Raw genomic sequence first — 121,896 nt, forward strand, 5'->3', positions numbered from 1 at the left:
ACCTAAGTGGGCGACGCCGAGGGTGGAGCGGAGGCCATGTCCCGCACCTGAGCCGCCGCCATAAGAAGGCCCACCCGGACCCTCCCCTTCAGAGTCAGGTTTTGCGGCCGGAGTCCGCACCTTTGGGGGGGGTACTGTAACGCCCTGGCCATAGAGAGGGGTTTTTATTCTTTATTTTTGGTTAGGCCAGGGTGTTACATTGGGTGGGCGTTCTATGTTCATTTTTCTATGGTTTTGTATTTCTTTGTTTTGGGCCGTGTGTGGCTCCCAATCAGGCACAGCTGTCATTCGTTGTTGCTGATTGGGAGGCACACATAAGGAGCCTGTTTTTCCTTTGGGTTTTGTGGGGGATTGTTTCTGTTTCGTGTTTGCACCTGACAGTACCCTTTGACTGTCGGTTTTCTTGTTTTTGTATAGTGTTCATGTTGTTTAATAAATTCCTGAAGATGAACACTAACTCCGCTGCACCTTGGTCTACTCTCTCTTCTGACGGCCGTTACAGATCGCAAAAAAAACATTTCAGGATGTTGGCATCTTTTAGCACCAAAGCGGTAAGTGGTATGCTTCCCCCTGGCAGCCCATACAGTAACAGGCCAACACACATAACACAGCCAATGCCATAGATTATGACTGAAAGGATTATGGCTTACTACCACCTTTCCTCACCTCAGCTTCTCTCCTATGCCTTTCACCAGGAGAAGATGAGCCAATTCACAATTCAGACTCATACATGATGCTACTTGTTGGGACAAAAATGAATCATAGCCTTGATATTTCTGTTATTATAACACTGTCATATTTGAAGTAAACTGTGCCAAAAGCAGCGTACCTTCAAAGCACCAACAACTCAACCCAGAGTAAATATCTTTCTCTATGCTTTATTTCCCTGTGCTGGTTCTCTCTGTGGATGAGATCACTTACAGTATGTGTACCTACAGCACTGAGCTCACCATGTTTTGACTTGACAGGGTAACTATAGCAACACAAGGCCTACAATCAATCATAGATGTATAACTATTATTCTATGGCTAGAATAATGTTAGCCTTCTTCTATGGCTTTTCTGCATCCCCTGCTTATCTCCACTGCCATTCCACAGTTTAGCTCTTTTTCATTCCCTCAACCAAGACCAAGAGTAGCCCTAGATTAACTCTCTGCAACCACAAGACAGAAAACATACAGGAGCGAGGTTGAGACAGAGGCAGCATTACCCCCTGTGCTGCAACGCCACCTACAGAACATGTTGATCAGAATGTAGCGTCAACGTATCTCTGTCACACCACTATGAGGTAGGAAGAACCCTAAGGATAGTGCTGCAGAAATGCAACCCACATGCTAATTGTGGATGTATCACTCTGTATATATGTAATAAAAGTGTCTTAGACCCTAACCAACACCAATAAACGTCAACAAAATATCGAACTATTCTCAGGCAAAATGATGGCCAGTCCAGTCTCCAGGATGACTCAGTCCAGTCTGTGTGTCCATGAGTGAAACATTGAGCAGAGAACAGAGATGTTTTTGTTTTTCCAGACCGTTCAAGTCTCTGTTGAGATGAGAAAGATGATAGCCTCTTCTGATGAGAGATTAGGCGTGGAACAGTCTTCAGCAAATGTTACTCACTCAACATTTTCAGCAACCAGTATGCTATGCTATACTATACCGTCCATGCAGCAGTGGAGGCTGCTGAGGGGTGGATGGCTCATAACAATTTCGGAACGGAGCCATGTGGAAATTATGTGTTTGAATGTCACTACCATTCAAAAGTTTGGGGTCGCTTAGAAATGTCTTTGTTTTTGAAAGAAAAGCAACATTTTTGTCCATTAAAATAACATAAAATTGATCAGAAATACAGTGTAGGCATTGTTAATTTTGTGTGGCTCAGTTGGTAGAGCATGGTGTTTGCAACACCAGGGTTGTGGGTTCGATTCCCACGGGGGACCAGTACGGAGAAAAAAATATATGAAATGTATGCATTCACTACTGTAAGTCGCTCTGGATAAGAGTGTTTGCTAAATGACTAAAATGTAAATGACTATTGTAGCTGGAAACTGTTTATTTTTTATGGAATATCTACATAGGCATACAGAGGCCCATTATCAGCAACCATCACTCCTGTGTTCTAATGGCACGTTGTGTTAGCTAATCCAAGTTTATTATTTTAAAAGGCTAACTGATCATTAGAAAACCCTTTATGTTAGCACAGCTGAAAACTGTTGTTCTGATTAAAGAAGCAATAAAACTGGCCTTCTTTAGACTAGTTATGTATCTGGAGCATAAGCATTTGTGTGTTCAATTACAGGCTCAAAATGGCAGAAACAAAGACCTTTCTTTTGAAACTCGTCAGTCTTGTTCTGAGAAATGAAGGGTGTTCCATGTGAGAAATTGCCAAGAAACTGAAGATCTCGTACAGCGCTGTGTACAACAGACGCCTCACAAGTCCTCAACTTGCAGCTTCATAAAATAGTACCCGCAAACACCAGTGTCAACGTCAACAGTGAAGAGGCGACTCCGTGATGCTGGCCTTCTAGGCAGAGTTCCTCTGTCCAGTGTTTGTGTTCTTTTGCCCATCTTAATCTTTTATTTTTATTGGCCAGTCTGAGATATGTCTTTTTCTTTGCAACTCTGCCTAGAAGGCCAGCATCCCGGAATCGCCTCTTCACTGTTGACATTGAGACGTGTTTTGCAGGTACTATTTAATGAAGCTGCCAGTTGAGGACTTGTGAGGCATCTGTTTCTCAGACTAGACACTCTAAAGTACTTATCCTCTTACTCAGTTGTGCACCGGGGCCTCCCACTCCTCTTTCTATTCTGGTTAGAGCCAGTTTGCCCTGTTCTGTGAAGGGAGTAGTACACAGTGTTGTACGAGATCTTCAGTTTCTTGGCAATTTCTCACATGGAATACCCTTCATTTCTCAGAACAAGAATAGACTGGCGAGTTTCAGAAGAAAGGTCTTTGTTTCTGGCCATTTTGAGCCTGTAATCGAACACACAAATGTTGATGCTCCAGATACTCAACTAGTCTATAGAAGGCCAGTTGTATTGCTTCTTCAATTAGAACAACAGTTTTCAGCTGTGCTAACATCATTTCAAAAGGGTTTTCTAATGATCAATTAGCCTTTTAAAATGATAAACTTGGATTAGCTAACACAATGTGCCATTGGAACACAGGAGTGATGGTTGCTGATAATGGGCCTCTGTACGCCTACATAGATATTCCATTAAAAATCATCAATTTCCAGCTACAATAGTCATTTACAACATTAACAATGTCTACACTGCATTTCTGATCAATTTGATGTTATTTTAGTGGACAAAAAAAAGCTTTTCTTTCAAAAACAAGGACATTTCTAAGTGACCCCAAACTTTTGAACGATAGTGTATTTGTTACCATTCCACCAATTCAGTCCCAACCATTCTGCCTGTTCTGCCCAATTAAGGTGCTACCAACCTCCTGTGCTAAAAATCCAGATTAAACTATGTGATGAACATTTAGTCTTCAGTACACATGAGAAAGTAATGACTCTGAGCAACCTTGTCCGCTCTCTCCCCGGCACTAACTGAATGGGTTTGTCAGTCTTGCTTTCCCCGCCTCTCCCCTGGGGTCCTTCTGCCATTCCTCTGTGTTTGCACCTGGGTGTGCCGGATCAGTTTACGGGGTCTGGCACAGATACCTGTCTGACGAGCTCGATCGCTACAACCCTTCAGCCTCCAGGTGCGACAGCTAGGAGGCAGGCCGATGCTGGGGAGGAGCCCTGTAGCAGATAGGTAGATATAAGCCAGCTGCCACCAGAGAGGAGTCACTCAGAGGGGCTTGACTTTCCTCTTAGTAAGCGTACCTGCTTCACCAATCCTCTCTGTCTCTCTCTCTCTCCTTTTCTTTTACTCCCCTCAGAGGATCAGAAAAGCTGCAACCATGAGTTACAGGAGCAGTGGCAGCATGAGTGGAGGCTTCAACTCTGGCGGAGGCTTCAGCTCCGGTGGCGGTGGTGGCGGCACTGTGAGGAAGAGCTTCTCAAGCTTCTCCTCTTCAGCAGCCCCTATGGGCTCCAGCCGTATGAGCAGCTCATCCGTTAGACGCTCCGGAGGCGGTGGTGGGGGCGGCTTCGGCATGGGCGGTGGTGGAAGTGGAGGAGGCTCCAGCTTCAGCTATATGAGCAGCGGTGGAGGCATGGGCGGCGGCGGAGGCGGTGGAGGCTTTGGCATGGGCGGCGGCGGTGGAGGCTTTGGCATGGGTGGCGGCGGTGGAGGCTTCGGTGGAGGTGCAGGCTTCGGCATGGGTGGTGGCGGCGGCGGAGGTGGCTTCGCCCCCATCACAGCTGTCACAGTCAACTCAAGCCTGCTTGCCCCCCTCAACCTAGAGATCGACCCCAACATCCAGACCGTCCGCACCAATGAAAAAGATCAGATCAAGGGCCTCAACAACCGCTTTGCCTCCTTCATCGACAAGGTCAGTACACCTTTATCCTCTTAAAGCCCTTCAATCTAAGACGATGTTAAACATATCAAGTATGCCATGACTTTGGGCCTGTCCAAGTAAATTTAAATATATTGCATTGCTCCTCATCTACCATATGCCAGCACAAAGAGGGAGCAGATATCCTGCAAAGGAGATACTGCAAAGGGATACTGCAAAGTATCTGCAAAAAGGACACTTTGCAATAGCAGTTTATGGCTGGGATGTTGTTTTATGGTACTGGCTGCAAATAGCACACTTGAATAGTTGCAAAGCTGTGTATCTTGTGTGCTACTGTAGGGCTCATGAAATATTTCACAGCCACTGATAATGCAGCCCCCGGAAAACCGGACCATTTGGGATCCAGTTAGAACTGGCTCTGAAAACAAATACACAGAATGATATAGTGACTACATCCTCTACCTGAATGTATAAACAGGGGCATATCACCTTATCACAGGTGGTCAACGTCCTAATGTGCAGCCTGTTGCATCGGAACTGACAGCTGAGTAGTTTTCTTTGACCGTAATTGCCCTGGCTCTGTGAGTATGGGATTGGGGGGTGAGTTTGGAAACCATAGCCCAATGAGGGAAGGGATCAGGTTATAGCCCCATTCCCATGGCAGCAGGAAGGGACACACTGGCTTTCAATAGAATGCTATGTCTCTGATGGTGCACCTGAGAGTTTATCCTCTCTCCCATCTCTCCCTCACAACCTGCAGAGACACAGACACACACCTGCCCAAAGTTGAAGCTAATATGGCAAATAATATACTTTATCCATATGTCTGAAACAGCAAGGAGCTGTGTTAAATTAAAGGTTCTTCCTAAACACTTTCATCTTTCCGACTACAGCACTATAGACAATAGTGAAAATCAGACATTTTCTGAAGGGAGAGTTAGAAACACACCCTGTTAGTGAAACTGCACAGTCAGCTTTTCACAGGTTCTAACCACACCTGCTTTTATTTTGGATGAGCGGACAGATTCAATTCAATTACCTCATTTGCCTTCTTCTGCAAAACAATTGTATTTACCTTGTGCAATGTAAAATACATCAATTAACCCTTAATTTTGCTGCTGTTACAGTCACAAATCATTAAATGCCTTCAGGCAGGTCATTTTCAAATTCTGCAGAATGCCTTATAATTACAGTGCACGGCAGCAGGTAAATTCATTCACTAATAGGCGATTCCACCTCAGGCTAAGGCAGGGAAACCCAGCCATATCTGCTGGGACTTGCTATTACTTAGAATTAGGGGGGCGAAGGCGTGGCAGGCCTTAGCCCCTCTAATCTCCCTCCCGCCCAGGTACCTCACATGGAAGGAATCTTCTGGGAGCGAGATATAAAGTGGATAGATCTCTCCATGTCTGCCCCAGCCCTTAGGGAATGACTCAGCTCAGTACAATAGCCTATGGAGGGCTGTGTGTGCAAGTCCCTCCTTTTTTACAGAGGTGTGGGAGAATGCCAGCTCTGTCTGAGAAAGTCCCAATAAAAACTTCAAGCAGACCGTCTTCATTACCTCAGTCTAATCTTGAACCACTACATAAATACATAAGTAAACCTTGCCAGGGAGATGTTGCCAAGGCAACATCACATGATACAACTGGATATGATATAATATGACATAACCCAATTTAAATTCTCAATGTAATGGAAGATGTGTGCCAACCTGTTTCTTGCAGTAAATATGACACCTGGTTGTAACTATTTTATTTCTCTCTCTACACACAGGTACGCTTCCTGGAACAGCAGAACAAGATGCTGGAGACTAAGTGGAGCCTCCTGCAGGACCAAACAACCACCCGCTCCAACATTGATGCCATGTTCGAGGCCTACATTGCCAACCTGCGCAGACAGCTCGACGGCCTGGGAGGAGAGAAGGTCAAGCTGGAAGGAGAGCTGACAAACATGCAGGGTCTGGTGGAGGACTTCAAGAACAAGTAAGTTTTACACGAGAAATTGTATGGATGTTCTAACTGTCCTACATGCTGGCCTATGTAACCATTGGTAATCTGTTTTTCCAGATATGAAGATGAAATCAACAAGCGTGCCGCAGTGGAGAACGAGTTTGTCCTCCTCAAGAAGGATGTTGATAGTGCCTACATGAACAAGATTGAGTTAGAGGCCAAGGTCGACGCCCTTCAGGATGAGATCAACTTCCTCAGGGCCATCTATGAAGCGGTGAGGGCCATGTCAAACCACAATAAGCTTAGTCTTCGAAGAGCTGTGATATAAACAAAAAATAATCAACATTATGGCTTTCCTGACGTCCTTCTCTCTCATCTTTCTCCAGGAGCTGAGTGAGCTGCAGGGCCAGATTAAGGACACCTCAGTGGTGGTGGAGATGGACAACAGCCGTAACCTGGACATGGACTCCATTGTGGCTGAAGTGCGCGCCCAGTATGAGGACATTGCCAACCGCAGCAGAGCCGAGGCCGAGTCATGGTACAAGCAGAAGGTATGAGGAGACTTAAGTATATTTCTATGGATTTCCTATAAATGAGAGGTGCAGTAAAATATAATACATAGGCTTTAGACTGACTAATGACTGTGCCAATCCTCTCATCCTTCAGTTTGAGGAGATGCAGTCCACTGCAGGACAACATGGGGACGATCTGCGCAACACCAAGTCAGAGATTGCCGAGCTGAACCGCATGATCAGCCGTCTCCAAAACGAGATTGAAAACGTCAAGGGACAGGTATGTACAGTATGCTGGCAAATGACGGTCAATTCGAAATAGCATCAGGTCTGGCACAACACTAACATTCAATTAAGTGAAAACATCAGTCTTACTTCTGATCTTGTCTTTTCTTTACCTGGTAGCGTTCTACCCTTGAAGGCCAGATCGCCGAGGCTGAGGAGCGCGGGGAGATGGCAGTGAAGGACGCCAAGCTCCGCATCAGAGACCTGGAGGATGCCCTACAGAGAGCCAAGCAGGACATGGCCCGGCAAGTGCGCGAATACCAGGAGCTGATGAACGTCAAGCTGGCCCTGGACATTGAGATCGCCACCTACAGGAAACTGCTGGAAGGAGAGGAGGACAGGTAAGCACAGGATCAAATAAAGACATGGTGAAACAAAATGAGACAAATGCATGGCTAGGAAATGTAAAGGCACAAGAAATGGAAAATCTTCTAGATGCAGTCAGCTCTTTCACTATAGTAGATGCTTAGAGATTATGTCAACTAATCTATGAATCTTTACAAAGAATGACCTCTGGAGGTGGAACTGCAACCATCCACATAACCTCCGGCAGCAGCGGTGGTGGTGGCGGTAAGAACTTAATACATATGCGTTTAAATTCAGTTGGACAATAAAAATAAAATAATACTTGTAGGTCTGATTATCACCATCATCAGTCCAAGTATTGACTTTGCCCCTTCCATCTTTCTCTCCCAGGCGGAGGTGGAGGATTCGGCATGGGCGGAGGCGGCGGAGGCGGTGGAGGTGGCTTCGGATATGGCGGCGGCAGTGGCATGTCCATGAAAAGCGGTGGTGGCTTTGGCATGAGCGGTGGTGGTGGCGGCGGTGGCTTTGGCATGAGCGGCGGCGGTGGCGGCGGTGGCTTTGGCATGAGCGGCGGCGGTGGCGGCGTGTCCATGTCCCGCTCCTCCATGACCTCCACATCCAAACGCTTCTAAACACAGGAGTCTGTATGTCTGTCCCCACCTCCCCCTCTCCTCTCCCTCCACAACCAAAACAAGCTACAAACTCCTCCTGTCACATGCAGGCACAGAGCGTCCACTGATCTAACCTTATAACCCAGGATGGGCTGTTATATCTGACCCCCTCCTTAGCTGCATATGCCCATAGCTACTGGCTGGTAGGAAATAGTGGATGATATCAGAGGATGCACTGAATGCTGACAGATCTTTTTTATCCCAATGTTTCCAGTGTTTTATTCCTGCTACCTCTTGAGCATCCTGTCCCTCACAGGTTCAGAACATAGCCCTTTAAGATAGAGGCAGTGATAGTAAGAACCGGAAGCAGAAAATTAAGTCTACTCCCTCTTCAGTCAGCCTGGCTGTCTTTAACTTGCTGGATGGTGCCTGTCATGGTGACACAACATTGGTTGGCGGTGCTGTGACAGTGCATCTTCATAAGGCAACACTAGCTTCTCATCGCACACAACATAGTGGCAGTTTCCAAATGAGCCGGCAAGCAGGTGCCATGTTGTTCACTAAATGTTGAGACAACTGACAGTACAACATGCCCCTACCCCCTGTGGTCCACTGCCCCCATATTGCTGTGCATTGTGGTGAATGCCAGATCAACTTAAGCAGCTATACTAAAGTGACACCCCCTTTCTCTGGGGTAAACAATCTAGCATTAACTCTTAATTCTCCCTTTCCTAGGGACAATGGGTTCTCCACTGAGGTTTGCAAACAGTGTTCGGTTCTGTTTTTCTTTTCATTCTGATCAATAAGGGATGACTGGTACACCCAGATTTATTGAATGTAATTGATCATGTGTTATCAACAAAACATCCTGAATAAATCTGAGTTTTATAAAATACTTGTGTTGAACATTTTTATTCTGATTGTATATAGGGGCGGCAGGTAGCCTAGCCTAGTGGTTAGAGTGTTGGGCCAGTAACCGAAAGGTTGCTGGATTGAATCCCCGAGCTGACAAGGTAAAATCTGTAATTCTACCCCTGAACAAGGCAGTTACCCACTGTTTCCCGGTACGTCATCCCTGTAAATAAGAGTTTGCTCTTAATAACTGACTTGCCTAGTTAATAACACTTTAAAAAAAAATATATGTTCTATTTACATAGACGGTCAGACACTGATAACAATTGGGTAGAAAATGGCTCTAGATTTGGGGTCAGTTGAGTAGCATTCAGAAGAATGAGACACAATGACATTACTGATAGGGCTGATAGGATTACTTAAAGCAACAACAGTAGTAAAATTGTCAGTTGAGTATCCATCAGAAGAAGGAGAAACGATGACATTACTGACAGGGCTTATAGCAAAACTTAAAGCAACAACAGCATTAATGTTCTTAAAGAGTTAACTTAATTTAAATGAACTCAATGCCTTCTTGACAGTTTAATCCACTTTGGCAAGTAAACGTAATCCTTATGACTCAACACCTTGTTTTTATTTAATACCCATGGATACAAGCTGTTACACGGTGCATACCCAGATATTATATAACCTATCGTCAAGGCCTCTGACACAACGTAAAGGGATCTATCATCACTATGAACTATAGCTAAACGCCAAGTTATTAAAGGGATAGTTCACCCAAATTACAAAAGTACATTTGTTTCCCTTACCCTGTAAGCAGTCTATGGACAAGGTATGCATGCTATACTTTAGTTTTGTTTACCTGGGCGTTGTTTCAAATGCTGCCTTTTTAGCATTTGTGGCAGAAATCCAATGCAAGTCAATGGTACCTGTAATAGCATTTCCGTGCTTCATGCTGTCATACTTTGTCCATAAACTGCTTACAGGGTAACGATACCAATATGTAATTTAAATACTTACATCTGCTTCAATTTCGACAGGTAAGCTACAGGCAGACAACTTTAACTAATGTAAGATATGCATATGTCTACCATACCACAACTGAAGTGACAACTTGACCTATTTAACCCATTCACAAAAACACATCCCTCAGCTTATGCTGCCCTCTAGTGAGAATAGAGGGCAGCATACAGTAATAATATTATACTGAACAGGTGCCGTCTACTGTACAGTATGTGTATTTATTCTTTCAGATTCTGTTTTCCGGTATCTAACATAATCTTTCATTTTAACCACATGAAAAAATAATACAGTTTACTACAGAATACTAGAGTTACCTATAGAACACTACAAATCAAATCAAATCAAATTGTTTTTGTCACATGCGTCGAATACAACAGGTGTAGACCTTATAGTGAAATGCTAGCTTACAAATATGTGTTAAGTAACAGATAATTAAAGAGCAGCAGTAAAATAACAGTGACGAGGCTAAATAGAAGGTGTACCAGTACAGAGTCAATGTGCGGGGGCACAGGTTAGACGAGTAATTGAGGTAATATGTACATGTAGGTAGAGTTATTAAAGTGACTATGCATAGATAATAACCAGAGAGTAGCAGCAGCGTAAAAGAGTGGGGGTGCAATAAATCTGGGTAGCCATTTGATTAGCTGTTCAGGAGTCTTATGGCTTGGGGGTAGAAGCTATTAAGAAGCCTTTTGGACATAGACTTGGCGCTCCGGTTCTATCCTGGATCCTGGATGGCAGGAAGCTTGGCCCCAGTGATGTACTGGGCCATACGCATTACCCTCTGTAGTGTCTTGTGGTCGGAGGCCAAGCAGTTGCCATACCAGGCAGTGATGCAACCAGTCAGGATGCTCTTGATGGTGCAGCTGCAGAACTTTTTGAGTATCTGAGGACCCATGCCAAATCTTTTCAGTCTCCTGAGGGGGAATAGGCGTTGTCGTGCCTTCTTCACGACTGTCTTGGTGTGTTTGGACCATGATAGTTTGTTGGTGATGTGGACACCTAGGAACTTGAAGCTCTCAACCTGCTCATCTACAGCCCTGTCGTTGAGAATGGGGGCGTGTTCGGTCCTCCTTATTCTGTAGTTCACAATCATCTCCTTTGTCTTGATCATGTTGAGGGAGAGGTTATTGTCCTGGCACTACACTGCTAGGTCTCTGACCTCCTCCCTACAGGCTGTCTCATCGTTGTTGGTGATCAGGCCTACCACAGTGATCAGGCCTACCACGGCAAACTTAATGATGGTGTTGGAGTCTGTGGATCTGTTGGGGCGGTATGCAAATTGGAGTGGGTCTTGGGTTTCTGGGATAATGGTATTGATGTGACCCATGACCAGCCTTTCAAAGCACTTCATGACGACAGACTTGAGTGCTACGGGTCGGTAGTCATTTACGAAGGTTACCTTGGTGTTCTTGGGCACAGGGACTATGGTGGTTTGCTTGAAACATGTTGATTTTACAGACTCGGTTAGGGACAGGTTGGTCATTACAGGGCTCCCGAGTGGCGCAGTGGTCTAAGGCACTGCATCTCAATGCAAGAGGCGTCACTACAGTCCCTGGTTTGATTCCAGGCTGTATCACATCTGGCTGTGATTGGGCGTCCCATAGGTCGGCGCACAATTGGCCCAGCGTCTTTCGGGTTTGGCCGGGGTAGGCTGTATTTGTAAATAAGAATTTGTTCTTAAAACCATTTAAGGATCCACCCCTTTTTTCAATTTTCGCCTAAAATGACATACCCAAATCTAACTGTCTGAGCTCAGGACCTGAAGCTAGGATATGCATATTCTTGATACCATTTGAAAGGAAAAACTTTGAAGTTTGTGGAAATGTGAAATGAATGTAGGAGAATATAACATATTAGATCTGGTATAATCTAGTGGCCAGCTACAGGCTGTTAGATTTGGGTATGTCATTTTAGTTGAAAATTGAAAAAAAGGGGCGGATCCTTAAGAGGTCATTAACAAGAATTTAAGCTTTCTGCCAATATCAGATATGTCAACATTTTATTGTTACTTACAACCTCATGCTAATTGCATTAGCCTACGTTAGCTCAACCGTCCCACGGAGGACCCACCGGTCCTGTAGAGGTTTTAACTGACTTGCCTAGTTAATTAAAGGCTGTGTGCCTGTGACTTGTTTAAAGATCTTACATCAGCTACGGAGAGAGTGATCACAGTCATCCGGAACAGCTGATGCTCTCATGCATTCTTCAGTGTTGCTTGCCTCGAAGCAAGCAAATAAGTTATTTAGCTCATCTGGTAGGCTCGTGTCACTGGGCAGCTAGCTAATGTTAGCTGGCTGGCTCGTTAGCGAACATTACATATATGTTCTTATTATTTGTATCTCAGATCAATTTGCTTGGCTAGTTAAAGCCTAATGTTAGCTAGCTTACATTGAACCTGGTTAGCTACCTGCAGATTCATGCAGGGTAGTAACGTCATGAGTTGGGATTATGGTTCATTTGCTTACCTAGCTAGCTAGCTACATGTCTTAACAAAAGACTCTCATCTGAGTGTGCCAGAGCGCAGAATAACTGATGAAATTACGAACGCTTAACATCCATTGAATATGGCCGGTTTCGGTAAATGTGGCAAAAAGCGTAATTAAATTGTTGCCAGCAGTACAGTTACAGTCACCAACACTCTGAATAACATGAAAACAGCCTACCAGCTCTGCTAGGGTGAGTAAAAGGGTCAGAGTAGGGTGTTTTCTCATTTGTGTCTGGAAGTAGCTAGCAAGCTAGCCAATGTTAGCCAGTTAGCTTGGGTGCTTGACTGCCGTTGTGAGGTCAGAACGTTCGGATCAACCCTACTCATCAGCCAGAGCGTCCAGTGTGCGCTCTGAACGCTCCGAGAGCGAAACGCTCTGAATTTACAATCTGACAGCACAGTTGCAGTCACCAATGCTCTGGATAATATAACAGGCTAATCAGCTCTGCTAGGGCGAGTGATTTTCAGTGAGCTGTTCTCTCATTTGTGTCTGGAAGTAGCTGGCAAGTTAGCTTGGGTGCTTGACTGCTGTTGTTAGTACAGAACACTCGGATCAACCCTTAAAGAGATGGGTGGGGCTAAAGCTTAAGAGGGTGTGAACGAGGCTTAATGGGTGTAGACAAAGAAGGGCTCTCCAGTAGTAGTACCAAAACATTCAAAGGCCATTTTCTCAAAAGTGAGTTTACAAGTTTATCAAGTTTCAAAGCAGAATAACTTTCCCATTGTTCCTCAACTGTAGTGTATGATATACCATTTTGTAGCTCTGAGTCTCTACTTTTATCCAATGTAAAAAATACAATTTCAAATTCTGCGACATAAGACCGATTTCAGCTGGTCGGTCACATATTATAAATACCTCACATGTTTATCCGACTCCATTAAGATGATTAGCAATATGCAAGAGACTACAGTTGAACCATGTGCAGTCAAGTATTATCCATTTAGCAGACTAAGATCAATGAGATCAATCACCGCCTGGTACGGCAGCTGCTCCGCCCAAAACCGGAAGGCTCTCCAGAGGGTAGTGAGGTCTGCACAACGCATCACCGGGTGCAAACTACCTGCCCTCCAGGACACCTACACCACCCGATGTCACAGGAAGGCCAAAAAGATCATCAAGGACAATAACCACCCAAGCCTCTGCCTGTTTACCCCGCTATCATCCAGAAGGCGAGGTCAGTACAGGTGCATCAAAGCTGGAACCGAGAGACTGAAAAACAGCTTCTATCTCAAGGCCATCAGACTGTTAAACAGCCATCACTAACATTGAGTGGCTGCTGCCAACATACTGACTCAACTCTAGCCAGTTTAGTAATTGGAAAATATATGTAATCAATTTATCACTTGCCACTTTATATTATTTATATTAGATAATGTTTACATAACCTACATTATTCATCTCATATGTATATACTGTACGCCATACCATCTACTGCATCTTGCCATCTTGATGTAATTAGATGTATCATTAGCCACTTTAAACAATGCCACTTTATATAATGTTTTCATAACCTATATTACTCATCTCATATGGATATACTGTACACTATACCATCTACTGCATCTTGCCATCCTGATGTAATGTATCACTAGCCACCTTAAACAATGCTGCTTTATATGTTTTCATGCCCTACAATACTCATCTCATATGTGTAGACCGTACTCCATACCATCTATTAAATCTTGCCTATGCCGTTCGGCCATCACTCATTTATATAGTTTTATGTACATATTCATATTCATTCCTTTACACTTGTGTGTACAAGGTAGTTGTTGCGGTATTGGTAGACTACTTGTTAGATATTACTGCATGGTCGGAACTAGAAGCACAAGCATTTCGCTACGCTTGCATTAACACCTGCTAACCATGTGTATGTGACAAATACATTTGATTTGATTTGATGAATGGTCATGAGAAGCGAATATCAAAGCAAGTATTATTTAATAACTTTGTAAAATGAACGGGTTCACATACAAGGCATAAAGCTTAAGTTACAAGGCAATACTGACATTAACAAAGCATAATTCTAGGCATATAGATCCTAAGGTTAACTTGCAAGACAAAGCATGAACAAAGAGATGCTTACTAGGCCAGAGGCGTAGAAGCCTAGGAAATTAGAATTGATCATACAACCTTCCTCCATGGCTGGAAACAGGATAAGAGAGAGAACAAAGCCATGTAATTCCATTTATAACATCTGAAGGTGTAACCTTTCAACCCAAGACCAACCACCATTGACCAATCAAACGATACCAAGTTTACAGTGTAACCTGACCACAAACGCCCAATCTCCACAGGGTGTCACAGTATCTAAATGCTTGTGTAGCGGATTGGACCACTGTAAATGAGACAGAATTCCTGAGAGGACGATAGCACCTCTGAGCGTAATTTAGAGTTATATATATATATGTAGCATCAGTTATCCTCAGTGAACACATTTCAGATAGATACTGGACATGGATACTATAATATTATTATATCACAACCAATAGTCAGTCTGTATACTGTAACAGAGAGAAACATTTTGGCCCCTCAGTGGAGGAAGGGCTGACTAGTCCTTTGGCATTGTTCTCTGTCTTCCAACTCCAGGCGTCAGAGAGCACATAAATTTGGGCCAAGCCTGCACTACATGGAACCCAATAGGGTTCTACCATAGGAGACCGATAGAGGATTCATTTTTGTATCTGTGCCATTATAGCGTCTGTGACAGAATGTAGTCAATTTTCTTCTCCACGATTGGCTAATCCCTCCTGATGACCCGGTTGGACATGACTCCAACAGGGTCACCAAGAGGGATCAGCCAATGATGTTGAAAGTCCCACCCAGTTGACTACATTAAAATGGTGGAAGCACTCAATGGCGCTGACCATGCTAATACAGCCTTTTAGCCACTAGAGGCCTCTATCAAAAGGGTTACACCAAAAAGGTTTCTTCAAAGGGTTCTCCTATGGGGACAGCCGAAGAACCCTTTTAGGTTCTAGATAGCACCTTTTTTAAAGAGTGTATGACCTTCCCTTTAAATATGAGGGATCCATAAAAATTCTGACATACAGTATGAAGTTTCATAAAGTCATATACCATGTTGTGAAATGTGATACGCAAACTTTTTATAACATGTAATAACATGTTATTCTAGTTTGTCATGTAGTTCATATGCTAAACTCCATGGTTCAAAAACTGGGGGGAGCCAGTGCTCTGTGGCGTCTGTCCCCTACAATGCAGTTGCACTGGGGTTACTGGGGTCGAAAGCCATAATCTCCATGTGGATCAGACCTAACAGGAAAGAACAAAGCATTTTAGAATTGTATCACAGGAATCACACCATATAGTATTTTAGAATTTCATATCCGGAAAGGGAAACTTTGCAGAACTGTAACTGTAAGTCTCCAAGAACCGTGAGAAATTCAGGAGAAATGCCATCAACATGTGCAACCAGGTAATCAGTCATAGAGAAGATATACTCACTACTCCACTCTCCCACGTCAAGCTCCAGGCTTTCAAAGGAGTCGTCATATGTCGGGGAGTCGGGTTCAGATTCTGGGTCATGGAACTCAGCGAGATAGGGGTGTGAGAGGCCCTCTTGAGCCGTCATCCTGGTCTGTGGGTCCAGCAGCAGCATGTTCTCCAGCAGATTCACCGCTGGACAGAGGAACACACAGGACAGAGAGAGAGAGAGAGAGAGGATAGAGAAATATTACATAGAGAAAGGAAGGCATTAGGAAGTAGTGCAGGGAATACAGAGTCAAGCCAGCCCTCAACTGTTCTCAATACAAAGTAGAAAAACGAAGATATTCATAACCACCATACAGGACGTAACATTAGCACAGTGATAATAGACCAACTCACCGTTTACACGCAAGGAGGGAAAGACCTCCTTGAAGTTTTTCTTCTTTTGGATAGGGAGACTCTGTACATATGAGCGAGCCTGCAAGACAATACCAACAATGTTCAACTGTCAACTGTATTTTTTTCAGTGTTATCTCCTTTTTCTTACAAGTTACCACCATAGTGAGCATACTTGTGATTTCAACACCAAAGCTACATTGAATAGTTGCGAGCTGAACAGTTGCCATTAGATTGAGATGACAGTAGGACCTACATCTTTGCTCTGCATCTTCTGCACCAGGGAGGATGGTGGTGTTCCTGTAACGTTGAGGATCTTCTTCAGCTGGTCAATGCCTGAACAGGATGGTCAAGGAGGGTGTAGGGACACACAGTGGAAACCACTACAAGCAAAATACTTAGAGCACTGATCAGTGAACAGTCTGCTACATGATTGGTGTTGTCCCTTGTGCAGCTGCAGAATGATAACGAACACATAAGATAACTACATGATACGTACATCAGTAATATACAAAGAAGTGGGGTACAGAATATCTGTTTTTGTGTTGATGTAAACTTAGTGAGTTATACAGGTGTTAAGAGGAAACATGAGAGGATACTGTCATTGCCTGGGAACAGAACCTGGCCTGTGATCATCTCAGCCAGGATGCAGCCTGCAGACCACAAGTCCACTGAGAGGGTGACAGACACACACAGAATAAATAACACATGAGCTACAGCTGAACCAATAGTACAAGAGTAAGATAACCCCAGAAGTGCAGTGCATGGAATATGAAGCCCAAATAAATGAAAAGGGATTAATTGTGTGTTGGTGATAGGTCACCTGATTGGCTATAGTGCATCCAGTTGAAGATGACCTCTGGTGACCTGTACCAACGTGTCACCACATAGCCTGTCATCTCACTCTCGGCATGTCTTGCTAGACCAAAGTCCAGGATCTGAGATAGAAAGAGAAAGCGAGGGAATGTGAAAGAAAAGTCAATTGAAGCTTATAAAAAGAGAGGCTAATACGTAACCACAACAATCAAACAATAAAGTGTAGTCTTTGAACACCAGTGTGTTATCTTCCTAAATCAAGTAGATTATGTTTATCTTACTGTCTGAAGGTTTTACAATAAAAGGTACAGTATAATTAAACATATAAATGCAGCTTGTTGCCAAATTCTTAATTACCTTTAATTCACAGTTCTCATTCACAGCAAGGTTGCCAGGTTTTAGGTCCTGAATAATACATTTAAAAAACATGTAGGATCTTATATGATCTGGCCACTCAAATGTACTTAGAAATGTATTTCAAGTATATTCATAAGAACCTAATACAAACCCGATGGATGATCCCTGCAGAATGGATATACTAAGGGATAGAAAAATGTAAAGAAACATTATTTTCAGGTGAGTATAAGATTACGATTTAAGATTAAGATCAAGGTCCAACCAAAATTTGACTTCCGCTTTATCCCATCCCTTCTGAAAGATACACGCATAGACAGGTTGAGAGGTCAGAGCATAGGTCTGCCACACTGGGCGTCTGTGGAGCAGTTGTTTTGGGGTGGTTTAAGTGCATTGCTCAAGGGCACACCGGCAGGCAAGGCATCTAGGATTTGATACCAGCAAACCTCCAGTTGCCAACTCATATCCAGACGGATCACTTTTTCCTCACAGATCCGGGATTCAAAATGGCAACCATCCATTTGCTAGCACGCCTCTCTAACGGCTAGGCTACCTGCCACCCCATATAATACAATGATTTCTTAGTAGTGGTGAACACCTTCAGGCCACGTAGCAGCTGGTAGAAGAGGTAAACGATGATGCGATCGGTCAGTCTCCTGCTCTTCATGATGCGACCGAGGTCCTGAGCCACAAAGGGCATTACCATGTAACTGTAACATGGAGGAGAGAGATGGGAAGTCAGATACAAACAGTGTCACCATGTAACTGTGACAGAGAAAAAAAGTAGGGAAAGGGAATGATACAATACGTCATGTGCTAAAGCTACCTCCTCCAACTGAGCATTACAAATGTATAAAATGATTACATAACAAAAAATGCAGGTAACATCATACACTGTGTCTCACATGGTTGCAATCATAACACAGACATAAAATCTATGTTTTAACTGAGCTAACAGATTATATCACACACCCAAGCACATACAAAGGAGCGAAGGGCCCAAGTAAGTAAGCACAAACAAACATGAACAAACCTGCACACACACACACACAGCTTTGTTTTTGGACTGTAAAAATGTTTGACAATTAAAAATCCTATTTTCCCTAACCCCTAACCCTAAATCTAACCCTAACCTAACCCTAAACTTAACCCGAAAAACCCCGAACCTGACCTTAATCCCAAAACCTAATCCTTAAACTTAAAATAGCATTTGAACAAATTCAGGACATTCGGGTGAAATTTTAGGACATCGGGGTCCTAATAATGTAGGAAAACAAGTACACACACACGCGCGCACGATCAAACTCAAACTTCCTGATACACTCTCAGCAGCCTGTCTCGACAAGCTGTGACAACCGGCAGAGGAATGTAGTTCACAGCTCCCCACTTACAACGTGTGGAATTTCTCCAGGGAGACGTCAGGTGTGAAGACATTGAGGAGGCTGATCACCTTAAGGAAAACAACAGGAAGAAGGAAAGTAATGAAGAGTTTATTCCCACAAAAAGTGACCACACAAACATATACGTTGCAGTAACACGAATTCATCGCCAGTAGTACAAGTAGGCCTGACGGAGTACAAGTGTTCTGTGAATATGTTGAATGAAAACACTGGCCTATAAAAGGTGCTATTCCTCTCCACCAAACATAAATAATCAAAGGAAGGAGGCAAAGGAATAAAACTGGATGTCTGGGTGACTGATATTCAACATACTGAATAGTTTCAAACTACAAATGATCCTAATGTGAAGTAGAATGAATAACAATTACTCCATTGTGATGGCTTTTCATTTTTGAGTGTCTGGAATCGCTATCCAAGTGAGTGTATCTCAGATGTCCACAATTATAGTAGTTAATAAGGACTTACATTGTCATGCTGGATATGGCGTAACAGTCTTAGTTCACGGTAGGCCCGTTGAGCGTGGATTAGGGACTGAAAGGGACGATAGAGCTTCTTTATGGCCACCTTCTCCTTAGTCTGCTGGTCAATAGCAGAACTAATGAATAAAACAAGTTGAAAGTCAAATTACATTAGTGTTGGATAGAAGAATTCTGTCACAGAATGTAGGCAAGGGGGTTATAGAATGGTACCCTCAATGCCAATAGTAATGCTTCAAGTCAGTATAGATCAAAGAGTACAGAATCTTTGACTAGCTTTCATGCCAGTTTGACAAATTATTATAAGTAGTACTACAAATAACATTTCAGACGCTTGTGTGTTCATTCTATATTACCGATATCTGGCAGAGGTAAAACTGGGTTTCAAGATGTGTTAATATGGGGCTCGCTCCGGGTTGGGAGTGCAAAATTAGTCTCATCTTGAGACCTGCTTCAATTTGCTAATTTCCTTGAGGCAGTAGTGCCTTTGTTAGCAATGTCCTGAGTCTTTCGTTATTGAAAAGAAATGGAACAACAAGCTGATATTGCACAATATCCAATATTGTAGAACTTTGCATGTGTAACTAATAAGAAATTAATAAACAATTATAGGCTTAGGTAAAGTTGCTCCCTTATTCTGTATATGTTGTGCATGTTTCAATGAGAACAACTGTATTTATACAGTGGTATATTTTAAAGTGTATAAAATGCATGCTGGTTTGGCGAGAAGTTATTCCAGGAAAGCTACCAATAATTGCCCCTTCACAAAGCCCCTTCACTCACCATACTGTCCCGTAAGCGCCCGAGCCAACTGCTTTCAGCGCGATATATTGCTCTGGAACATCCCATGTGGTTTTCTTTATCTCCAGTCTATGGAAACCTGTCTTCACAGGCGATTCCATTTTGTCAATAAAATATGTCGATCTAGTTCAAACCAGTGTGGTACCTATTGGGGATTTTTTTCATAGCCTTGAGGTTTCAATATGACAGGTAAGCAAAGGTAGCCTACAACTGTGAGACCCCACCCCACCTCACGTGATGTAAATGGCTTTCCCACTGCACTGTGTACACACTCACCTGTCGAAGGCTCTGTATAAAACTCATACATAGGCCTACTAGCATAGTAGCCTATAAAATTGCTGCTCTTTTTGTAGCACCATTCCAAATACTACAAAGAGCTGCCAAATTCCTCTTACTCTTCTGTTCAATCAGATGTGTAAAAAAAGGATTGAGTTGGTTTGTGAAATCCGGTATTAATAGGGCTTCTTGTTCCTGCTAAATGCCTCTGTAGAGGTCAAAGTCATGCACAGACTGCACACAGAGTAAAGCAGTCACACAGATCACACTTTCAGTATAGTATTCATCTAAGTTTTCTGTACTACCAACCATGGACCAATCAAAAACTGTAACTAGTATCTGTTGTGTATTACAACTTGAAGGCTACTGTAAAAACCATAGATACGTTATAAGACCCTCCAACTTTGTCTGACCCCATTAAATTATTTGCTAAGGGATATCTATCTTGTTCTTACCATTAGTGGAATATGGGCATCCTATAGACCCTCCTGGCAAAAATATTGGTCAATACAAAAGGTTTATGATTCAAAGCTAGCTCAAATTTTCTCATCTGAATGCTCAGATTGAATGACCAGCAGCCAGAGTGAGGGACAGATGTATTGGGCATAAAGCAAGCATACTGCAGGGCACTCTGTCTGTAACGGTTCTGTAACGACAGACGCTGGGAGACGAGAAGCAAGTACAGGGCGTGGATTTAATAATAAATAAATATGAAACAAAACAAGAACAGCGTCTGGACAGGAAAAACATAACATCAATGCTGACTCGGGAATGAAACTGAGGAAGTGACAGATATAGGCGAGGTAAATGACATAATTGAGTCCAGGTGAGTCCCATAATTAAGCGCAGGTGCACGTAACGATGGTGGAAGGCGTGCGTAATGATGAGTGAACTGGTGACCTCGAGCACCTGAGAGGGGGAGCGGGAGCAGATGTGACACTGTCAAATAGGCCTACATTACATTCCTCTAGTCAAGTGGGATGGAAAAAAGGGCAGAAAATTCTGAGTCCATTACATTATTAAAACTTCTTCAGGATCGGTGTCCCTTCCACAGGACGGTTGAGCTAACGTAGGCTAATGCGATTATCATGAGGTTGTAAATAACAAGAACATTTCCCAGGACATAGACATATCTGATATTGGCAGAAAGCTTAAATTAGTGTTAATCGAACTGCACTGTCAAATTTACAGTAGATATTACAGTGAAATAATACCATGCTATTGTTTGAGGAGAGTGCACAATATTGAACATGAAAGTTATTAATAAACTAGGCACATTTGGGCAGTCTTGATACAAAATGTTGAACAGAAATGCAATGGTTCATTGGATCAGTCTAACACGTTGCACATACACGGATGCCATCTAGTGGCCAAAATCTAAATTGCACCTGGGCTGGAATAACACATTATGGCCTTTCTCTTGCATTTCAAAGATGATGGTACAAAAAATACAAAACAACGGTTGGTTTTTTCTTTGTATTATCTTTTACCAGATCTATTGTTTTATATTATACTACATTCCTTTCACATTTCCATAAACTTTCAAGTGTTTGCTTTCAAATGTTACCAAGAATATGCATATCCTCGCTTCAGGGCCTGTCACGTCCTGACCAGTAAAGGGGTTATTTGTTCTTATAATTTGGTCAGGATGTGGCAGGGGGTATTTGTTTTATGTGGTTCTGGGTGGTTGTGTATGTAGAGGGGTATTTGATTTATGTATTCCGGGGTTTTTGGGTTATCGTTCTATGTTAGTTTATTTCTATGTTCTGTCTAGGCGTTTGTATTTCTGTTTTGTAATGGGGATTGGGGCCTTCAATTGGAGGCAGCTGTCTATCGTTGCCTCTGATTGAAGGTCCTATATTTAGGAGTATGTTTGTCATGGGATTTTGTGGGAGATTGTTTCCGTGTATAGCTTCATGCCTTACAGGACTGTTAATTGTCGTTGTGTTTTTGTATACGTTTTGGTTTTCCTTCTTTGTCCTAAATAAAAAAGAAGATGAGTATACATTTTCCCGCTGCGTTTTGGTCTACACCCTACGACACCTGTGACAGAATCTCCCACCAAACACGGACCAAGCAGCGGAGGAGGGAGCAGCAACAGAGCCCAGTGGAATCATGGACATGGGAGGAAATTCTGGACGGGGCTGGACCATGGCACCAGGCTGGGGAATATCGTCGCCCATCGGAGGAGATAGAGGCAGCCAAGGCGGAGCGGCGCTGGTATGAAGCTTTGTACGCGCCGATGGGGAAGCACGAGAGGCACCCCCAAGATTTTTTTTTGGGGGGGCACACGGGTAGTTTGGCTGGGCCAAGGGTGAGCCCTAAGCCAGCTCCCCGTGCTTATTATGGGAAGCATTTGGAGTGGAGAGAGCCGGAGTATGCGGAAGTGCGCACGATCTCGCCCATGTGCACGCACAGTCCGGTGCAAGCGATCCCAGCCCCTCGCAAGTGCCGTGCTAGAGTAGGCATCCAGCCGGGAAGGAGGATGCCTGCACAGCGCATCTGGCCACCAGTGCGCCTCCTAGGCCCAGGCTACCCTACGCCTGCTCTACGCACGGCAACCATCAGGCCTCTGCACAGCCCAGTTCGTCTTGTACCAGCACTCCGCTCGTGCAGGGCTGCTATTTCCATCCAGCCAGGACGGGTTGTGCAAGAGGTGCGCTCCAGACCTCCAGTGCTTACCCATGTCCCGATGTATCCAGTTCCTGCTTCTCGTGCTGACCCTGAGGTGCGTAGTCTGGCGTCTCCTAAACCAGCACCACGCACCAGGCTTCCAGTGCGTCAGCCCAGTCCAACTCGTCCTGTTCCTGCTCCCCGCACTAGCCCTGAGGTGCGTGTCCCCAGTCTGGTACCTCCACTACCAGCTCCATGCATCAGGCTTCCAGTGCGTCAGCCCAGTCCTGAGCTTCCGGCGACAGTGCCTCGTCCAGAACTTCCGGCAACAGTGCCTCGTCCAGAGTGTCCGGTAACAGTGCCTCGTCCAGAGTGTCCGGAACCAGGAGAGACGGCCCACTGTCCGGAACCAGGAGAGACGGCCCACTGTCCGGAGCTCCCAGAGTCGTCATACAGTCCGGAGCTCCCAGAGTCCAGTCCAGGGTCTAGAGTGAATGGCCTCAGGCAAAGGTATTCAGTGGGGGTGGATTGGTCAGGTAGGGGACTAAGGCCTGAGCCTGAGCCACCTCCACTGTTGGGGGGGGTGTAGCACGGGAGCCGTCGGTGACGGCAGCCACCCTCCCTTCCCTCCCTTGAGTAAGGTGTTTATTTTTGCAGGTTTTTTTTTGTAATGTGCATCCGGGGTAGGCACCTTTGGGGGGGGGGGGGGTACTGTCACGTCCTGACCAGTAAAGGGGTTATTTGTTCTTATAGTTTGGTCAGGACGTGGCAGGGGGTATTTGTTTTGTGGTTCTGGGTGTGTATGTGTTCATGTAGAGGGGGTATTTGGTTTATATGGTTCGGGGTGGTTGTCTATGTAGAGGGGTACTTGATTTATGTATTCCGGGGTTTTTGGGTTATCGTTCTATGTTAGTTTATTTCTATGTTCTGTCTAGGTGTTTGTATTTCTATGTTTTGTAATGGGGATTGGGGCCTTCAATTGGAGGCAGCTGTCTATCGTTGCCTCTGATTGAAGGTCCTATATTTAGGAGTGTGTTTGTCATTGGATTTTGTGGGAGATTGTTTGTTTCCGTGTATAGCTTCATGTCTTACAGGTCTGTTAATCGTCGTTGTGTTTTTGTATACGTGTTTGTTTTGATTTTCCTTCTTTGTCCTAAATAAAAAAGAAAGTGAGTATACATTTTCCCGCTGCGTTTTGGTCTACACCCTACGACACCCGTGACAGGGCCTGAGCTACAGGCAGTTAGATTTGGGTATGTCATTTTAGGCAAAAATTTATAAAAGGGACTAATCCTTAAGAGGCCCTTAATGAGTCCAGGCACTGTAAAATGGGAAAAAGATGAATAGATTAAGATAAAGCTGGATTCCAGAAAGTATAATCTTTTTCAATGTCATGTGTGATTATCTGAAAAGTAGTTTTGTGGGACATGTGGGATTGCAAAATGTGTTCATACGTGCAAAACAACCATTTTTCAAATGTCCATCTTTGGTTGGGCCTTTTGTTTTGTCCGATTATTAGCAGCTAAGATAAAAATATACCAATAGGTTAATTCCATAAAGGCAGATCTAAACATTGTAGGCACTTTTTATTGAACTTTGAGCATTGACTGTAGGTGGAAAGGCACTTTATAAATCCAATCAGTTATTTCAATTATTATTATTTTTCCAAGGTGTTACAGTGAGCACTGTAAGAACTGTATCACAGAGATTTTAAACCTGTATGTATACCATAGACAGAGATAGACAGCTCTAGCACCCCAAAGCTATTTTAGTCAACTTGGAGGGACTTCCTATGGGTTAAGGAGGGATCACATAATTCCATCCAGGTCATCAGGAAGGCTCAGCAAATTAATTATTCTCCTGAGAAAACATTCCATAACTGTAGGAGGCAGTAAATCACCAACCTTTGCTTTTATACCTGTTCAGACAACACACTACAGGTGGCAGTATGCACCCTTTAAATTTGTTTACCGACTCGCAGAAGCAGCAGCAGAAGCAATTGGCTACTTTAAAGTGAAGAAACCCCTCAATGGCGCTGCCCATGCTGTCACAGAAGCCATTATGGCACAGATTCAAAGAAGGGCCCAACCCAAAATGGACCCCTAAGCACTACATCCTAGGCATTTGTGGAGGTCTGAGAGGATTTGATTTGTTATAAGCAATATGGTGAAACTTCCACCGAGCCTCTTAGAGGGCAAGGTGGAGCTATTACCATCCCACTGGGCACATACATCAATTCAACGTTTATTCCATATTGGTTCAACGTAATTTCATTGAAATTACATGGAAACAACGTTGATTCTACCAGTGTGTGCCCAGTGGGATATTGCTTACACCTGTAAAATCCTCTCAGATTAGGGTGTAGGGTTTAGGGGTCTATTTGGGAGTGGGTCGTTTACTCTCTTTGACTACATGCTCTCCGTACCTGTGCATACGTGGGGTGCATTCAATATGACAGAGTGGTGTTCATCGTTTAATTCAACGGAAACAGTACTGCACTAAAAAACCAGTTGGAGAATGATGTGATTATGGTGGCCCAGAGGGTGATTGTGTAAGGAGGTGTGCTGCATGAGTTTTGCGATTTCAAATGGTCACACCTATATAGATCAGGCCACACCCACCAAACGGGAGTAAATATACCTCAAAAGAACAGTGAGCACCGTTTTGGGAAAACGTGTAGTTCAGTACAAACTTACGGTAGGAAATATTGATCCGAACTGAATGCACTCCAGGGTTGGGGTCAATTCCATTTAAATTCCAGTCAATTCAGAAAGCAAACCAAATTCTTATTTAAATTCCAAATGTTCCTCATTGAAAACCATTGTAATTGTAATTTCAGTTATCTCCCTGAGTTAGTCTTGCGTTACCATACCTCCAAATCACGTTGTTGCTCCTTTGGAAGTCTGCAGAAGTTTATATTAGCCGAAACGGCTAGATTAACCCAACCCCGTTCAACAGCCCTGCACCCCCACAGCAACTTGCCCAAGCATCCCCCATTTCTCCTTCACCCAAATCCAGTTAGCTGATGTTCTGAAAGAGTTGCAAAATCTGGACCCCTACAAATCAGCTTGGCTAGACAATCTGGACCCTCTCTTTCTAAAATGATCCGCCGCAATTTTTGCAACCCCTATTACTAGCCTGTTCAACCTCTCTTTTGTATCGTCTGAGATCCCCAAATATTGGAAATCTCTTCAAAGTGGGAGATACTCTAGACCAAACTGTTACAGACCTATATCTATCCTACCCTGCCTTTCTAAGGTCTTCGAAAGCCAAGTTAACAAACAGATCGCGACCATTTCAAATCCCACCGTACCTTCTCCGCTATGCAATCTGGCGTCCGAGCTGGTCATGGGTGCACCTCAGCCACGCTCAAGGTCCTAAACGATATCATAACTGCCATTGATAAAAGACAATACTGTGCAGCCATATTCATCGACCTGGCCAAGGCTTTCGACTCTGTCAATCACTACATTCTTATCGGCAGACTCAACAGCCTTGGTTTCTCAAATGACTGCCTTGCCTGGTTCAACACCTACTTCTCAGACAGAGTTCAGTGTGTCAAATCGGAGGGCCTGTTGTCCAGACATCTGGCAGTCTCTATTGGGGTGCCACAGGGTACAATTCTCGGGCTGACCCTTTTCTCTGTATACATCAATGATGTCGCTCTTGCTGCTGGTGAGTCTCTGATCCACCTCTACGCAGACAACACCATTCTGTATAGTTCTGACCCTTCTTTGGACACTGTGATAACTAACCTCCAGACGAGCTTCAGTGCTTTACAACTCTCCTTCAGTGGCCTCCAACTGCTCTTAAATACAAGTACAACTAAATGCATGCTCTTCAACCGATCGCTGCCCGCACCTGCCCGCCCGTCCAGCATCACTACTCTGGACGGTTCTTACTTAGAATATGTGGACAATTAAAAATACCTAGGTGTCTGGTTAGACTGTAAACTCTCCTTCCAGACTCACATTAAGCATCTCCAATCCAAAATTAAATCTAAAATCAGCTTCCTGTTTCGCAACAAAACAGCATTCACTCATGCTGCCAAACATACCCTCGTAAAACTGACTATCCTACCAATCCTCGACTTCGGCGATGTCATTTACAAAATAGCCTCCAACACTCTACTCAGCAAATTGGATGCAAGTCTATCACAGTGCCATCCGTTTTGTCACCAAAGCCCCATATACTACCCACCACTGCGACCTGTAAGATCTCGTTGGCTGGCCCTCCCTTCATATTCGTTGCCAAACCCACTGGCTCCAGGTCATCTATAAGTCTTTGCTAGGTAAAGCCCCGCCTTATCTCAGCTCACTGGTCAACATAGCAGCACCCACCAGTAGCACGTGCTCCAGCAGGTATATTTCACTGGTCACCCCCAAAGCCTATTCCTCCTTTGGCCGCCTTTCCTTCCAGTTCTCTGCTGCCAATGACTGGAACGAATTGCAAAAATCACTGAAGCTGGAGACTCATATCTCCCTCACTAACTTTAAGCATCAGCTGTCAGAGCAGCTCACAGATCACTGCACCTGTACATAGCCCATCTGTAAATAGCCCATCCAACTACCTCATCCCGATATTGTTATTATAATTTTTTTTTGTTGCTCCTTTGCACCCCAGTATCTCTACTTGCACATTAATCTTCTGCACATCTATGTGTGTTTAATTGCTAAATTGTAATTCCTTCGCCACTACGGCCTATTTATTGCCTTACCTCCCTAATCTTACGTCATTTGCACACACTGTATACAGATTTTTTTCTATTGTGTTATTGACTGTACGTTTGTTTATTCCATGTGTAACTCTGTGTTGTTGTTTGTGACGCACTGCTTTGTCTTATCTTGGCCAGGTCGCAGTTGTAAATGAGAACTTGTTCTCAACTACCCTAACTGGTTAAATAAAGGTGAAACAATAAAATGTAAAAAAAATAATTAACAGCCAATAAATGTAGGCGCTGGAAGCCACGCCTGCATGTTACTGGACGTTACATTTCTAGAACCCTCCCCCATTGTCTCATGTCAGATGGCGTCATTCTAATGCTACATGCACTTGCCAGGAGCCAGCGCAGATGGCAGTCGCTCTATCTGATGTGAGACAATGCCATCCCCCCTGACGTGCCTGTAGATTGGATGCTGCATGTAATGACATGTGTCACTGGGTGTTCGTGCTCCTCTCTCCAAGGACGTTCTATTAAGTACGGTCTTGTGAAGACGAGAGTGTGGAGAAAGCGTCAAAAATTACATTTCAAGCACTGCACACTCAGTGCTACTGCATTACCTTTGACCAATACAGACAAAACCAGATAACTACATAAATCAATAGCTAGCTTGTAATTTCATAATTATCAGCCTTTGTGGGTAGCTAGCTAGCTACCAGTTTTTCATCAGTTTGCCTGTGGTCTATGCAAACTACAGTGGATATTTTAGGCAGTTAAACATGACATAATTAACACAGTACGTATTTATTAATGTATCAGGATAAAATGTTATAGTCAGCCAACATACTTGTTATGTCTCGTGGGTTTCATAATCACGTCTTTATAACAATTCAATAATAATGAGATTGGAGACAAGAATTCAGTTCAACCATTTATCTTGAACGTGCTCATCTCAACATACCACAACTCCCATGATGCTCTGCAGCACAACCCCAATACACAACATCTCCTCCACTCCTTCTTAAATTGCCCCCATTATGAACAACAGTCCTGAAAAGGTGACTGTGAGCCCCTAGGTGACGACTGCTGGGACAGGATGTCACCCGGTAACAGTTCTGGACCACTCACAGTACTTAACAGTAACTTATCTGTGTGTCTTTTCCAGATGAAGTCCTCTGCAGTCTGGACAGTGTGGGACACAGGACCAGTCTGAACAATGACAGTAGCAGGAACCCATTTTGGTCTGTTGAGGTAGTTCCTAGACAGTTTCCCCAGGATTGAAAGCGCTGTCTTTTTTTTTTATTCATTTTTTTTTAAACTTTAATTTAAATAGGCAAGTCAGTTAAGAACATATTCTTATTAACAATGACGGCCTACCCCGTCCAAACCCTAACATTGCTGGACCAATTGTGCGCCGCCCTATGGGACCGCCAATCACAGCCAAATGTGATACTAGCCCAGAATTGAACCAGGGTCTGTAGTGACCCCTCTAGTTGGATGGGCAATGACAGATCGAAGTGTGTCCAGATTAATCGAAATCCCTCAGTTTCTTCTCCGCAAAGAATCCCACAGTACCTCCCAGATGACATCTAGAACACAAACACATTCTAACCATTCTGATTGGTCCCAGAAGTTGATGGGTTGGGCCAGAGCTAGAACACACATGGTTAAAGCAGTATTTTGAAAATGTGTCATTGGCTTTGATACTCTGATTGGTTAGAAATGATCCAATCACCGATGACTTTATTTTGTACAACACCCCTCATTTTGACATGAGTGGTGTTATACAAAATTTGACTTAGATGATGTCAGTCACACTGAAGCATGTAGCAAAACAGAGCAGCGGAAGAATTCAGTTTGAGTCTTCAGGCAACAAATTAAGTGTAATATACAATGACAACGCAAGACAAAAACACATAAGTAGGAGACAAAAATGGTTCCTACACAAGTAAAGAATGAAAGACATGCTATACAATTATGAGTGGTAATCAAATCTGTTTGTTTTGTTTTTTCCTCGGCTGGTACGTTAGGTTATTTTTTTTGTGTAACTGTGCTTTCAGTCCCACTGGCAACCACCAGAGGAGGCTCATATCACATAGCTCTACATACAGATTTTGAGGCGATGCTGTCATTGAATTTCCTCTTGTATTACCACCTGGAACTGAATTTATACCATTCTTTGTTGTTAATAACTAAATATGTTTGTGGTAGTAACACTTATGTTTTGGGCAGGGGATAGGCCTACGTATGGGAATTTGCTAAATCATTATAAAACGAATATAATTAAAATGAGGATAAAATTATCCATTATTTCAAGTATTTAGCTTGTTTTTGTGAAAGTTCGACGATGTCATTAATTTATTGCGCTTCTTGCTTGTCTGTGAACAATGGCTCACTGCGGGACGAAGCAATTGCGCTTCCACAAAATAAGTTGCCCACTCCCAGATATGCCTAAAAACAAGTCTGCCACTCAGCTTGAGCTTGTCCGTTGTAGTAACTGTTCCTCTGAACTCCCGGTGCGCAAACCAAGCGGCTTGTCAGCTGTGGCGATCCTCAAAGACAACGAATGTACCATACGACAACTGACACAGTGCTGCTCGGTAAAGAATAGGAAGGGGCAGTCAAGTAAACGCACGTTTTTAGAGTAATTTGTCAACCAATTTGCATTTGGATTAGCTGGAAATAACGGTCCTGCATTTGGACGGAGAACAGATACTTTTCTCTCGCTAATAACGCCGGGGAGCTCAAACCGAAACTCCGTGACATCGTATCGCTTTACTTTTTTAAGGTAAGAATACAGTTTGATTTGAGTGCCTTTTTAAACAAAAATGTACTTAAAGTTGTTTTTAGTGCCTAATAAAAATTATAACCTAGAGGAGAAACAAATGCGACAATTCAGACTACGTTGAATGAAACAAATTACGGGCTAGAGTTTCAAATGTAACCTCATTCCATAGATTTTTAAGATGGGAAGGTGCAATAGTGTATTACGTTGTTGCAATACTTTAAAAGTTCCTATGTTGTCAAAAAACAAGTCCAAGTCAAATGTAATATCACTCAATACGTCTTTATTTGTCCATGACCCTTTTGTTAAACGTTTTTAACACTAACCCCTGCACCGAAGGAAGGTATCCTTGAAATAAAAAATGGTTTTGCGTATGGGTGTATTATATACAATTGCTCAGTGGAGACAGTTGTCTAGTGTGATTATTCCACTTGGGGTCGTTGTTCAAATTGTCTAGGCATAGACCATCAAAACAAATGTTTTGTTTGTGTATTGTCTGACTATCATTTGGCAATTATCAGACAAACTATTGATGTACCACCACCACTTTTTGGCATTATGCAAGTAAAGCTGCCGGCATGCCATTCTCCTTCTCCCACATGTAGGGATTGTTGAGATGATGATCCAGCCGACACGGTTGGGCTCCACTGTCACCTGATATAGATACTGTAACTGGATGTGTTGTGTGATTTCTTTCAAATGCCATTTTCAGCTGCTGTCATAATCTTTTGGATACAGACACATCCTCTTTCTAGCTGTCTAAAGCTGTTGTTCCCCCTTTGAAATTAGCTTACAACTTGCCATTGGCAAAATCAGTTGAATTTGTACATATCTGTATGTTTGCCTAGGTGTGACTCTGAAAAAGTTTGGTCTTATCTTTTAACAGGTTCTGCAGTTATAGCCTAACAGTGGAAGTGTATCTTTTTTTAAAATAGCCACTCCCTTTCTTTTTCTTTCTACTGTAGGAAATTATTGTGTAATAGTCAAACTTTATTCATACAGTGGCCAACGTTTATAAAGGATCACATGCTATGTTTTCAGCTGTGATCAGGCTAGGAGAGGCTTTGTTTAAAATCCCCCAAAATCCTGTTTTGCACCTAATAAACCCTATTGAGATGGTGCTTTCATTCTTTCCCACCCCAGTCGGTTTTCACTTTCCTACCTTGTGTAGATAATCCGGAAGTGCAATAAACAAAACCAGATTTCTATATATTTTTGTATACCAAAGGACAACCTTTTTCTAGGTGTATTGGCTGATCAGATGTAATTTGATTACGTTGGATTAGGGTTTTGATTATCCAGCATCTTACCCTAGCCCAGTAACTTCATTACAGGAAGACTTTGTAGTAAAATGGCCATGGGCATGACCTTCAAGCGCTTACACTTTCACTTGTTTTGCTGTTCAAAACCCAGACGGACATTCTTGAATAGCAGGCCATCTGCTAGTCCAAGTGCTTTTTCCATGAGCACAATATCACATTACCCTCAGATCACTTTGCAATAGAGTGGGGGATGTGATTTGTTGGCAAGGGGGAATACAGTCTCATTCCCAGTAGTATGTCTTCAACACAATGTCTGGTAAAAGGCTTTTACATTTGTGTGGGTGGCTACCACCAACACCATCTTTGCTTCCGCTAAAAACCCTGCCATCTGATTGGTTGAGACCTGTGGGCTCACTTTCCTTGGCTGGCAAAGACACCACCGGGGATAACTCTCAGATTTGGATTGCTGTGTGCTTTCGCTCATGTCTTAAAACTGTCTGACTATTTGGCCCAGAGGCCTATATCAAGTTTTCAGGTAACAGGAATGAACATGCCGGCCTCCAGTCACCACTAGCCAGCCTCCTTCCGGTACCCTGCCCTGAACCTTAGTCACTATAAGTAGCAGGCTACCACCCGGTACTCTACTCTGCACCTTAGAGACTGCTGCCCTATGTTCGTAGTCATTGAACACTGGTCACTTTTTAATAATGTTTACATATTGTTCTACCCACTTCATATGTATATACTGTATTCTAATCAAGGCTCATCCTATATAACTACTGCTGTACACACCTTCAATTCATGTACTCTCGATTCATACCATTATATAAATGTATTTTATATTTTTATTCTGGACTCTGACATTGCTCGTTCTGATATTTTTGGGATTTGTGTGTTGTTTTATACTGTTAGGTATTACTGCACTGTGGGAGCTAGAAACATAAGCATTTCGCTGCACCTGTGATAACATCTGCAGAATATGTGTACGAGACAAATGCAATTTTGATTTGAGAAGATCAAACGTTGAAGGCACTAGGACCTCTCAGACGGACAAAATAAAAAAAACGTAATCAGCAGCTGCCGTTCAATCTTGCTTTGTGACAATTTTTTTTACAAGCAATAGAAGGGAGGCTGTCATCTACAGGATATATCTACTTGGTTGATAAGTGAAATGTTAAAGGGATACTTTGGGATTTTGGCAGTGAGGCCTTTTTATTTTTTTTATTTCACCTTTATTTAACCAGGTAGGCAAGTTGAGAACAATTTCTCATTTACAATTGCGACCTGGCCAAGATAAAGCAAAGCAGTTCGACACATACAACAACACAGAGTTACACATGGAGTAAAACAAACATACAGTCAATAATACAGTAGAAAAATAAGTCTATATACAATGTGAGCAAATGAGGTGAGATAAGGGAGGTAAAGGCAAAAAAAGGACATGGTGGCAAAGTAAATACAATATAGCAAGTAAAACACTGGAATGGTAGATTTGTAGTAGAAGAAAGTAGAAATATAAATAATGGGGTGCAAAGGGGCTAAATGAATACAGTAGGGGAAGAGGTAGTTGTTTGGGCTAAATTATAGATGGGCTATGTACAGGTGCAGTGATCTGTGAGCTGTTCTGACAGCTGGTGCTTAAAGCTAGTGAGAGAGATAAGTGTTTCCAGTTTCAGAGATTTTTGTAGTTTGTTCCAGTCATTGGCAGCGGAGAACTGGAAGGAGAGACGGCCAAAGGAGGAATAGGCTTTGGGGGTGACCAGAGAGATATACCTGCTGGAGCGCGTGCTACAGGTGGGTGCTGCTATGGTGACCAGTGAGCTGAGATAAGGGGGGACTTTACCTAGCAGGGTCTTGTAGATGACCTGGAGCCAGTGGGTTTGGCGACGATTATGAAGCGACGGCCAGCCATCGAGAGCGTACAGGTCGCAGTGGTGGGTAGTATATGGGGCTTTGGTGACAAAATGGATGGCAATGTGATAGACTGCATCCAGTTTATTGAGTAGGGTATTGGAGGCTATTTTGTAAATGACATCGCCGAAGTTGAGGATCGGTAGGATGGTCAGTTTTTTACGAGGGTATGTTTGGCAGCATGAGTGAAGGATGCTTTGTTGCGAAATAGGAAGCCAGTTCTAGATTTAACTTTAGATTGGAGATGTTTGATGTGAGTCTGGAAGGAGAGCTTACACATATTTTGTCCACATATTCTAAGTAAGAACCGTCCATCACTACTCTGGACGGGCGGGCAGGTGCGGGCAGCGATCGGTTGAAGAGCATGCATTTAGTTTTACTTGTATTTAAGAGCAGTTGGAGGCTACGGAAGGAGAGTTGTATGGCATTGAAGCTCGTCTGGAGTGTAGTTAACACAGTGTCCAAAGAAGGGCCAGAAGTATACAGAATGGTGTCGTCTGCATAGAGGTGGATTAGAGACTCACCAGCAGCAAGAGCGACATCATTGATGTATACAGAGAAAAGAGTTGGCCCAAGAATTGAACCCTGTGGCACCCCCATAGAGACTGCCAGAGGTCCGGGCAACAGGCCCTCCGATTTGACACATTGAACTCTATCAGAGAAGTAGTTGGTGAACCAGGCGAGGCAATCATTTGAGAAACCAAGGCTATTGAGTCTGCCGACGAGGATGTGGTGATTGACAGAGTCGAAAGCCTTGGCCAGGTGAATGAATACGGTAGCACAGTACTGTTTCTTATCGATGGTGGTTACGATATTGTTTAGGACCTTGAGCGTGGCTGAGGTGCACCCATGACCAGCTCTGAAACCAGATTGCATAGCGGAGAAGGTGCGGTGGGATTCAAAATGGTCGAAATGATTGTTGACTTGGCTTTCGAAGACCTTAGAAAGGCAGGGTAGGATAGATATAGGTCTGTAGCAGTTTGGGTCAAGAGTGTCCCCTCCTTTGAAGAGGGGGATGACAGCAGCTGCTTTCCAATCTTTTGGAATCTCAGATGACACGAAAGAGAGGTTAAACAGGCTAGTAATAGGGGTTGCAACAATTTCGGCAGATAATTTTAGAAAGAAAGGGTCCAGATTGTCTAGCCCGGCTGATTTGTAGGTGTCCAGATTTTGCAGCTCTTTCAGAACATCAGCTGACTGGATTTGGGAGAAGGAGAAATGGGGAAGGCTTGGGCGAGTAGCTGTGGGGGGTGCAGTGCTGTTGACCGCGGTAGGGGTAGCCAGGTGGAAAGCATGGCCAGCCGTAGAAAAATGCTTATTGAAATTCTCAATTATAGTGGATTTATCGGTGGTGACAGAGTTTCCTATCCTCAGTGCAGTGGGCAGCTGGGAGGAGGTGATCTAATTCTCCATGGACGTTACAGTGTCCCAGAACCTTTTTGAGTTTGTGTTGCAGGAAGCAAATTTCTGCCTGAAAAAGCTAGCCTTGGCTTTTCTAACTGCCTGTGTATATTGGTTTCTAACTTCCCTGAAAAGTTGCATATCACGGGGGCTGTTCGATGCTAATGCAGAACGCCACAGGATGTTTTTGTGTTGGTTAACGGCAGTCAGGTCTGGAGAGAACCAAGGGCTATATCTGTTCCTGGTTCTAAATTTCTTGAATGGGGCATGCTTATTTAAGATGATGAGGAAGGCATTTTTTGTAAAATAACCAGGCATCCTCTACTGACGGGATGAGGTCAATATCCTTCCAGGATACCCGGGCCAGGTCGATTAGAAAGGCTTGCTCGCTGAAATGTTTCAGGGAGCATTTGACAGTGATGAGTGGAGGTCGTTTGACCGCTGACCCATTATCTACTTCCACAGCCTCCAATGAACTCATGGATACCACGGAAGTTCAAGTTTTAAGTTTCAATGTCACATGCACAAGTACAGTGAAATGTCTTTCTTGGAGACACAGAGCCCAACAATGCAATAATCAATAACGATGTATTACTAGAAAACCAAAAAACACGAGAAATAAGAGATACAGTAAGTAAGCATACCATATACAGGAAATATTTAAAGTCAGTTCCAATACCATATTTACATGTGCAGGGATACTGGAGTGATGGAGGTAGATATGTATAGGGGTAAGGAGACTAGGCAACAGGATATAAGATGAAACAGAGTAGCAGCAGCTTGCATGTGAGTGGGTGTAGGTGTGTAGAATCAGTATAAATGTGCATATTATCTGTGAGTGAGCAAATGATGGGTTGAGCGTTTGTGCGTGTTGGTGTGACAGTGTGAGTGTGTAGGGCTCTGTGAGTGTGCATAGAGACAGTGCAAATACTGAAATAAAAGGTCAAACTCGGTCCGTGTAGCTATTTATCAGTCGTATTGCTTGGGGATCAAAGCTGTTCAAGAGCCTTGGTGTCAGACTTGATGATTTTCCGGGCCTTCTTTTCACACCGCCTGATATAGAGGTCCTGGATGGCAGTGAGCTTGGCCCCAGTAAAATACTGGGCTGTCTGCACAACCCTCTGTAGTGCCATGCGATCCAGGGTGGTGCAATTGCCATACTAAGCGGTGATGCCGCCGGTCAATATGCTCTCAATGGTACAGCTGTAGAACCTTTTCAGGATTTAAGGGCCTATGACTAACTTTTTCAACCTCCTGAGTGGGAAGAGGCACTTTCGTGCCTTCTTCATGAATGTGCGTGTGTGTTTGAACCATTTTAAGTCTTTAGTGATTTGGACACAGAGGAACTTGAAGCTGTCTACCTGTTCCACTGCCGACCTGTCAATGTGTATGGAGGCTTGCCCCCCCCCCCCCCCCCCCCCCCCCGTTTCCTTTAGTCCACAATCAGCTCCTTGGTATTGCTGACGTTGATCCTCCAGCACCACACTGACCTCCTCCTTGTAGGGTGACTCATCGTCGCCGGTGATCAGGCCTACCACTCGTGTTAGGCCTACCACTCGTGAACTTGATAATGGGGTTAGTCGTGCGTGGCCACATGGTCATGAGTGAACAAGAAGTACAGGAGGGGACGAAGCACACACCCCCTGTGGGGCCCCTGTGATAAGGGTCAGCGTGGTGGAGGTGTTGTTGCCTACCCTCACCACCTGGGGTCAGCACGTTAGAAAGTCCAGGATCCAGTTGCAGAGGGAGGTGTTCAGACCCAGAGTCCTAAGCTTGGTGACGAGCTTGGAGGGGATAATGGTGTTTAACGCTGAGATGTAGTCAAAGAACAGCATTCTCCAAAGGTATTCCTCTTATTTAGGTGGGTGAGGGCAGTGTGGAGCGCAATTAAGATTGCGTCATCGATGGATCTGTTGGGGCGGTTGATGTTGTTGTTGATGTTGTCAAAGCGTGCATAAAATGCATTGAGTTCGTCTGGTAGAGGGGCATCGTTGGGCAGATCATGGTTGGGTCTTCCTTTGTAATCCGCAACAGACTGTAGCCCCTGCCACATGTGGTGGGCGTCGAAGCCTGTGTAATATGAGTCCACCTTATTCCTATATTTTCCTTTTGCTCGTTTGATGACTCTGCGGAGGTCATAGCGGGCCTTCTTGTACTTATTCCTGTCTTCGGCCGTAGCATCAGGGTTGTCTGCGATAGCTCTGTGTTCAGTAGCCCTGCTCTTTAGTTTAGCGCCAACCTCTGTGTTAATCCAGGGCATTTGGTTGGGGAAGAAGCAAACCCTCACCGTGGGTACAACGTCGCCGATGCATTTTCTAATGAAGCCTGTTGCTAACTAGTGCTAGGGCAATTGCTAACTATTGTGCGAACGTTTGCGAAACTACCTCTAACTTCCTTCATACTGAATACAGAGACAAATGGTAAACACAAGTTAATCTGACTCTGGGAAGTATCCCTTTAATGATGTAGGCTAACCCTTTTGCTTTTCTCAACATGAGAACAAGCTGACCGAGGGGTGATTTGTTGGCACTTTTGAAACTGGATGCTCACTGTATAAGTCGGGGGTTTCCCAGAGTGACAGTTGCAAACCAGTATGTTCTGAGATAATAAAAAGTAACTGCTCACATGTAACATGAGCATTAATGGAACTTAGGGATTTTTTTGCTCTGGCCAGCTGGTCTAGCCATTTCTCCTCATCCTACTCCAACTGGTCGTGTAGACCTGTATTCTAGGCCCCAGAGACATAGACTATTGGATTGGTGGAGATCCCAAGCCACAGTCTCAGTTCAGCATGGCAAAGGGGATTGACACTTGTCTTCCTCTGAAGCAACAGTAGATGTAGATGTACCTAAAGTAATTAATTATTCTCACAGTGGAACAAACACTAGCCTAGATGACAGAGACTTGACAATAGGGAGAGAGCGGGTCAAATCTTATAGTAATCTCCTTTAAAAAATATATTTTTGAGTGTTTGGGGAGAAGATGGGCATCTTGAGGTTGGGGGTGGGGGGGAGGGTTGGAAGATCTGAGAGGTCAAGGATTGGAAGAAGGTATTTGGGGCGTCCACCCCATCAGTCACTCTAGCAGCAGCTGCTCTGCCCTTATGATGCATTCTTGTGCTGCGGGGTGTGGTTTTATGATCTGCTGGGGTGTGGGAGGTTGACAAGGGGGCACCAGCCATGGGGCACCACTCTGGACATACTGCTCAGAACATCACTGTGAGAAAATGAAGGAATGTTACAAAGGATTTACATGGTGAAAGTATATAAAGTATTTTAACTGTTTAACTGGCAAAAGTTGTATCGGCCCCTCTTTCATAATTTGTCCACCACAATGTGACTATCATAGGTAACTATGATGAACATACTGTACTGTTTTCGTAATTACATCTTTCAGCCAGACCTGTAGCTTGATGCACTGCACAGGTTGAGTGTACTGTACAGTTGCCGTATGCCGATCTCAGAAGCTGCCGACTCCCTGACTGCTCTGCATTACATCACTAAGCCCACCCAGGATGGAATATTCATTAGCTAATGCTAACAAGTGTGAAAGCCCTGCATAGTTTCCCTTATTTTTTAGGTAAAAGTGTCTCTCTTTATGTCCTTATCTGCTTTCACGTCTCCCCTCTCTTTCTTGCAAGTCACTGTGGAAGTTGGAACACACGCCGGCTGTTGATCCTCCTCTGAGGCTGTCCCCATTTTGATTTGGCTTCCTAATAAATACCCCTTTTCATTAGTGGTAAGCAGCTTCTGTGTTGTGCTTACCAATGATAAGCTTTTCCATTTCCTGACTAAGCTAGGGACAGTGCTGATGGTCATTACCCTCAATAGGGTCTGGTGGACTGGGTTGAAGATGAGCACTGTCTGGATACCAAGTTACTGCCTTTTTTTAGTTCTTTCCCTGGCTTTTGGAAACAGGTGATTTTAGAGCCTGAGGAAACAAGGACGGTCACAGAAAACACCAACAGCTGTCAGATAGGTTAACAGAACATTGTTTTGCAAAAACATATTCCCATGGGCTGTTTTTCCACTCTATTTTGGCGTCATCACATTGTATGCTGTTTTCCATCAAGCCCTTAAAGGCTGTTCAAGTTCTATAGTGAATGCCAATTGATAATGTCCCTACGATCCACCTTGACACTTGAAATGTATAAAAAATAAACGTAATTTAATTTTAAGTGTCATAGTCTGCTGAAAATTCCCCCTTTATCATAGCTCTTTGCAGTCCCATGGGAAGCCCCAGATATGGAGGGTGTGGTTATTGTGCCGTAACATGGCAACCTCCCTCCCTCCCTCTGGACACTTGCCTGTGAGCCCAGCTCAGCTATGCAAGTTATTTCAATCACAGTTGTTAGCATTCCCTTGCTAAACGACATGCCAGTAGAACCTTGTGGTCCCAACTGGAACCTGGCATGACTGACAAATGGTCTTTATGCAGTATGGAATCAAATGTTCAGATAATAAATGATGAATTATTGCACAAGTAATGACTAAAACCAGCCTAAAACCAGTTGATTGATTAAACAAACCTCCAAGCATCTTATCCCTCTGCCAATCAAGTTAATGCATATGGGATTACTGTACTTGAACAGAGGGGTGTATTGCGAAGTCAGCTTGGCTTCTCACAATTTCCCTGTTTCTCATCTTTATTAGCAGTGAAAGGGATTTGGAGAGAGTCTGGGTAGATCCTAGATAGGGGATCGCTTTAATCCCCTTTACCTCAGACAATGAGATTGAGGAAGAGGAAATATGCACAGTAAACAAAGGTTAATGACTATGGTCATGTTTCTTTACTCCCATCTTTTTTTTACCTCCAATATCTAACTTCCTGAAACACATTGACGGTTCTGTTAGATCCCCCTCATCAATTATGTGCCCTGTGGCTCGATATCGGAATAAAATGCTAATATTCAAATGTAACTTTCTACCTTGTTTCTCTTAAGTTGTTTTGGAGGGTTGTTTTAGTATCGTCATTGCTATTTGGATTCTCAAGAGTTTCTTGTTTGGATGTTAGTTAAATCCCTTGCCCCTTGTCCCTTGATTTATGGAAAATGATAAAGAAGAGTAATTCATTAAAGTTGAACTCAGCCTTGACTTTAAAGATCAGACCTGGGCTGGCCTCCCAGTCTTGATGCTCAGCACCATACGCAATGCAAGTGACGCGTTCCTAAGTCATACTTCCGTGTTCATGTCCCTTGTCTTTTTGAATGGGCTTGACGATGATCTCATAAATTTCATGAAAACACAGTCATATAATATAACAATTATGTTCTTGTTTGTTTATGAATTTACTTCTGCCAGATGCCTTTCATTTAGTTTTGGCACTGAAGACCCTTTTTAAAAAGCCTACAAACGTTAAAACACTGAAAGGCTACTTGCTGTGTCATTTTGCATAGCGTGTATGTCCCAAACTGGTTACCGTCTCTAGGACATTTGGGTCACCAATAACTGCCTTTTTTAGAGTATGCCGTGCCAGTTTGTTTAGACATTAGAAGGGAAAACACGGCAACAAGGAAAGCAAGATAAATATTTTTGGTTATTTGAAGTCAACCTTTTAATTTGTAATCTTTGCGTGCTTTGAACGATGTTGACCTTAGGTCTCAGTCAAAGGAAAGGCTTCACAAAACATTCCCTTTTTGATCTCAAAATAATGAATGACATGGTTGCTCTGAAATGTCCACATAGATATCAGCATTATCGTCCCTGGTCTGTTTTAACTATCTATGTAATGCACATGAATGTGCAGTAATGGCGTGTATTCAGAGGCCACATTCAGAGACCGAACCAGAGCCATTATGGTAGGCGCAGAGTAGAGCGGATGTCACGAGATGCTTGTACCTACATTGACAGTAAATACCCTCAAAATCAAAGAATTAGATCTTAATTCCAATAAAGAAGCTCACAGTATCTTGATCCCAAAATTCAAGATGCTTGTTTAATGTTTAACAGATGTCATTAAATTCAACTAAAGTTATTCAACTGAGGTAGCATAGCATTCTGCATTATATTTAGCCTATTCTTCAAATTGTGTTAAAGGTTAGTTTCACTCAGACCGTGGTGATAAGCAGATGCGGAATCCTTTTCTTTGCAGACATTTATCTGGATGGTTGTATTGAACCTGAGGAGTGGCTTTAAATTACTTCAATCTCTGGTTGAAACCTAGCTACGTCTCAGACCAATGGAAGATGCCTTCTGCCAAGCATCCCTACTTAGTGGGCTCTGAGACTGACTGCTTAGTGTTCTATCAAATGGCAAGTATTGGAATTGCTGTCTGTTGAACTTTGTAATTTAGTAGAGGATCTTGGCCAAGAAGACCCGTGCTGTTTGTTCCAGTTCTATAGTCAGCAGAGTAAAAAAATGTAGAGTTGTTTTGACCACTGCAAGCGACTCTGTAGGCCTACAGCCAATTCAGTCAGATCTCGGTAACACAAACACGTATTCTATTTCTGTGCGCTTGTGAGCATACATTTGCATTATGTTCTGTATGCATTGCCTGTCATTGGTTCCTGAGAGTCTTGTCTATGTATGCCTCTGTCCAGGGATCTACTCAGTCACAGCACCTTCATTCATCAGTCTACCCTTTTATTGTAAAGACTTCTTGGGGACTCTTGAACGGAAGTCAAGTTGTGGTAGTGGGGTTAAAGAAACGAAGGAGATTGTATTTTTCTAATTCGGTAGCTAGGTCTAGAAAAAACACATTTTCCTTAGAACCTACAGTATTAGAGTAGACCACACAGTCTTTGTGTGGGGAAAGTGAGACAAACAAAGCAAACAGATCCTCAAGCTCAGTCTAATACTTTGAGCCTCTCTCCTCTCTCTCTCTCATTGTTCAGTCACAGCTTTACTGCTTGCTTTTCCATGTATACTGAACAAAACTATAAACGCAACATGTCAAGTGTTGATCCCATGTTTCATGAGCTGAAATAAAAGATCCCAGAAATGTTCCGTATGCACAAAAAGCTTATTTCTCTTAAATTGTGCACATCCCTGTTAGTGAGCATTTCTCCTTTGCCAAGATAATCCATCAGTTGTGGCATATCAAGCAGCTGATTAAACGGCATGATCCTTACACATGTGCACGTTGTGCTGGGGGACAATAAAAGGCCACTCTAAAATGCCATGTTTTGAGGAAGCGAGCAATTGGCATGCTGACTGCAGGAATGTCCACCAGAGCTGTTGCCAGAGAATTTAATGTTAATTTCTCTACCATAAGCCACCTCCAACGTTGTTTTAGAGAATTTGGCAGTACGTCCAACCGGCCTCACAACGGCGGACCATGTGACACCATGCCAGCCCAGGATTGTCTGAGACCAGCCACCCGGACAGCTTATGAAACTGTGGGTTTGCACAACTGAAGAATTTCTGCACAATCTGTTGTCCTCACCAGGATCTTGACCTGACTGCAGTTCGGCGTCATAACTGACTTCAGTGGGCAAATGCTCAACTTTGATGGCCACTGGCATGCTGGAGAAGTATGTTCTTCATTGATGAATCCCGGTTTCAACTGTCTTGGGCAGTATGGCAGACAGCGTGTATGGCATCGTGTGGGTGAGCAGTTTGCTGATGTCAACATTGTGAACAGAGGGCCCCATGGTGGCGGTGGGGTTATGGTATGGGCAGGCATAAGCTATGGACAATGAACACAATTGCATTTTATCGATGGCAATTTGAATGCATAGAGATACCGTGATGAGATCCTGTGGCCCATTGTCGTGCCATTCATCCGTCACCATCACCTCATGTTTCGGCATGATAAATACACTGTTCCATGTCACAAGGATCTGTACACAATTTCTGGAAGCTGATTCCATGGCCTGCATACTCACCAGACATGTCCCCCATTGAGCATGTTCGGGATGCTCTGGATCGACGTTTACGAAGAGGAGTGGGACAACTTTCCACAGGTCACAATGAACAGCCTGATCAACTCTATGTGAAGGAGATGTGTTGATCCATGACCCTACCTTTTTTTTTTTAAGGTATCTGTGACCAACCAATACATATCTGTATTCCCAGTCATGTGAAATCCTTAGGTTAAGGCCTAATTTATTTATATAAATCAGTCAAATCTTTTAAATTGTTGCATTTATATTTTTGTTTAGTATAGAACTTGGCATTGCTACAACTCTCTCTGGTGATCTAGCAACATACTCCAGGGACCTTAACCCTGTCAGCTCTCACCTGCAACATTGTGTTTTCTGTGAGGATGTGATATGGGTCAAACTGAGTTGTTTGCAATAACTTAAGTCATTAGTTAGTCTTTTCATTGACATGGATGTTTTCTATGTCCTATGTGTTCTCTTTTTGAGACTCGCAGTGTTAGCTCAGGGAATAGTGTGTGTTATTTACCTTTCTAATTGCTGCTGTTTAGAAAGAGGCTCGCCTCAAACCATCAATTTGGGTTTAAGATGACAGCATTTGAAGCTTTTACTGTTTTTTCTGAGCACAATAATTATATAGGCTTACTACCACAACACTACTAAAGACTGGAGCAGGCATTTTTAAGTCTGTCTTGGCCTGTCCTCTTGATGTACAGTCATGTTGTCTGGATGCTTCAGAGCTTATGAAGTTGGAAATGTGATCCAAGGACATAATTAAGTGGTATACTGCATCTGCTCATCTTCATATACCTCTGTAATTATACTTATAATTGATTGCAACTGTTATTAAAATTTCAATTGAATCGGCAATTCAACTTCATCTAAATACACGGAACAAAAATGAAAAAAAATACTCAAATATACAGAAAGTATTTTAAATCCTAGATACTCAAATACCTGTGTTTGAACCCAGGTCTGATTCTACAACATTTAACCCGAGCTAAGAGTTTCCGTATCACTTTGAGGCAGCACTAATTTCACACATGGTAACAGATTTAACTTTAAACTTTTCCACAGCTTGCTGCGTATCGCCGTTTTTAGACATTGAATAACATTTTGGAGATGTCTGACGTTAGGCTCCACTTTGCCATGTTTGCTATTGGACAAGCATAGCTGGCGACGTGAAATCCCACCTCCAGCAAGAGGATATGTTGCCAGATGCCCCAAAGAAATCAGATTTTCCGTAGTACATTTACTGTACATGCCGATGCTGTAGCCTGCATGCATTGTGACCACACAGTAGCTCCATACAATCCATCCATTGTGGCAACAGTCTGCTAACCAGGGGGAGTGTTCTCTGTGTTTATACAGATGAGCCTCCCCGCATTGCGCTCCCTACAAGCAGCCCTGGCAGCATATTGTTTTAATATCTCGCTTTCAGCTCCATGTGTAATGGCAATTTGAGAAGGAGCACGGCCCACATGGTGGCTGTGTTTTAATTGGGCGCTCCAGGGCATTCAGTGGCCTCTCCTCTCTTCTGTTCTGAGACGTGCTGCAGTCTAACCAGGTCTGTTTGTCCAGCTGCTGGATTACCCCCCCCTCATCTCCCCCTCCCTATTCTCTTTTTAAATATACGTGCACGCACACACACGCATTCACGTGCACACACACTTGCTGAGAGTTTTCCAATCGGCCTTTGTCATGACAAAAATGGGTTCCATTTTCCCCCTTCACTCAGTGGCATGTCCAAAGGCCATGTCTGTCTGTCTCCCTCGGTCCTTCTCCTCTCCTCCTCTCTCTTTGTATCTTTCCTTTTCCGGGTGTGCAGTTTGACCCTGGTTGCCCTTGACACATGTGCCTCTAAAGGCTGAACCAATCAATATGGCTCTCAGGGTCCAGTGTCAGATGTCTCCGCTCACTAATTGAATTCAACATTTTCAGTTTATGCATGAATGGAGGGGCTATAGGCTAATATGCAGCATTGTTGTTTTGATTTGGACTTTTTGGTTTGGGGACATAAAACAGTAGGCCTAAGCAATTTCTAAAATGTCTCCAACTTAATTCCAAAAAGTGGATAGAATAATTTGTTTGGAGCCTGAATGTTGCTGACCTGTGAACAGAGGGAAGATGTTTATTTTATTTCAGAGAATAAAACTCGCAGAGACAGGCGGTGTCAATGTGCAAATTTGTCATCAAAGCAAAGGGTAGCTACTTTGAAGAATCGGAAATATAAAATATATTTTGATATGTTTTAACTTTTTTGGGGGGGTTACTACATGATTCCATATGTGTTATTTCATAGTTTGTCTTCGCTATTATTCTACAAAGTAGAAAATTGTAAAAATAAAGAACCCTGGAATGTGTAGGTGTCAACTTTTGACTGTGTGTACGTACGTACAGACAGACAGGCAGTTGTCGGAAGTTTACATACACCTTAGCCAAATACATTTAAAATCTGTTTTTCACAATTCCTGACATTCAATCCTAGTAAAAATTCCTTGTCTTAGGTCAGTTAGGATCACCACTTTATTTTAAGAATGTGAAATGTCAGAATAATAGTAGAGAGTAATTTATTTCAGCTTTTATTTATTTCATCACATTCCCAGTGGGTCAGACATTTGCATACACTCAATTAGTATTTGGAAGAATTGCCTTTAAATTGTTTAACTTGGGTCAAATGTTCCAGGAAGCCTTCCACAAGCTTTCCACAATAAGTTGGGTGAATTTTGGCCCATTCCTCCTGACAGAGCTGGTGTAATTGAGTCAGGTTTGTAGGCCTCCTTGCACACACATGCTTTTTCAGTTCTGCCCACAAATTTAATATAGGATTGAGGTCAGGGCTTTGTGATGGCCACTCCAATACCTTGACTTTGTTGTCCTTATGCCATTTTGCCACAACTTTGGAAGTGTGCTTGGGGTCATTGTCCATTTGGAAGACCCAATTGCGACCAAGCTTTAACTTCCTGACTGATGTCTTGAAATGTTGCTTCAATATATCCACGCAATTTTTCTACTCCATGATGCCATCTATTTTGTGAAGTGCACCAGTCCCTCCTGCAGCAATGCACCACCACAACATGATGCTGCCACCCCTGTGCTTCACGGTTGGGATGGTGTTCTTCAGCTTGCAAGTCTCCCCCTTTTCACTCCAAACATAATGATGGTCATTATGGCCAAACAGTTCTATTTTTCTTTCATCAGACCAGAGGACATTTCTCCAAAAAGTATGGTCTTTGTCCCCATGTGCCGTTGCAAACCGTAGTCTTGCTTTTTTATGCCCGTTTTGGAGCAGTGGCTTCTTCCTTGCTGAGCGGCCTTTCAGGTTATGTCGACATGGGAGTTGTTTTACTGTGGATATAGATACTTTTGTACCTGTTTCCACCAGCATCTTCACAAGGTCCTTTGCTGTTGTTCTGGCATTGATTTGCACTTTTCTCACCAAAGTACATTCATCTCTAGGAGACAGACCGCGTCTCCTTCCTGAGCGGTATGATGGCTGCGTGGTCCCATGGTGTTTATACTTGCGTACTATTGTTTGTACAGATGAACGTGGTACCTTCAGGTGTTTGGAAATTGCTCCCATTAATGAACCAGACTTGTGGAGGTCTACAATTTATTTTCTTGGAGGTCTTAGTGGATTTCTTTTGATTTTCCCATGATGTCAAGCAAAGAGGCACTGAGTTTGAAGGTAGGCCTTGAAATATATCCACATGTCCACCTCCAATTGACTCAAATGATGTCAATTAGCCTATCAGAAGCTTCTAAAGCCATGACATCATTTTCTGGAATTTTCCAAGCTGTTTAAAGGCACAGTCAACTTAGTGTATGTGAACTTCTGACCCACAGGAATTGTGATACAGTGAAATAATCTGTCTGTAAACAATTGTTGGAAAAATTACTTGTCGCTTGCACAAAGTAGACGTCCTAACTGACTTGCCAAAACTATAGTTTGTTAACAAGAAGTTTGGAGTGGTTGAAAAAACGGTTTTAATGACTCCAACCTAAGTGTATGTAAACTTCTGACTTCAAGTGTGTGTGTGGTGTGTGTGTGTGTGTGTGTGCTACCGTTCAAAACTTTGGGGTCACTTGGAAATGGCCTTGTTTTTGAAAAATAAAAAAATGTCAATTTTAATATAACATAATTGATCAGAAATTCAGTGTAGACATTGTTAAAGTTGTAAATGACTACTGTAGCTGGAAACGGCTGATTTTTAATGGAATATCTACATAGGCGTACAGAGGCCCATTATCAGCAACCATCAGTTCTGTGTTCCAATGGCACGTTGCTAGCTAATCCAAGTTTATCATTTTAAAAGGCTAATTGATCATTAGAAAACCCTTTTGCAGTTCATAGATTGTGCACGGCGGCTTACAGAGTTGGCCTACAATTTATTACCCAGTTAGCCCACAATTCTATAGTGAATTTGCATTTTTGTTTAAATATATTTTCATAATTAATAGCCTGACTCACATGACCTTTTTAGCTACAGACTCTCACCACCATGCGTTTCCATCTCCTCTCTCTCTCCTTCATTCTTTTCTCGAGAGCTTAGAGAGAGAGAGGGGGCTGTCAACAGTTTAATTAAAAATGTTTTGTTGTAATGTATCAACGTTTCCGAGCAGATTTCACTTTTGTTTTCCAAATTAAGCACTGGGTAGCTGCAGGAACAGTGTTGGAGAGCCCATGGCATAGAGAGTTTGGGTGTACTATCAACTGTCGCCCAGCGAGAGGCTGCATGCTTCTCAAACAGTGGTTGATGCATGGAGTGAAATTAGTGTGTTTATAAGTCCAGGCATTTCTATATGCAATCCCGTGTGAAAGCAGAGCTCTGATGGTTGCCACTAAAAAGAGGAAGTACCCAACCTTCTACTGCTGATTTTTATTTCTCAGCTAAAATATTAAGCATTGCGCTGCTATAAAACCAGAGTAGCCAACCCGGAATGATTTAAAAACGAATCTCCGGCCTCCATTCGCTATTCAAGTGCACATGGATGATGTCTTTTTTTCCCCCCCTGCCTCTGTTCCTTCCCATTTGATAATGGGCCTTTTCTAAATTGAAACAAACTTCATATAGTAGTAAAGACTAGATTAAATTGAGAATAGTCTGATGGGTGAAAATATGCTCGCGTGATGAGAGAACAGCGTGTGCGGCCTCAGGCAAGGGACAGAGTGCAAGCTTTTTTTGCTACTTTTTCAACTCATCAATAGTCTACAGTCGCATCATGCAGCCCATATATGTTTGGATTTCTAAGACATTATAGGGGGTTTGTATCATTCACAACTAAAGTTGCCAATTAACTCTCATATAGGACCTGTTTCAAATGATCACTTTTACGCTCAACAAAGGGAAATACCTAGTCATGCCTTAATCGACATCCACGTCTTTGGTGCCCGGGGAACAGTGGGTTAACTGCCTTGCTCGGACAGAATGACACATTTTTACCTTGTCAGCTCTGGGATTCGATCCATCAACCTTCCGGTTAGTGGCCCAACTCTCTAAACACAAGGCTACCTGCCGCCTATCTTCATATGCGCACTCGCTCCAGAATGAGATTCAGCTAAATTCAATTATATTCTTCTTACTATAAAATCATATATTAGAAAATAATGGCACAGGACTTATAAGCCTATCGTCTGCTAGATGAACTAGCCTACAGCCTATATGGCATGGCGTATAGCCAGATAACATGCAGTAGACCCACTCATATTCTGTTCTTCTGAAATACATTTTCTTCATATCATGTTTCTTTAGACCTGACTAAAATAATAGATTTATTCTGATGGTGTATATTAAATGGATTTACAATTGTTTTAATGTAGATGTTCCAAAGGCACGCGGCATGGCATGTATGCGTGGAGGCCTGGAGATGCTTAATGTGTTTGCTAATTGACAGTCAATTACCAATAGACCGGCAGTCATTTGCATGAGAATTACCGGCTGACAAAATTTCATGACCACCACAACCCTACCCATGAGCCCTGTCATTCCATTTACTGAAACCAGCATCCTTACCCACTAAGCAATCACCGACACCAGACGTCCATTGACGTTGAAAAGTAGTTACAATTTGGTCAGTCCACCCTTCCCTTCATCTCAATGTCCACAGATGTCATTTTTTGGTACGGTCCGAACCGGCTTTAATTTCAACGTCCACAGATGTTGATTTTTGGACCGGCCTTGATTTGGCCAAAACACAGACGTCCATGATTGGTTCGAACCGGACCACATTTGAAGCAGCCATAGACATTTGGAAAGCACTGTACAGTAAAGTTTTTAAAAAGTTTAGCAGAGTACAGTAGAGCACAAAGTAAAGTACAGTACACAGTACAGCACACGAGTTGAGTACACTATATTGTTCTGTAATGTACAGAACTCTACTGTTCTGTGCTTTACTACACTCTACTGAGCTATACTATGGTGTACTTTGTTGTGCAAACTTGTGAAACAGACATCTATGATTGATTGGTTCAGACCAACCAAATTTGGTCTTGTTTGGGGGTGTGGGAGCTCCATTTAAATAATAGACAAATATGAAAAGGAGGATATTGCATATTTATACCTTTTTTTTTTTTTTTAATATATGTTTTACCAACATTATTTAGGATACATCATCATGAAGCGAATTACACTCGTATCTATAATTATGCATTTCTGTGTAGTACAGATCAGGGACCCATGATGAAATTCCGTTTGCACAATTCTGTTATCGTGGAATTGCCCATAAGGTGAATCCTCAATCCCTCTGGAGAGAGAAATATATTGTGAAATTCAATGTCACCATCTAGTTCAAGACACGTGGTTTTAAATAATTCAAACAACCTCTAATTTTGGTTAATCAGTCAGTTCCACTGGGAGGGCATGGCCAAAACAGCTAGCTAATGTTAGCTAGTTAGCTAATTTTCTGCTAAGGTTAGCTAGCTAGCAAGATTAACGTGAACCTAACATTAGTACTCGGCTAAGTTGGGTAGCTAGCTAATGTCTGATAACTAAAAACTCAGGCACATTTGAAGGCACAGGTCCCTCATCAAAACATTAGCCTATTTGACTACATCAAGGGAAAGGTATTCCCTGAAGGCTGTTCTATTCAGGAACAATGCTTATGGATTGCCAGTAAAGATCTGTGTGGATTAGCTCCGAGTGTCCTGGGGAGGAGGGATTGTGGCTCTGCTTACTAAGCTAATTAATCTCAGTCAGCAGTCTGAGCATCCTCTTTTAATGAAGCTTTCGGTCTGGGTCACGGCACAGTTTGGGGATTTGGATAATTATTCAGAGATTCAGCAGTGATGCCAGCACAGACCTCCCTCTATTGTATTGTAATAGCCGTGGCAAAAACTCTCCGTCAGCTCCCTCTCTGCTAATAAGTCCAGACACTGGTATCTACTGCTGGGCTTTCCCTGGAATGCCAGGTTGCATGACTAGCTGCACTGAAAAATAAAGCTGAATGAACACAGGCTTATGTCAGTTTTTTTTATTTCGGTGTTTATCTACATATTTTCTACAGTGAGTCATACAGTAGGCTATAGATTCTCGGGGCAGTAAAGGCATAAAAGAAAGAGTGTCTTGCTGAGCAAAAATGTTGCTTACAGTAGGTGTTACTTTGGAGAGAGCCGGCCGGGGCAGTGGGGAAGAGGGAGTAGTGGTGTGGAAGAGGAGTGTACCTAACCATCACGTTTCAGTCCCTGTGAAACACTTTAATGCTCTGTTTTTCTTTCACTGATCTGGGCACAGCCAAAACCTGACGCACAGCCGGCCACTGCAGCATACCAGTATTTACGGCTATGCTTTGATCTTAGTATCTACAGTATGCAGGGCTTTTCTGTCGCTGACTGGAACTGACCATGTACGTTTTGTTTGGGTGAACTTAACTCACTGACTTGATGGTTAATACACCAACGCTGAGTTAAACCCTCAGTCAGCCTGGCTGAAACCCATTGAAGCCCATCCACTCCCTCATACTGGCCTGATCAATGATTAATGCAGTCCCCAGGTGTCAGTCCTGTTAGCAGACTGTCTCAGGACCTCAGGGGAGTGAGTTCCTGGTCTGACTCCTCCCAACCCCCATGCTGTGTTTCCCAAGGCTGTCTGTAGGAGACTCTCGCGCTCGCTGTCCCTCTCGCGCTCGCTGTCCCCCTCTCGCGCTCGCTGTCCCCCTCTCGCGCTCGCTGTCCCCCTCTCGCGCTCGCTGTCCCCCTCTCTCGCTCGCTGTCCCCGTCTCTCGCTCGCTGTCCGTCTCTCGCGGTCTGTTGCTTGCGGTCTGTCTCGCTCGCTCTCTCTCTCTCTCGCTCGATCTCCTAGCATCAGAAAGATTGCCTCAATTAAAGGCGCGGCGGGGTTCCCTAAGCCATTATCCATATTAGTGTTGGGTCCATGACTGTGGCCCTCTTAAACAAAGACTTTCTAATGCTCTGTGGTGCGGCTCATCCATAATTAGTCTGCTCAGTCTGTTTTAGAACCCCATCTAGTCACAATTTACTAATCTTGTATCGAAATTGCATCAGAAAATCTTTGGTTTTGTTTGTGTTGAAAGATGTCATGGATTTCAGTTAAGATATTTTCACTGCCTCCTCCTGCAGGTTCCATCCTAAATTTCACCACCCTATTGTCCTCAGGTCATAATTAAACACCTTTGCTTTCAACACAGCAAGCTCTGCACATCAATCATTAATGATTTTCTGTCAGGGTTTAGAGAAAGGGGTTGTGTGTTTCACATGCATGCACTTCTGCTTAAGAGAGAAAGAGTACACTCTAATAACCATTTGACAATTGCAGACCTCCCACTCGTAGAGACCTGCTCTGATTCTCTCCCTCTCCCATTATCTTTTAAATGAAGCTGTCTGTCATTCAGCACACGAACAGAAGGCCACGATAGCTCCCACCTGCCTGGCTCTGCCCAACACCCTTTGGGTGTTGTTTTTGTAGTGATTATCTTTTGAGAGTTTGACAACAAAAAACAACACACGTATACAGTGCATTCAGAAAGTATTCAGACCCCTTGACTTTTATCCACATTTTGTTACGTTACAGCCTTATTCTACACACAATACCCCATATTGATAAAGTGAAAACAGGTTTTTATACATTTTAGCAAATTTTATACAGATTTCTAAACCAATATCTTATTTACATAAGTATTCAGACCTTTATCTATGAGACTTGAAATTGAGCTCAGATGTATTTTATTTATTTATTTATTTATTTTTATTTCACCTTTATTTAACAAGATAGGCAAGTTGAGAACAATTTCTCATTTGCAATTGCGACCTGGTTAAGATAAAGCAAAGCAGTTCGACACATACAACAACACAGAGTTACACATGGAGTAAAATAAATCTACAGTCAATAATATAGTAGAAAAATAAGTCTATATACAAAGTGAGCAAATGAGGTGAGAAGTGAGGTAAAGGCAAAAAAGGCCATGGTGGCAAAGTAAATACAATATAGCAAGTAAAACACTGGAATGGTAAATTTGCAGTGGAAGAAAGTGCAAAGTAGAAATAGAAATAATGGGGAGCAAAATAAATAAATGAATAAATACAGTAAGGGAAGAGGTAGTTGTTTGGGCTAAATTATAGATGTACAGGTGCAGTAATCTGTGAGCTGCTCTGACAGCTGGTGCTTAAAGCAAGTGAGGGAGATAAGTGTTTCCAGTTTTAGAGATTTTTGTAGTTCGTTCCAGTCACTGGCAGCAGAAAACTGGAAGGAGAGGCGGCCAAAGGAGGAATTGGCTTTGGGGGTGACCAGTGAGATATACCTGCTGTAGCACGTGCTACAGGTGGGTGCTGCTATGGTGACCAGCGAGCTGAGATAAGGGAGAACTTTACCTAGCAGGGTATTGTAGATGACCTGGAGCCAGTGGGTTTGGCGACAAGTATGAAGCGAGGGCCAGCCAACGAGAGCGTACAGGTCACAGTGTTGGGTAGTATATGGGGCTTTGCTGACAAAACGGATGGCACTGTGATAGACTGCATCCAATTTATTGAGTAGGGTATTGGAGGCTATTTTGTAAATGACGTCACCAAAGTCGAGGATTGGTAGGATGGTCAGTTTTACGAGGGTATGTTTGGCAGCATGAGTGAAGGATGCTTTGTTGCAAAGTAGGAAGCCAATTCTAGATTTAACTTTGGGTTGGAGATGTTTTGATGTGAGTCTGGAAGGAGAGTTTAGAGTCTAACCAGACACCTAGGTATTTGTAGTTGTCCACATATTCTAAGTCAGGACCGTCCAGAGTAGTGATGCTGGACGGGCGGGCAGGTGCAGGCAGCGATCGGTTGAAGAGCATGCATTTAGTTTTACTTGTATTTAAGAGCAGTTGGAGGACACGGAACGAGAGTTGTGTGGCATTGAAGCTTGTCTGGAGGGTAGTTAACAGTGTCCAAAGAAGGGCCAGAAGTATACAGAATGGTGTCGTCTGCGTTGAGGTGGATCAGAGACTCACCAGCAGCAAGAGCGACATCATTGATGTATACAGAGAAAAGGGTCAGCCCAAGAATTGAACCCTGTGGCACCCCCATAGAGACTGTCAGAGGCCAGGACAAATGGCCCTCCGATTTGACACACTGAACTCTATCAGAGAAGTAGTTGGTGAACCAGGCGAGGCAATCATTTGAGAAACCAAGGCTATTGAGTCTGCCGATGTGGTGATTGACAGAGTCGAAAGTCTTGGCCAGGTCAATGAATACGGCTGCACAGTATTGTTTCTTATCGATGGCGGTTAAGATATCGTTTAGGACCTTGAGTGTGGCTGAGGTGCACCCATGACCAGCTCTGAAACCAGATTGCATAATGGAGAAGGTGCGGTGGGATTCAAAATGGTCGGTAATCTGTTTGTTGACTTGGCTTTCGAAGACTTTAGAAAGGCAGGGTAGGATAGATATAGGTCTGTAGCAGTTTGGGCCAAGAGTGTCCCCCCTTTGAAGAGGGGGATGACCGCAGTTGCTTTCCAATCTTTGCGAATCTCAGACGACACGAAAGAGAGGTTGAACAGGCTAGTAATAGGGGTTGCAACAATTTCAGCAGATAGTTTTAGAAAGAAAGGGTCCAGATTGTCTAGCCTGGCTGATTTGTAGGGGTCCAGATTTTGCAGCTCTTTCAGAACACCAGCTGACTGGATTTGGGAGAAGGAGAAATGGGGAAGGCTTGGGCAAGTTGCTGTGGGGGGTGCAGTGCTGTTGACCGGGGTAGGGATAGCCAGGTGGAAAGCATGGCCTGCCGTAGACGAATGCTTATTGAAATACTCAATTATAGTGGATTTATCGGTGGTGACAGAGTTTCCTATCCTCAGTGCAGTGGGCAGCTGGGAGGAGGTGCTCTTATTCTCCAAGGACTTTACAGTGTCCCAGAACTTTTTGGAGTTTGTGTTGCAGGAAGCAAATTTCTGCGTGAAAAAGCTAGCCTTTGCTTTTCTAACTGCCTGTGTATATTGGTTTCTAACCTCCCTGAAAAGTTGCATATCACGGGGGCTGTTCGACGCTAATGCAGAACGCCACAGGATGTTTTTGTGTTGGTTAAGGGCAGTCAGGTCGGGAGAGAACCAAGGGCTATATCTGTTCCTGGTTCTACAGGAAGGCATTTTTTTCTAAATAACCAAGCATCCTCTACTGAAGGGATGAGGTCAATATCCTTCCAGGATACCCGGGCCAGGTCGATTAGAAAGGCCTGCTCGCTGAAGTGTTTCAGGGAGCGTTTGACAGTGATGAGTGGAGGTCGTTTGACCGCTGACCCATGACAGATGCAGGCAATGAGGCAGTGATCGCTGAGATCTTGGTTGAAAACAGCAGAGGTGTATTTAGAGGGCAAGTTGGTTAGGATGATGTGTTTACGGCTTTGGGGTGGTACCTGGTAGGTTCATTGATAATTTGTGTGAGATTGAGGGCATCAAGCTTAGATTGTAGGGTGGCTGGGGTGTTAAGCATGTCCTAGTTTAGGTCACCTAGCAGCACGAGCTCTGAAGATAGATGGGGGGCAATCGGTTCACATATGGTGTCCAGAGCACAGCTGGGGGCAGAGGGTGGTCTATAGCAGGCGGCAATGGTGAGAGACTTGTTTTTAGAGAGGTTGATTTTTAAAAGTAGAAGTTCAAATTGTTTGGGTACAGGCCTGGATAGTAGGACAGAACTCTGCAGGCAATCTCTGCAGTAGATTGCAACACCGCCCCCGTTGGCCATTCTATCTTGTCTGAAAATGTTGTAGTTAGGGATGGAGATTTCAGAGTTTTTGGTGGTCTTCCTAAGCCAGGATTCAGACACGGCTAGGACATCCTGGTTGGCAGAGTGTGCTAAAGCAGTTAATAAAACAAACTTGGGGAGGAGGCTTCTAATGTTAACATGCATGAAACCAAGGCAATTACGGTTACAGAAGTCATCAAAAGAGAGCGCCTGGGGAATAGGAGTGGAGCTAGGCACTGCAGGGCCTGGATTCACCTCTACATTGCCAGAGGAACAGAGGAGGAGTAGGTAAGGCTATGGCTAAAAGCTATGAGAATTGGTCGTCTAGGACATCCGGAACAGAGAGTAAAAGGCGCAGGTTTCTGGGGGCGATAAAATAGCTTCAAGGTATAATGTACAGGTAGGATGTAATGTAATGTATGGTAGGATGTGAATACAGTGGAGGTAAACCTAGGCATTGAGTGATGATGAGAGAGATATTGTCTCTAGAAACATCATTGAAACCAGGTGATGTCACCGCATGTATGGGTGGTGGAACTGAGGTTGGATGAGGTATAATGAGCAGGGCTAGAGGCTCTACAGTGAAATAAGCCAATAAACACTAACCAGAACAGCAATGGACAAGGCATATTGACATTAAGAAGAGGCATGCTTAGCCAAGTGATCAAAAGGGTCCAGTGAGTAGTGAGGTCGGTTGCGGTCACGGCGATTCAGACAGCTAGCCGGGCCATGGGTAGCAAGTTGGCAGACGATGGTCTGTTTTTAGCCACCTCGTGCGTTTCCGTCGGTAGATTAGTGGGGTTCCGTGTGGTAGAGGGGACCAATCCAATTGGCAGAAATAGTTATAGTGGCCCGAGAAAATTGGCCGATAGACCTATTCAGATAGCAGCCGATAAGACAGCTAACGATTAGCTGGCCACAGATGGGCGTTCAGGTTACGTCGCAACGGAGGGGCCAGTTGGATAACTCCCTCGGGCAGATAACGTCGGTAGTCCAGTCATGAAGGCCCGATGGGGCTCCGCATCGGCAGTAAAACGGGTCCGGGTAGGTGATTGTAGCCCATGAGTGGCTGATGGAACTCTTCAGCTGGCTAGCTCCGGAATAATTGATGTTAGCTCCGGGACCGACGTTAGCCAATAGTCACTCGGATAGCAGCTAGCTAGCTGTAAGATCCAGGTGTAAATGTCCAGAGCTTGCGGTAGAAATCTGGGTATATGGAGAGAAAATAGGTCCGGTTTGCTCTGGTCTGAATCGCATTGTACAAAACTGGCGATAGCTTTTCGAGCTAAGGGATAGCTGATGACCGCCAACCGTGGTTAGCTGAATTCTAACGTTAGCTAGTGAACTGGCTAACTTCTGGCTAGCTTCTGTTGTGGATTTCAGATTTGAGGTAAATAATATTTTTTTTTTAATTGGTGAGGCGGGTTGCAGGAGAGTGTTTTGAAGTTGAGTTTTTAGAAAAAAATATAAAAAGATATGCGAAGAAAAGATGTATGTATGTATGTATGTATGTATGTATGTATGTATGTATGTATGTATGTATGTATGTATGTATGTATGTATGTATGTATGTATGTATGTATACACACACGGGACACGACAAGACGAGGACAAAGGACGTCTGACTGCTATGCCATCTTGGATTGTATCCTGTTTCCATTGATCATCCTTGATGTTTCTACAATTTGATTGGAGTCCACCTGTGGTAAATAAAATTGATTGGACATGATTTGGAAAGGCACACACCTGTGTGTATATGTAAGGTCCCACAGTTGACAATGCATGTCAGAGCAAAAACCAAGCCATGAGGTCGAATGAATTGTCCATTGAGCTCCGAGACAGACAGGATTGTGTCGAGGTACCAAAAAAGGATACCAAAAAATGTCTGCAGCATTGAAGGTCCCCAAGAACACAGTGGCCGCCATCATTCTTAAATTGAACAAGTTTGGAACCACCAAGACTCTTCCTAGAGCTGGCCACCTGGCCAAACTGAGCAATCAGGGGAGAAGAGCCTTGGTCAGGTAGATGACCAAGAACCCGATGGTCACTCTGACAGAGCTCCAGAGTTTCTCTGTGGAGATGGGAGAACCATCTCTGCAGCACTCCACCAATCAGGCCTTTATGGTAGAGTGGCCAGACGGAAGCCACTCCTCAGTAAAAGGCACGACAGGCCGCTTGGAGTTTGCAAACTGCACCTTAAGACTCTCAGACTATGGGAAACAAGATTCTCTGGTCTGATCAAACCAAGATTGAACTCTTTGGCCTGAATGCCAAGCGTCATGTCTGGTAGAAACTTGGTACCATCTCTACGGTGAAGCATGGTGGTGGTGGCAGGATCATGCTGTGGTGATTGTTTTCAGCGGCAGGGACTGGGAGACTAGTCAGAATCGAGGGAAAGATGAACAGAGCAATGTACAGAGATCCTTGATAACCTGCTCCAGAGCGCTCAGGACCTCTGACTGGGGCGAAGGTTCACCTTCCAACAGGACAACGACCCTAAGCGCACACAGCCAAGACAATGCAGGAGTGGCTTCGGGACAAGTCTCTGAATGTCCTGGAGTGGCCCAGCCAGAGCCCAGACTTGAATCCGATTTGAACATCTCTGAAGAGACCTGAAAATAGCTGTGAAGCGACGCTCCCAATTCAACCTGACAGAGCTTGAGAGGATCTGCAGAGAAGAATGTGAGAAACTCCCCAAATACAGGTGTGTCAAGCTTGTAGCGTCATAGCCAAGAAGACTCAAGGCTGTAATCGCTACCAAAAGTGCTTCAAGAAAGTACTGAGGATCAGAATACTATTGTAAATGTGATATTTCAGTTTTCATTTAATACCTTAGCAAAAATGTCTAAACCCGTTTTTGCTTTGTCATTATGGTGTATTGTGTGTAGATTGATGAGAGGAGAAAAAAACCTATTAAATCAATTTAAGAATAAGGCTGTAACGTAACAATGTGGAAAAAGTCAAGGGGTCTGAATACTTTCCGAATGCACTGTATATCATAAAATCTGGCCTCGTACGGAGTCTTTTACATATCAAAACTAGCCCTTCACTTTCAGTCACTCCTCGGTGTGGTATTTTTCTCAACATTGTTATTGAATTATTGCCACCTTGTGAAGGGTCGTCGTTCCATCGTGTGTGTGTGTGTGTGTGTGTGTGTGTGGAGAGTATGTAGTTAACCCTATGGTTAGTGTATTTTCCCCTGAAAACAGGATTACAAGGCATTGCAGAGCTTCATGATCATCAGTTTAGATGCATGTTTTTATACACTGCTCAAACAAATTAAGGGAACACTAAAATAACACATCCTAGATCTGAATGAATGAAATAATCTTATTAAATACTTTTTTCTTTAAACAGTTGAATGTGCTGACAACAAAATCACACAAATAATCAATGGAACTCCAATTTATCAACCCATGGAGGTCTGGATTTGGAGTCGCACTCAAAATTAAAGTGGAAAACCACACTACAGGCTGATCCAACTTTGATGTAATGTCCTTAAAACAAGTAAAAATGAGGTTCAGTAGTGTGTGTGGCCTCCACATGCCTGTATGACCTCCCTACAACACCTGGGCATGCTCCTGATGAGGTGGCGGATGGTCTCCTGAGGGATCTCCTCCCAGACCTGGACTAAAGCATCTGCCAACTCCTGGACAGTCTGTGGTGCAACGTGGCGTTGGTGGATGGAGCGAGACATGATGTCCCAGATGTGCTCAATTGGATTCAGGTCTGGGGAACGGGCGGGCCAGTCCATAGCATCAATGCCTTCCTCTTGCAGGAACTGCTGACACACTCCAGCCACATGAGGTCTAGCATTGTCTTGCATTAGGAGGAACCCAGGCCAACCGCACCAGCATATGGTCTCACAAGGGGTCTGAGGATCTCATCTCGGTACCTAATGGCAGTCAGGCTACCTCTGGCGAGCACATGGAGGGCTATGCGGCCCCCCAAAGAAATGCCACCCCACACCATGACTGACCCACCGCCAAACCGGTCATGCTGGAGGATGTTGCAGGCAGCAGAACGTTCTCCACGGCGTCTCCAGACTCTGTCACATGTGCTCAGTGTGAACCTGCTTTCATCTGTGAAGAGCACAGGGCGCCAGTGGCGAATTTGCCAATCTTGGTGTTCTCTGGCAAATGCCAAACGTCCTGCATGGTGTTGGGCTGTAAGCACAACCCCCACCTGTGGACGTCGGGGCCTCATACCACCCTCATGGAGTCTGTTTCTGACCGTTTGAGCAGACACATGCACATTTGTGGCCTGCTGGAGGTCATTTTGCAGGGCTCTGGCAGTGCTCCTCCTGCTCCTCCTTGCACAAAGGCGGAGGTAGCAGTCCTGCTTCTGGGTTGTTGCCCTCCTACGGCCTCCTCCACGTCTCCTGATGTACTTGCCTGTCTCCTGGTAGCGCCTCCATGCTCTGGACACTACGCTGACAGACACAGCAAACCTTCTTGCCACAGCTTGCATTGATGTGCCATCCTGGATGAGCTGCACTACCTGAGCCACTTGTGTGGGTTGTAGACTCCGTCTCATGCTACCACTAGAGTGAAAGCACCGCCAGCATTCAAAGGTGACCAAAACATCAGCCAGGAAGCATAGGAACTGAGAAGTGGTCTGTGGTCACCACCTGCCGAACCACTCCTTTATTGGGGGTGTCTTGCTAATTGCCTATAATTTCCACCTGTTGTCTATTCCATTTGCACAACAGCATGTGAAATTTGTCAGTCAGTGTTGCTTCCTAAGTGGACAGTTTGATTTCACAGAAGTGTGATTGACTTGGAGTTACATTGTGTTGTTTAAGTGTTCCCTTTATTTTTTTGAGCAGTGTAGTTTGTACATCTGATTGTCACTCTGGGAAAGGAAAACAACCCCTTTATGAGTAGGACTGATTGCGGTCTTTCTCTGGTCCAAAGTGAAAAGTTAATTTGGAATGCTTCTCACAGTACCTTTTAACCATTTCAGAGTGATTATTTCTGCATGACGTCTCTGGCAACCGATGAAACACATTTGTGATGAAAGTAACAGTCTTTGCATATACTTGTCCTGAACAATCATGCCAATGAGGTAATCTTGCCAAGTTCTCTCTCTTTTGGCTTAGTTACAGACTACTAAAGAGATTTGACTTTAGATCCACCAGCATAAGTTATTGCTTCGGTACGGTATGTGATTCAAACAGAAGCTTTAATTACACTGCCTTAAATACGTTGCTCTGGTTAACCTTGGCAAGCCAAGTAGAATGACTGGTTTTACATGTGTCCTGGAGAAAATGTCAGACCAGTAAAGAACATTGAAACCCATACTGAAGGTAACGGAGATGTATTGTGGTTTGACAGAGATGACAGATTTGAACACCTGTAATGAGTGAAGGTACATGTGCACCGCGTACACACACACACACACACACACACACACACACACACACAGCTTAAAGATCAAAGGTTGCAGACTACCACACTAATATTTAATTTCCCTGACCAACAGCCTGTATTTGTTAATGGAGGAGGACAGAAAAGACACACTGTGTGTAACGACGCTGGCCTCACAAGAGCCCCTCTATGAGACTGCCAGGGGGAACACCAGTTCAGTCAGCACAGCATTTAAGAGGACCAATCCCAGCTCTTGCTGGGTGATGCTCAGGGGAAAAAGCAAGCATAAATAAATAAGGGAGGAAAAATAAACTCCCATTTTTTTCAGATTTCAAAATGCAGTCATGGAAAGGCTTCACTGTTTTTCTGACTTGATTTACTCTGCGATGATGAAATGTGTACTAACGACAGCTTCACCAAATTGACCCTCTGAAACGGTCTACAGTGATGAACATCACTCTATTCAAAGAACAATTCCTTGGAAATCGGCTAATGTAGACCTAGACTGTATGTCTAGTTGGACGGTAAAGTTGTACAAGCCCAACCTGGCATGATACTAAGCAGAGATGTGCATGTTTCTACATGAAAATAGAAATGCGCCAAGCTGACTGGCCTTTTGGCTGACTGGCGCATGTCTACACAGACTACTTAAGGGCCTATTATAAGTGCTTAATAAATATGATTATTACAATACCACATCAGTCATTGAGGCCTATATTGCCCAGATAAGCTAAAGCTTCTCCATTTTCCATTCCCCAGTAGTGGAGTGTTTTGTTAGGGTATACGCTCCTCCACACTGCTCTAGGCCAGAGCTTGGGAGAAGCCCTCCCTGCCAAGCATTCAGAAAATGCTTGGCATTCTGATAAGTGACTGTGATACCAGTCCCTGAAGGAAGAGGAGAGTGAGTAGTGAAGTGTATCTATGTTCTTATAGGCTTACGTGGGGGGGAGGGGGGGCCCTGTGCTGTTGCCTATGTGTTCTTATGAAGTGCTAAGAGCTTCTGGTTCATTTAGTTTCCTCACTCCTCTATTTGCTGTTAGGGGGTCAAAGCCTAGTTGGGATCAGCAAAAATACTCAGCTTTTTCGAGAAAAAAATTCTACTCTTTTTTTAAATGAAACAAAATACCTCTGCTCTTGATAAAGCTTTTTGAATCGTTTTTAAGATGAGGCTTGTTGTTTTCCGTCCATCTCTGTAGAAACAAATAGCTTTTGCCTGCACGGCACGTCGGAAATCATTCCTACTGGTGTACCTTTTTTGGTTTCGATCATACTATTTTTTTGTCAAGTCAGGGGAGTAATTCAGTGCAGCATTAGGGAGCGTTTCTTACCATGACCTCTATTCTTAAATGATAATACCAAGCACCTAACCATGAATTATTTTGTCAGGGAGTGTGAGTGGTTGTACAGTTTCTACTAATTCAAATGCCTAGGAGTTGACGCTAGACTTCAGCTCTCCTTTTCATCCAACCACGGGACGTCGTCAAGACAACCACAAATGACAAAGGGTTTTCTCAGTCTATTCAGCGATATGAAAGAGAGGCTGTTTTGTGTGATGGAGATGTGATAGCACATGCAGTGGGTGGTAATGTATGCAGCCAGGGCACAAACACATGAATAAGCATGTTTCGCCACCGCTTCAGCCTCCTGTGATGCCAACACAAAGACATGCATTATCAATATCCTATTGGCGTGACGCTAAAAGCACCATATGGTCCGAATAAAACATATTGACGCCATCACAACAATCCTTAATCGCGCGTTTCTGTTGTAGCTACTTCTGCTCGACAGAACCGAACCGCTAAATGCCACTTGGCAAAAGTTTGTGGCACAGAAATGGGGAAAGAGTGTAAAAAGAAAGCAAGCTAGAAATAGAGGAAGAGATTTGAGTTTTGCCTTTGTTCTTTTCTGCATTCACACGCTCTTCCTGTGTTCAGATTTTGCTCACATCAATCCCAGAGGAATCCCCAGTTCAGTAGTTTTGCCTGTAATTTAGTTGGAGCAGTTGGACTCTGCCCTGGTCCTGTACCCACAGCAGTCAGCAGGACCTGACCACCAGCCATTTACTGGCCTCTCTTCCTCCCATCATTCACTACCATTCTTCTGAAGGGTCCTTATTTTACAGTAGTGTGGGTTTGAAATGTGTTATTTGATCCAATCTTAATTCACCATATACTTAAGTTTTACACACTACTATATATATGTATGATATAGCCCATGTATGAATACATAATCGTCAACCCCTCCAGAAACCCTTGGAAAGCATTTCAGCTGCTTCCATCCATCATTCTTGCGGAATGCTGTCTCTTTACTGTGCATACAACAGACTTCCGTGCTGTATGTATCTTGCGTCACACATGTTGTTTGTGTTGATTTCAGACTCTACTGTCAACTGTACCAGGTTCTTCTGCACCTTGCTTCCCGCTGACAAATCACCTTCTGAAAGGTCTAGGCCTACATGAAGGGTCCCGTTATAAGCCAGACTGTGTGAAGCTCTTTTTACAAGGAAGTGGCTTTATTCTCCACCCGGTCAGAGAAGCCACTTGGTCAGAGAGGACTGAAAGGGACACTATTCCCACCAACGGCTACACACAGACTCCCTTTTCAACACCGGGGACATTTTTAAAAAGAGGGGAAGAGAGACCCTCTGTGCGTTTGTTAGAGTGGTTTGCTATAGACCTAAAGAAGTGGACGGATCTGGCAGAGGGCCGACGTGTGTGTGTGTGTGTGTGTGTGTGTGTGTGTATGTGTGTACATCCGCCTTTGATATTAGCTTGTTATTAACATTTTCTTTGTCTACAAACATTTTCTATTCTATACTGTAGAAATCACATCTGTGACTGGCCGTGACTGTTTTTATTCACTACAAAAATACCCTCAAAGTCTGACGATCACACCCTATGCTGTGACATTTCATGTGTTGTAAAACAGAAAATCTATGTGTAAGATTAACTGTACTGTAGTTGGATTCTACCTCGTAGTCATAAAACGATGAACTATGGTGGCTGTGTGTTCCCCGGAGCCTGTCATAACTCAAGCAGACGGGTACAGTACCATTTGGCCGTGTTCCAGAGGGGGAGATGCCAGGAGCAGCAGAACAATGTCAGGCCTCCGAGCCTGAGGCCGTCTCTCATTCAGACGCCGCATGAAGAATCGCACCCTTGTCTTTTCGGAGGGATTCGCTGCTGACCTCACATTTTTATGAGGTCTTAGCGTTCAGACCCCTGTCACGGATCATTAAGAGTTGAACGTTAAACGTGCCCAGCAACCACTTTCAATGATTGATAAACATAGAGGGGAGTCTCGTAGAGCTGTGGAGCTCAGCGGACTTGGCTGTAGTGTAGTGGGATTGTAAAGCCCCGATCAGACCCCCAGTGATGCTGACAGGCTAATAGCCTAGCAGTAGTTTATTTATAGGTTCCTTGGACTGCACCAGGGCAGAGCCATGCATTCCAGACACGGCCAATGAACTCTGGAGATTGTTGGCTCTTCATGCCCCTGTTACAGAGCCCCCTCTCCTCCCAAGTTATTGTTTTATCATTACAACCACTACACTTTACAGTAGTATCAGCAGTAGTAACAAAGTGCTACATTACTAATTACAATTTGGGCATTTGGCAGACTCTACTTTTCCAGAAGTACTTACATTCAGCTGAATAATCTTGTGAAAGGTCACTACAGCCATGACCAGGAAGGGGAAACGTGAGGGATGTAAAATAAATAATTGAAAATGAGGCTACTTTTTATTTATTTTTTTGTATAAAAAGAATGACTATCGGTTTCCCAGTCCTATACTGCTGCTCCAGTTACTAAGAGGAAGTTCCCATGACGATTGGTCCCCATGCACTATAAATATTGACAATGGGATGTCAGCCGTTCAAAGAGCTGGTGAGGACTGCAGACCAGCAGCATGGCTGTGTTCTCCATTGTTTCCAGGCCTCACAGTGCAGCTGTGTATCACAGGCCAATTGGTCTAGACTGAGACTGAGCATCAAGGACAACAGTGACCGGAATAGAGGCCCACAAATAGACATGTTGTGGATAGTGCTAATGGCTCTAGAAAGTGTTTTATTCCCCCATACTATTCTTATCTCTCGACGCACCCCTATTCTGGACATAGGTTTGACTCAATAAAACATGATGCACATGGAAGTATGCATGTATTTTTCATGGACAACCCTGTGGCAGTGGGCCTGGAAGTTACCGTCCAAGAAGTGACAGACCTCTTATCCCTCCATGAATAAGTAAAGAGGGGTCTGACTGAGACACTTACTGTATCAGAGCAACGCACCGGACGCACCTGCTCCAGGACCACCAACTAGGGCTCTCTTCACCCTCTTATGCCCCATCCTCATGTCACTGGCTACAGTCACGTACTGTAGGACTACTGCACTTAGCCATTCTTGACCTCTCACCAGGGTGGAGGGTGAGGACGGGGAAGAGCTGCTCAATTATTAAAGGGGTTGCAGCTGTAATAGAGGACTCCCACTGGCCAATTCATTTGCTGGGGTAGTGAGGTGACGAGTGACAAGTGTCCTAAATGGAGAATGAGCAACATCGCTTTAAGGCTCATGTGATGGAGAAAAGTGGCAGGGTGGCAGGTTCTAGAACATGATCCAACCAATGTTGGAAGTCCTGATGGATTATTGGCTAACATTTAGATTTGCAATAATATTTTATTTTCTCTACAGGTGTAGTGAACAATAATGGGTTATGTTTGCGGATGATCAAGAGGAGACTGGCGTCTTGAGCTTATCGTCGGACACATGGTTAGACATATTGTATAGATCTCTATTAATACTGTAAGTATTTGTATAGCAAACTTGATGTTGAGCGTTTTCTTTTTTTAAACTATTCTTGTGTTTGCAGAATATTTGCCATGCCACTTGGGATGGCTCTGATCTCAGCCCTGCTCATCCTCCAACTGATCACCACCTCGTACTCCCTCGCTGTCCGCACTTACCCACGCTTCTCCAGAAATGACACTTCTTTTGAGCACCTGGTCCTGCACCCGGACCCCTCTGTGGGCACGGTTTACGTGGGGGCCAGGGACCACCTCTTCCAGCTGGACGGGCTAGACGGCCTGCGTCTGGAGCATGAGGAGAGGACCGGCCCTGTGACTGATAGTAAGGAGTGTCTTCCGCCTGTCACCGAGGCCAACTGCCCCCAGGCCCAGCGCACCTCCAACCACAACAAGCTGCTCCTAGTGGACCCCTCAGCCATGGAGCTCATCACCTGTGGTAACGTCCACCAGGGCACCTGCCAGAAGCGCAGCCTGACCTCTGTGAAGGAGGTCCTGTTCTCCACAGAGAGGCCGGTGGATACCCAGTACGTGGCTGCCAATGACCCGGAGGTGTCCACAGTGGGGCTGGTGGTGGGGCCACGAGGCGGGGAGCGGGCCGTGCTCTACGTGGGGCGTGGTTACACAAGCAGCCATCCGCCCATCTCCACACGCCATCTGGCCCACGAGCCTGTGTTCTCTTACGAGGAGACGGCCAAGCTGGCCGTGGCGGGAAGGCTCTCGGAGTACGACCACCATTTTGTAGCCGCTTTCGCTCGCCGCGGGCATGTGTACTTCTTGTTCTATCGCCGTGACATTAAGGCTGTGTCGCGGGAATACCGTACGTATGCTGCCCGCGTGTGTCTGGATGACACCTCCTACTACTCCTATGTAGAGGTACCCCTGGTGTGTCACTCCTCTTCTACCTCCTCCCCAGAGAGGAACTACAACCTCCTCCAGGCAGCCCAGGTGGGTCAGGGGGGTGGCAGATCGGGGGAGACCCTGCTGGGGGTCTTCTCCACCCGGGTCAGCTCTTCCAACGGGCCCTCCGAGGACTCCGCTCTGTGTGTGTACCCTCTGGACGAGCTGGACAGACTCATCGACTCCACGCGGGACCTGTGCTACACTCTGGATGGCCGGGTGAAGGGAGGAGGCGAGGTGGCCTACATAGAGTATGAGGTCAAGTCCAGCTGTGCCAACTTACCTACGGTAAGGTGTTCGGAGGAGCAGCTGTTGTAACAATACATGCACCTTCCACATGAGTCCTCTGCTTCATCGGAATTAAACACATTTCAATGTAGGTTTCCTCTGCTCAATGCCAAGTATTTGCCCTATTTTTTTCCTAACGTCAGGCTACTACCAATGGAGTGCCTTATCTAGTTAAATCCTACTTATTCTCTGCCTTCGCTGCTGTAATGGCTTATTGGCTTCAGCAGGAGTAGATCCAGCCTCAGCTCAGAGCAGCCGTAGACAGAGGAAGGCCTGTGATTCATGAAAGGCCTTAATGAGCACTGTGCCAAAGAGCCAAGAGATCCCTGAAGCCTGGGAGGGAAGTAGCCCTGCAGGCCTACGACCCCGGGGTGACCTCCAGCCTGGAGCCCCGGAGCTCGTCAGGCCTGCCTGCCCTGCAGCCGCGAGCGGTTTAATGGGATCGTTAGGATCAATAAAACTAACTGTCCCAACTCAGCTATCAGACTGGTAAATGAAGGCTGACACGGATGGGGAAGAGCCCTTTGAAGTCCAACGAGACTGACAGATGGATTGGAACACAATGTTAATTTGGTAAACAATTTGCTTTAAAGTAAACAAGCCCTGTAACAAAACACTTTCCAATTTACTGGACTTGGGCTGAAGACTTATTGGTAGGCTTTAAGGGGTTACGCAAAAGCACAAGATTGCATTCTTAGTATGGTCCCATCTAGTATAATATTTAATCCTCATGTAAAAACTAAGAGGATTGGTTGGACTGTGAAAGACCTGCACATGAAATATGACTAAATTAAAGTTATACTGTTGGACTTAAAATGAATAACCATGTTCCTGTGATAATGTGAATGGAACGTTCTGAGAGATGTGTTTTTGTTTGTTCTCCGTGTTCCAGAACACCCTAAAGGCGTATCCCTGTGGCTCTGACCACACCCCCAGTCCAATGGCCAGCAGGGTACCCATGGAAGCTGAGGCAGTATTGGACAGCCCATCTGCCCGTCTCACTGCTGTGGCTGTCGGTATGAGGGCTGGGCACACCATTGCCTTTTTAGGAGACTCTAAAGGGAATTTGCACAAGGTATGCCGAGTTACAGTAGGTCATGATGCATTTTTTTTGTTAATACTTGAGATCTAGATCAAGATAGCAGTGTTTCAGACGTACTTCTACTCTGAACATTGACTGGTAGCCTTGTTAAAGCTGTGGTCCGAGCCGGTGGGAGAGACCTTCTCAGACAGAACAGAACAGAGGGCTTTGAGGTGCCTGATCAAAGCTCCCTTAGTATGCAGCTGACTGAAGTTACCCATTATAAAGGGATTATCTCATCACTGCACACCAAATTCCACAACCACCATTCAGACACACACGTGCACATGCATGCGTGAACACACACACACACACACAAGGTGGATACAACATGCAGGTTTCTAAATCGAGTGTCTTATTTTGTCAGCTTGCTAAGATGTGCTGACAGAAACTGCACTTGACAAGCCATTTGATTCCTGCGTACAGCACTGAGATCACTGCACAGGCTTATGGAGTCTGACATAAAAATCTATGCTAATCTCATTAAACTCAGGTAACTTGAGAGTTTGAGGGCTCATGAATCACTTAGGCAAAGGTGTCTTGGTATCCTCCAGATTAGATTTACTGACTGCCAATCAAATTAACTGTTCTCTTCACAATACGATCCTGCAGACAGTACAAATGCACCTTCAATTTGCTTTTAGACACATTCTAGCCAAGACTTCTTTAGCCTTTTCAATTCTGTTTTTCCATTTTTATATGTACTGTATGTGCTGAGTTTTATAACCTTCACACTTGGAAATGGTTGATGGTTTCTGTAAACCATCTGCTTGTCTCCAGGTGTTCCTAGGCTCTGGAGGCAGGGTGGAGATGTACTCCTCCATGCTCATCCAGCCCAACTCGCCCATCAGCAGTGACCTCCTGCTGGACCAGACGGAGACGCACATCTACGTCATGACCGGCGCAATGGTTAGTCTGAGTAAACAACGCCGCTCCAACACATCATCGCTAGCTACTTGACACCCCCCTAATACAGTCTAGGGTCTTCAGCTGGTGCAGGAATGCAGTGAAGAGGATCAAGAGTAGGTACTGTACAGGCGTGTTATGCATTTTTGACCATGCAGTTCACTGATAGTAGTTCAGGGCGAGGGCTAGGAAAAATATAGCATTGATCGAGCACAATTATAGCACCTCTACGGTTTCATTGTACAGTACAGCTGTTTTTAAGAAAAAGATGTGGGTAACCTTTCAGGTGGAGAAGCGACCGGTGGCAGAGTGTGGAGATCACCTGGACTGTCAGTCCTGTCTCTCAGCCCGAGACCCTTACTGTGGCTGGTGTGTTCTGGAGGGCAGGTGAGGAACCACCAACTGACTATTCTATACCAAAGAAAATTGAAGTTAAGAGCTCGAAAATATAGGAAGATCAAAGGAAAATGTCAACATCAACGAATGATCACCTTCCCCATTTCTCACTTGTTCCTCTCCTGTGCTCAACCCGTCAACCCCACTTCCCCCCTGTGATGGCAGGTGTGGCCAGCGTTCACAGTGCAGTCGGGGGGCTCTGCAGGGCCAGTGGCTGTGGAGCTTTGACCACCAGCAGCAGCAGTGTCTCGGTATCCAATCCCTGAGCCTGTATAACATCAGCCGTGGAGAGGAGACAGACGTAAGACATGAGAGGAGGGAGATGCAGTACTTGTTTTGAGCTTGAAAGAAAAAAGAAATGGACACCCTGTATGTATTTCTGTCATCTCTCTCCTCTCTCCAAGATTGCTGTGTCAGTGAAGGGGTTGCCTAGTCTAGTGCAAGGCGAAGCATACAGCTGTTTCTACCAGGATGTGGAACGTCTGGCCACCGTCACAGACACTGGTGTGACCTGCTCTACTCCCGACGCCAGCAGGCTGCCTCCCATTGGCCAGGGAGAAGGTGAGTGACATCCGTGCGAGTCCAATTTGACACTACAAAGCAGAATGATTCCTCTCTCTTTCTTAATGATCACCAAAGCTAACTATCCTTTTGGAGTGTACTGTAATTTAGGGATGTTCTGACTTCTCTCCTGCTCAGACTCAGTCACCATCCCCCTGTCCCTTCGCTTCCTCAATGTGACTGTGGCTGCTCGGGAGTTCACCTTCTTTGACTGTGGTGTGGTCCAACAGCTCTCTGGACTCATGCCGTGAGTTAAAAGGCTGACATTTCTAGCCACAATGCAATTGTATATCTCCCCCTGTTAACCTCTCTGTCTCCGTCTTCTCTCTGTTTTCAGGTGCAGAGGGTGTGTGAGCAGTCGCTGGGGCTGTAACTGGTGTATTCACCAGCACATGTGCACCAATAAAATCTGTGATGAGGGAGTCACAATTTACAACAAACACGTAAGTCTACCTGCAGGTTATCAGGCAGTGCAGTTACAGGACTGCTAGCTGGTACAAACTATATATACTAACCAGTGTATTTAGTGTATCTGCCTCCTAGGTAGCTGTTAGTTTGTACGTGTCCTGTCTATTTATGTTTTGTCGTGTTCCATTGTCTTTGTTTTAAATTTGTACTTTTTTTTTGTAAACGGTTAGTGTTTTTTGTGATTTCAGTCTTTTTGTATTTATTTGCATATATTTCTTGCTATTCCTCTTGTTTTACCATCATCTCCCTCCTCTCCCCCTCTCTGCTCATTGTGTTACCATCTCAAGTTCAAACCAACATTCACTCCCCCAGCAACCAAACAATCTGACACTCTAACTCCAACTCTCCTGGCTGCTCCAACACTCCCACCCACAGAGACATCCATTAGGACCTCTCCCCCAGTCCCGGCCAGCACACCTGTGCCCCCATCCACCACACCCATCACCACCACCCCCAAGCCAACCGCAGTCCCCACCACCCTCTCACCAACCATTGCCACCACAACACCCTCAACCACACTGGCCACTCAGGCTACCACTGCAACACTAGAGGTGACAACCAGTCTGCAGGCAGGGACACAGACCACCGCTGGAGAGACCTCAGTGGATGGAGATGGGAGCCTCCCCAGGACTACTGCTGGAACAGGGGAGACGGAGCAGACAACAGTCACTCGGGTTGAGCTGCTAGACTGGCCCGAGTCTCCAGAAACTGTGGCTCCTAGTAGTACAAATGGACTCACCGACACTGACCACACTGAGCCGGAGCCCTCCTCTGACACTACCTCAACCACTGCTAGTGGTGTCCCCCTGTTAATGGACCTGCCCACTGGCTCTGACGGGGAGGAAGTCCCCCTGTTAATGGACCTGCCCACTGGCTCTGACGGGGAGGAAGTCCCCCTGTTAATGGACCTGCCCACTGGCTCTGACGGGGATGAAGTCCCCCTGTTAATGGACCTGCCCACTGGCTCTGACGGGGAGGAAGTCCCCCTGTTAATGGACCTGCCCACTGGCTCTGACGGGGATGAAGTCCCCCTGTTAATGGACCTGCCCACTGGCTCTGACGGGGATGAAGTCCGCCTGGCCCCCTCTGAAGGTACAGACTCACCCCCCTGGACAAATGAATGGGAGAAGGGAGAGGGAGAGACAGAGACGGACCCTCCAACATCCTCTGCCACAGTGCCCTCTAAAGATGATGACCCAAACCAGCCCTCTCAATCCTTTACCCTCACACCTGACCCTGACTCTTCAGCAGACTACCAGTCTGACTCCTCTGAAATGGATCTGCCGGTGAGTGGGGTCTTTCAGTGGCAGTCTAGCTGATGCACCCAGTACAACACATGCACTGAATCGGATAAGTGCAGTTGCATTGGCATCGTGTAAAATAGGTTACTCTTAATTTGATTCGAAATTCCTACCCTCTTATTTATGTCTGATGTGTGCAAACATTGCATCGCCATTACGTTTTATGTTTTGAGTGTCACTGAAGTGGTCAACTGTCAATACTTTGGAGATCAAACCATCAAAAATGGCTGTCTTCAGTTTGCACTAAACCTGCTGTTTTTTGTTTTACGCTTTGTCAGTGTTTTTGTTCTTCACTTCAGTCGCATATAATACACTTTTAGACTGTAGAGCTACATTTTGGTGTGGGATTTGCTGAATTGTTCACACAGTCAGTCTAGTTTAATGATTTGAAATTGGTGAGACCTCACCTGAAAATGTAAGCTGGTGTGTTGTTTGAGGTCATATGTCCCATGTGTGTATGTCCTGCAACGTATGTTTTTATAATATGAGCAGGACTGCCCGTGTGTGGAGAAGGTCCAGGGCTCCTCTCTACTTCCTGTTAATGTGGAGCGGAAGATCACTCTGGTGGGACGCCACCTTCACCTCTTCCAGGTGTGTGAGGAATGCTTGCAAAACCAAAATGGCTGATGGTTAACTTTACCCAAGATGTGTGGTGTGTAAAATGTGTTTGTGTGTGTGTGTGTGTGTGTGTTCAGGATGAGGATCTGGACTATGAGTGTGTGCTGACCATCGAAGGGCGGTCAGTGGTGGTCGACGCGTACGTGGAGCCAGACGACACCCAGCCCTCTCTCTACTTCATCACCTGCCAGCTACACCAGGTCAGTCTTCATACAATATCAGCCTATGTGGTATTGCAACAGTGCTGTTCATTTGAACAGCGTTTGTCTGCATGGTGTTTCATGTTTTTTTTGAAGAGTGATATTTCAACTATAGTGCTGTGAAAAAGTATTTGCCCGCTTTAAAATCTTCTCAACTTTTGCATATTTTTTTTATACTGAATGTTATCATCTTCAACCAAAACCTAATATTATATAAAGGGAACCTGAGTGAACAAATAACAATTACATACATATTTAATTTATTTCATAACCAGTTATGCAACACCCAATACCTTTTTGTGAAAAAGTAATTGCCCTCTTACACACAATAACTGGGTGTGCCACCTGTAGCTGCAATGACTCCAACCAAATGCTTCCTGTAGTTGTTGATTAGTCATGGTGGAGGAATTTTGGCCCACTCTTCCATGTAGAACTGCTTTAACTCAGCGACATTTGTGGGTTTTCAAGCGTGAACTGCTCGTTTCAAGTCCTGTCACATCTCAATTGGGATTTGGTCTGGACTTTGTCTAGGCCATTCCAAAACTTCAAATGTGGTCCTTTTTAGCCATTTTCATGTAGACTTGATTGTGTTTTGGATCATTGTCTTGCTGCATGACCCAGCTGTGCTTCAGCTCACAGAAGGATGGCCAGACATTCTCCTGTAAAATTGTCTGATACAGTGCAGAATACAAGGTTCCTTCTATTAAGGCAAGTCATCCAGGTCCTGAGGCAGCAAAGCATCCCCAAAACATCACACTACCACCACCATGCTGGACCGGTGGTATGAGGTTCTTAATGTAGAATGCAGTGTTTCGTTTCCGCAAGGCATGAGGGAACCCATGTCGTCTCAAAAGTTATACTTTTGACTCCCCTGTCTTTAGAACATTCTTCCAATAGTCTTGATCATCCAGGTGCTTTTTGGCAAACTTGAGTCCAATTTTTTATTTTTATTTGTAAACTCAGGTTCCCTTTACCTAATATTAGGTTTTGGTTGTAGATCTGATAATGTTCCGTATCAGAAAGTGGGCAAGTACCTTTTTTTTTCACGGCACTGTATGTGGGCAGCTGTGATTGTGGTCACTGCTAAGACTACCTTATTTCTGTCATGTTGCAGTACGCCTATACTGCTTTTGTGGAGGAGTACAATGCCATGATCAATGTGAGGAGGAGAAACACCTTTCAGATTGATAGTGCGGACGACCTTCATGGTAGGTTAGACAAGAGCGCTACTGATATAGATCTCATTGAGATTCTCTCTTCGTCAGATTACGCGGTGTTATTGACTCCCGGTATCCTCTCTGTTCCAGTGACGCTGTTTAACTGCTCTGTGGGCCGGTCAGACTGCAGCCGGTGTCGTACAGCTGATCAGAAGTACGGCTGTGCGTGGTGCGGGGGAGCTCGCTCCAAATGCAGTTACCGGGACTCCTGCGCTGGCGAAATCAAGCAGTCCTGCCCAGCACCCGTCATCCACTTAGTGAGGCTTAATTTGGGTCCTTGTCTTTTTATGGTTGACGTGTCTTCAGACAGTGACATGGACTCGTTTTTGAACTTCTCCGTGACTGTGTGTTGCAGATGGAGCCCATCTCTGGACCAGTAGAAGGTGGTACTGTTGTGACCATCTCAGGCTCCAATCTTGGACAGAAAGCTGAAGACATCCAGAACTCTGTCACTATAGCTGGTGTCCCCTGCACGGTCATAAACAGCAGATATGAGATCTCCTCAAGGTAACGTTCTTCTCGTGCAACAACGTTTATTTCCATCTTCTGCAGCTCTAGTTGGATCTGCATTCAGAGTAAGAACCTGCGGTAATTCTCCATTTCCCCTGTAGGATTGTGTGTGAGACCACAGCCAGTGGGGGAGAGAAGAGTGGTCAGGCCTCAGTCGAGGTGAGAGGAGGAGGGCTTGGACTCTCCAGTCAAAGGTTCAGCTTCCAGGTATCTATAACAGACATTATTATACTCTACTAAAATCTTGCTCTAGCCAAATGGACACTTGCCCTCAGTCTGATAATGTATTCTTAATGCCCTTCCTCTTGTCCTCAGGACCCGGCTCTGATGGGGATATCCCCTCAGAAGGGGCCCAAAGCCGGGGGCTCAGCATTGACCATAATGGGCCAGAGCCTGAAGACTGGACACCCCAGTGAGGTCAGCGTGCTTATTGGAGGAGTCTCATGCCTCATGTAAGTCTCTTACGCATCTGTTACATTCAAAGTCACCAGATCAACCACTGTAAAGCAAGTGGAGTCAGCACTGCATATGAGAATTCATACATCATTTGTGAATTTCCTTAATAAAGTCCTGTAACTTGCTGTAGCAGTAGTTGTGATATCTTGTTAAATTCATTCTTTTTAGCTCCTCTGAAGTCGTGGATGACCAGATTACATGTATGACAGGGGGCAGCAACAGAACTGGAGAGCATGGAATCACCGTCCGGTTTGGTAGAGCAGAACGCCATCTACAGGGAGCCATCTATCATTACACCTCAGACCCTAACATAACCATGGCTGCACCCTCAAAAAGCTTCCTCAGGTGGGTGTCACAATGTCACTCGCAATGAATTGTCATATTTTTTTTATTCATGTAATAAATGATTCTTCTCTCTGTGTGTCCAGTGGTGGAAGAATGATCCGTGTGTCTGGGCAAAACCTAGATGTAGTGCAGGAGCCCCGAATCCGGGTGACCCTTAGTCCTCTGGAGTCCCTTTCACCGAGGAAGAAGAGGAGGACGAGGAGGAGCAGCAGAGATGGCGAGAGTAGAGTGAGACGCAGAGAAATCCCACTCAAGAGGCAAAGACGGATAGTTCCTGAGCCAGACTGTCTTGAAGATGCACTCTGTGTGGTAAAACAGGTAAACTGGTGGTCCTCTGTAGCTCCGTTGGTAGAGCATGGCGCTTGCAATGCCAGGATAGTGGGTTCGATTCCCGCGACCACCCTTACGTAAAATATATGCAAGCATGACTAAGTTGCTTTGGATAAAAACATTGTGCTAAATGGCTTATTTATTATTATATTCAACTGAAATGCATGTTGAGTCCTCTAACATGGTGTTCAGATGTCTTCTGGCTGAGTTTGAGGAATAGGTTCTCTTTTCTTTGATCACGTAGTGTGATGTATCACCTTTTTTTAAAGGTCAAGTTGAGAATCAATCACTGCTATTGCTTTCCATAAATATCTATAAATACGCCTCTCATCTCTTGCTCTCCAGTTTGAGACGAGTTGTGCCGTGAGCAGCTCCTCTCTGATGCTGTGCCCTACGCCTGCCGTGGGGACGGAGGCCCACCATGCTCGGGTCAAGGTGGACTTCCTACTGGATAACCTTCACTTTGACTTCAACTCTGTGGGCAGCGGGGCTTTCAGCTACGAGCTCAACCCCAGGCTGTACCCACTGAACCAGAATGACCCCAGCAAACCCTACCACCACAAACCTGGCAGCATCATCTCCGTGGAGGTCTCTGTTACGTCCCATTTCTGCTACCATAACAGTTTCTCCAACAGTTTTTCAGAACCTGCGAGTGTTTGTCTGTTTCCTGTCCAGTTGGCTTTCTCCAATATCATTATTGTTATGATCTAGGGGGAGAACCTGGACCTGGCCATCTTTAAGGAGGAGGTGGTGGCTCTGATCGGGGAAGGGGTATGCTCTGTGAAAACCTTGACCCATAACCACCTCTACTGTGAGCCTCCATCCCAGCAGCCCTCTGTGATGGCCAGCAAGAAGCAGGAGGGCATGGATTCTCTCCCCGAGTTCACTGTACGTCTTCACTTCTTGCGTCACCACTGTTGGAATTGGAAATCAAAGGGGCACATGTCTTTTGTGAATACGTTTTGTCACATCTGTGTAATTCTGAATATTATTTAGTTGTAGGGATGACAAGTGTAAAACACTTGAACGTTGAATCTAATCCTTCCACTCTAAAATCAATTGCTGTCTTGTCCCAGGTCCAGATGGGGAACCTGAACTTCTCCCTGGGCAGAGTGCAGTATGACACCCAAGGCCAGTCCACCTTCCCCCTGGAGGCCCAGGTGGGCGTAGGGGTGGGGGCTTCCATCGTAGCCCTCATCGTTGTCATCATTGTGCTCATATATAGGTGGGTGCCAACAGTCACTCTACTTTGCCCAGTATACACCATTTCATCTGTTCAAAGTAATGCTTGGTACAGTATACTGGATGTGAGCTTTTCTGTCTGTCCGTGTGCATCTCTGTCAGGAGGAAAAGCAAACAGGCAGTGAGGGACTACAAGAAGGTCCAGATTCAGCTGGAGAATCTGGAGACCAGTGTGAGGGACCGCTGCAAGAAAGAGTTCACAGGTGAGAGAAAGTGCCATAAGGTTCAACTTAAGTTCACAAAACCGCATCTTATATCACAAAAACCTTTAGTGGCTTCAAATAAGTAAGGTTTTTTCAGGTGTAGGTTATATATGATTTTGCTAAAAAGATTCTCACGATCTCAATGTGGTCTATTTTCCTCCCTCCTCTGTGTAGACCTGATGACTGAGATGATGGACTGTTCAAGTGACCTGGTGGGTTCCGGTATTCCCTTCCTGGACTACAAGGCGTATGCAGAGCGCATTTTCTTCCCTGGCCACCGGGAGTCGCCACTGAGGCGAGATTTGGACGTGCCGGAGTGCCGTAGACAGACGGTGGAGCAGGGACTGGTTCAACTGTCCAACCTCCTCAACAGCAAACTATTCCTCACCAAGGTAACCTTAACCAACTCTGAACAAGTGAACTTGTTCTACCGTACCTCTCAATACCATTCAGACTATAAAACGTCAGCGGTAATATATAATGTATGCACGTTATGCTTCACTTTCAGTGTGTCACTGTTTTGACCCCTTTGTGCCACTCTCTCCCAGTTCATCCACACCCTGGAGGTGCAGCGGACCTTCTCCCCTCGGGACCGGGCCTACGTGGCCTCCCTGCTCACCGTGGCCCTGCATGGGAAGCTGGAGTACTTCACTGACATCCTCAAGACTCTGCTAAACGACCTGGTGGTGCAGTACGTGGCCAAGAACCCCAAACTCATGCTCCGAAGGTGAGGGGGGGCTGATCAGTATATGTTCTCATCAGTCTTGGGTAATGGCAGGCTTCTTCCTGTGTCTTTTTAAAGTCTCTTGTGGTTTTCTTATCCGTGTCGGACACATTCACGTGGAACATGTTCTGTTTCAGAACTGAATCGGTGGTCGAGAAGCTCCTGACCAACTGGATGTCCATTTGTCTGTTCACCTTCCTGAGGGTGAGTAGCTCAGCCTGCCCTCTCCCCATTCACCCCCCCCCCCCCTGTGTCTCCTCACTAAAGAGGCCGTTAAAGAAACATGTCCCATCTGTGCTGTGTTATTAGGACACTGCAGGGGAGTCCTTCTACATGCTGTTTAGAGCCATTAAACACCAGGTGGACAAGGGACCGGTGGACGCCGTGACGGGAAAGGCCAAGTATACACTCAACGACAACAGGCTACTCCGCGAGGACATAGAGTACAAAACCTTGGTGAGAGAGAACAGCACACACAAACCCCGATGTCCCTTTACCATAACTACACATCTACATCCAGGCTTTGTTTATCATTATAAAGCAGGGGCTGGAATAAAGGAGCTGTGCAACATGGTGAAGTAGTCACATTTTTTTTGTGTAGTGATTTAATTAACTACCATTAACCTTCCAGACGCTGAATGTCCTCATGCCAGCGACAGGCAACGGTGGCGTGCCCCAGACCGCTCCTGCCAAGGTGCTGGACTGTGACACCATAACCCAGGTGAAGGAGAAGGTCCTGGAGCAGGCATGGAAGGGCATGTCCTTCTCCCAGAGGCCCCACACAGACTCTCTCCACTTGGGTGAGCCTCCACTACAGCTCTATATCATTCACTGTTCAATCTGAAAAGGTGACATCTTTTTCCATTCTGGCATGCCAGGTAGAAATGAAGCCAAAGAACATTTATCCAAGTTAATGGGCGTACTATAAACCTGAAACACTCTAGAATTGACAAAGCCAACAGAATCCTTCCTTGGTCATCAGTTATAATGAACTTTTTTGGTAGGTAATCTTTTGCATTGTGTCCTTGATCAGAGTGGCGTGCGGGCATGGCAGGTCACCTGATCCTGTCAGACGAGGACTTAACGTCGGTGGTGCAGGGCTCCTGGAAACGCCTCAACACCCTGCAGCACTACAAGGTCAGAAACGGCAGGCCACACATCCCATCCCTATCCCCTTTAACTAGAATTACTAACTACACGACTGTGAAGTATTTTTTTGGTTCACTTTGTTCATTTGATTTAATGATTTCACAAATGGTCTGCAGGTTCCGGATGGAGCCACTGTTGCACTGGTACCCCGGAACTCCAAACACATCCACAATGACAACCATGACTACTTTCCTGGAGAGAGTTGAGTCTCAACTAATCTATGGCACATAAGTGCAGCATGGTCATAGGATATTGTTCAGCATCCATACTATATTGCTACCGAATTTGGACAATGCACAAGAGCTGCATTTGAAACATAAACTTATACACTGTAACTAGACTATATCAGAGATGTCTGACCGTGTGTGTCCCTCTATCAGAGACGCCCATGTTGGACGATGGGGACGAGGGAGGTGTGAAGCTCTGGCACCTGGTGAAAGCCAATGAGGAGCCAGACCTGCCCAAACACAGGCGTGGCAGTCTGAGAGAGAGGGAGAGAGAGAGGGCCAAGGCCATCCCCGAGATCTACCTCACACGCCTACTCTCCATGAAGGTGCAAGAACGCACATGCACAACACAAAAAACAAGCAGTCACACACACAAACAAACAGTATGTGCATATATTTATTCCCATATCTTCCTACTCTCTCTCCCAGGGCACATTGCAGAAGTTTGTGGATGACTTGTTCACAGTGATCCTGAGCACAAACCAGCCAGTTCCCATGGCTGTCAAGTACTTCTTTGACCTGCTGGATGAGCAGGCTCTGCAGCACAACATTACAGACCCTGAGACCATCCACATCTGGAAGACTAACAGGTAACTCAGTACTACTATATTGGCTCATTTGCTTTTGAACACCGAAGTGTTTCCTGTCCTTTGTAATTACAGTAACCAATACAGACCTGGGCTCATTTTTTATATCAATATCAAATCATTTTTCGGTAACAATTAAGTACCTTACTGTAATCGATTTCCATTGAAATGGGCAAAAATAGCTTTTTAACAAAACTATTTCTCAAGCAAGAATTTTGCTAGGACTGTCTGGCCCTTACCAAAATGTACCATGGTAGTACAATTAAAAAATGTCATGGTACTATCATTGTTTTCTGGTCAGCTCCATGGCAGGAAAATACCATGGTATTTTCACCAGTACCATGGTATTTTCCTGCCATGGAGTTGACCAGAAAACAATGATAGTACCATGACATTTTTTAATGGAATTTTTTAATCAACAAAAAAACATGATGGTACCAAAGTATTGTTTTTCATTGTACTACCATAGAACAAAAATGTACTGTGGTAGTACAATGAAAAAAAGCCATATTTTTGTACTAGCCGCATGTGAACCATGAAAGCATGGTAGTTGTATTATCATGATGTTCCGTGTCCCACCATTTTTCGGGTAAAGTGACCAAAAATGTAGTAATTTATGGTCCTCACATAATGCAACATTGACTTCTCGCTCTGCAGTGGCAAAGCTTAGGCCTAGTGTACCCTCTTAAACCCCTTTAGCTCATAGCGAAAAACCACAACACACATGATCTAGTAGTGTAGTGTACCATCTTAAACCTTCTGATCTGGATATGGTATTGTAAGAAGAATGAAGGGATAGTGGTGGAGAGTCGACTCCAAAATAATTGCTTCCTCGACTCCTTCCCCGTCGGCTCCCATTTTCCTCGACTCTTAAGATTCAGTTTTTTTGCAACAGAGTCTGAGTAGTTGACATAAGCTACTTCCAAGAACACAAACTCTTATCTTTCGTGGTAGAGCCAGGGGAGGGGCATAGGTAGGCAAGGTTGGCCACCAGGCAGACAGTCAAAATCATGCATAGCATCGGTAATCAAAAGCTATATCTCTTCATTTCTTGGCTTGCAATGTCTCCAAAGTTCATGAAAGTAGGGGCTATCAATGGGTAGGCTCTTCTACATGCAACAGACACTGGCATATTTCATAGCGAAGAGAAACAGCAGGTAAGCCAGTGAGGGAGAGCAAGGGGCAGTTGGAATATTTTATTTAACCTGTCTCCTCCCCTTCATCTACACTGATTTTGAAGTGGATTTAACAGGTGACATAAGGGATCATAGCATTCCCCTGGTCAGTCTGTCATGGAAAGAGCAGATGTTCCTAATGTTTTGTACACTAAGTGTTAAGCCGTGTTGTGCAACATTTCTATAGAGTATGCTAAGCAATTGTGTGAGAAAAGAGTTTTGATGACCTCTATTAAAAAGAGCAGGATCCCATCAGCTTTCTATAGGCTAGGCCTATTATATTTATTTCTCAGCTTTCCTAATATTAAGCACATTGCTTTGCTTTCCTCCATTCGTTATTCAAGTTCATACGGATATATTTTGTTACCCTGCCCCTGTTCCGACAGCTGTATGATAATGGCCCTTTCTAAATCCAAACTTATTTCACACACAGTGCATTCGGAAAGTATTCAGACACCTTTTTCGACATTTTGTTACATTACAGCCTTATTCTAAAGTTGATAAAAAAATGTTTACCCCCTCATCAATCTACACGTAATACCCCATAATGATAAAGCAAAAGCAGGTTTTTAGAAATTTGTGCAAATTTATTAAAAACAGAACAACCTTATTTACATAAGTACTCAGAACTTTTGCTATGAGACTCGAAATTAAACTCGGGTGCATCTTGTTTGCTGACAAAATTTCCACCACAGCCCTAGGGACACCTATACATTTGGCAGCCAAGCACAAGTTATCAGTGTAGCTTATTATCGTCTAGATGTTGAAATATCTTCACGCCAAGAATACAAACCTCCACTGCAAGCTTCAATAGGTCAATTGAATGAAAATATATATAATTACAACTGGCCAAAATTATCCTGTGCGATTCATCTTCTGGAATACGCACGTGCTTGGATAATAATTACATAAAGACTTCTCTAGTAATATCCGAATAGGGCTATATAACACGGCAAAGAATTGGCTTATTGGCGCCGCATCATCCCATGATCCCATGTCAAGGGTGCGTACTGCAGAAATATCACTGCAATATTCTAGTTCCTGCACTGTATTCAAACAAAATAAGCCTTTTTATATCTTGATAAGTAAGTGGGCAACATTAGGTTCATGACAGTCCTCCCTAGAACGCAAAATTAGTCTTCCTAGTTCCTAGTAGGACTCTAATATGGTTTGTGCGCAGCCGTTTCAGTGTGTTTTGGGAGTTGAGCAAAAGGCGATATCCCTTATGAAGGGAGTCTGACACCTTGAAGTTAAGGTTTAAAATAATGAGTATGCGGTGCTTCTTTCTTCAATACAGTTTTCAGTTGGCTCTTTCTCAACTGACTACTCTTATACAATTCTAAATAGCCAACATACTAAAACCAACAATTTGTAAAAAGATATGTTATCATATTTCATAAATGCATTCTCATTTCATTCTCAACATACTTGTGTGTATATAGTGTATGTGGACACCCCTTCAAATTAGTGGATTTGGCTATTTCAGCCACACCCGTTGCTGACAGGTGTATAAAATTGAGCACACAGCCATGCAATCTCCATACACTAACATTGGCAGAAGTATGGCCTTACTGAAGAGCTCAGTAACTTTCAACGTGGCACTGTCATAGGATGCCACCTTTCCAACAAGTCAGTTTGTTAAATATCTGCCCTGCTAGAGCTGTACCGGCCAACTGTAAGTGCTGTTGTAAGTGCTGTTGTGAAGTGGAAACGTCTAGGAGCAACAACAGCTCAGCTGCAAAGTGGTAGGCAACACAAGCTCACAGAACGGGACCGGCGAGTGCTGAAGCGTGTAGTGCGTTAAAAACATCTGTCGGTTGCAACACTCACTACCGAGATCCAAACTGCCTCTGGAAGCAATGTCAGCACAAGAACTGTTTGTCGGGAGCTTCATGAAATTGATTTCCATGGCTGAGCATTCTCACGTACAAGCCTAAATCACTGGAGGGGTGTAAAGCTCGCTGCCATTGAACTCTGGAGGAGTGGAAACACGTTCTCTGGAGTGATTAATCACTCTTCACCATCTGGCAGTCTGACGGACGAATCTGGGTTTGGCGGATGCCAGGAGAACGCTACCTGCCCGAATGCGTAGTACCAACTGTAAAGTTTGGTGGAGAAGGAATAATGGTCTGGGGCTGTTTTTCATGGTTCGGGCTAGGCCCCTTCCAGTGAAGGGAAATCTTAACGCCACAGCATACAATGACATTCTAGACGATTCTGTGCTTCCAACTTTGTGGCATTAGTTTGGGGAATGCCCTTTCCTGTTTAAGCTTGACAATGCCCCTGTGCACAAAGCGAGGCCCATACAGAAACTCCATATTAATGCCCATGATTTTGGAATGAAATGTTTGACGAGCAGGTGTCCACATACCTTTGGTCATGTATTGTATCACAAACAGCAAGTTACTATTTTCCCCTTTTTTTACACTCTGTATGAATGTTTGTAGGAGTCCTCTGCAGCATGACTGACTGGAGCTAATGTTAGCTTCTATATTAACAGACTTTTAACGTCATAAAGAATATTGTATCATTACACTCCGCTTAACTTGGTGTTTCATATTCTGTACTTCAGAACTCGCTCACCGTAAAGATGAGGTTTAAAATAATTTATTTCTATGAAGCTTCTCACTTTAGTTTTCAGTTGCCTTTCTCATTGAAATGACTAGGCAGGCTAGAGCCACTGCAGAGTGAGAGTGCGTGAAGCAACCACTAGAGCAAGCGGCTCGCTCTGCGTGCCGAAACAAGCAAAACACCCCTTGACTACAAATAAATTATTACAAAATGCCAAAGGCTACCATATATCTCACACTCCCACATTTCTGGTTTGCAACACAGGGAACCCAAACTTGAGCAAAAAATGGTACTATTAATACAGAAACTATTACCCTTTTGACAGCAACTATTGTCCTTTTTTTAATGTTAGACAAACTAGGACCAACAATAAAACCATGGTGCATTTACATGATTCAGACTATACCACGGTACAAGTGAAAGTACATTTTTGTAAGGGGGGAGTGGTCTGAGTAGGGAGGGGAAAACTGAAAACTAGCTGTTGTTGTCAGAGAAGTTTGGAACTCTCTGTCTATTTACCATAGAAAGCCTACTCCCGCCCATGTAAACATGCTGATCAGAAGGTCCTGTGTAGAATGTATTTGAAAAAAGATTATTGGAAATGTTCTTACGTTATTTGTTATTTTTGTTCTTAAGAAAAAAGTTCAGAAATGTGATTCTTAAAAAAAAAGTTATTGAAATTCTTAATTCCAAGATGGCTAATTAAAGCAATTAACCATGTTTAATTCACACAAACTTCATCTGAAAGTTTCACTATTGATTATTTTAAACTCAAGAATATTTTTAGAACAGTAATCTCAGTAAGAAATATTCTAACATGATTGCCATTGCTAGCATAGCTAGCTCGATCGGTTGCCTAGCTACACTCATCCCCTAAAAATCGTGGGTTAGGTTCCCAAGCACTTTAATTTGGCATCCAATTTTCCCTTTGCTAAGCCCCGCCCCAGAATTTTTGGCAACCAATTGCAGCGCTCCAATTGATAGCAACTGTCGTCGAGTCCGACACCTCTGTAGTGGTGCACTACTCTAGGATTTTTGTAGTCAACTCTGATCCCGACTCCTGTGATTGGAGTCAAAAGGAGTTGACTCTTGCTCGACTCCCAAAACACACTGAAACGAATGCGCACACATACACACCACCTCATTATTGCAGAGTCCTACTAGGAAGACTACATTTACGTTCTAGAGGACTGACATGAGGCCTATTTTGTTTGAATATGGTAGACATCCTTCCTAATAACAATACCCCATATCCTGTTTATTTGAGCTGCTTTTAAACAGTATTTGCACTTGACTGTTTATGGATGAGAAAGTGAACTTGCCATTTCCAAAAAGTTTAGCGGGGATGCTGCTTTGCGATCTATTGCCTAGGACGTGGAGAGCTACCATCCTGTAGGTTTTCACTCCAACACTAATCTAGCACATCCGATTCAATAATTATCTGGTTGATGATAAACTGAATCAGGTTAGTTACAACTGGGTTGGAGTGAAAACCTACAGCAAAGTAGCTCTCCGGAAACAGGGTTGGAGAGCCCTGACCTAGGACATCAACAGCCAGCCAAGGTTTTAAGCTATAGGCAATACTTTTTGTTGCACATTTAGGCCTAATTAAACTGATGCATTTGGCGATGTTCAACTTCAATTTACTGGCACTATGAAGTATGGCTTAGCTATACTCATTGATAGCCTAATATATACTTTTGGTGAATTTAAGAGGCATTGCTAGATACAGATTACCAAGATGCACAGATCGGACTGTCTCCCTCGCCTGCTCCTCTTTCTCTTCACTATGAAAAACGTTAGTGTTTGTTTGGTCTTCGGTCTGTTACGTGTAGAATAGCTCAGCCTAATCATTGATAGCCCCTTCTTTAGTGAACTTGCGCAAGACATTGCAAGTAAATAAATTGCGAAATACAGCATTGCGATAGCCTACATATTTTGATTACCAATGCACAGTTCTGACGGTCTGCCTGGTGGCCGACATGCATGGCTGTGCCCCTCCCATCTCTCTCTCCCTCGCTTTTTCTGTTCTGTGAGAGTTGGTTCGAGAGTTGGTTCTCGAAGTAGACTACGTAAAAGTTTCCTCTTGCAAAAATACAGAAAAAAAAATCTTAGGCGTCAACACTGGGAGTCGAGGAATCGATTATTTTGGAGTCAACTCCCCACCACTACACTTCGGACAAGCTCACATTTAAATCGCAAGAAAGCCTAGGACAAAAATGTACTTTTTATTTTTTATACATGTTTAAATGGCTAAATTGCAGCGGGGGTACTTGCTACTGTGATTCCTGAAATGCTGAGCCTTTTGGAGTATTTTTCTAATCCAAAATTATAGTTTTGTTACATTGTTTGCTAGCTTAGCTGGTTAGTTGGCTCTCTCATTGAACACCAAACGTTGCGAGTGCTAGCTCGCCACTTAATATAACGTGTTTTCTGAAAATGTATGTTTGTTAGCAGTGCTTCCAATACAACTCCCATCTGCTGTCAACATCAGGATACGATTTTAGTGGACTACAGTGGTTCTTCCTTTAAAAGTTGAGTCATACCACAGCACAGCTTGTGGGTTGCTGCGGAATGGTATGGCATGTTGTGCATGACCTCATAGTATTTTACTGTCAGCCATTGTTGCCATATACAGTATCAATCATTCATTCATTTGTGCATCTCATCACACAGCATACAAGTCATCCATGTCTTTCAATACAGTCAAGCATTTTAGTTATAAAACCAAATAACAAAGGGAGCCTTGAATAATTTAAACAATTAACTGCAACATGTCAGCAAAAGCGATTGAATTAATATTGGCTGTTCTAGAGACTTTAAAACCTTTTTTGTTTTGTTATAACAGACCATATGGGATTGATTATAATTTGTTTGTACACACGGGTAGGCTATTGCTTCAAATCCTATTATAACAATTGGATGACTTTGGGTGTTTCAGTAAGCAACAATTTGTTGCCTTCAATTGCATTAGCCTACTTTATTCCAATATTTTTGTCATTCAGGGATATTTATTCCCATAGTAATTTGTTATGATCCAGATGTGGTTAAAAAACAGTGCATGTGGTGGGCTTTGCAAAGAGTTGGGTGAAGTGACATGCCTCGCAAACATCCATTAATACATTTTAAAGTCCCTAAACTCAGCAAGAGTCTATTGTCCTGCTGATAGCCCATCAAGAGTGGATGGCTTCTTTTGTATTCCAATTTATTGGAAAGGCTGCTAAACCATTTACACATTGCCCACAGCGTTGTTGCGTACTTACAGTGCACTTTCATTCCCTTCTCCGCCTGACTCTCTACCAATGCCATCAGATTATTATTTATATTGTTATCTATTCGGTAACATTCCACAAGTAAATGTAATAAATGAAACACCTACATTAAATAGCTCAGGTCTTGAAAATATGTGAAACCTTTTTATTTTTAACTGTGCTTAGTAGTGGAGGCTTTATTGCTTCGACATCAACTTGTTAATTTAGCAAATAGTCTGGGAAGCCATTTGATTAGCTGTTCAGGAGTCTTATGGCTTGGGGGTAGAAGCTGTTTAGCCTTTTGGACCTAGACTTGGCGCTCCGGTACCGCTTGCTGTGTGGTAGCAGAGAGAACAGTCTATGACTACGGTGGCTGGAGTCTTTGATTAGGGCCTTCCTCTGACAGCGCCTGGTATAGAGGTCCTGGATGGCAGGAAGCTTGGCCCCAGTGATGTACAGGGCCGTTCGCACTACCCTCTGTTGTGCCTTGCGGTCGGAGGCCGAGCAGTTGCCGTACCAGGCAGTGATGCGGTCGGAGGCCAAGCAGTTGCCATACCAGGCAGTGGTGCTATCGATGGTGCAGCTGTAGAACCTTTTGAGGATCTGAGGACCCATGCCAAATCTTTTCAGTCTCCTGAGGGGGAATAGGTTTTGCCGTGCCCTCTTACCAACTGTCTTGGTGTGCTTGGACCATGTTAGTTTGTTGGTGATGTGGACACCAAGGAACTTGAAGCTCTCAACCTGCTCCACTGCATCTCTGTCGAGAATGGGGGTGTGCTCGGTCCTCCTTTTCCTGTAGTCCACAATCATCACCTTTGTCTTGATCACGTTGAGGGAGAGTTTGTTGTCCTGGCACCACACGGCCAGGTCTCTGACCTACTCCCTATAGGCTGTCTTATCGTTGTCGGTGATCAGGCCTACCACTGTTGTGTCATCGGCAAACTTAATGATGGTGTTGGAGTCGTGCCTAGCCGTGCAGTTATGAGTGAACAGGGAGTACAGGAGGGGACTGAGCACGCACCCTTGAGGGGCCCCTGTGTTGACGATCACCGTGGCAGATGTGTTGTTTCCTACCCATACCACCTGGGGATGGCCCGTCTGGAAGTCCAGGATCCAGTTGCAGAGGGAGGTGTTTAGTCCCAGGGTCCTTAGCAGTGTGGAGTGCAATAGAGATTGCATCATCTGTGGATCTGTTGGTGCGGTATGCAAATTGGAGTGGGTCTAGGGTTTCTGGGATAATGGTGTTGTGAGCCATGACCAGCCTTTCAAAGCACTTCATGGCTACAGACGTGAGTGGTAGGGTTCGGTAGTCATTTAGGCAGGTTACCTTAGTGTTCTTGGGCACAGGCACTATGGTGTTCTGCTTAAAACATGTTGATATTACAGACTCGAACAGGGAGAGGTTGAAAATGTCAGTGAAGACACTTGCCAGTTGGTCAGCGCATGCTCAGAGTACACGTCCTGGTAATCCGTCTGGCCCTGCGGCCTTGTGAATGCTTACCTGTTTAAGGTCTTACTCACATCGGCTGTGGAGAGCGTGATCACACAGTCTTCTGGAACAGCTTGTGCTCTCATGCATGTTTGTGTTATTTGCCTTGACGCGAGCATAGAAGTACTTTAGCTCGTCTGGTAGGCTCGTGTCACTGGGCAGATCTCGGCTGTGCTTCCTTTTGTAGTCTGGTTGGGGTATGTACGTACAGTCACTGTGGGTACAATGTCATCGATGCACTTATTGATGAAGCTCAGGTCCAGAGAATCTTCTGAGAATTTTAAGGTGCCTTTTGACAAATTTCAAGCGGTTTGTCATGTGCCCTTTACTGAGGAGTGGCTTCCATCTGGCCACTCTACAATAAATGCTTGATTGGTGGAGATCTGCAGAGATGGTTGTCCTTCTGGAAGGTTCTCCCATCTTCACAGAGGAACTCTAGAGCTCTGTGACCATCAGGTTCTTGGTCCCTTCTCCCCCAATTGCTCAGTTTGTTCGCTTGGCGAGCTCTAGGAAGAGGCTTGGTGGTTCCAAAATTCTTCCATATAAGAATGATGGAGGCCACTGTGTTCTTTGGGACCTTCAATGCTGCAGAATTGTATCGAGCCACAAAAACAATTCTGTCTCAGAGCTCTACAAACAATTCCTTCGACCTCATGGCTTGTCTTTTGCTCTGACATGCATTGTCAACAGTGGGACCTTATATAGACAAGTAAACTCAGCAAAAAAAGAAACGTCTCTTTTTGCAGACCCTGTCAGACAGGATTGGAAAAAAGTGCTCTTCACTGACGAGTCGCGGTTTTGTCTCACCAGGGGTGTTGGTCGGATTCACGTTTATCGTCGAAGGAATGAGCGTTACACCGAGGCCTGTACTCTGGAGCGGGATTGATTTGGAGGTGGAGGGTCCGTCATGGTCTGGGGCGGTGTGTCACATCATCATCGGACTGAGCTTGTTGTCATTGCAGGCAATCTCAACGCTGTGCGTTACAGGGAAGACATCCTCCTCCCTCATGTGGTACCCTTCCTGCAGGCTCATCCTGACATGACCCTCATTCTGTGTGTGATTTCCTGCAAGACAGGAATGTCAGTGTTCTGCCATGGCCAGCGAAGAGCCCGGATCTCAATCCCATTGAGCACGTCTGGGACCTGTTGGATCGGAGGGAGAGGGCTAGGGCCATTTCCCCCCAGAAATGTCCGGTAACTTACAGGTGCGTTGGTGGAAGAGTGGTGTAACATCTCACAGCAAGAACTGGAAAATCTGGTGCAGTCCATGAGGAGGAGATACACTGCAGTACCTAATGCAGTTGGTGGCCACACCAGATACTGACTGTTACTTTTGATTTTGACACCCCCCCCCCCCCTTTGTTCAGGGACACATTATTCAATTTCTGTTAGTCACATGTCTGTGGAACTTGTTCAGTTTATGTCTGTTGTTGAATCTTGTTTTGTTCATACAAATATTTACACATGTTAAGTTAGCTGAAAATAAACGCAGTTGACAGTGAGAGGACGTTTCTTTTTTTGCTGAGTTCATGTGCCTTTCCAAATCATGTCCAATCAATCAAGTTTACCACAGAGGGACTCCAATCAAGTTGTAGAAACATCTCAAGGATGATCAATGGAAACAGGATGGACCCGAGGTCCATTTCGAGTCTCATAGCAAAGGGTCTGAATACTGATGTAAATAAAGTATTTCTGTCTGAATATTTATGTAAATAAAGTATTTCTGTTTTTTATTTGTAAGAAATTAGCAAAAAGTTCTTAAAGCTTTTTTTTGCTTCATCATTATGGGGTATTGTATGTAGATTGCTGAGGATTTTTATTTATTTATTCCATTTTAGAATAGGGCTGTAATGTAACAAAATGTGGAAAAAGTCAAAGGGTCTGAATACTTTCCGAAGGCACTGTATAAGGGTGCAGTGAGATACTTTTCTCGTTAATCTTCTTTTTTTTTTTAACGAATACCATAAATTCCGGACTATAAGCCGCAACTTTTTTCCCAGGCTTTGAACCTCGCGGCTTAAACAATGACGGGGCTAATATATGGATTTTTCCCGCTTTCAATTTTTTTTTTTCAAAGAAACACATTCTGTGACGTGCTCAGTTTTTTGGCGGCATGAAGCTTTCATTAGACCAATGAAATTGCCGAACGGGTTAAGGTCAAACAACTTTTTTGTTTACTGTTTAGATTAAATCGAGCGCTCTCAAACTTCCCATCATTCTGATTACGGTAGTCATTTTGTCACCCTCATCATGGCAAAGACACGGAGAAATGCATATGATGCAGCTTTCAAGTTGAAGGTGATTGATCTGGCTGTTGGAAAAGGAAATAGAGCTGCTGCACGGGAGCTTGGTCTTAATGAGTCGATGATAAGACGTTGGAAACAGCAGCGTGAGGAATTGACTCAGTGCAAAAAGACAACTAAAGCTTACTGCAAATGTTTGTTTTTTTGTTACAAGCCGTGTTTCGTTAAAGCCTGTGTAAAGTTCATTTGTTTCAATGTACCGGTATTGTAACCGGTACAGTGGGTGCGGCTTATATTCAGGTGCGCTTAATAGTCCGGAAATTACGGTACTTGAATGATAATCAACCAATGTAAGCCTTTTTAAATGCTTTATTATCCAAATGTTCAATGTGCAAGTGGGCGACGGAGAGAAAATGGTGCAGTTTGAGGCCATGTGGCGGAGAGTGAGGTGGGCGCTGGAGATGGGGGTGTTAGCAGGTGGGTTTGGGCAGGTGTGATGTAGTTGTCGTTTGTGTGTATGTATTGTCTAAAAAAATTAAATTAAAAAAATATATTTTAAATAAGGAAAAAATTACAAGCTTGCAACACGCATCTGATTATTCATTATAAATAAGATTTATTTTGTTTACATTCTTTATTGTAACCACAGCGTCACAAATAATTGAACCCACACAACAGATTAACTTTGTCAAAACATTTATTTTTTAAAGACTATCAGAAAGAATGTCGGTACTTATTTATTTTGATCACTCAGCTTTGCTGACAAATATAGTGTTATGCTGTGGCATAGCCTTCTAAATAGGCTAAGCCTAAATTAATTAAATTGCCTAAATAAACTAGTACATTTCATAGATTAAAAAAAAAAAAAAAAGTAACTCAGGTCTTGAAAATATCAGCAACGTTTTTCCCCTCCCTATCCTCGCTGGACTCTTTCATTCAGTATATTCTTCACATCAGCAAAGAAGGACTCCGTTTCAGAAACTCATTTCATATAGAGGGGCTATCACTCTTTCACACTGTGGTAAATGAAGTCAGTTTGTTATTTAGAATTTTTTTCTGTCTCTTTTTAGAGGGAGAGAAACCAAAAGCCCACAGTACCTATTTTTCGAAAATCGTCTGTCCACATGTCGAGTGTAATTGCACCATTGTATTTACCCAAGTTATCTCTCAACTCTGGGACCACCCGCCAGCAATTTTGCAGGACTCTAATGCCAGAGAAGAGAGACTCTTGGACTGAAACATTCACACCTCCATTAATTTACCAAAATATAGTCAATTTGTTCCACAGTTCAGACTACCAATAGATCAGCGTTCTTACTCCCCCTTGTGATAGTGTGATGCAATGACAGAATGACGCAATTTACAACAATCTGCCACCATCTACCACAAATGGTCGCGGCATAAGCGCAAAACTTTTAATTGAGCAACCACTGTAGTTAACTCCAAACGTGGTTATAGCGTTGACTGCATGTTGACAGTGAATTCAGAGCCAGTCAGTGGCTAACTACACAACAAACATACTTTTGCCAGACTCCGTGAAGCAATTGTAATGAGTCCACCACAACATACTAAACAGTTTCCTGATCAGCACGGGGTAGTCTGTGTTTTAATTTCATTGTGTATTAGAAACACAGTTTGAGATCATTTGTGTGGAGATTTCGCCAGTGGTTGAATGGGGAATTGGCCAGTTATACGTTGTTTCCTCCAACACATTGGTGCGGTTGGCTTCCGGGTTAAGCTAGCAGTGTCAAGAAGCAGTGCGGCTTTGCAGGGTCATGTTTCGGAGGACGCATAGCTCTCGACCTTCGCCTCTCCCGAATTCGTACTGGAGTTGCAGCGATGGGACAAGACTGTAACTACCAATTTAGATATCATGAAATTGGGGAGAAAAAGGGGTAAAAAAGTACAACAACAAAAAATAAACGGCTACATTGGGTTTATTTATTTTTAATTTCTTTCATGTTTTATATTTTTTTGTGTAGTGTTTTGGGAATCTGGGCCCAGGGCTTTGTCATTGAATAGACTTAAGTTATTTCTGCAATTTATATGGTGCGACTTGTTTGTTGATTTGTTTTCCCACCAGTTTACCCCTGAGGTTCTGGATCAACATCCTGAAGAACCCCCAGTTCATCTTTGATGTTCAGGCATCGGACCATGTGGATGCTGTGCTGTCTGTCATAGCCCAGACCTTTATGGACTCATGTACCATCGCAGAGCACAAGCTGGGCAGGGTGAGCCAAACACAGGGAGAGGAGACCTTACGGAGGATGCTAAGGGGGAACGGAAGGTCTAGCAGAAAATAAGGGAGAGTAGAGATGAAAGAAAGAAAGAATACTAGATAGAGAATGAGAGCATGCAGGTTCTCAACATTCATGTAACCATACTGTGTTTCGAGTATAAAATGTAAATGTTTTCCCCCCTCTAGGACTCTCCTATCAACAAGTTGCTGTATGCCAGAGATATCCCACGGTACAAGCAGATGGTAGAGAGGTGAGAATACACCAGGCTCTTGCCCTCCTGATTGGCAGAGCAGAGAGGGCACCACCACTGTATCAGTGCCATGCAGCAGCCACACTGAGCCTGCAGGGCTTCTTCTATGGAGAGTCTGTCTGGCAGCACGATGCACACACCATTTCTGTAGCTATACACTATGGTTGAGGAAACTCAGTCACACGAATTCTACTGTACAGTCGAGGCCAAAAGTTTTGAGAATGACACAAATATTAATTTCCACAAAGTTTGCTACTTCAGTGTCTTTAGATATTTTTGTCAGATGTTACTATGGAATACTGAAATATAATTACAAGCATTTGTAAATAAGTGTCAAAGGCTTTTATTGACAATTGCATGAAGTTGATGCAAAGAGTCAATATTTGCAGTGTTGACCCTTCTTTTTCAAGACCTCTGCAATCCGCCCTGGCATGCTGTCAATTAACTTCTGGGCCATATCCTGACTGATGGCAGCTCATTCTTGCATAATCAATGCTTGGAGTTTGTCAGAATTTGTGGGTTTTTGTTTGTCCACCCACCTCTTGAGGATTGACCACAAGATCTCAATGGGATTAAGGTCTGGGGAGTTTCCTGGCCATGGACCCAAAATATCAATGTTTTGTTCCCCGAGCCACTTTGTTCTCACTTGTGCCTTATGGCAAGGTGCTCCATCATGCTGGAAAAGGCATTGTTCGTCACCAAACTGTTCCTGGATGGTTGGGAGAAGTTGCTCTCGGAAGATATGTTGGTACCACTCTTTATTCATGGCTGTGTTCTTAGGCAAAATTGTGAGTGAGCCCACTCCCTTGGCTGAGAAGCAACCCCACACATGAATGGTCTCAGGATGCTTTACTGTTGGCATGACACAAGACTGATGGTAGCGCTCACCTTGTCTTCTCCGGACAAGCTTTTTTCCGGATGCCCGAAACAATCCGGAAAGGGGATTCATCAGAGAAAATGACTTTACCCCAGTCCTCAGCAGTCCAATCCCTGTACCTTTTGCAGAATATCAGTCTGTCCCTGATGTTTTTCCTGGAGAGAAGCGGCTTCTTTGCTGCCCTTCTTGACACCAGGCCATCCTCCAAAAGTATTTGCCTCACTGTGCGTGCAGATGCACTCACACCTGCATGCGGCCATTCCTGAGCAGGCTCTGTACTGGTGGTGCTCCAATTCTGCAGCTGAATCAACTTTAGGAGACAGTCCTGGCGCTTGCTGGACTTTCTTGGGCGACCTGAAGCCTTCTTCAACTGAACAGCTCTCCTTGAAGTTCTTGATGATCCGATAAATAGTTGATTTAGGTGCAATCTTACTGGCAGCAATATCCTTGTCTGTGAAGCCCTTTTTGTGCAAAGCAATGATGACGGCACGTGTTTCCTTGCAGGTAACCGTGGTTGACAGAGGAAGAACAATGATTCCAAGCACCACCCTCCTTTTGAAGCTTCTAGTCTGTTATTCAAACTCAATCCGCATGACAGAGTGATCTCCAGCCTTGTCCTCATCAGCACTCACACCTGTGTAAACGAGAGAATCACTGACATGATGTCAGCTGGTCCTTTTGTGGCAGGGCTGAAATGCAGTGTAAATGTTTTTGGGGGATTCAGTTCATTTGCATGGCAAAGAGGGACTTTCACCTGATCACTCTTCATAACATTCTGGAGTATATGCAAATTGCCATCATACAAACTAAGGCAGCAGACTTTGTGAAAAATTAATATTTGTGTCATTCTCAAAACTTTTCGCCACGACTGTAGTCATTAGCATGCAATAGATTTCAGAAAGGAAATGCCATGTATTCGTTTAACCATTTATTAGAAAAGATTAACAATACATTAGGTATTGGGGATTGGCTCTGCTCCTTCGGGTAGCTCAATGCCAGAGCAAAGCTTCAATATATAGTCAGGTCCATAAATATTTGGGCATTGACCAAGTTATTATTATTTTAGCTGTCTTCCACAGCATATTGGAGTTGAAATTAAATAATGAATATGAGCTGAAAGTGCAGACTTTGAGCTTTAATTTGAGGGTATTTACCTCCAAGTTGGGTGAACGGTGTAGGAATTACAGAACATTTTATATATGGTCCCCCCGTTTTTTAAGGGACCAAAAGTAATTGGACTGATCGGCTATTTCCCTGGTGAAGAAAAACCCCTTCACAACAGTTGGCCAGATCAAGAACACCCTCCAGGAGGTAGGCGTATCTGTGTCAAAGTCAACGTTCAAGAGAAGACTTCACCAGAGTAAATACAGACTTACATAACTTATTGGACTGCGCTTCACAGTGCAGATGGACACTGACCCGAACCATACTGCGAAAGCAACCCAATACTTTTTTTTTAAGTCCAAGAAGTGGAATGTTCTGCAATGGCAATCACGTGACCAGAATCCAATTGAACATGCATTTCACTTGCTGAAGGCAAAACGCCCCAAGAACAAGCAGGAACTGAAGACCGCTGCAGTAAAGGCCTGGCAGAGCATCACCAGGGAACAAACCCAGCATCTGGTGATGTCTATGGGTTCCAAACTTCAGGCAGTCATTGACTGAAAGATTTGCAACCAAGTATTAAAACTCACAATTTAATGTATGATTGTTAGTTTGTCCAATTTAGTTTTGAGCCCCTAAAATTGGGGGGACGACATAAAAAGTTCTGTAATTCCTACACTGTTCACCCGATTTTAGAAATAAATACCCTCATACAGTGGGGCAAAAAAATATTTAGTCAGCCACCAATTGTGCAAGTTCTCCCACTTAAAAAGATGAGAGAGGCCTGTAATTTTCATCATAGGTACACTTCAACTATGACAGACAAAATGAGAAAAACAAATCCAGAAAATCCCATTGTAGGATTTTTAATGAATTTATTTGCAAATTATGGTGGAAAATAAGTATTTGGTCAATAACAAAAGTTTATCTCAATACTTTGTTATATACCCTTTGTTGGCAATGACACAGGTCAAACGTTTTCTGTAAGTCTTCACAAGGTTTTCACACACTGTTGCTGGTATTTTGGCCCATTCCTCCATGCAGATCTCCTCTAGAGCAGTGATGTTTTGGGGCTGTCGCTGGGCAACATGGACTTTCAACTCCCTCCAAAGATTTTCTATGGGGTTGAGATCTGGAGACTGGCTAGGCCACTCCAGGACTTTGAAATGCTTCTTACGAAGCCACTCCTTCGATGCCCAGGCGGTGTGTTTGGGATCATTGTCATGCTGAAAGACCCAGCCACATTTCATCTTCAATGCCCTTGCTGATGGAAGGAGGTTTTCACTCAAAATCTCACGATACATGGCCCCATTCATTCTTTCCTTTACACGGATCAGTCGTCCTGGTCCCTTTGCAGAAAAACAGCCCCAAAGCATGATGTTTCCACCCCCATGCTTCACAGTAGGTATGGTGTTCTTTGGATGCAACTCGGCATTCTTTGTCCTCCAAACACGACGAGTTGAGTTTTTACCAAAAAGTTCTATTTTGGTTTCATCTGACCATATGACATTCTCCCAATCCTCTTCTGGATCATCCAAATGCTCTCTAGCAAACTTCAGACGGGCCTGGACATGTACTGGCTTAAGCAGGGGGACACGTCTGGCACTGCAGGATTTGAGTCCCTGGCGGCGTAGTGTGTTACTGATGGTAGGCTTTGTTACTTTGGTCCCAGCTCTCTGCAGGTCATTCACTAGGTCCCCCCGTGTGCTTCTGGGATTTTTGCTCACCGTTCTTGTGATCATTTTGACCCCACGGGGTGAGATCTTGCGTGGAGCCCCAGATCGAGGGAGATTATCAGTGGTCTTGTATGTCTTCCATTTCCTAATAATTGCTCCCACAGTTGATTTCTTCAAACCAAGCTGCTTACCTATTGCAGATTCAGTCTTCCCAGCCTGGTGCAGGTCTACAATTTTGTTTCTTGTGTCCTTTGACAGCTCTTTGGTCTTGGCCATACTGGAGTTTGGAGTGTGACTGTTTGAGGTTGTGGACTGGTGTCTTTTATACTGATAACAAGTTAATACAGGTGCCATTAATACAGGTAACGAGTGGAGGACAGAGGAGCCTCTTAAAGAAGAAGTTACAGGTCTGTGAGAGCCAGAAATCTTGCTTGTTTGTAGGTGACCAAATACTTATTTTCCACCATAATTTGCAAATAAATTAATGAAAAATCCTACAATGTGATTTTCTGGATTTTCTTTTCTCATTTTGTCTGTCATAGTTGACGTGTACCTATGATGAAAATTACAGGCCTCTCATCTTTTTAAGTGGGAGAACTTGCACAATTGGTGACTGACCAAATACTTTTTTGCCCCACTGTATTAAAGCTGAAAGTCTGCACTTTCAGCTCATTGTTTCCTTTCAAGTCTATTGTGGTGGCGTACAGAGCCAAAATGATAACTTGGTCAATGTCAAAATATTTATGGACATGACTGTATAATAAAATAACTACAGGCAGTGAGCAAGTACAGTATTCTATACAACTCCCCCTGCAGGAAGGAAAATGGAACCAAACAGGTGGAGGCTGGGGTGGTGGTGGGTAGCAAGAACAAGCAAACTCATACTATCAGTAGCAGAAAGTGACAGAGGATGTGTGAGCAGAACCTGGTCAGTTTAAATAGACCGCCAGTATGAAGTGTTAGCATCTGATCTGCACCAATCTGACAGGTTAGCATTTTTTGTCATGAATCTTGTTCTGGAGGCAACTCTGCAGTGGTCATTAGCTGACACAGCCACAAAGTCATAACATCTGATTTTTAAACCTAACCCCACTGCTAACCCTAATGCCTAACCTTAAATTAAGCACATTTTTCATTCATTTGTACAATATAGCTGGCTCCATCTAGCGGAAATCGCTCAGATCTGCCTCCAGGACAAGATTAATCCCAATAAACATCAACTTGCCAATCTTAGCTGATGCATATACCTGGGTTTCCCGTCTGAACCGGCTTCACTTTATGAATGAGTGGTGTATGAGTGTATAGCATATGGGTTTTATGAAGGGTGCACTAATCTCAGATTTCCATTCCATCTCTACTTCTTTCTCTCTTTTCAGATACTATGCTGACATCAGGCAGACCATTTCTGCCAGTGACCAGGAAATGAATTCTGCTCTTGCTGAACTGTCTCGAGTATGTTACATAAAAAAAAAAAATTTTAACACTGTGGTGCATGTTTTGATGTAAATTTACTGCTGTAGGCCTTTTCCGTTTAATCTTTGGTTGTTTTTGCATAGAGCACTTAGAAGTTATGAACCAAAGTGTTTATATTTCCACCTTTCTTTACAGAATTATGCTGGTGAGGTGAACTACCTTGTAGCCCTGCATGAGCTGTACAAGTATATCAATAAGTACTACGATCAGGTGAGTCCAACATTTCAATCCATTGGTTTTTGAGGCCCATACTTGTAATTTCTATTTGATGTTAAGCTACCTGTTATTGGTATTGTCTCCTCCCAGATCATCACTGCTCTAGAGGAGGACCCTACAGCTCAGAAGATGCAGCTGGGATACAGGCTCCAGCAGATTGCGGCTGCCGTGGAAAACAAAGTCACTGACCTATGATGACAGAGTGGCCCTGAGACGGGACAGGCCGAGACCCTGAGGAAAAGACACCTGCTGAGAGGAGTAGTCCGAAAGGAAAAGAATGTGTGAAAAGGAAAAAGACCTTGTGCATACAGGGTGTGATTTCCCTCTCTTTTTGGCAGACTGAAGGAAGTAAAGAAGGTTGAGGGGCACTCAGTGGTGCCCTTCTCTCTTTGCCATATCTGTGTAGAGTTACTGTGCGTAGATTCTCCTGACAAGCTGCACAGGAGATTTCCATAGCAACCTGACTACATTTACCCGCTGCTACTCAGTGTGTACATACATAGACATTATCCTGAGTAAATGAGCAAAGCCCTGTTGAACTCTCTGGACTGCTGCAGAGTTTCTGCAACACAAACAACGTCTTACTGGGATGAAATGCATGGATAAAGCTTACAGCACAAAAATTAATTGAATAGCACTTATTGCATTTATGCTATTGTCATTCACTTGCTAATGCCTTCTGTTTCCCTGAATCACATTTTCAAAGTCTTACTTTTCTGGTATAACTATCCTTTGCAGACAATGTGTGAGGTAGTATTATCTTCACTCCCCATCAATGATTTTGTCGATCCACAAAGTTTTTCTGCTTCATGTAGTTGGACACTAAAGAACAGACTGCTTTCAATACATTGTGAAAATGTTAGGTACTCCATGTGCTGGCTTTTATGGTCACCCAGCTTTGACATTCAAATCATAGAGAATGTTCCTTTCCAAAATCGTGTATGATGTACAAGTCATTTTAGTGCATTTCTGATGGTAATTCTACGGTTCCCTATAATTGCAGTAGCCAAGCTGATATTTTCCATCCTAATGCTGCGATAATGATAGACATCTCTAGCTTAAACCTCCAGAGAAATCTCAGCTAGTTAATGTTCAATCTGCAGAACGTTTCCTTCTCTTAGCCTTGTGCCAGACTTCACTACACATTATCTTTCAATGGCAGACTAGAAGGTGCTCTGAAAAAGGTGTATTTTGTGAGCAGCAGGAGCTAGTAATCAAACACAACAATTCACAGAAGTGAATGTGATCGAACAGTTTGTTTTAGAAAATGGCTGGTTATGTGACCAATATGAACTTTTCTGTCAACACTGGGATGCGACGACTAACACGCAACAGTTGTTCCTGTTCGCGGGTTTGTCCGACACTGATTATTTTAACAAATCACGATTTAGCAGGGTGTGTCTCTTTCGTATTTCGGAAGGGGGGAGATGACATTTGTCCCTCTGACTTAAAAGAAACTTGCAGAGAAAGGGGGTTGGAGCTAACGTTCGGCTTCCGCTCCTCATTCTAGTATCTTTTCTCATACATATCCCCCCCCCCCCCCCCCCAGAACATGAAAGAGTATCTGACGCAATTACGTAAGATTTTAGTTCTGGGTATCCGAGATTAGTATAGTTGTAAAGGTTGAGCGAAAGGAGTTTGAGATTGGCAATATAATATTGTTTATCTCATAAAACTTGCAGCATGACATGTTTTTAGTCTCATCAATGAATCCTTTAGCCCAAGGCCTTTTTCTGACTGAAATGAAACGGTAGCCCTATTGTTTTGATTTTCACTAATACAACATTTTAACCCTCAAGCTACTGACTGGAGTCATTTTGACCCCATAGGTATATTTATCATAGCCCAAAGGTGGTTTATTAAAATCTTCAAATTTGTAATGACAAATATAAATCCATGTTTTTAGTGCTTCTGTATCAATATCAATATGGGGGTCATTCCACCAATTCGATGCCTTTTGGGATGTGTAATTTGGTGGGATTGTTTTGTTGATTTCACCTCATTTTAACATTCTGTCATAAAATCTCCTTGTGACAGGGGGAATGGGAGCTTGTTGTGTGCAACAGGGAGGGGCAATTTGAGTGCAAGCTTCAACATTTAAAAAAAAATATTAAAACATTTCTAGCCTGTTTATCTATGGGTAACAGGGTTGACATGTTATGCTCGACCCATTCAGTTTCCCACCACAAAACACCATAAAATGGCCAAAAAGAGTAGAACCATCTCACCTGTTTTTACACTAATTTCATTATCCGATGTTCAATGTTTCTTTTGAAACATTGAGTTCACATAACAGCATTCACCTTAAAATGAGGGATTGTTTTTTTTTTTTTTACCTTAAAATTAATCACTAAATAAATAAATAAATTAAATAAATACTTTTCAGAAATTACTTTGTCAAAGCAACAAAATAACCAGGACTACACAATCATGTGAGAACTTTTTGGGAAGTCACAGATGATGCACGGCGGGACATGTCAAAATGCTGAATTTTGGCACATTAGCAAGTCTTTATTTATATAAAAAATATGCTTTATTGAATTGTGCATGTGATCTATATTAAAAGGGCACTTCATTGAATATAACAGGATTTTAAAATTCAATATTGGCGCAAAGATTCGACTTAAAATGTCAAAAGGACGCAAAAGGTACTTATTTCGTGGAACAACCCATGGACTATTCAGAAATTCTATTCCTTTTGGGATAGTTTTGACCCTAGCTAAAAACACTTAATTTTGTCTATAGTAATTTGATTTAAAAAAATGACTTTTTATTTGAATCTAGGTTACCCGAGAGATAAACACAAGTTATCCATAGGGTGGAGGGGGACCTGTATCAGTGATTTTGATCCAATACAGATCCTCAGCAGAGATACAGCTCCCCATGTAACTTACTTGCCTAACATTGTACTTTTCTTTACCACGTATCGTATGACTGTACTACAAAACCAAAATGACCTTATAATTGTGCATATAAAAATTTGACAACAGTGTATAAAGTTTGCCAGTGGTATAAATACTTGATAGAACTGCAATAGAGAACTCCGATACACTCCATCTACATAGAGAGCTGTATTGGTATGTATTCTCTGAAAAGTTGTTATTCTAGGGCAAATCCCCCCCCCCCCCCCCAAAAGTATTTCTTTGAATCCAGGTTTCTCTGGAGACATAATATTAAGTTATATACGTATCATCAGAGGGTGGAGGGGGACCTGTATGAGTGATTTTGACCAAATAGACCGATCACCTGCAGAGATGGAGCAGCTTATGTACTCGCCTATGGTTATAAATCAAATCAATCACATTTTATTTGTCACATGCTTTGTAGGCAACAGGTGTAGACTAACAGTGAAATGCTCACTTACGGGTCCTTTTCCAACAATGCAGTTAAAGACTTTTAAAAAATAGACACGAGGAATAAATACACAGTGAATAACTAAGTAAAAATAAAGAGTAGTGGTAGCTGCAGTGTGTGTGGTGTCTGTGGGGGGGGGGCAGTGTCAGTGTGTGTGCATAGTCAATGCAAGAGAGTTAGTAAAAATAAAGGGTAAATGAAGGAAGTCCGGGTGGCCATTTTAATTAGGTATGTAGCAGTCTTGTTTAAAAGTCTTATGACTTGACTTATAAGATGTTCAGGGTACTTTTGGTTCCAGACTTGGTGCATTGTTACCGCTTTGTTGTGTTGTAGCAAAGAGAACAGTCTGTGGCTTGGGTCGCTGGAGTCTGACAATTGTTTGGGCCTTCCTCTGACACCGCCTGGTATAGAGGTCCTTGATGGCTATAACTAGGTATGATCGTGTACAAAATCTAAATTTACCTTAGATATATGCCAATTTGCAGTCAAAACAGCTCAGAACAGTCTGTTGGTCGTATTAATACTTGGTAAAACTGTAATACAGAAACCCACTACCCTCTAAAATGAACACATATTGCTGTGTATTCTCTACGGTAAATGTTATATAAATTCCTATATTCTATAGGTGCAAGCAACTTGTAATATTTTGGATGCTATACCATTTTTTTTGTGGTGACTTTGGGCATGCTTTTTGAAGCTTCCTGCCATAGCCTCTTCCACTCCCATTGTTTTACTAACAGTGATGGTAATGCTGTCTGTGGGCTTAGTAAATAAAGTAAACTAAGCCATACATTTGGTACATTTCTTTCAGGATCACTTTTTGAAGTGAATTTAATCATTACTTTTCAATAAAATGTAGAATATTTTTAATTGTGTACCGTCCCTTTAAATGGCAGTACTTTTTATCACATAAAATATGACCATTTATATTTTCAACATTCTGAAAACGAAATGATACTATAATAAAATGATGGTAAATAAGCTTTTTCTGTGGTAATGTGGATAGAATTTGGGAGAAAAGGCTGCAAATTGAATGAAAGAAACTTTTATTTTTAGTTTTTACAGAATATGCAAATTAACTCAAATTTAGCTAAAATAAGTCTGTTTTGGTCTCTTTTTTTCAGATTACATTAATTACATGTCTAATGTTTTAATAAGAAATATGTTGATATTTTGCTATGACTGTTGCTTTTTCAAATATAGTTTCTTCTTGGGGTAACAATGAACCCAGATGGTAATCGATGTATGAAAATATTTTGGTAGCTTGAGGGTTAAAATATTTTTAGGTTTCAAAATTGTATTTATTTATTTATTTTCCTGTCTGGTTGGCTGCTGGTTCGTTATCTATTTACGAAGACCAAATAATCAATGGAATTACAATGAAATCCATTGTTTGAAAGGGAGATCCGATTTCATGCAAACGCCTGTCATATTCTTCTTTGGTACTGATGACATGGTCCAGAAGGAATGAATTACACTGTTCTTTATTTATTTATTTTTATAAATGCAGTAGAAGCTTTATGTAGGCCTATACTGGTCATGTTTTGACTTTTGACCCTTTTTGATTTCCGTTACTGTGTGTTTGTGGGTTGGGTAAGGGCATACTACAATCTGAGTATCAAAATTACGACTCGCATTACATTCTGGGACTACTGCTTTTTGACATGTCAGTTTTTACATACATTTTTAGATGTCAAGCTATAATAAGGGAATATCTGTTTGTTAGTAATGTAGAGCAAGTTATGTTGGTGATTTTAAAGTACATTTTTGTCATCTCTTGCCATGGACATAGCAAAAGTAATCATTGTTTGTTTTCCTTGCTAAATTCAAACATTTATTTGGATTTCTTTGTAAATACTTTAACGATTTGTAAGTAAGCCTACCATTAGCTTTCTCTAACTGTTTGATAGGTGAAATGTAACTTCATGTGATGCAATAAAATAGTCCAAATGTCAATGTAATTTGTGGTTTTGTATTTAAAGTGTGGTTTTGTATTTTAATTGCTCCAGGGTTGCCGTCAATAATGGCTGATCCCTGGCCGTGACCCCACTCTCCGAGGGTGTCCGGATATGCAGAAAAAACAGGACTGCATGTGCTTTTGGGGGCCCCCCACCTTGCAACAAAACATTTTAGAGGCCCCCCTCTTGACTGTGGAGAGAAATTAAAGTTCACTTCCTGCACTTAAAAAAATGTTGCCATAGGGCATAGAGAACTTGCTTTAAAATTGTAACATTTTCTTCAATTCTACACATTTTGCCAAGGTTTGGAGAGAATTTCTTTGCTGTTTGATGGCCAAATTCCTGCAATTCTACACATTTTGTATTGACTTATGCCATGTTATGATAGCCTGAGTGAGAATGACAAACAAAATGAACTGCATGCTTTCCTGAGTTGTAGTGGGAGGACCACGCAACATATCACCGTGTGACTCCAAGCTTATTTCGATATGGTTATTATATACATTTTTGCACATAAACAGGTTTCCACCGCCATTTCTCGCATAATTCATTTTAGACACAAAAAGATCCCACCTTTTTCTATTATTAGATTACTGACCATTTTGAATCCCACCGCACCTTCTCCGCTATACAATCTGGTTTCAGAGCTGGTCATGGGTGCACCTCAGCCACGCTCAAGGTCCTAAACGATATCTTAACCGCCATCGATAAGAAACAATACTGTGCAGCCGTATTCATTGACCTGGCCAAGGCTTTCGACTCTGTCAATCACCACATCCTCATCGGCAGACTCAATAGTCTTGGTTTCTCAAATGATTGCCTCGCCTGGTTCACCAACTACTTCTCTGATAGAGTTCAGAGTGTCAAATCGGAGGGCCTGTTGTCCGGACCTCTGGCAGTCTCTATGGGGGTGCCACAGGGTTCAATTCTTGGGCCGACTCTCTTCTCTGTATACATCAATGATGTCGCTCTTGCTGCTGGTGAGTCTCTGATCCACCTCTACGCAGACGACACCATTCTGTATACTTCTGGCCCTTCTTTGGACACTGTGTTAACAACCCTCCAGACGAGCTTCAATGCCATACAACTCTCCTTCCGTGGCCTCCAACTGCTCTTAAATACAAGTACAACTAAATGCATGCTCTTCAACCGATCGCTGCCTGCACCTGCCCGCCCGTCCAGCATCACTACTCTGGACGGTTCTGACTTAGAATATGTGGACAACTACAAATACCTAGGTGTCTGGTTAGACTGTAAACTCTCCTTCCAGACTCACATCAAACATCTCCAATCCAAAGTTAAATCTAGAATTGGCTTCTTATTTCGCAAACAAAGCCTCATTCGCTCATGCTGCCAAACATACCCTCGTAAAACTGACCATCCTACCGATCCTCGACTTCGGCGTTGTCATTTACAGAATAGCCTCCAATACCCTACTCAATAAATTGGATGCAGTCTATCACAGTGCCATCCGTTTTGTCACCAAAGCCCCATATACTACCCACCACTGCGACCTGTACGCTTTCGTTGGCTGGCCCTCGAGAAACCCACTGGCTCCAGGTCATCTACAAGACCCTGCTAGGTAAAGTCCCCCCTTATCTCAGCTCGCTGGTCACCATAGCAGCACCCACCTGTAGCACGCGCTCCAGCAGGTATATCTCACTGGTCACCCCCAAAGCCAATTCCTCCTTCCAGTTCTCTGCTGCCAATGACTGGAACGAACTACAAAAATCTCTGAAACTGGAAACACTTATCTCCCTCACTAGCTTTAAGCACCAGCTATCAGAGCAGCTCCCAGATCACTGCACCTGTACATAGCCCATCTATAATTTAGCCAAAACAACTACCTCTTCCCCTACTGTATTTATTTATTTTGCTCCTTTGCACCCCATTATTTCTGTTTCTACTTTGCACTTTCTTCCACTGCAATCTACCATTCCAGTGTTTTACTTGCTATATTGTATATACTTCCCCACCATGGCCTTTTTTGCCTTTACCTCCCTTATCTCACCTCATTTGCTCACATTGTATATAGACTTATTTTTCTACTGTATTATTGACTGTATGTTTGTTTTACTCCATGTGTAACTCTGTGTTGTTGTATGTGTCAAACTGCTTTGCTTTATCTTGGCCAGGTCGCAATTGTAAATGAGAACTTGTCTCAACTTGCGTACCTGGTTAAATAAAGGTGAAATAAAAATTATTATTTGGTCGGGGGCCCTAAGAGACCACTTATGTCGCTTATGCCTGGATCCAACCCTGTGTAGAGGTACTAACTTATGAATAGTAAATTGTATCATTAAAAGCATCTTCACATCATTAAGGTCCAATTTGTCTGACACAGATTTACCATTGAACATGCGTATTAGTCCAGGAGCTGGCATAATCTAAATCCGGGAAAGTGGCTCACACAGTGACTTTTTAATGGGAATCACAGGGTGGTTTTAAAGGGAACCACAGGGTACTGCAGCACACTACTTATGCCATTGACTCAAAATGTGAATTGTGTTGCTTCATGTCGGCAGATGGTTTACAGTAAATGGTGTTTTTCCAATCATTTTCAGATTGCTCTATTTGTTATGCTGTACTTCCAGCCAATCATTCTGCTGTTGAAGCCAAGGTATTGTGAGATATTTACAGTATGCCTGTCTGGTGACTGGTGTGATGAAGAGGTTTAAGAGGAGCTCATGAAAACCAGATAGCCTTGGCAGAAAGTCCTCAGTGCCATGTGCTTCACTCCCCTCTAACAAGGGCCAGGAGGTTGTGTGTTCAAAAGCAGAAACAGTGTCACGTCTAATGAATGCAAGCCAGTGAGGTTGTGCTAATGAAGACCTTGGGGTTTAGAGGGGAAGGTTGGTGGGTCAAATAAGTCAGTGGGGCCTGGCCTGTTGTACTCCCTGCTCGTGTCTATGAGAAGTAACCGAGCTTCTCTCTAGTTGCCGTACCATGTTTGGATTTAATCAAGTAGCATTTGTAGTACAGTTACAGTAGCTGTGGCAGCACATCTAAAGACAAGTGATCATTAAAAAAAAAAGCTTTTGCAATAGGGGTACAGAAAGGTGAGATATATTAAACATTAACCAGATGTTTATTGCACTTTATTAAGTTTTAGACCGTAGTTATAGTGTAGCCTCCCAAGGTTTACAGGGAACATTTGAATTCCTACCAAGTACTGAGGATCACTCCCCTGTGTTTATGGGAGCTTAACATTTATCTCCGTTTCAGTTCATCTTTTAACATGGCTAGTTAAAAGGTTTATGCGATACCTATGATATCCAACTTCTGTTTTTCAAACTCTCCTCATCACGTTTGCATCTCAGTCCAAGAAAAGCTACACCTGAGCCCCTGTGGGTGTGCTACTCGTGTTACCACACATGGGAACAGCAGCACTAATGGCTAACGGAGGCTTTACAGCGTATGACGTGCCAAGATTAGGCCGTAATTCACTCAGGCCATAAATGGAGGCCAAAACTGTGGTATCTGGAATTATAAAGACTGAATAGGAGGTGGATTATGTTTGCAGTAGAACAAGAATATTCAGCCTAAAGAAAATTCACCCAGGGTAACAGAACGAAACAAAGAGGTTATGATGGCCCCTCAAACAAATCTGTCTAGCGCTAGAAAGATGCTTGCCCAGTTAGCAGAATTATTCCTGGGCAACTGTAGGCCACATACTTAGCGTTTTTCTGGCCCAGTATAAGCCTGCGTCCCCAGCCCAAGTCTGGTGCACATACTGCATCACCGTTAGATTAAAAAGGAGAGGCACAGATCTGGCCCACACACTGATAAACTACAAATGCGTGGCCCAGCTCTGGCCCACACAGTGTAAAAGTATCCATTCTAAACGATGTAGCCCAGATCTGGGCCATATTGTGCAAAACAATTGTAAAATAAAAAGGTGTGGTACCAGTCTGGCCCACATACTGCACAAAGGTATGGCTGAGTTCCTGTCTATAGGACCCCGGTCCAGAAGTGGGCCAGATGTAGGCTGCCACATAACCTTATATGGGGCTACATTAAACTAGCTACTCCCCAAATAACATTAAAATACTCTGCTATTAAATTCTTCATTTAAAAAAAAGACAGGAGTGGTTGTTTTATATAAAACGGATTGTTTGGATCCTGGATGCTGATTGGTTGATAGAAGGGAGTTATTCACCACAATCCCCAGGTAATATTAACAGGCCATCTGAATTATCGTTCCACTCCCCCACAGCCATGCCAGGCAATTCATAAACTTCACCTCACCTTGACAAAATACAGTATTCCCCATACTTCTAGCCTATATATTGGTTTGCAACAGTTGGTGTTTGTCCAAACCTTGCTGCCTGCCTCTCCAACCTGTGCAACAATGTTGCATTTTTGTTGTTGTTGCAGTCTCCACTGTGCCATAGAGAATGAACTTGTCTGGGTGAGATTGACAGCTTCTCTGAGCCAGGCAAATTAATTTATCAGGATCATTATAATGGATCTATCCAAAGAAATGGCAATAGAAACAAATGTGATACTAACTTGGCTGGCAACTTCAGAATCTCAGAACTAATGACTGGCTTTTGCCCGGACTCTGCTTTATGTCGGGCCTAAGAACAGCCCTTACGACCATGATCCACTAACCTTGATAATTTGGACAGCCACACTAGCTTTGCCCTCATATGGGCGCTTACAAGCAAGCCTGTTAAGGATCAACAGCTATATTGAACTTTGATTGGTCAATCGCACTGAGATATAGCAGAGTATTTGCTTTCCGCAATTTAGGTCCCGCCTTGTTCACACTTCCTCGCCCATGCATGCATCGCTCAATGCCCCGGTCCACTTCGCTTATCTCTATTGAAAACGAATGGGTGTTCCGTTGTTTCATCGCTCGATATCTGGACTCTTAGTGGGGTGTTATTCATAGGATTACTCCCGGGTTCTCATGCTCCTTACTAAAACACGTTGAGTGTTTTTGAAACGTTTCTTGCCGATAATGTCGCATTGATTTTACAAAAGCGTTTCATAACGCTCGGACAGAAACAATTTGGCAACGTATTCATGTCCCAGCCATATCCCCTGTAGCTCACCAACGTTGTTGTTGAAAATGTCCCTGCCTTTGACCACATATATTATATTTCTATTGTTATAACACTGTGCCTTTTCATTTAAAAAAATATTGTTTACGCACATGGATTACTCTGCAACTTTATCAATAAATCCTGCACCTATGAATCATCTCACCTCCCGTGTCTATAATATCTAGACACTGTTTTATTTTTAAAAAATCTCTCGACCTGATTTAGGTCTACAGCAGGACACATAAATTAAGGATTAAGGGCTTGTAAATACGCATTTCACGGCAAGGTCTACCTGTTGCTTTCGGCGCATTTGACAAATACAATTTGATTTGAAATGTACCAATAAGTAAGGTCATAAATCACCTTGGACCAATTAAACAGTCACGCCAGTCTTGTAGGCTAGTGAAACCGAGCTGGGGCCTCTTTCTCTCCGATCTATCAACTTTCTTTCAGTTTATCGCTGTGCGCCTTGCGGTTTCTGAAGTGTCTTCGGGGTGGCGTGTTGGAGCAGAGTGTTAACAGCCCAGTATTAATCACAAAGAGCAGAGCCAAGCCTGAGACCTCACCCTGCTCTCCTCTGTATCGTGACCGTGGATATTTTTACACTCTCTCCAATTCCATGGGTGGTGTGGAAACACTGATGAAAGTGTAAGAAAGTGTAGCTTCCCACTGACTTGACTTCCCACGGTGGCCATCAAGCAACTGACAGAAGTGAACTCAATGACACAAGACTCATTTGATATAGCCCATATATCTACTTTTACTGTTCCTAATTAGATCAAATCAGATATAGCTTGTTATATAATTAGATAAAGCTCTTTATGACTTCACCATAGAAGGAAAAATCTAATGCAGCGTACAGCACGTGTACAGTGCAATACTCTTGTGCTACCTTTTATTTCCTCATGCCGAGATTACTGTAACTCTTAGTTCAAAATTCTGCAGCTTGGTTTTTACCAGGCACCAGAAAATGTAACCATATGAAATCAAATGAAATTGTATTTGTCACATGCATGAATAGTTTAAAATTAATAATAATTAAAAAAAACTAAATACACAAGAATGGGGCTATATACAGGGAGTATCAGTGCCAGGTAAATGTGCAGTGTATGAGGTATTTGAGGTAGATATGTACATGAAGGCAGGGGAAAGTGACTAGGCATCAGGAGATAATAATAAGAGTGAAGTAAAGAGAGTAAACAGAGTAGCAGCAGCATATGATGTGTGTGTGTGTGTGTGTGTGTGTGTGTGTGTGTATTTAAACACAACTATTTTTATTTCTCTACACTGGCCACCAGTCACTTTTAGAATAGATGTTAACATTTTAGTAATCATGTTTAAGGCTTGGTTTAGCCCCATCCTATATCTCAGATATGTTATCTCCCTATGAGCCAGTGCACAGCCTGAGATCCTCTGGCAGGGCACTGTTGACCATTCCAAAGTCTAGGTTGACAATGAAAGGAGACTGGGCATTTTCCATTAGGACCCCTAGACTTTGCAATGGTCTGCCAGAGGAGATCAGGCTTGTGCCTCTTTTTAAATCCCTGCTGAAGACACACTTTTATAAAGATGCTTTTCATGTATGATTTCAATTTATGATTTTCAATTTCTGATTTCAATTTATGTTTTTCATTCTCCTTCCTCCTGTCTTTGTTTCTTTGTTAGTACTTTTATCTAATTTTATTTTTTTATGAGGTGAAGCATTTTGTTACTTGCATTGAAAAGGTATTATTATTATTCCTTGTTTTGATATGTCATACTGTACAGGTATTTGCACATGGTGGAAAAAGGGGTGCCTTGGCGTTCCTGTGAGATCATGAACTGTTGGACTGGGGTCGTTAAACTCCCCAGTAACCCCACACAGCTGCCATTTCCTCTTCCCTCTACCCCTTTCACAGCTGTGGAGAGATATACAACAGAGTGGGGGGTGAAGGGAAGAAAGAGCAAAAGAAGAGGACAGAGAGAGAGAGTTGGGGGGGTTGGGGATTTCCATGTTTAGACCTGGCCGGCTCCTCATACATAAACACTGCTGACTGGTCACAGGCAGCCAGAGTCCTACTGTATACAGGCTCTGTATACTCAGTCATGGAGAGGAATACGTGCTCAGCTCAGACTTCTGTACAGTTGACTCAAAAAACGTAAGTATCATCTGTTCTCACTTTAAGTATGCCAGATCTAGAACAGTACACTGACATGATTATTACTAATTGAAAGGTGCAGCTCTCAACCTGTAACCTGGCTGCCCACTAAATTGTCAGTGAGACTCACCTGTTACTCATAGCAAGTCACATAGTCAATGAGTGGAAGCTTTGTATCTTTTTAATTAAGAAATATTTTTGAGGAACAGGTCTTAACCAGAGGACTTTAACCCTGTGTGTGGTTTGTTAGCTAGCCTGGTGCCAGTCTCTTTAGCTAACATTACACTCCTTGCCACTCCTTGTCATTGACAAGGAGACCAGCCTTTCTGCCATCTTCAAATATGAACATTCTAACATTACTGAGATTGAGGAGAACAGAGGAGCTGATCCTGATTCGATAACCCTCACAGCTATCCTCCAATCACAACGATTATCCAAATATTATACAATGGGTGGGTCTAATCCTGAATGCTGATTGATTAAAACTGCATTCCAGCCGGTGTCTATTCCACAAGTTACCACCGGCTAAATCTATGACGCTAAAATGCCTATTTACTCTGTTCCATCTGACTGTGCAATCCACTGTCTCATCAGCTATTTATAAACATGATCTCAACTATAAAAATCATCTAGACATTATCTTACATTTCTTTTAGACTAACATTTAGTTTTCAACATATTTGTATACACTTTGATGTCTGTCTCTCCAACATTTGCAACGTTATTTCAATATTCAAATTCGATCTCTACTTGTACCATAGTAATGAACGAGTCTGGAATCAAGACAAGACAGACAGGCAGTGTTTCTCAACCAGTCAAAATCATGAATCAGCTGGCATCATTTTTATGGATATATACAAAGAAATGTCAATTGAAAAAAGGTCAAATGAAACAAAGTGCAGCAAGTTTGCCATCTTTCCAGCTTCAGTTTGAAGTGATTGTGTTATCTGTGTTGTTGGCTAGCTCTTTTGAACAACAGTGTCCTGACGAGTGAGCATATGTTTTATGCCAGGCAAAATCACACCTCATTAACTCATTGTTAGGGATGTATCCAAATAAATGTCTCTAGAAAACAGCTTCAACAAATGCAAATGAAGCTACTTTGCTGTTATTCTGGCTTTTTGACGTGACTGTAAATTAGCCGTAGTTGACTATATAGCAATCAAGAGATAAGAAAGTTGCCAGCCAGTATGGCAATGGAACATCTCGAACGACTGGGTCGCGTCCATAGATACAGAACAAAAAGACTGAATGACTGTGTCGCATCTCTAGCAACTGAACCGATAGAATGAACGACCAGCCCTAGATTTGTGACGGGACTCTATCTTCGGGACTATATCTTGTGGAAGGATTAAATAGTATGAATAAATTCATAAAATGTTTTTAATGAAAATATGTCAATCATTATTTGAATATGTTGGTAACCCGTTGTATAAAAGTGATAATGCCCTCGAAGCCGGTGTTTGGAGGATATATTGGCAACACCCGGGCCAACCTATCCTCCAAACACCGGCTTCAAGGACATCATCACTTAATTGGTACTGGATAACTATTTTTCACCACAGAACATGTTGGTACCTGGTTGCTAAGCAACCATCTTTTTTGTCCAGATGATACCAATCTGTCAAAAGTTGCTAGCTGTAGTCTAACTTCTCAAACTAAATACATTCCAACCACAAAACCTGTCTGGTTTGATTGTAAGCCTCATAATACAATAACTTGCCTAGTTAACAGCTAAATGTTTGTTTTTGACTTTGTTATAATTATAGTTCTATTTTTGAGGTTCCACATTTTTTCATGTAAAATATTAATGTTATTATTTCCATCGACCAATGAGCAACTCCGCCATAAACCCAGCTGCATAATGAACATTGACATTGCCTCAAGGCCAGTCTCTTTGGCAATGACATGGAGAGGCAAGAAGTTGAATGTTAGCTAAAAAGACTTGTACCCAGACTAGTTGTTGGCCTCAGTAAAGGGAAACCAATTTATAGCTTGACTCTAACCTTTTTTTCCATGGCCAAAGAGGCAGGGGCTCCATGTATAGCTTGCCTGGCACACAATGAGAATGTGTGCATTATTTTAGTGCCTGTGGAGGTGAATGACAGTTTAGAGTTTCACTGGGTCTGTCACAGTGTCAAGGACCTGGGCCAATGTCCACGCTCTGAACTGGAGCCACAACATTCTGAGAGACTGTCCTGGAGAGGATATTTGACTATAAATAAATGATTCAGAAAAGGAGCAATAATTGACAAATCTACACAAGACAATATTTATAGTACACTAACCTGATACAGTATATCCTAATGAATTTGACCTTTACCTCTTTTACGGAGGGTCACAGTGAGGTACATGTAGTCAGTGGTGATTTTAGCATGTAAATCTTGGTGGGGCAAAAAATAAATAATATGTGGGATGCTTGCCAGCAAAGCCACTACACAACACAATACAACACTAAACAATACATTAATTGCACTATAACGGTGACAAATGGTGCCCACAAACTGTTAGGTCCTACATAAAGCTGTCCCAACTTCTTTCCACTGCTACACCTGGTTATCAGCGGAGCCTTGTCTGGCAGCGAAACAGTTCATTCAGCCTCATTTACTGCCAGGGTGAGGCACATGGGCTAGTAACAGCTTACTACACAACATACACTTAGTATTACTTTCCTAGCAACAGTATACATATCTCCCTGGCATATTATGTAATTTTTACAGTAGCATACAAGACATTTTTGGACTCACCTTGTTGTGCTGTGCTCACTTGAACAGGAAGGTGGCGGTCCTTCGTGGGCAAATTTTGTCATCAAAGTCTGGCTTTATGGTGCTTTCAAGACAACTGGGTTGAATCATGATGACATCATTGATCTTTAGGTTGTAGCTCTAGAAAGAGGCCCGAGTTCCCGACTAACAATTCCGAGTTGGATGACGGTTCAAAATGTATTTCCCAGTCGGAGCTCGTTTTTTCCGGAATTCCCAGTTGTCTTGAACTCACTGAAGTCAAGTTTTCGCAGTTGCGAGTTAACAGTTGTTTTGAGCTCGGCACAAATCATGCTTCATTGACAGCATGGCCAATGTTGAATGTTTATCATTTTAAACTTGGAAAATAGACACTTAATCCCAGAGTTGGGACCACACAGCCACTGCACTGAATAGCAGGCTAGTGATTTATTTGCTACGCTTGCAGTTAGCCACTGTCACTGATTCCTTCCAAACCACTCATTGTTGAATTTGCGATTTCTACCCTGTTGTGTAATGTTTATGTCCAATGGCCGATGAGCACCGAAACATTTTATCTATAATTTCTCTTCGTTATTTCTCTTCATATGACATGGATTAAACAGGATTTGCCAGTAGATTGTCAACTTAATTAATTTTTTTATTCTGAATTTTTGGGCAAAAAATGTGCCGCTCAAAATGATAGAAATTATAGATAAAATGCCCTGAATGACGGGTTAGTCCATCTGGCTGTAGACTATAGTGGCACGTCTATTAAACGTCTGAGACCCATTCTGAGTTCTGTCGGCTGGGTATCCATTTGAACAGCCAGGGAAGTGTCTAAAAGTAGTCTCACCCTGTCTGCTCCCAGCAACCCGACACTGAATTAGACACAGAGGGGTCACATCTCTGCCCTGTGTGGGATCAGATAGGTTGACAGTGTGTACAGTGTGTAGACAGTATGTGTCTGTGTGTAAGTGTATTAGCATGTGTATGTTTGTCGCAGCAGTAAACCTGGGACATCCAATGGACTTGACAAGCTGAGTCGTTTGGAACAGCTAGAGCCAGAGGAGTCACTGGACAGAGAGGACCCCCGAGAATACTGCCATGGTCTGATATGGGTCTACTCTCTCTGTCTTTCTCCTTACATGTCTTGTTGTCCTATTCACTCCCTTCCAGCATACACATAGTCTGTTTCAACATAGTATTTACTGTGTTGAGTACTGTGTTTACACAGTAAATACAGTAGTTGGAGGCCTTCCGTGGCCTCCAGACGAGCTTCAATGCCATACAACTTTCCTTCCGTGGCCTCCAACTGCTTTTAAATGCTAGTAAAACTAAATGCATGCTCTTCAACTGATTGCTGCCCGCACCCGCCCGCCCGACTTGCATCACTACTCTGGACAGTTCTGACTTAGAATATGTGGACAATTAAAAATACCTAGGTGTCTGGTTAGACTGTAAACTCTCCTTCCAGACTCACATTAAGCATCTCCAATCCAAAATTAAATCTAGATGTGGCTTCCTATTTTGCAACAAAGCCTCCTTCACTCATGCTGCCAAACATACCCTCGTAAAACTGACTATCCTACCGATCCTTGACTTCGGCGATGTCATTTACAAAATAGCCTCCAACACTCTACTCAGCAAACTGGATGTAGTCTATCACAGTGCCATCCGTTTTGTCACCAAAGCCCCATATACTACCCACCACTGCGACCTGTATGCTCTCGTTGGCTGGCCCTCACTACATATTCGTCGCCAAGCCCACTGGCTCCAGGTCATCTATAAGTCTTTGCTAGGTAAAGCCCTGCCTTATCTCAGCACACTGGTCACCATAGCAGCACCCACCCGTAGCACGCGCTCCAGCAGGTATATTTCACTGGTCACCCCTAAAGCCAACTCCTCCTTTGGTCGTCTCTCCTTCCAGTTCTCTGCTGCCAATGACTGGAACGAATTGCAAAAAACACTGAAGCTGGAGTCATATCTCCCTCTCTAACTTTAAGCATCAGCTGTCACAGCCAATCTGTAAATAGCACACCCAACTACCTCATCCCCATATTGTTATTTATCCTCTTGCTCTTTTGCACCCAGTATCTCTACTTGCACATCATCATCTGCACAACTATCACTCCAGTGTTAATGCTAAATTTGTAATTATTTTGCCTCTATGGCCTTTTTACTGCCTTACCTCCCTATTCTTCTACATTTGCACACACTGTACATAGATTTTTCTATTGTGTTATTGACTGTACGTTTGTTTATGTGTAACTCTGTATTGTTGTTTTTGTCGCACTGCTTTGCTTTATCTTGGCCAGGTCGCAGTTGTAAATGAGAACTTGTTCTCAACTGGCCTACCTGGTTAAGTAAAGGTGAAATAAAAAAAATAAAATAAAAAGTTGTAGTAATAACTATTTGCTATCATCCTGTATGTTTCAATAGGGGGGTACCACCCTGTTCACATTGGAGACACCTTCAACAGGAGATACCAGGTTCTGTCTAAGTTGGGCTGGGGATACTTCTCCACTGTATGGCTCTGCTTGGACCTCAGGTTCATTCACTATGTTGCTGTGTGAGGATTTACTCAAATATCTCCTTCTTGTCATATAGGAAAATCTCCAGTGTGATTAAAACAGTCTCTGTATGTGCAGGTTGGGCAGGCGAGTGGCCGTGAAGGTATTGAAGAGTGGAGAAGGATTCACACAGGCTGGGCAAGATGAACTGACTCTGCTACGCTGTGTGAGTCTCCCTTCTTGTCTCTCTTCTTTGTCTTTGTCTTTCTCTGCTTCCTCTATCACTTTCTCATCCTCACCCCTAACTCTTCTCTAAGGGCAATAGGGCATACATGAACAACACTTTTTGCTCTTAGTCCACATGTTATTTATCTGTCACTACCACTTATTCACATCCACCCATGCTTTCATGGTTCATTATTTTTCTTCCTTGTCTCATACAGACCCATCTCTCTCTGTTTAAACAAGTACTCGACCAGCATAGTCCGGATCCTGACTCTGACCTCTCTCACCCGCCTCTGCCTCTCACCCCCTCAGGCCAGTGGTCCCACTGCTCGTCACCTCCAAAGCCGGAGGATAGTCCAACTGCTGGATGAGTTTAAGATAGCTGGGGTCAACGGGGTTCGTATCCTTTCTCAGACTGCATAGTCATGACACACACACACACACACGCACACAAACCTGCAGCAAAATCTGACGCCGTAGGGAGTGTGTTTGGTTCCTTGACCTCCTGTGTGTAGATGTATGCCTAGTGCTGGAGCTGCTGGGACCAGACCTCCGCTGTTGGCAAGTCTGTTTTGGAAACCCAGGGCTATCGCTGTCTTGGGTCAAACAGGTCATTGCTCAGGTAAAAGAGTGACAGAGTTTATAGTATGAGATGAGTAGAAACAGCTGGGCTGTCATTATCGAATCACTACATTAATGAATGCATCTTTAGTTTGATGCAGGAGTTGTTTGGAGTTCACAGTGCCATCACTCTTTCCCTGTAGGTTCTTCAAGCATTGGACTACCTGCACACACAATGTAAAATCATCCACACGGACATCAAGCCTGAGAATGTACTGTTATGTTTGGAGGAGCAGAACCCAAAACAGACAGCAGGGGGCAGTGCCTGTCCATACCCTGGGAAAGATGCCAAGTCAAGGAGCACAGCAGGTAGTGTTCACTGTCCAGCTACAGATGTTATAGAACTCTGTAAGGTCATATGACTGAGTGGACCAGAAAATGAATCTGTTTACTGTACATCAAGGCTAGTATTCTGTTTCTATGTCACTTCAGATTGTCTGTATCCAGTATGCTGTTGAAGTGTTTAAATCAGATCATAACCCTGTACTGTATGTTGTTTATCTCTTACTGTCTATTCAGAGAAGGACCTGGTCACTCCCATCAGTCTGAAGGAAATCACAGTAAAGATTGCTGACCTGGGAAGCTCCTGTTGGGTGGTGGGTATGATCAGTCAGTCAGCGGTTGTGAAATAGCGTCCCCCATGCACTTACTGCAAATGCCTCATTTACTAATTTCATGTTGTACATTGCTCTCTGTTACTCTTTTTTTGTATAGTCATTAGCACAGTAAACATGACCCAATTTTAGCTCCAAGAAGCAGCCAATTTCAAAAACCGCAAAAGTAGATTGTGCTGATTTATTGGTGCGTGGAACCATGTCGCACGCCATAGTTTAAAAACTCAGTGGGTAGCGCTAAAACATTGACGTCATATCTGAATTCCGACATCTTAATGAACCGTTGCCATTCGTATTCAGTGGTTGGTTACAAAATAAGAGTAACTAATGTGGGATACCGCCCTGGGGTCAGGACTGTATTTCACACGCTGCCTTTGCTCTGTGTGACATTCCAGTACAAACATTTCTGTGAGGAAATCCAGACCCGTCAGTACCGCTCACTAGAGGTTCTATTGGGCTCTGACTATGGCCCACCAGCAGACATCTGGAGTGTAGCCTGCATGGTAAGAGAGACAACCACCATACAACCAACACATCAGCTACAACACTTATAGTCTGCATCTGTTTGCAGATTCACTGAAGTAAAACCATGTTATCTCCTGTCTCCTCTGATTCACTTGCATCACTTAACTCTTGTGCCGTTCAGTTACCCTTCCAGTCTACCAGCACGCTTTACATCAAGACAAATTCACCCACTCCTTTCGCACTAAGCTTAATAGATAGATGCCACTACAGAATAGTTCCAGGCAATTCAATTATTCTTCTTTTTATTCTAGGCTTTTGAGTTGGTCACTGGGGATTCATTATTTGAGCCCAAAGCTGGGAAGACCTTTTCTTTAGAGGAAGGTATGTCGATATTAGGCGTGACAAATATTGACATAGGATTCAATGGAGATAACATTGTGTCCACTTTGTGACTTTTGCATAATTGTTTATCCAGTGGGGTTTTGGTTCTGTTCCCTCCAGACCACATCGCTCACATAATAGAGCTCCTTGGCAAAGTCCCAGCAGCAGTAGCCTTGTCTGGCAAGTATTCCATGGAGTACTTCAATCGCAAAGGTGAGTGAAGGATTTGCGTTGAAAATCATCAATTGTTACAACGTAGAGAAAGGACTTTTTGATGTAAATGTTGCAGATTCTCATTTTTTTATATATTTTTTTATTATTATTTATTTTGTTGTGGTAATTTACCAATTTTTCTCCCCAATTTCGTGATAACCAATTGGTAGTTACAGTCTTGTCCCATCACTGTGTAGCGGGTTTCTTATGCACCACAGGAGAACCAAGAAATGAAGAGCGACACCACGGCTGTCTTTTAGGCTTTTATGTTGATCTGCAATAGTATTGTGAAAAGACAGGACAGGAACACATCAGTCTCCAATGCCCCACCTGACAAGTTGTTCTTTCTCTCTCAGTGTTTTCTCAGACTCTCACAATCACACTCATACATAAAGCCATAATGTATAGTATAAAATAATAACCAGTCCTTAATACAAAGAATGTATAATCTTAATTCTTAGACAATAGAACCATACCTGCAATAGTATTGTGAAAAGACAGGACAGGAACACATCAGTCTCCAATGCACCACCTGACAAGTTGTTCTACACAGGAGCATGAAGAAAGGTAAAACACATATCCTATCTCACATCTCCAATACATTGCTAGGTGCTTTCAGTGTTGACAGTACCAAAATACAACAACTCATGTACAAAACCACTGCAACACAAACAAGTTACAACGTAAAATTGCCTTAGAGGGCAAAAACTACATCCCCCATAATGCAACACCATCACTAGTTGGCAGCTCAGCTAGCCGTCTGCATCACAGAAAGAAAGGCATGCTAGCTAGCAACACTTTTAGCACTCTGTAACTATATTAATAACAACAATAAAACTCTGAAAGTTACGTGTTTCGATAGTCTAACATCCCCTTATAACAATATCTACAGCATTAACCTTGGGACGTTTTATTTATTTCACGTTACGGACTTCTACAAAGGAGTAATCTGCAACCCGTACCTTTCTCTCTCAGTGTTTTCTCAGACTGAGGAGAGCGGGAGCTATGGGTAGTACCAGGGTGTTAGTAGGTGACGTAAGCACCCAGATAAAATAAAATACATTTAATGAAACAAAACCTGAAGATGTTAACATCATTCAGCTACTGTAGCTGCCTACCTAACATCAACAGGCATCACCAGTAGCGCAACAATTAAAATTAGAAACCAAAAGTAAAGTTCCTGGCGATCATAGCGATCTGACTCCCCCCTTCTGTCTGAACTTGGAATATTCCTGTTCGCGAGAGACATGCTTCCTCTGAAACACGACCCTGCCAAGCCGCACTGCTTCTTGACACACTGCTGTCCATACCCTGGGAAAGTTGCCAAGTCAAGGAGCACAGCCGCACCAATGTGTCAGAGGAAACACCGTCCAGCTGGCAACCGAAGTCAGCTTGCAGGCGCCCCACCCGACACCATGAGTCACTAGAGTGCAATGAGACAAGGAAAACCTGGCCGGCCAAACCCTCCCCTAACCCGGACGACGCTGGGCGATTTGTGCACCGCCTCATGGGTCTCCTGGTCACGGCCGGCTGTGACACATCCTGGGATCGAACCAGGATCTGTAGTGACGCCTCAGACCGCTGCATCACTCGGGAGGCCCCCTTGCAGATGCTCATTTTGACAAATCATAGTATACTTTTTTTGTGAAGTCAAACCTACAAAGAATGCATTTTCTTTCCAAGTCACAAAGCTCTCTTTTATTTACCTCCACTGTCTTTCCTCCTCTCTATCATGTGTTCTCCCAGGTGACATGCGTCATATCGGAGTGCTGCGGCCCTGGGGTCTATATGAGGTGTTGGTGGAGAAATACCACTTCATGCTGAAGGAGGCCTCTCTGTTCTCTGACTTCCTGTTGCATATGTTGGACTTCCAGCCGGAGAGGAGGGCCAGTGCTGCCCAGTGTCTCCTGCACCCATGGCTTAGCTCCTGAACCCTGGCTCTGGAGCCAACTTGATACCAAGCTAGTAGATAAATGTGTTATATAAATGTGTTATGCAGAGACAAACACAGTGGTGCTGAGTCACTAAGACTACGGGAAGGATAGACAGTATACATTTTGCCAATTGGCTCGATGCCAATGTTCCGGGTGAAATATACTATTTTATGTTCATTCATTAAGTAAGACTAGATTTGTCTCTTCTGATAAACTTATGGGGCATTTGATTATCTGTAGTGTAATGAATGTATGAAGTACAAACTTATATAAGTGTTGTATGATTTACTGAAATGTAGTACTTGTGCTCAAGACTTTCCACAGCTGTGCTGCACAGTGCACTGCGCCAATGGTACTACTGTATATTTGTAGTTATTTTTTACAGCATACAATAAATCATGTTTTGCTAGAAATGTATTGTTTCCATTGCCTCTTTTGGGCTTACATCTGCATGCCTTTTCTTTTTCGTCTACTTGTAGTTTCCCCAAGATGATGGTAGGTACTTAGTGCAAGATGGCGTTGACAGAGATGGTCGCCTCGCTTCGAGTCCTTAGGAAACTATGCAGTATTTTGTTTTTTTATGTATTATTTCTTACATTGTTAACACAGGAAATCTTAAGTCTTATTACATATAGCCGGGAAGAACTATTGGATACAATAGTGTCACGTCCTGACCCTTGTAAGATGTCATTTTCTATAGTAGAGTAGGTCAGGGTGTGACAGGGGGTGTTTTTGGGTGGTTTTCTTGTTATCTGTTTCTATGAGGTTTTCTAGGTTTCTATTTCTATGTTGGGGTATTTCTCATTGTCTCTAATTGGAGATCATATTTATGTAGGGGCTTTTTCCACTTGTGTTTGTGGGTTGTTCATTTTTGAGTAGTGTGTATTTCTCTCTGCGTCACGGTTTGTTTTGTTGTTTCAAGTATTTGGTGTATTGCAACGTTTCACGGTAATATTAAATATGTGGAACTACAACCATTCTGCGCTTTGGTCCGATCCTTTAAACAGCCGTGACAAATAGCGACGTCAATTTACCAACATTACGATCCCGAAGCAGATCCTCTGTTTGGACCACCACCCAGGACAATGGACCTAATCCCAGAAGCCGACCCAAAAGAACGGCGCTGCAGATGGAGGGGCAGACGGAGCGGCTTCCTGGTCAGGCTCCGTAGACATGCACATCGCCCACCGCTCCCGAGTATACTACTCGCCAATATCCAGTCTCTAGACAACAAGGTAGATGAAATTCGAGCAAGGGTTGCCTTCCAGAGAGACATCAGAGATTGTAACATTCTCTGTTTCACGGAAACATGGCTCTCTCGGGATATGTTGTCGGAATCTGTTCAGCCACCGAGCTTCTCCATTCATCGCGCCGACAGAGATAAACTCCTCTCTGGGAAGAGGAAGGGCGGGGGTGTATGCTTCATGATTAACGACTCATGGTGTAATCATAACAACATACAGGAACTCAAGTCCTTCTGCTCACCCGACCTAGAATTCCTTACAATCAAATGGCGGCCATATTATCTCCCAAGAGATAGATAACAACATCGATTTATACACTGACTCGGTGAGTGAGTTTATAAAGAAGTGCATTGGAAATGTTGTACCCACTGTGACTATTAAAGCCTACCCTAACCAGAAACCGTGGATGGATGGCGGCATCCGCACAAAACTGAAAGCGTAAACCACCGCATTTAACCATGGAAAGAGGTCTGGGAATATGGCTGAATATAAACAGTGTAGTGGCAATCAATCAAGCAAGATAAAGTGAAGTCACAATTCAACGGCTCAGACACGAGACGTATGTGGCAGGGTCTGCAAGAAATCACGGACTACAAAAAGAAAACCAGCCACGTCACAGACACCGACGTCACGCTTCCAGACAACCTAAACACCTTCTTTGCTCGCTTTGAGGATAATACAGCGCCACCGTCGTGGCCCGCTAACAAGGACTGCACCCCCCCTTTCCTTCTCCGTGGCCAACGTGAGTAAAACGTTTAAAACGTGTTAACCCTCGCAAGGCTGCTGGCCCAGACGGCACCGTTAGCCGCGTCCTCAGAGCATACGCAGACCATCTGGCTGGTGTGTTTACGGACATATTCAATCGCTCCCTATCCCAGTCTGCTGTCCGCACATGCTTCAAGATGGCCACCATTGTTCCTGTACCCAAGAAGGCAAAGATAACTGATCTAAATGACTACCGCCCCATAGCACTCACTTCTGTCATCATGAAGTGCT

The 121,896-nt window shown here is 43.5% G+C and overlaps 4 protein-coding genes across 7 annotated transcripts; 3 read left to right on the top strand and 1 right to left on the bottom strand.

Annotated features, from left to right (window-relative positions):
* The first annotated feature begins 3,783 nt into the window (after nucleotides 1-3,783).
* Nucleotides 3,784-8,971, top strand: LOC115169005 (keratin, type II cytoskeletal cochleal). Its single transcript, XM_029724600.1, has 8 exons — nucleotides 3,784-4,448; nucleotides 6,189-6,397; nucleotides 6,482-6,638; nucleotides 6,751-6,915; nucleotides 7,031-7,156; nucleotides 7,282-7,502; nucleotides 7,667-7,731; nucleotides 7,858-8,971. Exons 1-8 carry the CDS (start codon nucleotides 3,915-3,917, stop codon nucleotides 8,097-8,099), a joined length of 1,719 nt encoding a protein of 572 aa, XP_029580460.1. The 5' UTR covers nucleotides 3,784-3,914; the 3' UTR covers nucleotides 8,100-8,971.
* A 5,398-nt stretch (nucleotides 8,972-14,369) lies between these two features.
* On the bottom strand, nucleotides 14,370-20,477 carry LOC115169006 (mitogen-activated protein kinase 14A). 2 transcript variants are annotated; one of them, XM_029724603.1, is made up of 13 exons: nucleotides 20,412-20,477; nucleotides 20,118-20,218; nucleotides 19,324-19,453; nucleotides 18,850-18,908; nucleotides 18,057-18,168; nucleotides 17,613-17,642; nucleotides 17,462-17,509; nucleotides 17,112-17,226; nucleotides 16,888-16,959; nucleotides 16,545-16,624; nucleotides 16,292-16,370; nucleotides 15,911-16,084; nucleotides 14,370-15,718 (listed from the first exon to the last, which is right to left on the bottom strand). In XM_029724603.1, exons 1-13 carry the CDS (start codon nucleotides 20,454-20,456, stop codon nucleotides 15,657-15,659), a joined length of 1,107 nt encoding a protein of 368 aa, XP_029580463.1. In that variant the 5' UTR covers nucleotides 20,457-20,477; the 3' UTR covers nucleotides 14,370-15,656. The 2 variants fall into 2 exon arrangements, with proteins under 2 accessions (XP_029580463.1, XP_029580464.1); XM_029724604.1 differs by lacking the exon at nucleotides 20,412-20,477 and having other exon boundaries at nucleotides 20,118-20,368.
* Nucleotides 20,478-30,020: 9,543 nt separating this feature from the next.
* LOC115169007 (plexin-B1-like) lies at nucleotides 30,021-102,779 on the top strand. Of its 2 annotated transcripts, XM_029724606.1 has the most exons (39): nucleotides 30,021-30,472; nucleotides 65,086-65,163; nucleotides 65,264-66,383; nucleotides 67,276-67,458; nucleotides 68,245-68,373; nucleotides 68,657-68,757; nucleotides 68,932-69,067; nucleotides 69,171-69,327; nucleotides 69,466-69,574; nucleotides 69,665-69,770; nucleotides 70,083-70,637; nucleotides 70,683-71,081; nucleotides 71,589-71,687; nucleotides 71,792-71,914; nucleotides 73,029-73,122; nucleotides 73,222-73,388; nucleotides 73,487-73,638; nucleotides 73,743-73,848; nucleotides 73,957-74,093; nucleotides 74,266-74,442; nucleotides 74,526-74,760; nucleotides 75,118-75,360; nucleotides 75,484-75,660; nucleotides 75,849-75,997; nucleotides 76,117-76,217; nucleotides 76,392-76,609; nucleotides 76,766-76,944; nucleotides 77,079-77,145; nucleotides 77,251-77,397; nucleotides 77,573-77,741; nucleotides 77,975-78,078; nucleotides 78,207-78,291; nucleotides 78,471-78,643; nucleotides 78,747-78,907; nucleotides 91,717-91,864; nucleotides 92,059-92,123; nucleotides 97,157-97,232; nucleotides 97,389-97,463; nucleotides 97,560-102,779. In XM_029724606.1, exons 3-39 carry the CDS (start codon nucleotides 65,274-65,276, stop codon nucleotides 97,662-97,664), a joined length of 6,717 nt encoding a protein of 2,238 aa, XP_029580466.1. In that variant the 5' UTR covers nucleotides 30,021-30,472; nucleotides 65,086-65,163; nucleotides 65,264-65,273; the 3' UTR covers nucleotides 97,665-102,779. The 2 variants fall into 2 exon arrangements, with proteins under 2 accessions (XP_029580466.1, XP_029580465.1); XM_029724605.1 differs by having other exon boundaries at nucleotides 70,083-71,081.
* Nucleotides 102,780-109,579: 6,800 nt separating this feature from the next.
* On the top strand, nucleotides 109,580-120,071 carry LOC115169008 (SRSF protein kinase 2). 2 transcript variants are annotated; one of them, XM_029724608.1, is made up of 12 exons: nucleotides 109,580-109,970; nucleotides 113,697-113,800; nucleotides 115,133-115,262; nucleotides 115,342-115,429; nucleotides 115,741-115,828; nucleotides 115,944-116,050; nucleotides 116,193-116,358; nucleotides 116,569-116,645; nucleotides 117,059-117,166; nucleotides 117,440-117,509; nucleotides 117,630-117,722; nucleotides 119,469-120,071. In XM_029724608.1, exons 1-12 carry the CDS (start codon nucleotides 109,918-109,920, stop codon nucleotides 119,651-119,653), a joined length of 1,269 nt encoding a protein of 422 aa, XP_029580468.1. In that variant the 5' UTR covers nucleotides 109,580-109,917; the 3' UTR covers nucleotides 119,654-120,071. The 2 variants fall into 2 exon arrangements, with proteins under 2 accessions (XP_029580468.1, XP_029580467.1); XM_029724607.1 differs by lacking the exon at nucleotides 117,059-117,166 and having other exon boundaries at nucleotides 109,735-109,970.
* The last annotated feature ends 1,825 nt before the right edge of the window (nucleotides 120,072-121,896 follow it).

Source organism: Salmo trutta, chromosome 30 (assembly GCF_901001165.1).
Source record: "Salmo trutta chromosome 30, fSalTru1.1, whole genome shotgun sequence".
NCBI classification, from domain to species: Eukaryota; Metazoa; Chordata; class Actinopteri; order Salmoniformes; family Salmonidae; genus Salmo; species Salmo trutta.

Excerpts from the sequence above, each read along its gene's own strand:
- LOC115169005 (XM_029724600.1), top strand. The coding sequence starts at position 3,915 with ATGAGTTACAGGAGCAGTGGCAGCATGAGTGGAGGCTTCAACTCTGGC. Across the intron at positions 6,639-6,750 it reads TCAGGGCCATCTATGAAGCG|GAGCTGAGTGAGCTGCAGGG; the intron begins GTGAGGGCCATG and ends ATCTTTCTCCAG. Across the intron at positions 6,916-7,030 it reads AGTCATGGTACAAGCAGAAG|TTTGAGGAGATGCAGTCCAC; the intron begins GTATGAGGAGAC and ends CTCATCCTTCAG.
- LOC115169006 (XM_029724603.1), bottom strand. The coding sequence starts at position 20,456 with ATGCTAGTAGGCCTATGTATGAGTTTTATACAGAGCCTTCGACAG. Across the intron at positions 17,227-17,461 it reads ATGAGAACTGTGAATTAAAG|ATCCTGGACTTTGGTCTAGC; the intron begins GTAATTAAGAAT and ends TTTCTATCTCAG. Across the intron at positions 16,371-16,544 it reads AGAAGATGCAGAGCAAAGAT|GCTCGCTCATATGTACAGAG; the intron begins GTAGGTCCTACT and ends ATTGTCTTGCAG.
- LOC115169007 (XM_029724605.1), top strand. The coding sequence starts at position 65,274 with ATGCCACTTGGGATGGCTCTGATCTCAGCCCTGCTCATCCTCCAACTG. Across the intron at positions 73,639-73,742 it reads AGATATGAGATCTCCTCAAG|GATTGTGTGTGAGACCACAG; the intron begins GTAACGTTCTTC and ends TTTCCCCTGTAG. Across the intron at positions 75,361-75,483 it reads GCAGCATCATCTCCGTGGAG|GGGGAGAACCTGGACCTGGC; the intron begins GTCTCTGTTACG and ends GTTATGATCTAG.
- LOC115169008 (XM_029724608.1), top strand. The coding sequence starts at position 109,918 with ATGGAGAGGAATACGTGCTCAGCTCAGACTTCTGTACAGTTGACTCAA. Across the intron at positions 116,359-116,568 it reads CAAGTCAAGGAGCACAGCAG|AGAAGGACCTGGTCACTCCC; the intron begins GTAGTGTTCACT and ends CTGTCTATTCAG. Across the intron at positions 117,167-117,439 it reads TCTGGAGTGTAGCCTGCATG|GCTTTTGAGTTGGTCACTGG; the intron begins GTAAGAGAGACA and ends TTTTTATTCTAG.